The sequence below is a fragment of the Phoca vitulina genome, unplaced genomic scaffold, assembly GCF_004348235.1.
Source record: "Phoca vitulina isolate PV1807 unplaced genomic scaffold, GSC_HSeal_1.0 scaffold21, whole genome shotgun sequence".
Lineage (NCBI taxonomy): Eukaryota > Metazoa > Chordata > Mammalia > Carnivora > Phocidae > Phoca > Phoca vitulina.
Window position 1 is genome coordinate 21,697,281 of NW_022589724.1, and position 121,896 is coordinate 21,819,176.

General features: G+C 41.0%; 5 protein-coding genes and 1 non-coding gene across 18 annotated transcripts; 2 read left to right on the forward strand and 4 right to left on the reverse strand.

Moving 5' to 3' along the window:
* The first annotated feature begins 11,765 nt into the window (after positions 1-11,765).
* Positions 11,766-12,713, forward strand: LOC116641103 (olfactory receptor 5C1). The gene is given in 3 exon segments (XM_032418541.1): positions 11,766-12,315; positions 12,318-12,474; positions 12,476-12,713. Coding segments are annotated over 3 exon segments (945 nt in total).
* A 5,902-nt stretch (positions 12,714-18,615) lies between these two features.
* On the forward strand, positions 18,616-19,563 carry LOC116640949 (olfactory receptor 1K1). Its single transcript, XM_032418177.1, is given in 1 exon segment — positions 18,616-19,563. A coding segment is annotated over 1 exon segment (948 nt).
* A 9,947-nt stretch (positions 19,564-29,510) lies between these two features.
* On the reverse strand, positions 29,511-38,957 carry PDCL (phosducin like). 2 transcript variants are annotated; one of them, XM_032418936.1, is made up of 4 exons: positions 38,762-38,957; positions 37,159-37,311; positions 33,553-33,734; positions 29,511-31,798 (listed from the first exon to the last, which is right to left on the reverse strand). In XM_032418936.1, the coding sequence occupies exons 2-4, from the start codon at positions 37,304-37,306 to the stop codon at positions 31,247-31,249; spliced, it is 882 nt and encodes a 293-aa protein (XP_032274827.1). In that variant the 5' UTR covers positions 37,307-37,311; positions 38,762-38,957; the 3' UTR covers positions 29,511-31,246. The 2 variants fall into 2 exon arrangements, with proteins under 2 accessions (XP_032274827.1, XP_032274826.1); XM_032418935.1 differs by having other exon boundaries at positions 37,135-37,311; positions 38,762-38,956.
* A 10,406-nt stretch (positions 38,958-49,363) lies between these two features.
* Positions 49,364-100,128, reverse strand: RC3H2 (ring finger and CCCH-type domains 2). Of its 5 annotated transcripts, none has more exons than XM_032418290.1 (21): positions 99,770-100,128; positions 93,326-93,623; positions 90,423-90,540; positions 86,836-87,069; positions 79,471-79,646; positions 75,840-76,040; positions 75,222-75,354; positions 74,990-75,108; positions 73,216-73,328; positions 66,225-66,533; positions 61,975-62,189; positions 60,725-61,158; positions 59,954-60,124; positions 57,607-57,723; positions 57,034-57,247; positions 56,489-56,573; positions 56,140-56,221; positions 55,922-56,056; positions 55,563-55,670; positions 55,319-55,467; positions 49,364-54,683 (listed from the first exon to the last, which is right to left on the reverse strand). In XM_032418290.1, the coding sequence occupies exons 2-21, from the start codon at positions 93,554-93,556 to the stop codon at positions 54,488-54,490; spliced, it is 3,540 nt and encodes a 1,179-aa protein (XP_032274181.1). In that variant the 5' UTR covers positions 93,557-93,623; positions 99,770-100,128; the 3' UTR covers positions 49,364-54,487. The 5 variants fall into 5 exon arrangements, with proteins under 5 accessions (XP_032274181.1, XP_032274179.1, XP_032274180.1 ...); XM_032418288.1 differs by having other exon boundaries at positions 57,577-57,723; XM_032418289.1 differs by lacking the exon at positions 99,770-100,128 and adding an exon at positions 99,574-99,731 and having other exon boundaries at positions 57,577-57,723.
* LOC116641473 lies at positions 75,441-75,552 on the reverse strand. The gene has a single exon (XR_004301189.1). It is a non-coding gene; the product is annotated as a small nucleolar RNA SNORD90 (small nucleolar RNA).
* A 2,404-nt stretch (positions 100,129-102,532) lies between the features above and the next one.
* LOC116641110 (zinc finger and BTB domain-containing protein 26) lies at positions 102,533-121,595 on the reverse strand. Of its 8 annotated transcripts, none has more exons than XM_032418564.1 (3): positions 121,498-121,580; positions 107,437-107,826; positions 102,533-106,057 (listed from the first exon to the last, which is right to left on the reverse strand). In XM_032418564.1, the coding sequence occupies exon 3, from the start codon at positions 106,046-106,048 to the stop codon at positions 104,777-104,779; it is 1,272 nt and encodes a 423-aa protein (XP_032274455.1). In that variant the 5' UTR covers positions 106,049-106,057; positions 107,437-107,826; positions 121,498-121,580; the 3' UTR covers positions 102,533-104,776. The 8 variants fall into 8 exon arrangements, with proteins under 8 accessions (XP_032274455.1, XP_032274456.1, XP_032274459.1 ...); XM_032418565.1 differs by having other exon boundaries at positions 121,464-121,524; XM_032418568.1 differs by lacking the exon at positions 107,437-107,826 and having other exon boundaries at positions 121,498-121,561.
* Positions 121,596-121,896: the final 301 nt, after the last annotated feature.

A 121,896-nucleotide genomic window follows, 5' to 3' on the forward strand; every position in this document is an offset into this window, starting at 1 on the left:
TCATAAAATCCACCTATGAAAAACCCACAGCGAATATCATCCTCAATGGGGAAAAGCTGAGAGCCTTTCCCTTAAGATCAGGAACACGTCAAGGGTGCCCACTCTCACCACTATTGTTCAACATAGTACTAGAAGTCCTAGCAACAGCAATCAGACAACAAAAAGAAATAAAAGGTATTCAAATTGGCAAAGAAGAAGTCAAACTCTCTCTTTTCGCAGATGACATGATACTTTATTTGGAAAACCCAAAAGACTCCACCCCCAAATTACTAGAACTCATCCAGCAATTCAGTCATGTGGCAGGATACAAAATCAATGCACAGAAATCAGTTGCTTTCTTATACACTAACAACACAACTGTAGAAAGAGAAATTAGAGAAACGATTCCATTTACAATAGCACCAAAAACCATAAGATACCTTGGAATAAACCTAACCGAAGAGGTAAAGGATCTATACTCTAGGAACTACAAAACACTCATGAAAGAAATTGAAGAAGACACAAAAAGATGGAAAAATATTCCATGCTCATGGATCGGAAGAATAAACATTGTTAAAATGTCTATGCTACCCAGAGCAATCTATACCTTCAATGCCATCCCGAATAAAATTCCAATGACATTTTTCAAAGTGCTGGAACAAACAATCCTAAAATTTGTATGGAATCAGAAAAGGCCCCGAATTGCCAAGGAGATGTTGAAAAAGAAAAACAAAGCTGGGGGCGTCACGTTGTCTGATTTCAAGCTATATTACAAAGCAGTGATCACCAAGACAGCATGGTACTGGCACAAAAACAGACATAGAGACCAATGGAACAGAATAGAGAACCCAGATATGGACCCTCAACTCTATGGTCAAATAATCTTTGACAAAGCAGGAAAAAACATGCAATGGAAAAAAGACAGTCTCTTCAATAAATGGTGCTGGGAGAATTGGACAGCCACATGCAGAAGAATGAAACTCGACCATTCTCTTACACCATTCACAAAGATAAACTCAAAGTGGATGAAAGACCTCAATGTGAGACAGGAATCCATCAAAATCCTAGAGGAGAACATAGGCAGTAACCTCTTTGACATCGGCCACAGCAACTTCTTTCAAGATAACATCTCCAAAAGCTAGTGAAACAAAAGCAAAAATGAACTTTTGGGACTTCATCAAGATAAAAAGCTTCTGCACAGCAAAGGAAACAGTCAACAAAACAAAGAGGCAACCCACAAAATGGGAGAAGATATTTGCAAATGACACTACAGATAAAGGGCTGGTATCCAAGATCTATAAAGAACTTCTCAAACTCAACACCCAAAAAACAAATAATCAAGTCAAAAAGTGGGCAGAAGATATGAAAAGACACTTTTCTGAAGAAGACATACAAATGGCTAACAGACACATGAAAAAATGTTCATCATCATTAGCCATCAGGGAAATCCAAATCAAAACCACATTGAGATACCACCTTACACCAGTTAGAATGGCAAAAATGGACAGGGCAAGAAACAACAAATGTTGGAGAGGTTGTGGAGAAAGGGGAACCTTCTTACACTGTTGGTGGGAATGCAAGTTGGTACAGCCACTTTGGAAAACAGTGTGGAGGTGCCTCAAAAATTTAAAAATAGAGCTACCCTATGACCCAGCAATTGCACTCCTGGGTATTTACCCCAAAGACACAGATGTAGTGAAAAGAAGGGCCATATGCACCCCAATGTTCATAGCAGCAATGTCCACAATAGCCAAACCGTGGAAAGAGCCGAGATGCCCTTCAACAGATGAATGGATAAAGAAGATGTGGTCCATATCTACAATGGAATATTACTCAGCCATCAGAAAGGATGAATACCCGACTTTTACATCAACATGATGGGACTGGAGGAGATTATACCAAGTGAAATAAGTCAAGCAGAGAAAGTCAATTATCATATAGTTTCACTTATTTGTGGAACATAAGGAATAGCATGGAGGACATTAGGAGAAGGAAGGGAAAAATGGGGGGGGGAATTGGAGGGAGAGATGAACCATGAGAGACTATGGACTCTGAGAAACAAACAGGGTTTTAGAGGGGAGGGGGGAGGGGGGATTGGTTAGCCCGGTGATGGGTATTAAGGAGGGCACGTACTGCATGGAGCACTGGGTGTTATATGAAAACAATGGATCATGGATCACCACATCAAAAACCAATGATGTATTGTATGGTGACTAACATAACATAATAAAATAAAATAAAATAAAATAGAAACTGAGAAAATATCCCACCAATTACCAATAACAGGAAAAATATAGTAGCATCTCTTCAGATATTACAATAAAATAAGAGGATGTTATAAATAACATTATGCTAATACATTTAAAATTTTAGATTAAATAGACAAACTCCTATAAAAATATAACTTACTAAAACCTGAGATGAAAAGAAATTTAAAATCTGAATAAATCTGTAACCATTAAAACCTTTCCTCAAAGAAAATTCCCGGCCCAGATGGCAAAAACAAGAGAGTTGGTGTGCAAAAATGTTTCCAAGAAAGAATTAATTTCTGCCTTACAAAACTCTTCCAGATAGTAAAAAATAAGAGACATTCACAAGACCCCTTTACAAGGTGAGCAAACCTTAATAATCAAAAGCTGACTGATGAATGGATAAAGAAGAGGTGGTATATATATACAATGGAATATTATGCAGCCATCAAAAGGAATGAGATCTTGCCATTTGCAACGACGTGGATGGAACTGGAGGGTATTATGCTGAGCGAAATAAGTCAAACAGAGAAAGACATGTATCATATGACCTCACTGATATGAGGAATTCTTAATCTCAGGAAACAAACTGAGGGTTGCTGGAGTGGGGGGTGGGGTGGGAGGGATGGGGTGACTGGGTGATGGACACTGGGGAGGGTATGTGTTCTGGTAAGTGCTGTGAATTGTGCAAGACTGTTGAATCTCAGATCTGGACCTCTGAAACAAATAATGCAATATATGTTAAGAAAGAAAAGAAGAAGAAGAAGAATGTAGCAGGAGGGGAAGAATGAAGGGGGGGAAATCGGAGGGGGAGAAGAACCATGAGAGACAATGGACTCTGAAAAACAAACTGAGGGTTCTAGAGGGGAGGGGGTTGGGAGGATGGGTTAGCCTGGTGATGGGTATTGAGGAGGGCACGTTCTGCATGGAGCACTGGGTGTTATGCACAAACAATGAATCATGGAACACTATACCTAAAACTAATGATGTAATGTATGGGGATTAACATAACAATAAAAAAATTAAAAAAAAAAAAAAAGCTGACAGTCTTCATACAAAAGGACAATTGCAGTCAGGTCTCATTAACACATACAGACTCACATTCCAAACAAAATATTAACCAAACAAATCAAGCAATGCACAAGAAAAGATCATTTTTCATGACCACATTGGATTTTCTCCGTAACTCAAGGTTGGTTTCACTTCAAAAATTAATCAATGACTTTTCCTCTTCCAGAGATTATGTCTAGAGGCATTCAGAATGGTTTCTGCATTTGAGGTACTGTCCTAGCTTATCCTCCAGTAGAGCCTCTAACAAAGCTAGACTGTCCCCAACCCCTTGTAACAAACTTGCCTTTGTATCAAGGTTGAGAAAGCACCAAAATCCACATGTGGCAAGGCCAACTTTAGAGGTTCATTCTATGAGACTGAAAGTTTTTAAAAGGCCGTATAAACACGCATACATCCATACATACACACATCAACAGCACCTATGGTGCTCCATTGTCTGGGGATCTAACATGCTTTCCTTATTGCCTTAGCCAGCTCAGGCTGCCATAACAAAATACCTTCGGGGTATTTTTGCTAAATTTGTTTTCTCACAATTCTGCAGGCTGGACATCTGAAATCAGGGTGCCAGCGAGGTCAGTTTCCAGTGAGAGCCCTTTTCCCCGCCTGCGGACAGCCACCTTCTGCGTCTTCACATGGCAGAGAGAGAACAAGATTTTGTTCCTATAGGATTAGAGCCCCGCTCTTAAAACCTCATATAACCTTAATTACCTCCTAAAGACCCTATCTCCAGATACAGTCACATTGGAGGTTAGGGCTTCAATACATGAATCTGGGTGGGTGGGGGTACACAATTCAGTTCACAGTACTTACCGAGGAGCAAAAATACAATTGCAAAGTGCTGACGGCACAAGTAGAATAGAAAGCAAAAAATTTTTAAATAATGTTTTATTGTCTAATGAAAAGTCTATTTTAATTTTACTTTTGCTTTTAAAAGTCAAAGTAAGGGGCACCTGGGTGGCTCAGTCGGTTAAGCGTCTGCCTTGGGCTCAGGTCATGATCCCCGCATCCTGGGATCGAGCCCCGTATCAGGAGCCTGCTTCTCCCTCTCCCTCTGCCTGCCTTTCCCCCTGATTGTTCTCTCTCTCGCTCTCAAATAAATAAATAAAATCTTAAAAAAAAAAAAAAGTATCGGGAAAGATCAAGAGGAATAGGAAAGTCACCCCCACCCAGACCGTCCACTTACAGGAAGCACGGCTCAGCTGCGGCGGCGAAGGGGGACAGGATCCCCGCCTGCCGGCTTGCACGCTGGCCTGCCTACACGGAGGACACGGAGAGGCCACGCAAGGGGGCAGGCCACGCAAGGGGGCAGGCCACGCAAGGGGGCAGGCCACGCGGACTGGTAGGCGGCAGGCTTCACGAGCAAGAGACCTTGCGCACGGGGCACGTCTTGTCTCGGGCGCCACAAGATGAGCTGACACCCGCACCCGCCGGCCAGAATCGTAGAAGTTCGTAGACACAGAGGCCTCATTGGGGTTCGCTCACTTTGCCGCCCAGAGCGTCTCAACAGCACCCTGCTCTCTCGAGCCTGTGTCCTTGAAAATGGCCCCCAATGTGGGAACAGTGGGCGGAGCTACGTGCCGAGGCCAGGGTCAGCCGGAGGTCACGTCCTCTCCGTGCGCGGTCCTCCAACACTCCACCCCGGGACCCGCTCCGCGCACCTCGCACGCCCTCCGCTCCCGCAGTGTGCCCTGAGCGGTCTGCAAGGGGGTTCGCCCCATGGAAGTGGCTGTTTGGTGGCTATTTGGCTGCATCGGAAGCAGATACCATATCAACAGTATCAGTACATACAAAAGAAAACACGGATTAAGGTAATGATTCCCGAAGTAAGTAACGTGTTTTTCCACCAAGAACCCCATGATCCGAACCACTGATTTATTAAGTCCCCTAGGCTGGGGGTCAGTTTACTCAGGGCGTTCACTTGTGCCCTCCTGTGATTTAATAAAGATGATACATAAGGATATTGCAACAGTGTTGTATGGTGACAGAGGGTGGCCACACTTGTGAGCACTGCATAATAGAGATGTTGTATCACTCTGATGTACTCCTGAAACTAATATAACATGGTGTGTCAACTATACCCAAATTTAAAAAAGGGGGGGAGTGGAGAGAGAAAAAAAAGATACATTAGCAGACTCATCAGGTGTGAACACATAACGTACTGTTTACATAATAGCCCAGGTGCCTCCTTGCAAGGCAGTAATAATATCCAAGTCCATTCTGTTTTGAAGGACAGCTTTTCTCCTTAGAGACGTTTCAGTGTTCGGCAAAGGCAGGCTTTACTGACTGTCATTTAAGGCTGGTTTACCGACCATCATTAAAACTTGTAAATTTAGTGAGGGCTTCTACCTGTGTTCTAATGTCCTCCAGGCAAAAATGATCATACCAGTAGAAAAAAAAAATGCATGTCCATCTGGCCTTGAGGAGAGGGAAATTGGCAATTTTTGTTACCAAGGGGTGGGTTCTCCCCTGTGCCCAGGGAAAACCCGGATGCGTTGACCCAACAACCATCCAGGTGGAAGCCATAGCCAAAATTTTTTACCATACAACCACTGGGTCCCATTTGGGGCTACCCAATAAACACCCGGCCAGGACAGCCAGTCAGTACTATCCTTTAATGTGACAGAATGACTACATAGTTCCAGTGATAGTCATCCCATTTTCCTGGTGCAACTCGGTTGGTTCTGTTCGGAGTGGTTTTTCTGTTCTGTGCCAGGTGCTCAAATACCCATAACTTAGAGGGAGCTACATGAGCCCGTCCCAAATCTGAGTGCCGTCACCCATGGCTCTGCCGGTGGTATTTTTAGGACCTTTCCAGTCAGCAGTTTGATGGGCTGCCTGTATAGTTTGACTGACAGAAAAAGAATATCCATGCCCAGTGTTATTGATAGAATGTGCCACGGGCCAGGTTTCTGGATCAGCATGGATAATATCAGATGAATTAAGAGTGCTAGTCCTAGCCTGCTCTTCCCGAAGGTGCTGCTTTCGTGCTTTCCAATCCCCTCCCTGGAGTGGTGATAGCAGCATGGCAATCCTGACGAGCCAGAGAGGGGCCACTGCCCACGTACCCAACAGTAGGATTCATGCTTTTTGCCGGGCATACAAGTGAGCCCACTGTAGAAAGGTCCTTCTGTCAAGTGTTCATCTCATGATTGGACACCCCAGAAGCAGCAGACTTCTAAAGCCAAAAAGACAGATCTGTAGTAGGAACATGTATGAGAAGGTTTTCCCCTTGTATAAGGATTACACTTGCGGCCTGATCCTTAGATGTTAATGTGGCTGCAGGTTTATGAAATTGGCCTGGTTGTGCAGACCACACATGTTGCCTAAGAAAGGCAGCCCTGCCCTAAGGATGGCAGCCTGGCTTCCCCAGTGACAGGGGACAGGTGGGGTTAGACCAGTGTCCACACAAACCAAGGTATATTTAGAACAGTCACTCAGATGGAGGGGGCCAATGTATCTGTACCAATCCTCACCACTTGGGATTTCTGGTGGATGGCTCCAGAATCAGGGTCCTGGGATCAAGCCCCACATTGGGCTCCCTGCTTGGCGGGGAGCCTACGTCTCCCTCTCCCACTCCCCCTGCTTGTGCTCTCTCTCTCTCTCTCTGTCAAATAAATAAATAAAATCTTAAAAAAAAAAAACACCTATGCCTCGGCCCACCCTAAGAACGTGGATCTCATTTCCTGAGTGCTGACTCCATGGCTGGCCCCAGCCTCTGGTTGCTTCCAGTCTGCTGCTGCATCACACACAATCACATCTCCTTGTCAGTCTCACAATCATGCTCTTGTATATGCATCTCTAAAACACACAGAGGGCAACAGCGTCTCTGCAGCGGAGGCAGGAAGGCTTCCTGCAGGAGGTGATATTGAGCTCGTTCTGCAACAAAAAGAGTTTTTCAGGTATACAAGGAAGAGGCTGGACATTTCAGGCTAGAGGAACAATGTGAAGTGTTAGGGGAACCACAAGAAGAATTTGTGTTGGTGGAGATCATAAAGGATAAAAAAAAAATATTGAGCCCAAAGAATGGATGGGGAGGGCGCCTGGGTGGCTCAGTCGGTTAAGCATCTGCCTTCGGCTCAGGTCATGATCCCGGAGTCCTGGGATCGAGTCCTGTGTCGGGCTCCCGGCTCAGCGGGGAGCCTGCCTCTCCCTCTGACCCTCTCCCCTCTCATACTGTTTCTCTCTCTCTCTCTCTCTCTCTCTCTCTCTCAAATAAATAAATGGAATCTTAAAAAAAGAAAAGAAAGAAAGAAAGAATGGATGGGGAAAGCGAGCCAAGGGAACCCCTCTCCCCAAGCAGCATGATTGTCTGCCCCACACGGAACCTGGGGACCCACTTAACCAAACTTTTCCATCCTCCCTAGGCACTGAAGAGTGAGTCATCCCTGACATTCCCCTGCCACCAACTATCATGGAGTCCCCAAAGGATGTGGAGAGGGAGTCTCCATGGAGTCTAGGACAGCAGAGAGGGAAGGAGCCAGGACGAAAACAGAAAGAGGCCATTCTCCCAGGGCCCAAGAAGAGTATAAGTCCCCCCATTCCTATGTTGGAGTGGGGACTTCCCTGCTACCTCCCCCTGCCATTCTCACCCCAAAGGCTGGATTGGAACTGCTCTGCCAGAAGACCTCCCCACCCACCTCCACCTCCTAAGTATGTCCTAACAACCCAGTAACCACACACCATCATGGGGAGAGCTGCTGGTATCTGGACTAAGATGTGTCGAATGCCTGTGTGCTGAGGAGGAATGGGCTAAGAACTCGGGCTTGCTGGGAAGTAGCCAAGCCACATGTTGAGAAATGCCAGGAGGCCATCCTCACCAAACTTAAATGTGTTCATGAGTATAGTGGGGCCTGGAGAAAGAGGATGACTCAAAACAGAGTTCAGCAGAGAGAAAGGAGCTAGCAGGAAAAGAAGCCTCCAGAAAGCTAAAATCTTAAGACATCAGAGCTGAAAATGCTCTCCAATATGACCTAGGGTCTTACTACTTAGAGCATGGGGCTCAAATTAGCAGCATCAGTAGCATGTGGGAGTTGGTTAGAAATGCAGAATCTCAGCCCCCTCCCAGTCCTTCTGGGGCAGAATCTGCATTTCACAAGATCCCCAGGTGATTCCTATGCATACTCAAGATTAAGAAGCTCTGCTGCTCAGGAATCCCAAATCATGCAGCACACCAGAATCACCTGGAACCTTTTTTTCAAGTACAGATTTCTGAGGCCTGCTCTAGATCAACTGAATCAGAATTTCTGGACACTGTGCACAGCCATATATTTTTACCCAAAGCTTCACCAGTAATTCTAATGACAGAAGTCCATAGAGTAGACTGGAAACCACTGATCTGGCCCAATCTGCTCAATCTAAAGATGAGAGGACAGAGACAAGACAGTGGCAACCACAGGCTTGGGTGATCTATTAAGCAATCTAGTTAGAGTCTCTGCCTGGAGACAAAAAAATTGGATTTGGAACCTGATGTGAGTTTAAGCCCCAACTTTATTCCTTCGTGGTTGTATCTTGGAACAAGTCCCCGTTCTTTGGAACTCAGTTTTCTTACCTTCAAGGAAAGCTACCCTAGAATGTTCTCCCAGGCAGTAAGGCAACAGAGAGACACTAATGGAGAATTAACTCTTTTGTACATGTGTGCGTGCGCGCACGCGTGCACACACACACACACACTCCATAATAGCTACATAACTGAAGTTTGAAGATTCTTACACTCAAAAATTTCAAAGCAACTTAAAGGCTCTGAAGCTTCATTGTCCCCATTTTACAGATGGAGAAATGGAGAGGCACTTGAAGCAGCTCTGCTCCTCACTTTGTGAAGGTGAGTAGTGTTTGTTTTCCAGATAGAGCACAGAAACACACAAGGGGTTGACTACCAACTGGATTCTGAATGCAGAACGTCCGTCATCCAGCTGATTTGTTTATGGAGGACATGTAGTTTCTCTACCCATAGAGGCTTTCTGACCTCCACCAGCGACCCCACTAAGAAGGAGGGGAAGATCCCTAAAATTCTGTATCCCTAAGGCTAGAGGGAAGAATTAGGCATAGTCCCAAATGCTTGATTGGGTGAGAGAGACAAATATTTAGGTAATTGGGTTTTAAAACAGAGTCCAGTGACCGGGGTTCCAGCATGAGAGGTTGGGCAGTTGGGTGTTGAGATAAAGCTTCCTGGCAAAAAGTGACCCTGAATCATAAAAGATAAGAAGTATTAGTTTTAGCTCTGGATGAGGGGATGGGGCAAAAGGGATGCAACTTTCTGAAATTCCCTGCGGTTCTTTAACTGGGATCCCATCTTTGGTTGGAGCCCAGCAGTATGGTTCATATACATATACATAAAAATGTACATACATACCCATAAAAATCATTTGGTGCCTTTTCATCAGTTTGTATATTTTTCTGAAAATCATGTTTTCATGTCAGTGTGTTTTTGAGATTTCTCCACATTGATACATAGAAGTTGAATCCATTCCTGTTTAACTGCCATGAGCCTACTGATAAACATTTAGTCTTGGCTATTGTTTGGCCATAACCAACAGTCCAGGAGTGCACGCTCCCTTGTGCATATCTCCTTGTATACGTGTGTGAGAGATTTCAAAAGTAAACACCAAGAAGCAGAATTACTAAGTATTATGGACTGATTGTGTCCTCCCCAGTTCATATGTTAAGGTCAATGTGATGGTAATTGGAAGTGGAGCCTTTTGGATGGTAATCAGGTTTAGACCTGCAAGGAAGCAACCTTCAAGTCAAAAAGAGAACCCTCACCAGAAGCCAACCATGCTGACACCCTCATCCCAGACTTCCCAGCCTCCAGAACCATGAGAAATAAATGGCTGTTGTTTGAGCCACCCAGTCTACAGTGCTTTGATAGGCAGCCCAGCAGACTAAAACACTAGGGTAGGCACACTTGTAGGTCTTTAACTGCCAGATTCTCTTTCAAATGTCCCAATTTACATTTCCACCAACACAACCTCACCAACATGTGACATCATGAAATTTTTTCATCCAAGCTGTGCCTTGTAGGAAGACCATCATCCTTACCAGGCACAAGTAGGTGCCAAACACCTAAACTTCTCTCTAAAGAAGGGGAAAGAGCATTTACTCAGCTCCAAGCCCTATGCTGCACACCTAAAGCCTCTTAGAAACCCCCAACTGAAATAGTCTGATTCTTAATATACAAGGAGAAAACAGGCTGAGAGAAGTGAAGTAACTTGCCCAAATTTACACACCAGAAAGTGGTGGACTCAAAACCAAGTCTGCATGCTGCTTATGTTCATACTCTTCACTTTTCTACATGCAACTAATACTTACTGAGCGCTGATTATACACCAGATGATTATACACCAAGTGAATTGCAGGGCCATTCTTAGTGTGAAGTAGTATTCAATAAGTGTTGGTTGAATGAATATTGGATCAAGGAGCTTCAAGCCCACAGGAGAGACAGACACAAAATACATGAATAGAAGGCTGATGTGCCGCGACAGACGTAAGCTGCAGTGCAACAGGGCACAAACAAGGGAGTAGTTTCATTTCCTTTTGAGTGCATTAGGTAAGCCTTTACATCAGAGATCAGTTCTGCCAAACATAAAGAGGAAATGGATTCTAGGAAGAAGGAGCAAGTGCAAAGGCACAGGAATGTGAAGCGATGTTAGACTTTCTGGAAATTACATACTTTTGATTGCCTGAAAGTTGCTTCCTTCCAGTAGTGAGGCAAGGCATTAGCTCAGTTCACTTCACTGATCCTTCATGAAAATGCCTGCTGTGCACCAGGCCCTGTGTGAGAGAGATCCTTTACATGCATGATCTCATTTTGTCCTTGCACCCTTGTTTCCCATTACACAGATGAGAAAGTTGAGGCTTGACGCGGTGGAGAGTCTGGCCCTGGAATACATTCAAACCTTCTGTTCTGTCCACTCCTTGTTGTCTCCCCAAGATACTAGACCACTTCTGCACTCTCTTCACCCAGGTCCTACTCCAATGGAAAGATGTCCTCCTAGAACCTCAAGACCCATCACTAGTTACCCTTTGGGTCAGGAGACTCTTTCTGCCCATTTCATTGTCTCTTTTCCTCCTTGGGAAACTGGAGAGCAGAATCCATCTGGAGTCATGGAGTGTTCCATCCTTGGCCAGATGCTAACTATCCCCCCACCGATCATTCATTCATTTAACAAACATTTGTTGAGCACCTACTATGTGCCAAACAATGTTCTCAGTACTGTGGATACAAAACTGAGTAAGACAGACAAGATTTCTGCCCTCAGGAAGGTTAAATTGCAGTGACTCCTTAGAGTTAGGAAGGTTTGGAGAAGTTATGTGGTTTGTCCGAGGACACACAGCAATCTTATTACATGGGTAGAATGGAAGCCTGAGTCTGCCTGCCTCCCAGTGCTTTCTCCTCCCTCCTCCATGATGGACATAACCTATCTCTTATATCCCTCTTGCTTTGCCTCTCCTTAGTCTCTGTCCAGCAGGATGACTACAGAGAACTTCACCTGGACCAGAGTTACCCCTGCTGAATTCATCCTCCTGGGCATCACGGATCGCTGGGACCTACGCGTGACCCTCTTCCTGATTTTCCTGCCAGTCTACCTGGTGAGCCTGCTGGGAAATGTGGGCATGGTGCTGCTGATCCGTGTGGATGCCCGGCTTCAAACGCCTATGTACTTCTTCCTGGCCAACCTCTCCCTGCTGGATGCCTGCTATTCCTCAGCCATCGGCCCCAAGATGCTAGTGGACTTGCTGCTGCCCCGCGCCACCATCCCTTACCCAGCCTGTGCCCTCCAGATGTTTGTGTTTGCAGGGCTGGCTGATGCTGAGTGTTGCCTGTTGGCAGCCATGGCCTATGACCGCTCCGTGGCCATCAGAAACCCTCTTCTCTACACAATAGCCATGTCGCAGCCCGTGTGCCTGGCCTTGCTGGGAGCATCAGGCCTGGGCGGGGCCGTGAGTGCCTTTGTCCACACGACCTTCACCTTCCGCCTGAACTTCTGCCGCTCCTGGGAGGTCAACAGCTTCTTCTGTGACATCCCCCCCTGCTGGCCATCTCCTGCAATGACACCAGTCTCAATGAGCTCCTCCTCTTCGCTGTCTGTGGCTTCATCCAGACAGCAACTGTGTTGGTCATTACCGTGTCATATGGTTTCATTGCTGGGGCTGTGATTCGCATGCGCTCGGCGGAGGGCCTCTACCTGTGGCTCTCACCTCACGGCTGTAGCCATGCTGTATGGGACACTCATTTTCATGTACCTGCGTCCCAGCTCCAGCTATGCCCTGGACACTGACAAGATGGCATCTGTGTTCTATACTCTTGTCATCCCAGCTCTCAACCCGCTCATCTACAGCCTCCGCAACAAGGAGGTCAAGGAGGCAGTCAGAAGGACTTGGAGCCGATTCTGCTGCCCTGGTCCAGGGCACCAATAAGAGGTCCAAGGAGCTTGGTTAGAACTATGACAAGATAAGAGGTCGCTTTCTGGCCCCTGTCACTGTGGGTAAAGATAGATGAACCTCTGGCTTGGGTGTCTTTTGCAATTGTTGAAGGGACTGGAAAGGGGGAGAAGCTTACAGAAGGGAGACAAGAATCTCCCAAGGGGGTTAATCTAGGGCTAGACCTAGAGCCAGAACCAAGATCAGGTTAATGTGGCGGTTGAGCTGCCTTAGGTTCCTCAGTGTTCAAAACTGAGTCCCTAGATGTTACCAGGTGAACTTACTGGATGTATTTGCCACTTGTACCTCTAGAAGGCTGATTCCCAGAAACACCAGGTAAAAATTGGGTTGGCTCCAAGTGTTCCTAGATTCTTGCCCTTTTAAGGTTCTCCATGACCAATGAGGCTGCTCCTATTCTCTCTGACCCCAAGAGAGCATCTTCAGAACCCACTCATGCCAAAGAATGGGACTGAATCTGATAAAGCAAATACCCCTCCCTATTAGCCTATATATTCCATCTCTTGGGGAAATGGCTGAACAGCACGGGAACATACACAGGCTCATTCCTAAAATGCCAATTGTTAGGTTAGAATCTGGCCCCTGCTCCATTAGGTCAGGCATATGATGAGGTTAGGAAAGGGTCAGAATTATGGATGTGGTCAGAATAGGGTTAGGATTAGGGTTCTGGTTATGCCTAAGACTACAGTTAGAGTAAGGATAGAGCCAGGGCTGGGTTTGGAATTTAAAAGCAATCAGATAAATTTAGGATTGAATTGAAATTATATGCATTATAGGATTTGGGTTGATTTTAATTAGTAGTAGGTTTGGGACAAATTTAGGAGTCAGAGTTTGGATAAACTTGAACTCTTATTAGAAATAATTGAGGGTTACTTTTAGAGTACAGGACAAATTAAGGCTAGAGTTCAGGTTTCACTTTTATTGCTAGAGTACATTCGGGTTAGAGTGTAGTCCATATCAGAGATCCGTTAGGTAAGTTAAATTGATGTGTGGATAAGGTTTGTGATTAAGTTTAGGTCACAGTCTAAAGTTATTATTGCAGTTAATCTAGGTTCAGAACTAGATGAGAGACATAAGAAGAGTATTTTAAGTATCAAATTGACATGTCTTGGGTCTTAATTTAAGATTTATTTGGGATTATACATAATGATTCATGTGTCCTAAAGCTTAGGGGTACAAGATGGTTATTGGTACATTTGTATTTCATTCGCAGTTATGAACATACTCAGATTAGCACTTGGTCCAGTACAATAGACTGCTTTGTGTTTAGATTACAACATCCAGAGGCAGAATCAGGGTTAGGAGAGGGAATGCCAGAGCCCTGACCTCTTGGGTAACCACAGTGCTCTCAGCCTGGCGTCGCTCTGGACCCTTCTGACCCAATGCTCTTGGGATTTTCATCTACCCAGAGTTCATAATTTTGACAGATTTTTCTTTGTCTCCCTGACTCAGTTACACATGGGCAAGGCCAAGGCCCTGAATTCTGCCTGGAAAGCCCCTCCACGCAGAGGAGCAGGACAAGAATGGGCCCCAGGAGTTAAAGCAGGAACAATGTCAGCTCCCACCTGATCCCCCCTCCGGTTCCCCTGATTTGGCTGTGATGAGGCCAGGGGTGGAGAGGAATGGGGTTCAAACTCCGATAGGCTCCCCACAGAGTCTCTTCCTTTCTCTTCACCTCACCCCTCCACTTCCCTTTAAAGGGAAATCAGCCACCAGGCACCAGGGCTGCAGGAAGACTGAAGGTTCAGCCTGGCTCCCTGGGAAGGTGATGCTCCTTGTTACCAGGACCAGGACCCTCCCTCTCGGTAACTGTGGTCTTCTGGGGGGTCCCAGTGTCATGGAGGGAGGGATATGCACAAAACTATCTCTTTATATCTTAGAGGAGTTTATAGGTTTCCTGAAAGGGTCACCAACTTGTCCTGGTTTGCCCAGAGCTGTCCTAGTTTTAAAACTCCAAGTCCCATGTCCTAAGAACCTGTGCAGTGCTGGGAAAACCAGAATGGTTGGTCACCTTGTCCCCTGATGAGCCCGCATCTCGACGGTAGAGGGTAGAGTATCCTAGATCAGCACATTATGACAAAGGTTCACCTAAATTAAAACCCCTTCTCCCATCACAGACTTTTATAATCCTTTCCCAGTCCTTGCCTCCTTATCACTGTAACAACTCACATGCCATCACAATGGCTGGAGGCATTTTATCAGAAAAGTTGGCAACCTCCAGACCGAGAATATGAAGTTTGCCCCCAATTCAATAATATTTATACTTAAAGCTCTCCTCTGTGGTCTTTTCTTCTTTGTCCATGTTCTTGGGCTCTCATGACAATGTACAGGTCCCACCACGATCAGGGAAGTTTCTAGAGGCATCTGGCCCCTTCCACTGTCTTGGCCCTACAGGACATCCATGGGTCCTCCCACATGCTTAGCATCAGTGGGGCAGCAATTATTACAATAATAATTACAAAGATAATAATAATAATGCAATAATTACAGAAACCCTACACATCAACATGAGGTTGCAGGCCACTATGCTGGGCCTATTCGAGAGATAGAACAAACAAAAGAGAACGGGAAGGACTGGAAGGCAGTAACACCTCAATCTGGAGGATAAGGGAAGAGAAACAGATCCTCGACCCCAAAGTGAAATGTCCAGTAAATTCAATCTCCCCAATTCCAGTCAAATATTTCCCTTTTAAACCTCCTTCAACACCGTTTACCAAGATAAGCAGTCAGGACAAGAGCAGGCTTGAGATGGGGAAATTGGGGGTCTGATTTAGGGCACTTATTGCACAAAGTGAGGTGGGCCTTACAGCATGGGTGGGAACTGGGAAAGGAACATTCCATGGGGGAAGGACAAACGGACACAAAGACATGGCCATGAAATGAGCCCAGCACATGCAGGAGACTTTAAGGACACCGATTTAATTGGCTTGAGAGGAACGTATTAGAAAAGAAGTAGAGAGAAGTATGAAGATTGAGGGTCTGAGAATATCGTGGGTGAGGTCTCAGGTAGGGGAATGTGGACTTTCTTCAGTAGGCAATGGGGAATCCCTGAAAGTTCTCACGTTCCAAACCACACTTTATGGTTGTTCTGACGCCGAGTCTTGCAAAGCCAGGCCCGCCTGGAATGCTATGCGCAGCACCGTTCCCTTCCGTGACAATACGCACCCAGCAACACCGACCCCTCCCCGACACAGACCCAGCCGCCGTCCAGAAACGTCCTTGCGCGAAGAAACACGCTCACAGGCATGGCCTCCCGCTCAGACACAGATGCAGCTTCACACTCACACACGCACTCAAGCTGTGACACCCTGGGTTGCGCAGAGAGACACAGCGACTGTCTCCACACCCAGGCAAACAATCCTACGCACTCACACACACAGTCACGCAGCCGTACCTATCGTCCATCACCAATCCCTCCCACACCCCTCCACTTCCTACAAGAAGCCGCCGGCAACAGCTGAGGGGACAGGAAGGTTGACCCCCCGGGAGCTACGGCAGTGAACCCTGGGCTCCCCTGCCCCCGACCCCAGCACTCTGCTTGGGGCTCAGGAGTCTTCTTTCTGGCCTTCGCAAGACAGGGACTGAGGGGCAGCACCCTCACGATGCATGAGCTCCTGAATGTCCCTCGAGTGGGGGGTGGCCCCAAGCACCCCTTCTCCCATCAAACTGGGCCCTAGAGAGGAAGAATAACAAGCCCCAGAAGTGAGCTGCCTCCTTCCCCAGGGTTGAGGGCCTGGGGAAGGCGCAGGGTTGCCTCTGGGGGGCTGTAAGTTGTGGCCAATAACTCCCTCCTCAGACGCTCCAGTGACAGAGCACACAGGGTCCCCACGGCTGTTCCCTCCTGCGATGCGGAGAGGCGAGAGGGTACATTGGCGCAAAGTACGCAGATCTGTCTTCCCACGTGCGACTGTGAGCATGAGACACGTGTGAGTGTGAGAGTGATGCTGTTTGTGGGAGGCTCTGATTGTGCGTCACCGTCACTGTGCACCCATGTCACGGGGGTGGGGGGGCTGTGTGCGTACTGATGTGCACTCCGGGGTGGCGCATCTCTGCGGTGACCCATCACGAGCCTGTGTGAGTGTCGCCATGTGCATGCAAGCGTGAGGCTGTGAGCCCCCGCGGCTGTGCGCGATGAGCATGTGATCAGCAAGGGGGTCAGGTGTGACGAGCACGGGCAGGAGCGCTTACACAGAGTAGGTACAGACGTGCACGGCGGGGCCCAGGAGCTGTACGTGGTGCTGTGAGTTTCCAGGCATGATCGTCACTCTCTGGCTTCAGGGCTATTTCGTGATTGTATTTGACCATCTATTTGTGTGTATGATGATCTGAGTCCACGGGTCTTGTGGTTTGACTTGTGGGCTTACATGTGACGCGTGTGCTGGGTCCACATCTCTGTATGTGACGGATGGTGCCCGTGTATTTGCAGAGACCAGCCTGTGTCTGCGCGTGTCTGTAAGCCTGCACGGGTGTGTCTGTGATTATAAATGGATGTTCTACAAACATTTCAGTGCATTTTAATGTTCATTGGGACCAATGTAGACACAGGTCAGAACAGGTCTAGTTTTTAAAAGCCACTTTATAAAGAGCTTGACCCCCACCCCCCATCCTACTGTCCATCCACTCATCCTCCTGGAAGGTGGCACATGATTGGGACTTCGAGAAAATGCTCTACAGGGAGCCAAAGCTAGAACATTCTTCTTACCCAATGGAGGAAAAAAAGGAAGACACTAGGGTAGGGAGGGCCTTTATTTTATTTATTTTTTTATTTATTTTTAATAGAGAAGGACACAGAAAGAAATTAGGAGATCATTCCCCTGCACGGATGGTCTCAGCAAGGCCTCCACTAAACCTGTGTCCTAAAACCCCTCTCCTGTTAAGACTCTCCCTTAAAGAACTGTTCAAGATTTCTGCAATGAGATTCAGATGGGGGAAAAATGGGAGACGTCAAAACAAGTTGCCATCTGGCAGGTGCATCTGTCTGTCTGTGCAAGTTTCTCACAAAGGGTTGGGCATTAGCTTGATTCTCAAAAAGTGCTTGATTTCAGGGGGAAAGTTCTCCAGGTATGTGGGGAATCATCCAGATTCTTTTGTTCTTTTTTTTTGTTTTTTTGGCAAGTCTGAAAATATCTTTATTCTTCTCTCACACTTGATTATTATTTTGGTTTAATATTGAATTCAAAGTTCAAAATATTTTTTTTCCTTCAGAATCTGAAGATAGTGCTCGACTGTGTTCTATCATCTGCTGCCAATGAAACACTTGAAGGCAGTCCGGTTATCGGAATATCATTAGATCCCTGTGCTCTATGCCCTCCTGAGGTATGGGGTTTTTCTCTTTATCCTCGGGGTTCTGGGTCTAGGCGTTGGGAGTTATATTTCTATATGAATATGTGGCATTCAGATTTGGGATTTTTATTTTTCATGTGTTCCTCCCTCCCATCTTGTTTTGTTCTGTTTCCCCCCATTCTTACTTTGCTGAAATAAGTGCCTGGGGTCAGAGCTCTTGCCTGCTGTATTGATCCTCTCTCGGTCTTTTCCTCCTGCTCCACTCTCTATCCTGGACAACATCTTTTGTTCTGTCCTTGTTTAAAGTCACAAAGTATCCAAGCTGGAAGTGGCCTAGAAGATCACCTAGTTCAGCTCCCTCCTCTTACAGATGGGAAACCTAAAGCCAGAAAGGAAGAAGGTTCGGGGCGGTAACATGACTTGCCCACAGTCACACCTGTGTGTAAAACAGGGCTGTCTGACTCCAAACCCATGATTTTCCCCATTGCTAGGAAGCCTTGAGAAATGTAGTCGCCCTTCACCCTTCTCCTTAGACACTGGGGAAACGACCCAGGAGTAGAAAGAACCCCTGCGGTTCTAGGGGAAAACCAGCCCAGCCATGGATGCTGCCAATGAGTCTTCAGAGGGAGGCCCATTCATCCTTTTGGGACTGACAACAAGTCCTGGACAGCGGCGGCCTCTCTTCATGCTATTCTTGGGCCTGTATGTGGCAGGCATCCTGGGTAATGGACTCATTGTGGCCGCCATCCGGGCCAGTCCAGCCCTGCACATACCCATGTACTTCCTGCTGGCCCATCTGTCCTTTGCTGACCTCTGCTTTACCTCCGTCACTGTCCCCAAGATGTTGGCCAACTTGCTGGCCCACAACCGCTCCATCTCCCTAGCTGGCTGCCTGACCCAGATGTACTTCTTTGCCCTGGGTGTAACTGATAGCTGTCTCCTGGCCGCCATGGCCTATGACCGCTACGTGGCCATCCGACACCCTCTCCACTATGCCACAAGGATGTCCCGGGCCGTGTGCACAGCCCTGGTGGGGACCGCATGGCTGGTGTCCCACCTCCACTCCCTCCTGCATATCCTGCTCATGGCCCGCCTGTCCTTCTGACCCTCCCACCAAGTGCCCCACTTCTTCTGTGACCATCAGCCTCTCTTAAAGCTCTCCTGCTCTGACACCCGCCACATCCAGCTGCTCATCTTCACTGAGGGCGCTGCAGTGGTGGTCACTCCCTTCCTGCTCATTCTGGCCTCCTATGGGGCCATCGCAGCTGCGGTGCTCGGGCTGCCCTCAGCATCTGGGAGGCTCCGGGCTGTATCCACCTGTGGCTCCCACCTGGCAGTGGTCGGCCTCTTCTACGGGACAGTCACCGCAGTCTACTTCCAGCCCACATCCCGGTATGAGGCAGCGTGGGGCCGTGTGGCCACTGTCATGTACACCGTAGTCACCCCCATGCTAAACCCTGTCATCTACAGCCTCCGGAACCGCGATGTGCAGGGCGCACTGCGAGCCCTTTTCACTGGACGAAGGATCTCAGTTGCTGACTCCTAAGCCCTAGACCCCAACGAGGACAGTCTGCATCACCCACAGGGACAATTCATGAATGTGATCATCTGTTCTGTGCTTTTTCCAAAATCATAATAATAGCTATCGATCACTTTCCAAGCACCCACTATGAAGCAGAGCCTTGCCTGATCTTACGTTATTCCCACAAAAACCAGGGGAGCAGATATTATGATCCAGTTTCATAGACGAGGAAACTGGGTTCAAAAACGAGAACTGACTTGTCCAAGTTTACATAATTTTTAGGTGGCAAACCCTGGGCCCTTTCTGCCTCATCATTCCTTCTTCCAACACTCACTCCCAGGCATTTAGGGAGCATGCTACCATTTACTTACCACCTAAAGCTGTAAGGGAGGGGGCAAATCCCCAAGCCTTGCTTTGGGGGGACTGGCACCTTATTTTCTAACACATCCCATGTATTCCCAAATAGTTGACTTCTCAACCGTCTGGGACACGGATAAAAGTTCACATACCCATGCGTCAAGGGGTTGACCTTTCCCAGTGCACCCAGTTTGACAGGCAGGAGGCACTCTGGACATCTGAGATGAATAAATGATTGTATTTTTATGCTAATAAGCATTTAGAAGCTGTCCATATTTTAAACTGTTTGTTCTTGTACTTGTTTACTAGGACACCACCTGTTTGGCTACACCAGGAATTCTGTAGAAGGTGCATGCAGTGGGCATGCACCGTAAGTTCATGAAATGAAGCAAAGCAGGAAAGAAGGGATGGGCTACAGGCATTAGGGACAGGTGGAAGAGGTAGTTTTTAAGTCTTTATCATGTGCCAGCACTTCATTTGCTTTTACCCGCACAAAGCTAGGGTATTCTTATGGCCAGTTTACGAATGTGGACTCTGAGTCTCCAAGATGGCAGGCTAGTTGCTCGCAGAACCAGAACAAGCCCTTCTGCTACTGGAGTTGCTCAGGTGCATTTTAACAGGGCCCCACAGAATCTAGACCCCAGGTTTGGGGGTCTCAGTGGAAGAACTTGCAAGAAGAAATCCCAGACCAGGGCAGGTGCACTGGCTCAGGTGAGGACACATTTGGGGTCTGAAAGTCTTCATGATATGCCCAATTTTTAAATAGATTTATTTTTTTTAATGTCCACATCTCTCCAAGAAATCCACACCCACCCCACCCCCCCTCCACTTCTCCCTTCAGGCTCTTTCCCTTCCAGGGAGGGGGAAGGCTGTAGCAATCCTGGCTTATCCACGGGCTTTTCCAGCTCCCACTCACAAGCCTGCCACCACCTGGTCCTGGAACTGCTACACTTTGCTGTTTAGATCTAAATAAATAAAAATAAATAAAATAAAATAAAAGGGAGCTTAAAGATCTTTAGCAGTTTTAGCAAAACAAAACAAAAACAAAATTTTTAAGAACACTTTTTTTCTAATAAACGTACACAGAAACATCTATAAAACTGAAGGGGGTTAAAAGCAGCACAGTCTAGGTGAGGTGAGAGTCAAAGACACCTTCTCTACCTCCTTGATGCTTCTCCTCCACCTCCCCGAGGGGCCCTCGATCTAATCCAATCCCTTCATTTAATAAACTGGGGAAATGAGGCCCAGAGTGGTTAAGGGACCTGCCCAAGTTCACACACTTCAGGCTTCCTTGCTCAGCCCATCAGACCCCATAGCTCGGCCCTATGATGACACTGAGGCCACTCTTTCCTGGTCCCTCTTCCTCCCACCCGCTCCCCAGATCATCTGCTCGTGCTGTGATGCCCGATCTTCGCTACTCTACCGATAGCCTGTCCCTTGCTTCACGACCCACTTCCTCCCTCTGCCTTCTCTAAAGTTTCACAAAGGTATTGGTCATGATGCTCATCAACCATTCCACACCTGCACCATCAGCCCTAACCTAGGGAATAGGGTGTGTCCTGAGGGACCTTGACTCACCCTATGAGCTGACATGAGGGACCTTGTCTGAAGACCTTGTCTTGTTCTCTCGGTGTCTCTAGAACCTGGCACAGAGAATATGTATGTGATATGTTTTGCTTTGTCTGTCTTCTGATCTTCTTCCAGGTGATGTTGCTGCATAAGGGGAGAGGGACGCAGTGGGGTTTGGGAGATTACCAATACTTCCTTCTTCTGGGCCACCAGCCCTGCCCTGGTCATCCCAAAGGGCTGGTCACACCCTAGAAGGGTCTTCCACTTCCAGACCCCCAGTAGGACAGGCAAGAGAAGGGAATGGTGGGCATGTAAATAGCCTCAGTCACCAGGCATGTGGGACCCTGGGCCCCATCCCCAACCCACTCCTACCCTTGCTTTACTTTGGGTAGACCTAGCAGCTAACATTGACCTGAAGACAAGAGGATCAATCTTTCCCCCATCTCCAGAAAGACTGCAGAGGAGTTCTTAAATCACTAAAGAATATTCCCCTGGATCTTTTTCACATGAAATATAAAGAGACCAATTTTGAATACCTGAAGCAAAATAAGCATATGCAAATGCTTATATTTTCTGCTCCCAGGCTGTTCCCCAGGAAGAGCTTATGCTTATCTCAGTGAGGCTGCTGTAGCTCACAGGGGTTTGCAGTCCCCCTTCAGGAAGTCTTTACGCTGCACACGAAAACCTGCTGCTTACCCACCATGTTCTTGAGTTTGTCCTGAAACGACTTCCGGCCGTTTCACAATCAATCTAGCCCACCCTCCCAGCATCAATATTTTCAACTTTTCAGTTTATTCAAAATAACATGGAGCGCTATGACCCACCTTATCCAGAAAAAAACAAACAATTGCATTTCAAGAAAAGAATTTGAGTCTGCCCTACACCCTTGCTTCTAATGTAACCTTCACGCATTAAGCAAGGCAGCCTTCATTTCAAATGTGCAGCAATTGGAGAGATCTCAGTGGTGAAAGAGCCTCCAATCATAAATGGGAAATTGATTACTCCTTCTATGGGTACAAAGGAAATTTCTATAAGCCTATATAATCTTTCGTGAAAGGGCTGCCGCCGGGAAAATGCAACCACTACACACGAAAAATAAGAACACAAGGCTCTTTCTTAATGCGGATATGGCTGCTTTAAAATACTTGGGATAGATCAATATTCCAAGAAACTGAGAGAGCCAGCAGCTTAGTTTGTTGGGGAAAAATAATCCGACCGGCCAGAGACCAAGTGACACTTGGGAGAAGTAGGAGAACTCAGATTTATTTTACGCCGGCGGACCCAGATGAGCCCATGCTTGAAGTTCCGGACCCCAGGCAACGGGGTTATAGGGCTTTTATAGGGGACTGCAGGCAGTCAGGTTCCAAGGGCTGTGCTGACTGCTGGCAGGTGGGTTTAAACTGGGGGGCGGGGCTGCTTTAGGCGAGGACCGTAGTGCGGGGAGCCTGTGGTGGGAAGCCCGTTTACAGAAGCAGAAACGGCTGCTTATCTCTTGCTCCCAGGGTTCTGGTTATCTCTAGCTTATTGTGAGTAACTTTCCGTCTTCTGGGGCCTCCTGGCCTGGGCCTGCTCTGGGTAATTTTCCTTTTCAAGTTCAGAGGATCCCTTAACTCACCCTATTCACATCTCTTCCAGTTTCTTTCTTCCACTCCCTTTACTTTTATGTGCTTCTCCTGTTTTCTCGTTCCTGTCGCTGGTTCCTATTTTCTGCCCTTGTTTGCTGTCTTCTCTCTCTCTTACTATTACTTACCAGGCACCAGGACTATGCACACAGTTCACAGGTCCCACATGCCTGGTGACTGAGGCTATAGCAGTAGCACGGATTATGATCCAAGCCAGAAGACAGGTACAAGTGCCTTAGCAGCATCCAAGAGGAAGCAAGGACTTGAGATCGGAGTAAGGGAGAGTTGAGGAAATTCACGGAGGAATCTGGTCAATGATACCAATGGCCCCAGTTCACCCATCCCTGAACCCATGCCCTTGGCCACATAACTTTGCCCTCCATGACTCCAGGTTCAAGCACGCAACTTGCTTTGTCAATAGAATATTAGGAGGCAAGACACAGGCATGAAAAGAAGCTACGATATTGGGCTTGTTCTCTTGTGTTTCTTTCATTGCCATGAGAAGAACATGTCCAGTTAGCCCAGTGGCCACAAGAGGAGGATGAAGGACACATGGGGCAGAGTCATCTAACTCGAATCCCTATCCAACCTATAGATGCAAGAGCAGCCCAGCCACGATCAGCAGGACCCAGCTGTCCCAAAGACACAGGAGTGAAATTCAATGACGCATGATTTAAGCAACTGAGTTTTTGGACGATGTGTTACATAGTAATAGCAAGCTGATGAAGCTCCCAGAGTTATTTCTGATATTTGCCTTTTTCTCCAACACAGCATGTCCCAGCCCCTAAAATGTCCCAAGGATTGATCTACCAAGGCATACTTGCTTTCTCTGTTTGCTCTTGTCCTGAGCATGAATCTACTGAGGATTCTTTGAGAGTATGAGTTAACGCTTTTCCACTGCACTAGGAGCACCTGGAAGTAGGAGTCAGGGCTCCCCCTTTCAGATCTCACAACCAAATCCACTTTCTCTTTGTACAGAGTCAGGTTCATCTCTTGGTTGCTTTCTTTGGAGACTTTATGCTCATTCCCACACTCAAATTCAAACCACACTGGAACACGGTCAGCTCCTCTCTTATGGGAAGGGAAACTGAAATTGACAAAGGCTGGAAAAATAAGATGAGCAAAACTAATCAAATAACCCCTTGTTGGGCAAGTAGCCAGACACCCCCCCACCCCCTGCCCCCACCCCCCACACACACACACACAGAAACACCATTTCCACCCCTTCCTCTCCAAGGACCACAGAACAACTGACATTTGGTGAAACCATGACCAAGACCATCACCACACACATTACAAAATCTGGTAACCACAGACCTCAGAAACCACAATGATAAGGTAGGAAGCTACTTAATGATAGGCCAGACTGGGTGCTGGTAGCTTTGCATTCATCAGACCATTTAATCCTCATAAAAATACTGTGCAGCACATATTATTATCCCCATTTTACAGATGAGGAAATTGCAGCCCAGGGAGGTAACTTGCCCAAGGCTCCAAGCTACAAAGCAGTAGAATCAGTATTTGAATGGAGATCTGGCTCTGAGCTGACTTGAGGAATAGTAAAAGCCCATCCCTCATCCCATTCTTACTCCAAATCTATTTGCCATGCATCAGAATCACCTGGCCTGTTTATGTAAAATGCATATTCTACCCTCCACCCCCAGACATCCTGCATCAGTGGGTCAGGAGTGAGGGCTGGGACCGCATTTTAAATAAGCCCCTTAGGTGATTTGGTGCAGGTGGTCTCCAAGGCACACTCACAGAATCCTGGCCCTAAATCCTATAAAGCTTGAGACTGCTAAAAGGGAGAGAGCATCCTTGCCTTTAGAAAGGCTGTGCTTAGTGGGAAGTGTTCAGAGGTAACACAAAGGCTGTAGGAAATACACAATTCTGGAAAAGATGGACAGCAAGGTCTACCATGAACCTCAGAGGGCAGAGGATTCTGTGATTCTCTCCAACTCTCCTTCCAGATAAGTTTGAGGTATCCCATTTCTCTCTCCTCTCTTGAATTTATAGAAATTACTGGGAATCAGTGTCTTAGTTAGCTCAGTCCGTAACACCAACCACGGGGCAGGCACCCCTCATCTCTTCCCAGTAGCCTTTTTGGGTGGACATCATCATAGCCTGTGCAGAGGCAAGCCTGCCAAACAGTACTAAGATCCTGACTTCTGAGCTCTGAGTTCCTGGGCATTAAGTCCTGACATTATTCTTCACTGGCTGGTTGACCTCAGGCAAATTACTTAACTATAAATGAGGATAATAATCTCTCTCTGGGGTTGTTATGAGAATTATCCAAGAAAATACATATAAAGTGCTCAGAATAGGGGTGCCTAGCTGGCTCATTTGGTGGAGCACGTGACTCTTGATCTTGGGGTCATGAGTTCGAGCCCCACGTTGGCAGTAGAGTTTACTTTGAAAAAATTAAATTAAATTAAAACTAAAAAATGAATAAGTAAATAATTAAGTGCTTAGAATAATGACCTGGCATCTAGTAAATCTCAATATATGTTGGTCACTTGCACCATCACAGGTAGGGGACAAGAAGTCATTGGGGATAAGCGGCAGGATTGGGATTTGAACACAAAGCTTGTGCTCTGAACTAGGGAGCTTGGGACTCTTCACTAGCGTGGGTGCCCCCTGCCTTCCTCTTTTCATCCTTAACTGACCATAATATGAAAGTTTGTATTCATCAGATAATATTTTGTTTGCTCTGTTACTCATTAATAAAGGGTGTGCATGTAATACTTTCTGGTTCTCTTTCCTAAAAACAAATTCTCTAAAATGACTAGTACATGGTGGTAGACATCACCTCCAGCCCCTAAATCCGAAGTCTGCGGCTGGGTTACCAACAGCAACAAAACTATTCTTTCCCTCTCCTCTGCTGCCACCATGTGGCCAAAACCAAGTTAGACCTGGCATTTCCTCTTGGCTTTGGCCCGGCTGAGGGTTTAATCTGAATTTGTAATCTGGTTCTCAGAGAGCATAGGTAGTACACCTCTGACCAAAAATATGTAACATTTCTGGAAAAGCAATATAACAGAGAACCTTCTACCTTAATGTGAATTCCAGCCTACTTCAGCCTTGGCGATTTTCCCCACTTAAGCAGCCAACATGCGCTTCCATCAACGCAGATCAGAAATCTGAAATGACAAGATACAGACCCTGTCCCCAAATACGTCATAGTATTCTGTGTAAACAAATACTTACAATTCAACTGGGGCAACCACACATGCTGAAGATGGGGCTATCCTACAGGAAAAGGAGACAAGTTCATTCAAGCCACCAGGATTTCCACATCTCACACTTAGGGAAAACCTTACGTTTCTCATTAAACTAAATACAAAATGATAGCATGAAAACAACAGCAGATAACTTACGGAGACGTTCCTATGTATTAAACAAAGTGCTAAGTACTTTACTGGTATTAATTCATGGGCCTGTCACGCAAACTACTGTTATCCCACTAGGTAGGTGGGAAAGCAAAGCCACGGCATTGAGCCCTCAAAACTTTTTTTTTTTTAAGATTTATTTATTTATTTTAGAAAGAGAAAAAGTGTGTGAGCTGGGGGAGGGGTAGAGGGAGAGGGAGAGAATCTCAAGCCGACTCCCTGCTGAGCACGGAGCCCTACATGGGGCTCGATCTCACAACCCTGAGATCATGACCTGAGCCAAAATCACGAGTCGGATGCTTAACCTACTAGGCCACCCAGGCGCCCCCCTCAAAACTTTTCTTAACCAGTGTTGTCATAACCCATAGAAGCACCGGGAATGGTGTGACTGCTTCTTCCTGAAGAGACAGGAAAGACTTATCAAGGTTCCACAAAAAAACAGAGATAGAGCAAGTTAGCAGTAAAATGTTATCGGTAAAACTAAGTGAAGGGTATACAGGTTATTAACTGTAATATTCTTTTAATTTTCCTGTAGTTTTCAAAATAAAAGGTGATTTTTAAAAATGCATGAATTCATCAAAGTTGAGAGCCAGACGGGTCTTAAAAGAGCATATAATTTACCTCTTATTTTACAAATGGGGAAACTAAGGCCTAGGGAGAGGAAGAGGTTTGTCTGAGGGAACACAGCTGGCTGCCGGGAAAGCTAGAGTTCACGTTCACTGTTCTCTGGATCATTGCCACCTGCAGTGGACATGGGTGGGCAGTATGGTTCTGGGGGGACAGACCAGACAGGCTTTGCGGGGAAGGACTTTGTGGAGTCCTGGCAGGGAGGGGAGGACCCCTCAGCGGGTCACAGCCACAGCCCGGATGGGTGGAGGTTCTGATGTGAAACGCAGGCAGGACCAGGGGACCCGGGCTCCACCCAGCTTAACTCCTTTTTCTCTTTAAATTCGCTCCCTAATTTTCTTTCTCCAATCTATTCTCTCCACTTTTTCTTTTTTATCTTTTTTAAGATTTATGTATTTACTTTGAGAGAGAGAGCTCATGTGGGGGCACAGGGGGAGGGGCAGAGGGAGAGAGAGAGAGAGAATCGTCAAGCACACTCCCCACTGAGCAGGGAGCCGAATGCTAGGCTGGACCCCAGGACCCCAAAATCATGACCTGAGCCAAAATCAAGAGTCAGACGCTTAACCGACTGAGCCACCCAGGTGCCCCCACTTTTTGTTTTTTAAATTGATCTGTTTTACTGTCACTTGATCATTTGCTTTCTCCACGCAGAACTAACACGACATTGGAAATGGTATAAATTTTGGAAATATCCAGACCAGATTTTATACCCTGCCCTGTCCATAAGCTGGAGTAGTCACTTAACCCTGCTAAGTCCTGGTTTCTTCATGTCTGAAAAGTTACTATTTATTTCCTACCTTGAAAGGCTCCTGGTATTCAGTGGTTTATTTTATTTTAATTTATTATGTTCAGTTAGCAAACAATGTTCATTATTAAATGTTTATTGATCCTTAGCAAGAGTCAGGCACAGTAGTGGGCACTGGGGTTGATAAAAACTTATTTGAAGGCGGTGTTCTGAATATTTTATATGAAAGGACTCATGTTACTCATCCCCATTTCACAGACGAGGACACTGAGGCACAGAGGGGTTCACAAAGCTAGTAAATGTTAGCCTACTATTCCTGGAGTGAACAATGATCGTGCCAGGCACTGGGAAGAAAACAGAGCCTGTGCGTGGGACTCTCGTGCTGGAGGAAAGTGAAATCTGGAATACTACAGGCACATAGTTTGTGATAGACAAGTATCAGTTTCTTTCCTTTCCTCAATGCCATGGCTAAAAAGGAGAATCACATAAAGAGGAAGAGAAGAGCTCTGAGCGTTTGGTTTCAACTCCTTCCCTCCCTAACTCAAATAAGCTGGTTTGTGATCATGGCTGTCATTATCTTAATCCATACATCAGTGATTCTCACACCTGAACAGGCCTCAGAGTCACCTGGAGGACTTGGAAAGAGTGTGCTGGGCCACTCCCGGAATTTCTGATGCGGTGGGTCCGGGGTGGAGCCTGAGAATCTGCATTTCGAACAAGTTTCCCAGTGAGGCTGATGCCTGTGCTGTGGGACCACATGCTGAGAACCACTATGACCGAAGAGATGAAGCATACTGTTCCCATTGCAGAGGTGAGGAAACTGAGCTTCAAGAAGCCTAGGTACCTCACTAGGAGCTACACCAGTGACAGGATTCGAACGCGGATCTTTCTTGACTCCCAAGCCTGTGCTATTTCTGCTATACCTGAGTAAGAGATTTAATACTCAAGGATTTCCCCATTCCATTTCTGTTCATTTTATTCTAGAATCTCTGTTCTTGAAAGGCAAAGTGAAGGTTCTGCAGGTGGCTATTTTCATTTCCAATAGGAACAGAAGATGTTTTCTAAAAACTATTTTGTGGAGCGCCTAGGTAGCTCAGTCGGTTGGCTCTTGGTTTGGGCTTGGGTTGTGATCTCAGGGTCTTGAGATCAGGCCCTGCGTTCTGTGCGGAGTCAGCTTGGCATTCTCTCTTTCCCTCGACCCCTCCCCCTGCTATGGCAGTCTCTCTCTCAAATAAATAAGTAAACCTTAAAAAAAAAAAATCTATTCTGTAAATGTTCTTGCCCATCCACCCAAGAATTCCTCTTCTAGAAATCTTTACTAAGAGAACAATCCAAAATACAGCCCCAAATGCAAAGATGCTAAGTGTTTTAATGAAAAACTGGAATCTAAATACCCAATATTGGGGCGCCTGGGTAGCTCAGTCAGTTAAGCGTTCAACTCTTGGTTTCAGCTCAGATCATGATCTCAGGGTCATGAGATCGGGCCCACATCAGGCTCTGTGCTGGGCGTGGAGCCTGCTTAAGGTTCTCTTTCTCCCTTTCCCCGTCCCCCACCACTCATGCATGTGTGCTCTCTCAAAAAAAAACACAAAAAACCCAATATTAAGGAACTGGTCAAATAAATCATGGTATATCCATATGATGGAGTATTATGAAGCCATTAAAAATTATTTATTTAGAATTTTTATAACACGTCAAAGTATTTATGATATAATATTAAATAAAATAGAACACAAAACTAAATCCAGTAAGCTCTCAATGTTATTTAAAATACTGAAAAAAAGACTGAGGGAAATAAACAGGAACATTGACAACAGTTGTCTCTGCTGCTTCTACACTTTCTACAGTGAGCTTTTTAAAGCAGATAAACCATGCACTTTCTTCCTGACAAACCACAACAGATATTTTCAAGACCCTTCTACAGTTAGTCCACTCCTGAATAACCAGAAAAAGCAAAAATGATTTTTAAAGTTAATCTTTTAATTCCAGATTACATTTTCCCTGACCTTAGAATTATACTGTTTTAAGTAAAAAAACAAGTAAAATACATTCAAATGACAATCATTATTATAAATAAGAATACAAATAGAAAAGACTAGAAGGATACCTATAAAAATGATAATGCGGATAATTTTTGGTTGGCGGAATTATAGGACTTTTAAAATCTCTTTTTTAGCTTAATAATTTTAATTACATTTTCTACAACGGACACCTATTACTTCTGTAGTAAAAAGTCTTTGCTCTTTTTCCTTTTAAGAGACAACCACCAAGCAAATTACAGCACCAACTACACAGTGAAATATTAATGACCATTTTTTAAAATGTTGTAGATTACTTAATAACATGAAAAAAGTTTGATCTATATTAGCTGACCATACTATAAAACAGTATGTTCAGAATGATCCCATTGTTTTGTTTAAACACAAGTAAATGTCTACATATACAAAGGAAATACAATGGAAGGATATATGCCAAAATATTAATAGTGTTTTACCCTAGACAATAGGATTAGATATTATTCTAACTTTCTTATTTTCACTTCCGTATCTTGGCAAATGTTCCTCTGTTAGATATTACTCTTCCAGTATGCAAAAAAAAAAAAAGAAAGCTTTTTAAAAAGCTACATTAAAACAAAAAGTTACATTGTTAAGTAAGAGAAAGACAAAGAAATGAGCAGGAGTATCTTATTGAAAGACCCTCCTTTAAAAAGGCTTCCTAGCTCCAAACCAGCTCTGACTTCTAAATCAAGCTGGCCTTCCGGCATCAGGAGGGCAGTCAGCATCAGTCTTCCCTCCTACTCAAGACTGAATAAGGCTTGAGCGGGACACGGGCTCCAGCAGCAGAGGTCACCCCTCTTGATGGGCAAACGTACACTGTCTGGAACCTTTACACAAGACCCTGGTAGAGAACAGGGTCTAGGGTAAAAACGTAACTGCCTTCCAAGACTATGGATCTGATTAGAAGTAAGTATAATTTATGATCACTGATGAAGGAGACACACAATTTATGTTGCAAAGAACACATTAACTATAGAATTATACTCCCAGGCCTGGCAGAGACCTCTGAGATCATCTGAAGACAATTTCCAGGACACTGTCTTTAGGATGTTATGTAAATATTGACTAGAAACAATAACAGAGATGTTATGCTGGAGAATCTTAAGTAAACAGTTCAAAAGCCTGGCTTCCTGTTTATACAATTTTAAGTCACTTTACTGCTAGCCACAAGGTGATTCAGCATTCCAACTGAATCTAAGAATTTCTTGACTTTACATATACTAAAAGGGACTACAAAGAACAGCTGAAAAGCCACACAACACAGGAAGGAACAAAAATAAATACACAGACATGTGTCTTCCAGCCCAAACAATGAGAAATCTATGCAATTAGACTAGCAGTTCAATCTATTTCCAAATCGCTATCCTCACTGTGACAGGTGCCAGAGTTACGCACAGACGTCAGCACTAAGACTTCCTTTTCGGGGAGCAATCCAAATTCCTGTAGAAAAGCTTCAAGGTCCACAGCAAAGAAATCTTCCCCCAGCTGGTCAGTGACACGAACAAAATTGCCAATCAATTCACCTCCCTTGTAGATCAGCAGGGCAGGGAGGGCATTCCTGGTGAAGCGACTGCTGGCCCCGATAACCGAGCTCTTCACCCGGCAGAATTTGACAGCTGGGTACTCGGCAGCAAGGCAAATCATGCAGCCATTCATGGCTTCGGTCCCCGGAATGCCGTCCTCATAAATATGGACCATGATGAGGGTGCTTTTCTGCTCTTTATCAATCATGTCTAAAAACCCTTCTCCACTGGGGATCTCAAAAACCTGCTTGAACTGGGGCCCTTTGTGAAGCTGCTGCCGCATCTCTTCCATTCTCTGCTTCCGGTACCGCTGGAGGAACTCTTCGTCATCTTGGTCCTCATGCATCATGGCAAACTCCTTCAGAGTCATCTGCAGGACGACCGCAAAGTGAGCAGACGCAACATGAACCCGACTCTGCGGTTATAGTTAGTATGCACCCCACGCGTCTGGGATGCGAGGAACCCTGCTAAGTGCTCTGTACGCATTAAAGCCCACAGAAATCTTACGATAACCCCACCGGGAGGGAACTTTTATTGCCCTCATCTTACAAACGAGATCCGAGGACTTGGGATTACTGGCGCCAGTTCACGTCGGTACGAGCCCAGGATTCAAACTAGATTTTTTTAAAAAACCCAATCTTTTAACTACTGCATTATGATGCCTCTCCATCCAGAAAGGCGGTTAATATCACTTCATGAGCGTGTTTCTTTTGGTCAGTCTTGACAGTGGATTAATTATTTTATCCACTATGTCAATTTTGGTAAAAAGACAACAGAATATTAAGGAATTTAAAAAGAACACTCGCAATTCTTGCTCTGCACGCTCCCCACACACACAGTCACATACACTCTCTAAAACTGGATGTTGCTTTTTATTACAGTCGCAAGCTGAAATCATTTTTGCTTTTTTAACAGCAGCTGTTGGGTGTACCAATTAAGCCATAACCTGCTTTTGCCACTTGGCATCATTACATCATAAATATTTCCTCGCATTTCTAAATATTTTTTTTTTAGAATTACACATAATGTGCCATATTTTGCTTAACTTCCCAGTTTCTGGCATTGAGCCATTTTCCAGCTCTGTTCCACAGCACACAACCCAGCAGGACACGGACAGCTTCTCTCAACTGCCCCATGTGGTCATGTGATATGTTGCTTCATCTGCTCTAATCTCAGTATAAGGAAGCCTCCTCAGCAGTGCGCACGTTGCCCTGCAGCCAGCTTATGTTACAAAAGTAACATACTTCCTTCTCCTGGCCTGGAACGGAGCCTAGCTCTGCCCAGTACAGCACCGATTAGAGGGTGGGCCAGGGAACAACAGTAGATCAGAATGGACATTTCTGCATCACGGCCAGCACCATCCTTCCCCCCAGCTCCCAACTCTCCTGTCTATCTTGGTCTGCCAGAGTGGCTCTTTCTGAGCCATTATGGTCAGAAAGTCTCCTGCCCCGAAATCCTCCTCCTGCTCCAGGCAAATGACTCCTCACTCAATCCTCTTATGTGCTCCCTGATCCTGGCTGGTATTGCCAGCCAAGAGCTGCTTTGGGCCATGGCCAAATGATCTCAGGCACTCCTAGACATTCATCCATGTGCAGAGGGCAGGTGGGGGGATTAGATGGTCCTTTTGATATGGGGGAAATAAGAGAGTCAGGGACCTAGTCCCAAATATCTTCCAGAAGCAAATATCTGCCCATTTGCTTCTACTCTGTTGCCTTGTTCTGCTAAATTCTCATGAACAGGCTTCAGGTGAAACAGCAGAATCATGGAAAGAGCAAAAAAGTCTGGCTGAGACTCCTACTTCCTATTAGCATTTACTGATTGCATGCCCTGAGCCAAGGCCCCTCTCCTCTCGAAGCATCTGTTTCATTGTCGGTAAAACAGGGATAATGCCACCAACCTCAGAGGGTTATTCCTGGCCCAAGGCCTCAATAAAGGAAAGAAAACTCCCGTTTACTGAGCACTGTCAATGGGCCAGGCACTGCACTGGGCTTTGCACCCAGAGAGCACTGTGAGGTAGAGATGCCGACCTCACCTAACCCGTGACAAACTGGACTCGGAACGGAAGACACATCCCCACGGGAAGCTGGTGGCCGCGCTGAGAAAAGCCCGGGGGCTGCTAATTACCTTCCCACTGAGCTTCTCCTGGAGGTCCTTCTGCTTGTGTTGCTCCTCCTCTTCATCCAGATGGGACCTGCAGGTCATCGACAGCTTCTTGACTAGCCTTTCCATCTCCCGGCACTGCTCTTCTCTCTGCTCTGTCTCCAGCTGTTTGAAGCGGCGCCAGTCATTTATCACCCCTTTTGGACCTGAGTGGGGGGTGAATGTGGAGGTGACCAAGAAGAGCGGGCAGAGGATTACAGGCCAGCTCACATCCGGCTAGAGCCTGCTCCATCGGCTGCACGGGGACATGCACACAGGCTCGCGTGGCCCCCACACAGTGACGTCCGCTGCGGCGTGGTTCGCCGTAATTAAATGGACGAGCTAAGGCCCGACATCAGGAGGGGCACTAAATAAATCGTGATTCATCTACTCAAAGAAAAATAAGGTAACTCGTACAAAGAATGAGGTAGCTATATGTTTCTTGCCATGAAAGATGTTCAAATATATTAGGTCAAAAAAAAAAAAAAGAGCAAAATGCAGAACAATATCATGGGACGGTCATCCAATCTTTAGAAAAGAAATTGTATGTGTATGTATATATATGTATGGATATCTGCTTATGCACATGTACCTTTGTATGTTCATAGAAAAAGGACTAGAAGGAAATGTCAACAGTTAACAGAGGCTGTCTCTAGGTAGGGGGATCCAAGGGGACTAGTGAGACAGAACCGCTTTTTTCTTTCTACATTCATACATTCTGTATTATCTGGATTTTTTTTTTAATATTTTATTTATTTATTTGACAGAGAGAGACACAGTAAGAGAGGGAACACAAGCAGGGGGAGTGGGAGAGGGAGAAGCAGACTCCCCGTGGAGCAGGGAGCCTGATGCGGGGCTCCATCCCAGGACCCTGGGATCATGACCTGAGCCGAAGGCAGACGCTTAATGACTGAGCCACCCAGGTGCCCCTATACCGTATGGATTTTTATAAGATTGTGGCAGGTTGTTCTGTTATTCAAGTTACCCCCAAGCCTCGCTGCTCCCATGCTATATATCCCTGCCATGTGATTTGTAGGACCTTTTATGGGATGAGTATATGCATCCCTGGCTCACTGATGTTGGGCTTGGCCATGTGACTTGCTTTGGCCAATGGATTCTGAGCAAAAGATTTTTTTTATTTTTTTAATTATTTTTTATTGTTATGTTAATCACCATACATTACATCATTAGTTTTTGATGTAGTGTTCCATGATTCATCGTTTGTGCATAACACCCAGTGCTCCATGCAGAACGTGCTCTCTTTAATACCCATCACTAGGCTAACCCATCCTTCCACCCCCCTCCCCTCTAGAACCCTCAGTTTGTTTTTCAGAGTCCATCATCTCTCATGGTTTGTCTCCCCCTCCGATTTCCCCCCTTCATTCTTCCCCTCCTGCTATCTTTTTTTTTTTCTTAACATATATTGCATTATTTGTTTCATAGGTACAGATCTGTGACTCAACAGTCTTGCACAATCCACAGCGCTCACCATAGCACATACCCTCCCCAGTGTCTATCACCCAGCCACCCCATCCCTCCCGCCCCACCCCCCACTCCAGCAACCCTCAGTTTGTTTCCTGAGATTAAGAATTCCTCATATCAGTGAGGTCATATGATACATGTCTTTCTCTGATTGACTTATTTCGCCGAGCAAAAGATTTATGAGCCATTAATGTTTCCAACAGTCCTCTCTTGCTCACTAGACTTGGTCATGAAAAGGCATGTCCCAATCAGGGGTTGCTCCTTCAACCCTGTCGCTAGAATGACAGGATATATGAAGAAGAGGCAGGCTGCTGCTCACCCACACAAGCAGCTTTGAGGAATATACCTTCACTATCATAAGCCACTGAGGTTTGGAGGTCATCTGTTACCACAGGAAAAAAATATAAAAATCTACATGAAGATGGGGCACCTGGGTGGCTCAGTCATTAGGCATCTGCCTTTGGCTCAGGTCATGATCCTGGGGTCCTGGGATCGAGCCCCGCATCGGGCTCCCTGCTCAGCGGGAGGCCTGCTTCTCCCTCTCCCACTCCGCCTGCTGGTGTTCCCTCTCTCGCTGTGTCTCTGTCAAATAAATAAAAATCTTAAAAAAAAAAAAAAAAACTTTAAAATTCTACCAAGAAACACAAAGAAGGATCTGATTAAATGGAAAAGCAATACCATATTCCTGACCAGGAAGGCCCAATATCACAAGGGTGCCAATTAACCCTAAATTAATCTATATATTTAATGCATTCCCCTGCATGCATGCTCCTAAATTTGTTTTGGGAAAACAAGAAAGCAAAAGTTAAGGGGCACCTGGCTGGCTCAGTCAGTAGAGCATGTGACTCTTGATCTTGGGGTTGTGAGTTCAAGCCCCACACTGGGCACAGAGCCTACTTTAAAAAAAAATTGGGAAAATGGTGACACAGAAGAGTACTGAGGGAAAACCAGCCCCACCAGATCTTGAAACCTGTAATACAGTAATTAAAAACAGTGTGATATAGCACAATAAAAGACAAATCAATGCAAGAGACTACAAAGTGCAGCTAAAGACACAAATAGAGACAGGAATTCAGTACATGATAAAACTGACATTTCAAAGCAATAGAAAAAAAGATAGTTTATTCACTAAATGGTGTTGAAACCAGTGGGTAGCAATATGAAGACAAAAAGGGAGCCCTACCACATACCTTGCACCAAAATGAATTCCAGATGAATCAATATTTAAGTGTAAAAAAAAGAAAGGAAGAAAGAACGAAATCATGAACATACCAAGAAAAAGTATGGGAGAAGCTTTTTATAATCCTGAGTGAAGACCCTTTCAGTAAGAAAAAAAAGTAAGAAAGTATTAAATAATGCTTTCAGACACATAAAAATAAAAGTTTTATGCCAGGAAAAGAACATAAAGTCAAAAGACAAACAACAAATTGGTAGAAATAGTTACAGCTCATAACACAGATGAGTTTCCTTACTATATAGCTGCCTAAAAAGAAAAAGACCAACCACCAATTTTTAAAAATGAGTAAAGGCTATGAAAATATCTCTTTAAGTTCAAGAGGCTCAACATCCCTCTCGAAAAAGATAGAAAATAAAACTACAATGAGTTACCATTTGTCATCCACCAGGAGGCAGAGATCCCAGAGATCTCTGATAACACAGAAGGAGGGCAAGTGTATGGGGAAAACCATACTGCTGGTTACGTATAAAACAGCGCCACCTCAAGTGCCACAATTTGGAAATATGAAAATGTAAAAGTATTAATATGCTATTTCTAGGAGTTTATACTACCACATAGGATACTGCCATGTACTATATGCATACCTATGACTTATGTGATATCAAACCACTATTAATTTGAGAAGCCAGATGCAAAAGCAAGGCCGTCTGTGTTAACTGTGTGTGTGTTCACAGTCTACGTACGCTGTGCACACCTGTCGGCTTTGTGCACTGAGATGGCTAGAAGCACGCAGAGGGACATGATGACTCGAGGCTCTCTCTGGAAGTGAGACTGGAATTAGAAGTGACTGATACATGTTTAATGGACATTTGTTAAACCCGATCCCAGAGCTCAGGGGCTCCCAGTACCTGTGTTAACTGAGATGCCTTCACCTGCCAACTCAGCATCTGCAGGTGTCGAACTCCCGGCCGGTGCCGCCCTGCCTCCGTCCTTGTCCTCGTGGTCGCTGTCCTCACCCTCACTGCTGCTGTAATAGTACTGCAGCTTCTCCCCCAGCAACTTGTCATCCAGGGTCGTCATGGTGCCTAAGAGAGGCAACAGATCAGGCTCTTTGTTGGTGTGAACCAGACAGACACGGACTAGGGGCTCACTTATGCTGAGATCCTACAATTTACAAGACCCGAAAAGTGATTTTTTTCATAAGCAGGATCTCAACAAATCCATACCATCATCCCGGGTGACAGGGTCAATCACGCTCTTTTTGTCGAAGGTAAAACCGAAGCTCAGACAAGGGCAGTTTCTCTGCCAAGCTTTACAGCGAATGGTGGAGCTGCGATCAGACCCCAGGGTGCCTGACTCCAAGACGCGGAAGGTGTGCGTCACTGTCTTCCGTACACCACACCCTGTACTGGCCTGTGGGCTTGGAGGAATCTACTGACTGGCTGGAGGTTTTACCTACACATACTTTTAGGTTTTCCTATCAACTATGACTGCTGGGTAATTGAAAATTGGGTAAGAATCCTCAGGAAAAACTCCAAAAAGCAGCATCAAGAGTATTATGCTGAGTCACTCTTTGTTTAAATCAATCACTCATGTGTCCCTTGCCTCCAACTGCCCCTAACGCACACTTACGGTGAGGACCGATGGGCTCTGAAAGCCCTACCAACTTTGGTTAAAAGAAGGGCCCCTGACAAGATCTTTCTAATTCCCAAGAGTTTAAAGGGCAATGGTTAGAGCCAAGACTGCATCAGAAGAAACCAAGGGCACTTGGGGAGAAAGGTACAGCTTAGCTCCTCAGAGGCCAGCTTGCCCTTCCAGGAGGAAGGGTGCCAACTCTAGTCCCTCCCCTAAGCATCGTAATACTATGCTTCCTCCATTGAACATTTATCACCGGGCCTGTGAAACTCCGTTACAAAGTGGCTCCCCCAAGGGGCAAGGGGTTCCTGAAAGCAGGGACCTCCAAGGTCCAGCACAAGGCTTGCGCGGCGTTCACTAAGCACATACGGAGACAGGCAGGGTCGGTGCGGGAATGCGAGACCCTAGTAGTCAGAGAAGGGGCACACAAGGCAGGGCTGATCGAAAGAAACGTGCAGATACGGGGGGCTGGGGGCCGCGGGGGACCAGAACCAAACTTAAGAGGCATGGAGCCGCCGGGCGGTGCAGGGTGGGCAGAGAGACTGGGCAGGGGTGTGCTCGGTGAGGGCGGGGCCTCTGAGGAGGATGCGGCTAGGGCGGGGCCAGTGGAGAGGCCTGAAGGAGGCGGGGCCGGCGGGGAGGGCGGGGCCTCTGAGGGGAGGAGTTGGGGCGGGGAAAAGCGGAAGGGCTGGTGGAGGAGGCGGGGTCGCGGAGGGGCGCTGAGGGCGGGGCCAGCGGAAGGGTGGCGGAGGGGCGCGCGGAACCGTTGGGGGCTCCTGAGAGAGGTGGGACCAGAGGAGGAGGCGGGGCAGGGAAATCGCGGCGGCCGTGGGGGTCGAGGGGGCGCGCAGACATCACCTCCCACCCGTGCTCCGTGCCCGCCGCTTCTTCCCGACTGACCTCAGTGCAGTTACCCCGTCTAGCTCAGTCCGGATCCTTTCCGGCTGGCAGCTCCGGACACTTCGGAAGGAAGGGTGAGCTCGGTAGGAGGAAGAGAAGTGGGTCGGCGCCTTGAGCACTAAGAGAAAAGCCGCCGGAGTCCCGACTGCGCGGACCAATGAGGCGGCCTTCCCGCGGTCGGGCAGACGCACGCTACCCAATTAGGGGAAGCCTCCTGCGGCGGCTGAGGGGAATGCTACGGGTCCTTCTTTGGGACAAAACACCTCGACGGCAGTAGTACTCTTCGGTTGGCTTTGTTTTGATTTAAACGAGAAGTCACCCTGTACGTGCCTAGTTTTTAATAATAAGAAAAGTTTGTTTGGTTATCTTTGAAGTTTCTGAAACCATTCCACCTGTGTTTCTTATTGGTTCTTAATCACATCGCGGCCCTTAAGACAGACTCAGAGACATTAAATATTTTGCCCCAAAACACACAGACTTGCATTAAAAAAAGCAGCAGCAGCCAGGTCCCCGACAACGCTGTGTGAATTTCTGAATTGGGTCCTGGAACAGAAAAAGGACATGAAAGGGACAACTGATGAAATAAGGTCCATTAACAATAATAGTGTATCAGCAGTTTTGATAATTGTACTATGGTTATGTAAGATGTTAACCTTTGACTATTCTGGGTGAAGAATATAGGAGAATTCCATGTTACTTTTGCAACTTTTTTTTAAGCCTAAAATGATTTCAAATTGAGTCCTTATTAAGCTGTCCAATACACACCCATGAAGTAATTAATAGAAAGCTTTGTGCAAATTGAATCATCCAAAATACCCTAAAACAATACACTCTAAAATAAGGCTCCTAATTTGAGGGAGATATCCTCAACTTGTGGTCCTACGACCACCTGAAATTGTCTGCAAATTGGTGTATGTGCCCATTTTCCCAAGAAGCTGTTGGTTCAGGCTATCAAGAGTGAGAACTCCCCTGGGGCGCCTGGGTGGCTCAGTCCTTAAGCGTCTGCCTTTGCTCAGGTCAGGTCCTGGGGTCAGGATCCCGCATCCGGCTCCCTGCTCTGCGGGAAGCCTGCTTCTCCCTCTCCCACTCCCCCTGCTTGTGTTCCCTCTCTCTGTCAAATAAATAAATAAAATAAAATATTTAAATATTTTTAAAAAATGAGAACTCCCCTCCCCAAATTTAAGAACAATTCATCCTATGGAGATCCTACGGTGACTTGTATTTTTGTTTGCAGAGTGAATAATCTTACCTTAATCAGATTTGTGTGTTGAACAGCCAGCCAACTGGAGGATGCTTGTGATCTGCCTTAAGGGACAAGCCAGCACCCAGCAACAAAGCCTTTGCAAGGCAGATTCCCCATAAATATCTGTTAAATGAATGCTAGGTGAATGCATTTGCTTTTAGTTCTGTTTTTCTGACATCTCCCTGAAGCAAGGATCTTCTTCATCCCTGGTGGTGCTTTGTCCTTCAAAATTCACTTTGGGGGCGCCTGGGTGGCTCCTTTGATTAAACATTTACCTTTGGCTCAGGTCATGATCCCGGCGTCCTGGGATCCAGCCCCTGCGTAGCAGGGAGCCTGCTTCTCCCTCTCCCTCTGTTTGCTTCTCCCTCTCCCTCTGCAGCTCCCCCTGCTTGTGCTCTCTCGCTCTCTCAAATAAATAAATAAAATATTTAATAAAAAAAAATTTCACTTTAAATTTAAGGCTGTAATCCTCAGTGCTATCCAAAGATCCTTGTTTCCCTAGGCAGGTTATCCTCCCATTCACTAAGAGGAGCAATTCACATCTCTTTTCTCAAATACTCAACGCTCTCTCCCCTCTCCTGGCTCAGTTTATGACCTTGGTTCTTTTTTTCGCCTGAAAAACAGAAGCAGTCAGGAGCTGAGGACTCCTCAAAACAAACAGAACAAGCAGAAGCAATCAAAAGAGACTTACACTCGTGTCCACCTTCAAAACGTACCAACAACCTCCTGCATCTGTACCTATTAAATGGGTCACTGATGCAGTGGGTCCCACTCCTCTAGCCTGGTAAAGGACTCTTCCTGCAATTACCTCCTGTCTCCCCTGCATATTCAAGCTTGCCTTCTACAGCCTGCTTTTATGCTTTCCTGGTTCTCATCGCCAAAAGAAAAAAATCCTCTCAGATACCATTTTCCACCATTCAGATTGTTAAAAATCAGAAAGTTTGATCACAGCAAGACTGTGGGGAATGCATTGTTGGTGAGGTGTAAACTGATACAACTCTTATAGATGAGAAATACTGGTCAATAATGCAAAAATATATACCTTCACTCTTAATCATAGGAAACAAACTGAGGGTGGCTGGAGGGGAGGTGGGTGTGGGGATGAGGTCACTGGGTGATGGACATTAAGGAGGTTGCGTGATATAATGAGCACTGGGTATTATGTAAGACTGATGAACCACTGAACTCTCTACATCTGAAACTAATAATACACTATACGTTAATTTAAAAAAAAAAAGAACTTAGCAGGCACCTGGGTGGCTCAGTTGGTTAAGCGACTGCCTTCGGCTCAGGTCATGATCCTGGAGTCCCGCATCGGGCTCCCTGCTCAGCAGGGAGTCTGCTTCTCCCTCTGACCCTCCCCCCTCTCATGCTCTCTCTATCTCATTCTCTCTCTCAAATGAATAAATAAAAAAAATATAAATAAATAAATAAATAAATAAAATTAAAAAAAAAGAACTTAGGGAACAGCGAATGACCGGCTAAAGTTCTCAGAAAAATCTGACTCAATATATTCAGTAGTATAAAAAATATATAAACACCTTGTTAATTAGATATTTGCTGTTTGAACGATAGAGAGTATCAATAAATTATAAAAAAATACTTCTAAAAATTTAATATTTTTTTTAGCCCAGAAATTCCACTGCTGAAGTTCATCCTATCAATATACTTGCATGAACATAGTATTGAGTTTAAAAAAAAAAAAAAAAGCAAGGTGGTGGAGAACATTATGTATTAATTTCCTGCCTTTTGCATAAAAAAAAACCAAAAAGTGTTACTTGCTTATATTTGCATAAAGAAAAGCATTAAAAAATGTGTAAGAAATAGAATAGTTATCTTCAAGGGATAGAGGCGAGTCAGGCCTGGAAGAGAGACTTTTTATATATGACTTTATATGTGTATATTCTAGAGTTTAAGAATAATTTTGGGGGGGTACCTGGGTGGCTCAGTCAGTTAAGCATCCGACTCTTGATTATGGCTTGGGTCATAATCTCAGTGTTGCGGGATCAGCCCCATGTCCGGCTCTGGGCTGGGCATAGAGCCTGCTTGGGAGTCTCTCTCCCTCTCCCTCTGCCCCTCCCCACCCTGCTTGTGCTTTCTCTCTCTCTCTCTCAAAAAAAAAAAAAAATAATAATTTTTTTTTGTAGTTAATACTACCTGAAATTGTCCCTTCTGGTACAGTTTTAAGGCTGATTTTCATTGATGTCTCTTTTAATATATTCACTCTCCTGGTTGTATATGATGGAGGGATATATCTAGTGGTGTCCTTGTTGGGAATATAGTTTGCATCTGTTAGGAGTGACTGTCTATATGAGTTAGTTACCTAACAATGTTCAACAGGACTGCTCAGCGTAGCAGAATTTGGGGATGGTGTGGATAATGACATTTCTGTCTAATGGTACTCCCATTAGTAGTTTATGGTTCTTTTTTTTTTTTTTTTTTGATTATTTATTTATTTTATTTGACAGAGAGAGGCACAGTGAGAGAAGGAACACAAGCAGGGGGAGTGGGAGAGGGAGAAGCAGGCTTCCCACTGAGCAGGGAGCCTGATGCGGGGCTCCATCCCAGGACCCTGGGATCATGACCTGAGCCGAAGGCAGACGCTTAACGACTGAGCCACCCAGGCGCCCCCAGTAGTTTATAGTTCTTAAAGTATTTTACTTGTAAGGTTTTTGTTTGTTTATCCATAGAGCATACTGAAAGTATTTCTTAGCGGGAGGACCAAAATCCATAGCTGTTTTGTGACTATTAAAGCATTCGCCTTTTAATAAGGGAAAATCTTGATCCAACCAAAAGATTTACAAACTGTTATTAAACATATTTGAAGTTTTGAAGTAACTGAATGAAATTCATATAAAAATTCTTAAATGCCTTGAGGCATGGGTTTCAAGGCTTCCTCTACCCTTAGACTTTTTCCAGATGATGATAATTAGACATAAAACAGGATTTGGTCTTCCACTGTGTTTCCCACCAATATTTTTGTAAATTTAGAACAAATTTGTCCCTGTCGCTTGGGTTTTTTTGGTTTTTTGATTTTTTTTTTTTTTAAGATTTATTTATTTACTTTAGAGGGAGGGAGGGAAAAAGAGAGCGCGGGAGCGAGCAAGCACAGGGGTGGGGAGGGGCAGAGGGAGAGGGAGAGAGAAACTTAAACAGATTCAGCACTAATTGCAGAATCCAACTCAGGGGCGGGGCTCAGTCTCATGACCTTGAGATCAAGAACAAGACCTCAGCGGAGATCAGGAGTTGGAGGCTTAATCAGCTCTGCCACCGAGGCATTTGACTTGGATTTTATTTATTTATTTATTTATTCATTCATTCATTCATTCATTCATTCATTCATGAGAGCGCGAGCACGCAATGGGGGTGGGTAGAGGAAGAGGGAGGAGGGACAAGCAGACTCCCTGGTGAGTGCAGAGCCCCACAGCGGGGCGCTAGAGGTGGGGCTCCATCCCAGGACCCTGAGATCATGACCTGAGCCAAAGTCAGATGCTTAAACGACTGGGATTTTTCTTATAGAAGTATTAAAGGTCCAGAGACAGTTTGGGGTGACATTAAGCAGTATGAGCACTGTTTGGAATAACTAGTCTTTTTCTTTCCTTTCTCTTTCTTTTCTCTCTCCACTCTCCTCCCCCCCTTCCCTCCCTTCCCTCTTTTTTGGGGGTATGGAGCCAGTCTGTGGCAATTCAATGTCTTTCTTATTTAGAAATTAAACAGCCTTTTCTTCTTGTATTAATAAATATAGAATCAGTAATACTTCCTTATATAATATTTAGATACATTTCTCTTTAAGTTTTAAAAGTGTTATCTTTAGTGAGGGCTTTAATTTTGTTAACTGAAATTTTCTTTAGATGTTGGGTTGTCTTTAAGGAGCAATTACATTTCTTTTTAGAGTTTTGATTAAGGCATTTGAGAAAAATCAGAAAACCTCTTTGCTTTCGTAGCTTTAGTAACATTTTTTTCTTACACTTAAGTGTATGGAGCCAAATTTCCTCTTTTTTAGAAATATTTGAGTTTTTCTTATTTCATATATATTTTTAATCTCTATAAGCCAATCAGAATGGAGCTCCGCTAATTTTTGAGACCTTATAACAGATGTAACCTTTATTCTGTTAATATGGTGGATTACACTGATTGATTTTCATATGCTGAACTAACTTTACATTCCTGAGATAAACCCAATTTGGATATGATGTATTGTACTTTTTATACGTATGTAACCTTGGTTGGTCTAGCAATAATTTTCCCGTGGGCTTGTCAACATGAAAATTGGTGCCCTCAAGACCTGCTGTCTACATTGTCACCCGAAGGTTTCCTGTCTGCACTGGTGCCCATTACCTCCATGGGTTCCTGTGTAGCTCACCTGTGGTCCAGAGACTTGCTTTCTGCTGGCCGGCAACCAGTTCCAGCCTGGGCACATCAGCAGACTTCCCTGCTGTGTGGTGGGCTGAACTTCACCTTCTGCACTGAGGTCTGTACCACAGTCTTGGTAAGGGGGCCTCTTTCCAAGTATGTCCTTCCTTAGGTAGGGTACCATATGGATTCCTCTAAGCCATAGGGTTCCATATGGAATTTCCTTTTATCTTACATTCATTCATTTATTAAATCTTAATAATTCTTTGTATTAAACTTGCCCTGTATGGTTTCTGTCTCCTAGTACACCTAGAGATCAAGAGGTCACTAGGTCTAGTCCACACGTAGGGGAAGGGGATTACACAGAACATGAATAACAGGAGGTGGGGGTCTTGGGGAGCTATATCAGTTCCTGACTGTGGTCTGGACCAAATGACGCTTCTAAGTAATAATGACAAAAGAGATGGGATGGTGCTTCCAGGATCAGGTTACAAAAGACTGTGAGTTCTTTATAGCGCCCTGCCCCCCACCTCTCTACCCATCCCCTCTCCACCCCCCCCACCCCCCCCACCAGTCCCCACCCTCCCCTCCCCCGTCTCAGGCTCCTCCTGTTTGCTGCTTGGATGAACCAAACTACCATATTGATTGTGAGGGGCTCAAGTGGCAAGGAACTGAGGGCAGCCTTCAATGAGAAACTGAGGCCCTCATTCCAACTGCTGGAGAGGAACTGAATCCTGCCAACAATCCAGGAAGTAGGCTTGGGAGCAGACACTTCCCCAGGTGAGGAGGGAGATGACTGAGGCCCCAGCCAACACCTGTGAGACCGGAAGCACAGGACCCATTGAAGTCACACGCAGATTCCTGACCCACAGAAACTGTGAGATAATAGATGCTGTTACGTTAAGCCACTAGGTTTTGGGGTAATTTGTCAGGTGACGATAGATAACTAATACAAGAGTTATTCCAATTTTCCTTTTGATTTTGTATCTGTTTTGGTAAATTGTACTTTGAAGGAATTTGTCCATTTTTAAGACTACGTAAGTCCAATTTATCCATTTCTTTCAGAGGTAGCCCAAGTACACCAATTTATTTGCTCAAAAAAATACGAGAAACAAATAACGTATGTCCACACAAAAATATGTATACAAATGTTCATAGCAGCTTTATTTATAATAGTCAAAAATTTGAAACAACCCAAATGTTCTTCAACGGGTGAATGTTTAAACAAAGTGGTATATTTGCTACTCAGCAATAAGAAGGAACAAACTATTAATACATGTGACAGTTTGGTTGGATCTCAAGGGAATTAGGCTGAGTGAAAAAAGCCAATCTCAAAAGGTTACATCCTGTATAATTTCATTTATACAACATGCTCAAAATGACAAAGTTTTAGAGATAGAGATAGAGATAGATCAGTGGTTGCCAGGGCTTACGGATGAATGAAGATAAGGGAGGGGAATGGATATGAATGTAAAGGGGTAGCATGAGGGATCATTGAGTGAACATCGTTACCTTTTTTTTTTTTTTCAGTTCTGTTATCTTGGGAGTAGTGGTGGTTCCACAAATCTATGTGCTAAGAGCTACACACACACACACACACACACACACACACGCAAATGAGTGCATGTGAAGCTGATAACATCTGAATAAGGTATGTGGATTGTTAGAAATGTCAATTCCCTGGTTTTGCTATTGTACTGTTATGAAAGATGCTATCATTGGGGAAACTGTGTGAAGGGTGCATGGGTCCTCTAGTATTTTTGTAACTTCCTGTGAATCTATAATTACTTCAGAATATAAAGTTTAAAAGAAAAAAAACCCCAGTTGAACTCATCCAGTCTCTTGGGTTAAAATATCTAGTTTAAATAGGTACCCCATCCCCTGCCATGGCTCTCCATCCAGTTTTCACTGAGGTTGACTTTTGAGTAAAGACCTTAAGAAAAGGAATATCTCATCATGAAGATATCCAGTGAGGGTGGGGGAAGGCTTTATCCTTAACAAGCAGAAAAGCCCTATGATGGAAGCACGCCTGGCGTGGTGAGCACCTCGGTGGCCAATGCGGCCATAGCAAAAAACCAGAGAAGCGGCTTTGGCTTTCACTCTGATGATGATGCATTTGAAGGGTTTTGAGCACAGGAGTGAAATGATCAGACTTCACAGTTTAAAGGGATCACTCTAGCTGCTTGAAGGGAGGCAAGGGCAGAAGCAGAGAGAACAGGAGGCCATTCAGGCAAATTCAGGTGACAGGTAATTGTGGCTCAGACCTAGGTGGTGAGAAGGGGTCAAATTCTGAATATATTTTGAAAGTAGAACTGGCAGGATTTGTTGCTGGACTAAGTGGGAGGGACAGTGATCTAGGGGGAAGTAACTGAAACGGGGGAGGGGGGAGAGACTGGAGGTGTAGTTTGGGGAGTGGAGGAATCCCAGACACTCCGTCTTTGACATGTTAAGTTTGAGATGTTTATCAGGGATCCAGACAGGGATGTTGGGCAGCCTGCTCTGCCTAAAACTGTCCACAGTCCTGAGAATTACCACTCCCACCTTACAATATCTCATCAGCTGGTGGTATTATATTCATTCTGGTTGTATTACTCCTCATGATCTAAATTCACCTTTCATTTGTTTTTTGTCTATGCCTCCACTGTAATGTAAGTTTCATGAAGTTAGGGACTAGCTCACTCCTGTATCCTTTAGGCCTGGTACGTAGTAGATTCTCATAAAGATATCTGCTGAATGTCTCCAAGAACCACACGGGCCTGAACATTTGCTAACGGATGTTATTTAATACCTCGGCTAAGACAGGTCCCAAATCCATTTTCATTCATTACAGCAGTGGTTCCCCAATTTTTTGCACATTGGAAGCACTCGGGGAGCTTTACAAGTACAGATGCCTTGGTGCCACCCCCAGAGATTGTGATTTAATCCGTCTGGGGTTATGTTCTGGGCTTTGGGATTTTTAAAAGATGCCTAGGTGATTGCACCATGCAAGTAAGTTTGGAACCACTGCACTGTGGAACTTTCAATTAAGGTTTTTACCGTCCTCTTTGTTACGGTGCATGCTCATTACTCCAATAGGTACAATAGAGGAGATAAAATCTTCCTGGACTTTCATTTCCTTAAGTTTCCTCTCCTTTGCTTGGATCCACTATCCCTGGTTCTTCCTCTTCTTCCTGATCTATGTTGTCACTCCAGGGCTTACACAATATTACACGTCTCACAAATACGGCTCTCTTCTTAGCAATGAGGTCTGGGACTCTAAGCCAAGTCTGATCCACTGTAATGTGTAGATGTCTAGTATCTTCTCTCTACAACAAATCCTGTCAATTGCTCTCTCCTGCTTCTCAGATCCACCTCTCTCTACCCCCATCCCTGCTGGGCCATGCTCTGAACACTTCTTACCTAGACTGCTGACCTGGCTTCCCTGCTGGTCTATCTCCAGCTTCACCTCACTCTACCACCAAAGTGATCTTTCTTAAACCCCAGATTGTTCAGATCATCTAACTTCCAAGACTCCCTAAGTCTTTTTATTATGATACTCAATGTCCTTCATAGAGATCCCTACCTACCTCATCCAGCCATGTGAATTCAGGCAAATTTGCTAAGGTGTCTACCTTGGTTTTCTCATCTGTAAAACGGTGACAGTAAATGGTCCTAGATTTTAATATACCTATAGTGCTTGGAACTGTGTCTGGAATATGGTAAGTGCCCTAAGAGTTAGTTAAGCTATTCCTTAAACACTCCTTCCACTGTAATACAGCTAAAACAGTTCCAACCCCCACCATCAATCACTACCTTCGGGAGGTAGAACAGACTTGAGTCCTGAATTCGGACTCCACTACTTTCTAGCTAGGAGGTCTTGGGTAAGTTACTTAACATCTCAGATACAAAATAGGGATCTACATAAGATCTGCATAAGATCTACAGTGAAGGACTGTTAAGATACAGAGTGGGCTGTTGTGAAGATAGAGTAAGTGTTCCCCTCTCTCTACCTGGTGACATATTATTCAGCCTACAAAGTCTAGCCAGGGATCATTTCTCAAAGAAGCATCTCCCCTGGCTCACCACCACTACCCCATAGTGTCCCTTCTCAAGTTTCCATACAGCCTACATTAGAACATAGCTCCCCTCAGCTGCTGATTCAGATTTGTCTTTCCCAGTTTCCACACTATGAACTTCCAGAGGAAGAGTTCGTGTTTTATTGACCTTTAACCTTAATGACCAGCACACACTGGGGCTTAAAATGTATCAGCTGAGTGAATGAGTACAACTAGTCAGGGCCCAGTGAAAATGGTGTTTCAATCCACTCAGGCCATTATCTGTTCATATTCTGAGGTTCCACAGAAGTGTCTTTGTACTTCTACGACACATTAGTTATTTATGAATTTGTCCTATTTCATTCCTCCCCTAGATTGTGATCTGCTAGTATTATCTATGTCCTCATCTGCCATATAGAAAGTACTTTATCTGTATTTGAATAATTGAATTGACTGATTGGATTACAAAATATTTCAACCTCCCTGATCTATTCATTCTTTCAGATCCTTCCCAGGCATGTATGCATGACGTAGGTGATTATTTCATTTATTTATTTTTAAAGATTTTTAATTTTAGGGGTGCCTGGGTGGCTTAGTCGGTTAAGCACCTGACTCTTGGTTTCGACTCAGGTCATGATCTCATGGGCTGTGAGACTGAGCCCCGCATGGATCTCCACACTCAGTGGGGAGTCTGTTTGAGATTCTCTCCCTCTGCCCCTCCCTCTCAAATAATAAATAAATCTTTAAAAAAAAGATTTTTAAGTACAACCCACCCCCCCATGTGGGACTCGAACTCACAACCCCAAGATCAAGAGTCCCATGCTCTACTGACTAAGCCAGCCAGGCGTCCCAAGGCAGGTGATTATTTAAATCTCAAGGAGTATCCTGGTAGCTTATTTAAGCCAAAAAGTATACCAAGGATATCAATATAACTAAAATGCACCATGAACTTAATATTGACACTAAAACAACTTTTAAGGTGGACAAATAATTTTATTTTGTGCATGCAAATACATGTCAAGTACTGCAAACTTTTTCCATCAATTTTCTCTCAAACACTGAAAATCATGATGCTCTATTCTGTGAACAGCCAAAGCTAATATTTCTTCACTTCAGTGCTACAGCAAAAACACACAGAATTCACTCTTTGCTATTCACTATCATCACAACCCTCATTGTTCCATCTCTGCCCTCCCCCCATATACAGGCCTTATAAATCCTAGCCTTCCCCCATTTAATCCTATTCCTATAGCACAAAGGGAAACATTACAATTTGGAATTCAAATTGAAATAAATGGAATAGAATTTATTCCCATATATATTCCCCATTTCATTGTACAGAATTATTTTAAATTATAGTTTTAAATAGAAGCTGAGTATATGCCTTAAAAATGAGCATTAAATCCATCTTAGAGATGGTGCCTGCTTTTTACATGATGGGTGTACACCATCTTTAATTTCATTTACATTTCAATCGAACAATAGATTTGCAAAGAAAATGTCTAATACAGACGTAAAAATATTCACACTAGAGCTTCACAATCGGTTGTACAATTGACAAACAGGCCTCTTTTCCCAAACTTTCCAGCTAAGCAAATTTATAAAATGTAATCAATGCAACAAGAAAAACATTTCTCTTTCACTTCCAGGGAAAAGAATATGCAATGAACAGTATAAATGCAGACAGCAGTTGCTGCAAGCTAACCACGACACTCCCAGTGGCTGTACAGTGGGTATGTGCAGTACAAATAGAAGCCACGTGTGTTGTATCACAACTACAGTATAATTGTTTGCCCAGCTAAGAGAATGCATGCACTTCCATGCCTTGGGTTATAAAGTGAGGCCTAATTCTCGACAGATTGATGGAGTATATGCAAATGACCTTGGCTTTTGGCAGTACTAAGTGCAGCCAGTGTCTATGTTCCACTGGTTTGAGGATATTTTTAAAATTTTATTTAAAAAAAGAAAAAAGTTGCCAATTTCGGATTTGGGGAGATAACTGCTCTTGGAGTAGAAATAAGACTCCACTCAAATGTGGGGTGTTCTCATCAGTGGCCTTGACTCCTTGTATTCCCTTGCCAGCAAAGGGATACAAAGAAACTGCTAGTATGAAGGAATAACTAGCAAATGTATTCAATTTATCCAGAAAATGGGATACTCCTTGAGCACGTTCATTTGTGTTCTGCTTGCAGAAGGGGTTCTTATGAAGGAGTTACAGTAAGTGATCCCATCAATACTCTTCAATCACTAAAACACAAGGAAAGTTCTCCCAGGAAACTAATACATAGTTGCAACGCAACTTTTCCCTTTAACTGCTCAGTTACCAATACTGGTGACAGTCTGCTCAGAAAACGACACAGAGAGGCTAGGGAAGAAATATTCAGATTCAAAGTTAAAATCACATGCTGAACCTGATCATTACAATTCCACCCGTCAACCAAACAACATGGGCTTTAACATCTAAGATGCAAGAGCAAGCTAGATGGTTTTTAGAACAATGTTTTCAAATGTTTAAATGATCCCATTTTAAATTCCTAGAAATTGCTGTGCATCCTGTGATTTTCTCAAGGCAGCATGTAAAATTGGGATGTGCTTTATATACTTTGAATCAACTCGAAATTTGAGTGAAAGTGACTAGATCCATACAAATGGGGTATTTCAGTTCTCATATAGGAGGTGAGGTTTCTTTTATTCTCTTGTGAGAGTAAATAACTACTAGGAAAAAAATCAGTGCCACTGACCCAGTGAAGTACTACCTTCTCTTGAAAATTCTAACACACAAACTCCACACATGACGCTGGCTTATCAGATGGTACCGAAAGGAAGTCATGGCAGGAAAGGCAAGGGAATCTGCTCTGCTCAGGTACCAACTAGACGAAATACATACATCACTTTCTCAGGTTTTAGAAAATGAACTGGACACTACAAAAGAGAACTACTGAGGCTACATTCACAGAACCTGAATGAGGCACACGGCCTTCAGAGTGGGACTTAGAAATGGAAAAACAAAAACACAAAAAGTAAAACAAACGCCCCACCATTTTCCCACTTTCCAGACCTCAGACTACTTTTTCCTAATTAGACCACAGGCACCATATGCAGTTTAATTACCAGCATTACACCTTTCCTCTCCTATTGCCTTATATACTGATTTCAAACATATGTACATCACAACATGTTGGTAAAAGGGTCAAATGACAAGGAATGCACCCAATTTTAAAAAGTCACATCCTCGGTCTGATTTATATATATATTTTTTCCTCCATGACATCAGGGAGTAACTTTTTGAAGAAGGATCAGAAAAACTGCTCTTTCTTCTAAAGGGGCAGAGAACCAATGTCTTTCCTTACGTGAAACCCACCGTGAGAAACAGAAGATGGTCACTACACAGATAAAGGATGCAATACAGAATAATCCCAACACAGAAACAATTCCTATGTTGTTAGTGAGAACGAGAGTAAGTTTTTAAGAACAGGGAGTTACTGTTTTATGGGATCACCTGCTGCAAGACAAGCATTATTTTAATATAAATGTTCTGAGACATACCAATAAGGTTGGCAGGTATATACATACACTGATGCAAATGTAATTTCACTGGACAAGTAGGCAAACACCTAAGCAGTTTATCCCAAACCCCTCCAGCAGAGCACAACCAAGTTTCAAAATTTCAATTTTAAAATTAAAAAGATAAGGTTAAATACACAAGATCAATTTATGTAGTATATATTCACCCTCAGAACGTGCTGAAGATGTTTTGCGTAGTTCTGTTGCACAGAGGGTTCTTTCCCTGAGGGCACATAAGGAGCTCTCAAACTGTTAATAGGTCTCTATTTTGTAACAAAATAGCAATTTTAAAATCTTAAAAAAAAATACATTACCTTCAACATGGAAGATCTCACTATTTAAATATCCATGAAATAGACATACTGGTTTGCATATCCTTTTTGGAAATACAAACAGCAAATAAAGTACATTGGAAGCATTTTAAATGTAATAAGCGCATATTTATAGAAGGGTTCTGATATAAATTATATAACAATCATGTTCCTGTAATATCCTAGGCTAATTTATAATGTCAGAAATAAGTTAATGTAACATGGTTTAAAACTCTTGTTCCTATTCATTTCAGGTTACAGAGTGAAATAAATAAAATGTTTTGTAGGGAGAGGGAGCACTGGCCATGGCAAAAAGGTACAGTACTAACCGAAGGAAACGAAGTCAAGGCTACTGTGCTGTTAGGCTACAAACAAACATCTTCATACATTTGAATATTAAATAAATGTGTAAGATCTTCCATACTGACACCAGAATATCAAAACTACCCCTTTGTTTCTCAGGTATATTTACAACTTATCAGTCACCTTATGAGCATGTTCATTAAGACAGGTATCAAACACCAGTATTTACTCATTCTGATCAAGAAATTTCAGGGAAATGTCAACCCTCCCGCCCCTGGAAATGTGCACAAAACTTTTTATCAAAATCTTATCTGATACAATGCTGTGGTTTTGTAAAACAACTAAATAGCTCAGACGACCAATAACATGATCCTGTTTAAGCATCTTGCTAGCAGGAAAAGCCCTTACATACAGTACACCTGGTGAAAGATCAGCTTGGCTTAAAATATTCCAGTACAATTTTCAGAGTAAACAACTTCACAGAAGTTAATTAAAAAAATAATAATAAAAGTCAAACTAATCTCAAAGAAACCGGGGGGAAAACAAAGAGACAAACTATAGGTAAGATCACCAGAAAGGAATGCCCAGCTTTTGTTTCCAAATGTTGACTGAAATTTAGGTTTCAGTAAAATACCTCCCACAAATCTGGGGCATGGCTGGTTGAACATACTGCATACTTCCAGATGCCAGGTCCAAACACTTTTCAGTCACATTTAGCAGGGCAGAAATTATTCATGTTTTTAAGTATGAATAAAGGTTAGCCAATGTTCTATTATTACATGGTTCATAGTCTTATCAACCTAACAGTCAGAAAACAAGGAAAATTAAACCCCAACGTGAAGTAACAATAAACAATATTTAACCAAGATATTGCAATGAACATCCAAATTAATTAGTTTAAATTAAAAAAAAAACAAAAACAAAAAACCAGCAATACCATCTTGTTAGTCAGTGCAAACGCTACATACAGGGTTTTCTCAAGAAAGCTGAAAGCACCTGATTCTTTTGCCAAGTCATCAGATTCAATAATGTACAGGCTTAAATCTGCATTTTAAAAAACTGCCATTACATTAGTGCATAATTTATCAAAATTGTAAAAACGATTCTGCATAACTTAGGAGAATTTAATATCTAGTACATCAGCTGAAAGACTTAGGCACTTGGTTATATATTTAATTACTTACTTCAACAAGTAGCCTGTGTATAAATATTAACAAAGCAGAAACTATTCCTGAAAAATGGAAAATTAAAAAAAATTTCAATGCTACAGATAAAAGCACTGCACCACACTCCTACATATAATGCAGTAAAGAAAGCTAGTATATAACCCTGTAAAATTCTATGGTAAGAACATCTAACTCCACTCTTCAAAGTAAAAGAAAGAAAGAAAGGAAGAAATAAGGAAAAGAAAGAAAAAGAAAAAAAATCCATGCAAAGTCCCATGAAAAAGATAAATAAAGCAGCTGGAATGAGATGGAAATTTCTCTCAGCGAAACATAAAATAGAAATAAATAAGTTAATTAAGTCTACTTTCACTAGATGTATCATTGTAGGATCCTGCTAGTTTAATAACTGAGTTGTTAATTTTCTATAGAAGCCATTTAAAATAGGAAATGGCTCAGTTACTGCACCGGATTGCTACAAACTCATAAAAAGCTGCTTGAAGCTTAAGTTAAATGTCCAAATTCCAATCACCTCTGGAAAGTGAACGTGTTACCCTAGTAAAGTAAATTTTCTTTTTTTTTCATAATGCTAATGCAAGAGGGCTTGAAGTATCAAAGAGTCCACAGGAAATGGATGCCCCCAGTAATATCTTTTTTTAAAAAAAATATACATTATATAATATATATTATATATATAAAAAGCTAGTGTAAATGCTTCCATGGTATGGTCACAAATTTGAAAGATGAACCTCCTTTCAGCTGTTAACCATCTTCCCATTTGCAACAGGTTTTAAAAAGTCGTTTTTATCTTCAGACATAACATGAGTTTTCAGAATGAGGTTGCCAACACTGACAGACGTGGTGATGGGGAGGCAACTTGCATTGCTAATGGACACTGGGAGTGGCTGGCTAAAGCAAGAAGTTACCGGCAGAATTGTTTTTTGCTCCTCCCTGGGAGAAAATAAATGACATTGAAAACAAATTAGCTTTAAGTGAAAACTTTAAAGAATAACCATACATGCTTAATACAAGTTGTAACAACCTTAAGAGCCCCTAGCAAAGGCATGTCTTTATCACTAAAAAGTATCAGCACTCACTAAAAAAGTCCCATTTTCCAAAAATCGTATTAAAAAAATTAAAGTACTGGTTAATTTAAGGCCAACAAACTATCAAGTTCAAGACTAACCCATATTTTTGGCAGTAATTATATAAAATGGCAATATTAAATCCAAGAATATCTTAACATGAATTTATTAAAAAGGGAAACCCTACATCTAGGTTTTAATTCCCATTTTGCCATCTAGAAGTCTGCCTACCAGACTGAGAAGTATAACCTGATGCTGGAGCATGAGGACAAACTTTCATCCCAACAAAAAGCAAGTTTCAGGCGACTTAAGTGGGCTACTTTGTTTGTTCAAATTTACCTCTTCTTTCCTAAAAATCCAGACTGACCTAATCATTGTCCTATTACATAGGGTCTTCCCCTTACAAGATAAAGCCAAAAATGCATTTAACACTGCATCTATTTCTCTTTAAATATTCACAGCCTATGTCCACTGGTTAGGAATTATCTGTCTAACACTCACAGAATCACATGGTCTTCACCTAAACTCTGTCTCTTCTGCTCCAGTGGCTCCTTTTGGTGCTGCTGGACCGGATGCCCATTTTCCACTGCTGTTCCATTCAGCAACTGATCATTTTGAGGACTGATACCAAGCTGTATGTCCAGGATCTCCTAAGAAAATAAAATGTTAATCCTTACTATGAAAGCACTTTATACTTTCATTTCCAATGGAATAAAGCCTCCTAAATACTAATTGTAGTACTTACTTCAATTTGTTCCCCTTGTCCATCAGGTTCATCAGTGTCAAGTGCCGACAGCTCTAACTCAATATCCCTATCAGGCTTGGTATCGCTGGCATCTTCTGTATAATCACTCTGTAATTAAGAGAAATGCTGATTTTATACCTGTGGAAGCTGGGGTTTCCCTTTTAGATTAAAATGGGAACCCCAATGATTGAAATAAAGAATTATATAAGAAATCTGGTACTACAATTTTATTTCTATTCAGAGTTTTAAAAGCAATCATCCACCAGAAAAAGGCACACTAACATGCACTAAGTAATGGCAGAAACCAACACAACAGCAAACAGCAAATACATTAAGCATGAAGCTGGGAGAAGCTTTACCTCTCCATTTCTCAGTTCAATTTCCTTGCTTAGAAGATTTAAGCTAAGGTGACGGCCTTCATCCAGGGAATTCCACTTCTGTTGCATGGCCAGAGCATTGGCCTCCCTCTGAAGAAGCAATGAGTTACTCTTGGCCTACAGGAAAGGAAAAAAAAAAGTAAAGTTAGCTTCTAACTGCCATTTTTAAAGAATTCAAAGCTGAGCAACACAGAGCCTACCTGCTGAAGTTCAATGCTCAAAAGGTCTCCAGTACTGGAATGCTTTCGATGACCAGATAAATCGGTAACAATGAATCTGTCCCTTTAAAGAGAAACATGTTTACAATTATAAAAGTGAAATCAGGAAGCACCTAAAGCAGTAATGGCCATATGCCGTACGTGTTTTCAGTAATGTATCAACCTTGAAAGTTTCAGTTGTCATTCCAAATGTAAATTTTTTTCAGAAATTTGTTATATAGCTAAAATCATCAAAGCATACTTCATGAATAATTGGGGGGTAGGATCTATACTCTGAGGATAACGTACAGTCTGAGAATAGAGAATCCAAGAGAATTAAGAGTAACATTACCGTTCAATATAGTGTGCTGATGATGTGGCCTCGTTACCGTATGAACTCCACCTTGAATCAACAGCATTGACATAAGGAACATAATCTACAGAAATGCAGAAAAAAACGATCACAAAAGTGAAAATCAGTATATAAATGTGAACATATATATATATATATATATATATTTTTTTTTAAAGATTTTATTTATTTATTTGAGAGACAGAATGGGAGAGAGAGCATGAGCAGGGGGAGGGGCAGAGAGAGAGGGAGAAGCAGGCTCCCCGCTGAGCAGGGAGCCTGATGCGGGACTCGATCCTGGGACTCCAGGATCATGACCTGAGCTGAAGGCAGTTGCTTAACCAACTGAGCCATCCAGGTGCCCTGTGAACATATATTTTTAAGAAAAGATCTCTATTTTATCCAACCAGCCATGTTCTTCTGGCTAAACCATTTAATTCTGAGCTTTCTGGGATTATTAATGGAGGGAAATGTTCTGTACCTCACAAAATGAGGATTAAAAAGCACAGTGTTAGAACATATCAGTATTAGTTAAGGGGGATTACCTGATACACTGATAGGCTTAGTGGCACTTCCTTGGGAAGCAGTGGCCTGGACAGGATCCGTGGTATGGTAACCTGTACGTGAAGATCTGGAAATTGCACCCCATTTTGAGATGATAGGTCCATCACTAAATGGAATTATTGGGTCTTCTTCTTTTGTCCTTCTCTGGGTTTCAAATAAATGCACTCTTCTCTTAACATCTCCACTGTCCAGGTCCTGCATAAACCAAAGAAAATCAATAAAGGGATTGCTGGCAATTACTTCAGCTAGTAATACAGATTAATGCTTTCAAAAGACATGTAATTAAGTTTTCTGGTAAATTTAACACTAGCTATTGATCTCAATGGTAATCCAACATCTATTTTAAACCACTGAACTATGCTCAAATAATTTAAACATCAAATGCAATTTATTTCAGACTTACCTAAATATAACTCTGCTGCTTACAGAGGAGTTATATAGCAACAATATGAAGACGAAAGCATTCAATCACTCTAAAACTTCAGTCAACATGCATGATATCCCCCCGCCCCCCCAAATCATACCATTAATACAGCATTTGAATTAGCAATTACATCTCTGGGCTCTGAATCGATGGCATTTATACAGGAGCCTATGGTGCCACAAGACCAGGGAGAATAATGAGAAAGATGATCTTCTTCAAATTTTGTACCACTCACGCTCTCAGAGAACTGATTAAAAAAAAAAAAAGGCATAATCAATTAGTACAAATCAAACTTACAAACTTGTAACTAATACAAAGTAACAATTATAGAATATACAGGACTTCATACTGAACAATTAAACCTTCGATAATTAATATAAAAAACTGTCATTAGTAACAAGTAGTATCTATATTCTTTGTGTTTACATTATTCATTAATAGAAAATAGAATGACTTCTGTTTTTACTTTGTTCTTTCAGTACTCATAAGAAACCCCTGACTGATACTATCAAAACCAATCAACACATATTTACAGCATGCCTCGAATATGGACAAGGTACTCCAAAAAATGAAAAAAGCAAAAGAAAACACATACACACACCACAGTCCATAGTGGTAGTTTATCATTCTCTTGAGAAAAGACCAACAGGAGACTGTGGGAATAGGGGCGCCTGGGTGGTTCAGTCGTTAAGCGTCTGCCTTCGGCTCGGGTCGTGATCCCGGGGTCTTGGGATCAAGCCCCGCATCGGGCTCCTTGCTTGGCGGGAAGCCTGCTTCTCCCTTTCCCACTCCCCCTGCTTGTGTTCCCTCTCTTGCTGTCTCTCTGTCAAATAAATAAATTAAAAACTCTTAAAAAAAAAAAAACTATGGGAATATAACGGATAAACCACGCAGGATTAAATAAAAACAACAACAAAAAAACAACACTCAAAGGCAGCTTTCTGGAACTAGAAGAAAAAGTGGACAAATTTTAAAGGGACTGTCAAAATTATTATAGGATCAGAATATTAAAGTTGTAATAATCATTAAATCTAGTTTACTGATTGTACAGATACAGAAAGCCAAGGCCAAAAAGGTTAAATTACTTATATGAAGTCATATTGCTAGCAAACAGCTGAGCTGAGTGTCAGGGAAATAATTTTTTTTTTTTTTTAAAGTAATCTCTACACCCAATGCGGGGCTTGAACTCACGACCCTAAGATCAAGAGTCCTATGCTCTACCGGCTGAGCCAGCCAGGCTCCCCAGGGAAATACTTATTTCTTACAGTATAGTATAAAAAAATGTAAATACATTTTTGTATCAAGTAAGTGGCAACTCATATTACACTGTTGGCAAGATGTTTAGCTGCTTTGAAGAAGTCTAAGTTTTTTTTTTTAAAGATTTTTTAAAAATTTATTTATGTGAGAGAGAGAACGAGTTGGGGAAAGGACAGAGGGAGAGACAGATTCCCCACTGAGCAGGGAGCCCAACAAGGGGCTCGACCCCAGAACCTTGAGCTCATGACCTGAGCTGAATGCTTAACCAACCAAGCCATCCAGGTGCCCTAAAGAAGTCTAAGTTTGATGAGAAATTTGGATCTAGTTTAAAAATTCAATGGTTTATTGAAGTATTTATGGATGAAAAAGTATGTCTAGGATTACTTCAAAATAATACAGAGGGAAGAGGGGTTGTACAAATGAAACAAGACTGGCTAAGTAGATAATTAGGGGTGATGGGTACATGGGGTTTATTATATACTATTCTCTCTACTTTTTATGTGTTTGAAATTTTTCATAACAAGATTTTAAGAGGTTTTTTATATTAGAGCCTGTAGGAATGGGAAATAAACCAAACTAGAGGAAGTAAAAAAAAAAAAAAAAAAAAGGTTTGTTCTACATATAAAAGTACTGAAAACAACAGGGCACACTGAAATGATCCTAGTACAAAAACTTGTTTTGTAACAACAGTTAACAGTGACGGAAACCTGCACAAATAAAACAGTAGGCATTTCTGCACCTTTTGTGAAGCAGGGAAGAAATGCCTCTGCCAGATTTACTACCTGGGCAAATTACTTAATTTCTCTGAGTAAGATTCCTAAAAAAAAATAGAGATTTAATACCTGCCCCCTAAGATTTTTGTGAGAATTAAATAAAATAGCATTATGTAAATGCTTAGTACAGTGCCTGGCACAAGTAGGTGCTCAATAAATGGTAGATATACATCTTATTAATTAAAGCCAGAAAAACAATGAGAACTACACTGCTGGAAAGACTCAATTCTTGGTGGGAAGAGGACTGTGATTTCATGGTCTTCTGAGTCTGACAATGCCTAACTGTAGTGCTCATTACATGCTCAGTGTTCACGGAACTAAGCAGACTCGACTGCACACCAAACCACTGCAAAATGGCCAACACAGCTAAGCCTGGTTTGAAGGAGTGCTCTGAGGTCAGGTGTCTGACCTGTCCTTGCAACATCAAGTGATTAAGACCTTTCTTACATCAGTGCGAAAGTCTACACTGAATAGAGGAGAAGGTGGTGTTGGTGACTGTGTTGCCACAGGAAGAGTTGAAGAGACAAGAGGTGCTTTCTGAGTGTGGTACTGTGCCCACTGCTCTGGCTTTCTTCTTATCTGCTCCTCGCAACTGGTCTTCAAATGACCACAAGGTTCCTAAGGGGGGATAAAAGAAACAATCTTAATCATCTAGGGAGCAGTAAATAAATTTAACTATGCTCTGCGGAAATAATGTTAACAGTTTATTATATCGTTGGGACCAAAAAAAAAGAAAAAATACAGTAGGGAAGTCACTTTAGTCTGTTCTCCACGCATTTAAATGAAAGGGTTAATACTGAGTCCAGTGATGTTACAAGTAATATCCGAGCACTCAGTTTTTCTGGTTTAGGGAAGTCATTTCTACCTACATGGGGATACTGAAAATAGGCTCTGTCCTTCTATTTTGGAGATTTCTTTTTATTTTGCCCTCAGTTTCCTATCCAAGCATAACATTTATTGAGCATTAATATGTATCAGGTCCCATTCTAAGGGCTTTTTCTGATTTAATCCTCACAACAGCCTTATGAGGTAGGTACTACTATCACTGCCACCAGACGTGAAGAACCTGACACAGAGAAGTCATGTAACTTCTGTCCATCACACAATTCATAAGTGGAGGAGCCAGAAACGGTACCAGGGTGGTAGGACACCGAGTGTGACAGCAGGCTCTTACCCACCACATGACAGTAGTGCTCTCCTATTTCCGTCATCACTTACCCTTGGTAAAGGCACACTTGTCCTTGGCTCGCTTGGTGGCTGACAAGCCACGGAGTAATACGCATCTAGTGAGTTATATCTGTCTCGCAAGGACGCCTGGTAAACAGACGAGGGCATCACGTCCATTGGAGGTAAGGAACTGCTCCGAATAATGTCGTCTCGCGGGTACACCGGCGGGCGCCAGATGCGCCTGCTGTCATACACAGGCGCGTACATTCCAGAAGGTACTGGAGGAACTGGTCCGTATGGCTGCGGAGGAGGGGGCTGGTAAGGAGAAGAACTCATTCGATCTCGAGGGGAAAATGTGCTGTACTGATCGGCATATGGCATAGAAGCAGGTGGGAGGGAGGACTCTGGAACATGACTGGACCTCACAAAGCGAGGAACACAGGGAGCCACACCGGCTGGCACCGTTGGAGGGGGTGCGTAGTAGCCTTGAAAATCAGAAAGAGGAATACTTAATGTAATCTTAGTAAAATCCAACATTTTACAAAGGTTTAAGTCTAAAGCAGCCTTTAATGTGGGAAAAGAAAGTAAGCTCTGAACCTTAATTACCCCTGCTTTAGAAAGAAACTACATACTTTCAAGACATAACTACTATATGAAAATCATTAAAGTTCACTATTTTGTTAAACTGCTCCTCAAAAACCCAAGACAGAGCTATTAACAGATGGCTGGTAAGTTTCCTTCTAGGGTATCTATTGCCACAGGTTTTGGATTAAGTAATTAGTTACATTATTGACTCCTAACTTTTGGGGAGCAGAGATTAAAGAGCTTTCAAAATCTATGTAAGTTGTGCATTGTCTTTCCAAAATTATACGTAAGTATATATAAGCCAAACATTCTGCGAACTGTTTCAAGGGATTCACAAAACTCCCTGAAGTTCATCCATGGACCCTAAATTTGATGCATAGGAAGGAGAATCTTAAAACTATTGGCATGTAGAATCATCAATTCTTAGGGCAGAAAGAAAACAGTCCAAAGCATTAATTTTTTTTTTTTTTTTTTTTAGTAGGCTCCATACCCAGCATGGAGCCCAACACAGGGCTTGAACTCATGACCCTGAGATCAAGACCTGACCTGAGATTGAAAGCTGGACGCTTAACCAACTGAGCCACCCAGGCACCCCAATTAATTTCTTAATGTAGATATTCTAGGTAAGTGATTAAGTGATTCACTTACTTACCTAAGGACAACAAATGTTATATTACAGTTTCTTTTTTTTCTTAGAACTATCTAAAATTACTTACCTGTCTGTGGGTACTGTGGGACTTCAAAGGGTATCTGAGTCCTTGGATCTTGAAAATACTGAATGTTTTCAGAGTGCTGAGGATATACTGGTACTCTAGTTATGAATGGGCTGGCTTTTGGAGGCACAGAATTCAGCTCTGTTCCAGCATTGGAAGGCCCAGCTGAGGTAGCTGCTGCATTACTTACAGGAGTCTTGGGTGGAGAGCCAATTTTACTGGAGAGATAATTTATCAAGAACAAAGAATAAATCACTGTCTGTAACTGTTGTCTTCCTCAGAAGGAATTTTTCATAAAATTATATAGTGAAACCACTAATAAGGAAAAACTTTAGGTACTTCCATAGTGAAAAATTAGGCAATGAATTTCATTGCCACCTTCCACTGCTCATTCATAGAATCATAGTAACAGATCTCATATTCTGGTGAAGGCAAAAAGAAATGCAAACAAATCCCAGGCACTAATGTGACCCATCAATCCCTTTTTACTCATTCTTAAACAACATATTTTTCCTAGAGAAAATAAAAAAAATTACTGTTCAAGAAGTTCTCAACAGAAGCAATATACAGTTAACCCTTGAACAACACAGGTTTGAAATGCACAGGTCCACTTACATGCCGATTTTTTTCAATGAATACAGTACTATAAATGTATTTTCTTTTTTTTAAATACTTTTTGTTTTTTTTTTAAGTAAACTCTACCCTCAATGTGAGGCTCAAATTCATGACCCCGAGATCAAGAGTTGCATGTTTTACTGACTGAGCCAGGCACCCCTCATGTTTTCTTAATGACATTTTCTTTTCTCTAGCTAACTTTACGGCAAGAATACAGTACATAGTATATATAACCTATAAAATCTGTGTTAATCAACAATATGTTATCGGTAAGGCCTCTGGTCAACAGTAGGCTATTAGTAGTTACGTTTTTGGGAAATCAAAACTTGCACTCGAACTTCGGACTGCACAGGGGTTGTGTTATTCAAGGGCCCACTGCAGTCCACAGAATTCTTTGGGACAAAGAAGACAGACAGGTAAAAGAAAGGTTGTTCTATTAAGAGCTAGATAGACATTTTGAAATGTAAACTCCTTGAGAAAAGGCCATTTTTGTCCTTTTGGGGAGGAAGGGGCAGAGGGAGAGAGAGAGAATCTTAAGCAGGCTCCAAACCCAGCACAGAGCCTGATGTGAGGCTAAATCTCACAACCCTGAGATCGAGACCTGAGTCAAAATCAAGAGTTGGATGCCTAACCCACTGAGCCACCCAGGGGCCTCATTTTTATCCAGTTTGTTAATTGCAGTCTCTCCAGATTTTTGTTAAGTGTTATATCTACAAGAATTCCCGGCACACAGTAGTTCCTCAGTAAATATCTGTTGAACAAATGAAACAGTTCCTGCCACATAGTAGGTAGTCAGTAAATAACTAGTGGATGATCAAAATGCCAATATATGGTTACTCATTAAACTGAATACATAAACTTATTATTTTTTTTAAACAAAGGATTTTCTTTGTTGAGTCACCAAGAAATCAGCTCCAGAGGATCTCATCATGGCTTTCTTATGTCCTATTAAGAAGTCCAACTTTTGGGCACCTGGGTGGCTCAGTCAGTTAGGCATCTGCCTTTGGCTCAGGTCATGATCCCAGGGTCCTGGGATCGAGCCCACATTGGGCTCCCTGCTCAGTGGGGAGTCTGCTTCTACCCTCTCCCTCTGCCCCTCCCCCCTGCTTGTGCTCTCCCTCTCTCAAATAAAATCTTTAAAAAAAAAAAAAAAGTCCAACTTTAAGAGCTTAGATATGTGGTGGCTCCAGAAAATGCACTTGTTAATGATGCAGGAATTCAGTATGCTGCATCCCAAGTAGAGTAGAGGGTTTTTCTCAAACTAGAGAAGCCCTTTTAAAGCTAGAATATAAACAAGGAGTATGGGCTGCTTTTAAGTCTAACACAGCAGATTAGTCTAGCAGATGTTTACTTCTATGTGTAAAATGAAAATAACTAAGGAACTGTGGGTAATAATAGTAGATACAAATTTACTGACTTACAGTTTAAAGATATTTTAGGGCTATGTTTATTCTTTGCAGTTAAAGGCAACAAGGAAAATAATTAAGATTTCCTTATAACAGTAATATACTTTTATTAAGCAATTACTGAGCACATTCCAGGCACTATGCAACGTGCTTTACACAGGTTTTCTGGTCCTTCCATATCAAAATGTTATATACTATAAAATTTGGGTAAGTACTTTGAAATGGCAAATTTTTAGACTTGTCAGCAAAAAGGTATCAAAATCCATGACAAGATTCATAGATTCATAGCCTCATGAGATCGTGCAAACTATCTGTAAAAATCAGACTTAAGGAAAACGCTAGCCTTCAGTCACATCCCAGTCAGGCAGCTAGATTCCTACAGCTGTAGCCTACAGGACTTTCAGGATTCTAGGCTCTTCCGCAGCATGCCTCTCCTGCATACATGATTTTGCCTGTGATGCTTCCTGTACTGAGGAGTCCTTCCTTCCCAACTATCCATGTTTCTGGAACTAGCCAGGTATTCTCTAAGGAGCCTTCCACAGTGACTTCCTGCAGAATGGTATTCTTTTTTTGTGTTCTAATAATACTTGGAACACAACTCCATTATAGTACCTCTCAGAATATATTATATGGTCTGTTTACATCTGCATCCCAAACCACACTGTAAGACCCATCTTAGAAGCAGGGAGTAGTATTATCTAGTTCATTTTCATTACATTTCCACCAAGTGGCTGATGTTGGGTACGTGGAAGATCCATAATTTTTGAATGAATGATTTAGACTTTTTAAAAGTTTTTTCCCTAGCCTTATCATTCAAAAACTTGAGATATAATTTACCTTTTGAAGGTATACAATTCAGTGATGTTCTATATGTTCACAAGGATGTACAAGGACCATCACCGCTAATCCTGAGACACTTCCATCAGCCCTGAGAGAAATCTCTCCTTGTTAGCATTCACTCCCCAGCCCCTGACAACCACTCATTTACTTTCCGTCTCTATGGATTTGCCTATTCTAGACAATGACATAAATGGAATTCTGTAATATATGGCCTTTTATATCTAGCTTCTTTCACTTAACATAGTTTTCAAGGTTCACCATACTGTAGTATGTACTAGTACTTCACTCCTTTTTTATGGCTGAATACATTCCACTGTATGGTTATGAAACAGTTCTACATTACCTTGCCAAAACCCTTCAAAAGCTCGTTTTCTAAACATATATGTAACACAAGGTCTCCATAATCTGGTGCCAACCTATCTATCTAATCTTATTTTACCAGTCCCTAACAAAACTTTCAGTTCTAAAGGGCTGGTCTCTTCAATATTCCATATAATTACCTAGTATTACATTATCATATTACATATAATTTCCTAGAAGGCATATAATAAACACTGACAGGGGCAACAAAATCTGAACATGTTAAAACTCAGATTTTAAGACCCTACAATAATACCAAAGCATGAGATTTTAGAGGTGGAAGTAACTTTTCAGATTGTTAGAAAGTTGTAAAACTTTTTTCTTAAAGCACCAAAACCCTTTCTTATGCTGAAACCCAACAATATTGGTAATAATAACAACAACAACAACAGATATTTACTGAGTGCTATTTGGCAGGCACTGCTCAAAGCATCACACTTAACAATTCACAAATCCGCACAACCAACATATGTAGTAGTTGCTATTTTTGTACAAATTTTATGGATGAGTAAACGGAGGAAGACAGATTAATTGGCCTAAGATCAAACAGCTAGAAAACAGTGAGCCAGAATCTGAACCCAGGGAGTTCGGCTCCCAGGAGGCCCCTCGTAACTACCACACATCACTGTGGAGCACAGAGAGGAACTGTTCCGACTGCAGCAGAGGCTGGAGGCTCCGCAGCTCACCTTGCTCAGGTTTCTACTTAGTTCCTTTCTGGCCCTTCTATGGACTCAATCCTATAGTTCAAAGAAGTAAGTGTGGGGAAAAAAAAACAAAAACCAATTCTGGCCCAGCCTCTTTAGTTTATAGTTGAGGAAAACAAAACCCAGAGCTGAAGTGACTTTCTAAGGTCACAGAGCTATTCAACTGCAGAACCAGGACTAAAACTCAAATTTTTTGGCATTTAGTGCTTTTTCTACTACGTGAAACATTCTGCATAAAAATTCTAATTAACTTCTTTTCCTTAGGATAAATAAAAATACTCAAGCATTTCTAAAAAACTCACAGTAACCATTTTTACCTAATACTTACTTTTCAGTGACGGATTCTGCAGAAGGCCCAGTAGCATTCTGACCATTAGCGCCAACCTTCCCCACCTTCTTCACAGTCTCCAGAGCTCTTAACGTACTGTCAGTACTACGTGGGATTAGCTGGGAAACACTGTTTTCTGCATTTGAAATTCCATTTGTACTTGGAACAATTTTCCCCGTTGTTTCAGTACTTCCTATGACAGAAATGACATTTCCGGCTGTGGTTGTGACAGTGTTGTTTACACCAACTTTATTTAGAAGAGGAAATGTTCTTACAGTTGCATTGATCTTTTTGTTCCTTAATCGATACCTGTTTCAAAAACAATCAACATATCAGTGAATATTTCACTAAATCTTACCCCGAAAGGAGAAAAAAAAAAGACAATGGGAAAATATTTAAATAGGAGGAACAGCTTTAAAGAAAAGTTTCTTCAGCTAAATGTCAAATACAGTCTACATCAAACTCTGCTGTGATAGATGCCACATGAAAATACATATGCCCCCCCACAAACATGTATGTAGGCACGTAATTAATACAGCAAGCAAAATACACATGTATTCAAAGAAGCCTTTTGAGGGAATAAGAAGAGATTCTTTTGAAAATTTTATATAATTGGAATATAAAGTACATTATATAAAAATGAAAGGAACCATACCAAATTTACTTAGCAATGCAAAATGAAGAGAAAAGGTATGAAAAAGTTGGCAAAGTTCTGTTATTACCAAATGATTAGAGCATTATATAAATTAAAAAAATTATGAAACCAAAACTCATTCTTAAACACTATACCAAAATATGGAAATTTAGTATTATATTTTTCAGATTAAGTTTATGCCTGAAGTAAAAAGGATTTGGATTAAAGACTTTTCCGATATTAATTTCAGGGTTTTATTTATAGTGGTCAGATACAACACTCTTAATATATAAAGCAATTTGATCTTGGAGTCGATTTAAGAAAATTTGTTTCCACTTGTACAATTCAAAAACTTCATTATAATGTAGTCCTAGTCAATGTTTCCTCTAATACTTTAAAGTGATGAACAACTGTTACATGAAAAGAAAAACGACTACACACATTTGAAGTCATAATTACATAAGCCTAAATTAATCTGATATTAATGTTATACATAATCAAACATATGGTAATTAAATATAAATAGCGTTAGTGATGAGCAATGCCTTCACAATCCCTCCCTTTCAGTCCCTCAGTATCTACAAACAGCCTCATTATTCAATTCTGCTCTTCTCCCTCCCTCCCTCTCCCTCTCCCTCTCTCTCTCTCACACACACACACACATACACACACACACACACACACACACACTGACAGAGGCATGTGGAGCTCAATAAAAGACAAGTGTCCCCAGACGAGACTGGCTGGGGGTGCAGTGACAGAACACAAAGTTAAAAAAAAAAAAAAAAGAAGACAACAGTTATAGCCAATCTACATATGTCATCTCAGAGATATTCTGGGGAACCACTGATTATGAGTAGGGTACAAGCAGACCTATATTTTAGAAAGGCAGTTTGGTGATGTGGAGGGGCCTGCACTTTCCTCAACATGCTCTCTGAAACCTGCTCTTCATTCTTCATCTCAAAGGTTCTTGCACAAAATACCCAGCTGCTCCTTGCTTTCCATCCTCAAAGGACAAATCTCAGCTATCCTTAAGATTACTCTGGCAGGCAAAAAACAAAAGGTTTAATTGTGAGTACCTTAAAAGAGAAGAGTTGTAAGAAGTAAAACCTTAACTAAGGGAGGTAAAGTAAGTGACAAGTCAGGATACATACTGGACTTCTAGCAACTAGGAAGCTAAAGACTTGGACTTAGGATCTGGCCCTCACGCTTGAAACAGCCACTTATTTCCTATTCTTTTAAAATCATCTTTGAGCTCCCTGAAGTACTCACTCCCTGCCTCACCCAGCTTTGAATCCACTATCTACCATTAATTCCTCCCTTGTAAGTACCTTCAACTCCCCCTGTTGGAACTCACCTGGTAAAACCCTAATCTGATTCTTCACTTACTCTCTTATTCTGGGCCTGCTCCCTGGCAGCTGAATGTTGGTGGAGAAAAACTATGCCATCATGCTCTCTAGACTCCCTTCAAAATTATGATCAATTATTTAAAATGGCCAAGCAATACATTAATACACTTCTCTACTAAATTCACTTTCCCATCTCTAACATCCTTTCCACCTCCACTCTCCACAGCTCCTCCACCACTGATGATACCACCTCCCACTTCACAGAGAAAATAGTTGAAACCAGAGGAGAATTACTTCTTTCACCACCAACTCCAGTAACCTTCCTGCATCTGTAACTACATGCTCCTCCGAAAAAGGGATGAAGAGCTCCTGGCTCCTGACTCAGGCCAATCCTGCCGCTTGGGTTCTACCAAGGGCCCATCTCCACTTGAGCCCCAGGTCCCAAGCCCATCTGCCTTTGCAAAGACTCCACTCCTGTAACGATCTGTTGTTCTAGGGCATCATCACTTCATTCAGGTGTCTCCGTACATGTCGTATCTTCTGAGATACCTTCCCAGACCATCTTATCTAAAATATCTCCCCTTTCCCAATCGTTCTCTTTCTCCATACCTTGTGTTATTTTTCTTCATAGCACAGATCAGTACCAAATATCATGCTTTCTAATTATTTGCTTTATGTCAATCTTCTCTACTACAATGTAAGCCCCATGACAGCAAGGATTTTTCCCTTTCTTACCCACCACTCTACCTTCAGCACATCATACAGTGCCTGTGCATACTAGGTGTTCAATAAATATTTGCTGCATGAATGTGGAGTAAGCCTCTAACTTCATATGGCCAAGAGAACAAACTACTGATTTTCTACCCCAAAAGCATTTCCCATCTCAGTAAAATACACTACTTGGTTATGCAGGTCCCAAACCTTGGAGTCATTCTTGATTTTTCTCTTCTCTTTAAAGTCCACATTCAATCTATCAGTTCTATCAACCCTACTTCCGAAATACATCCCCAATCTGATCATTTTTCATCATTTTCATTACTATGGTCCTAGGACCAAGATACCAATCCTGTGCCTCAACCACTGTAGTAATTTAATTGGTCTCCAGCCATGCACTTAGTGACATTTCTAAGACAAAATTAAAATCTCATTGTTGCGGGTTGGCTGGCTGGCTCAGTTGGTAGAGCATGTGACTCTTGATTTGATCAGGCTCCTGAGTTCAAGCCCCATGTTGGGCATAGAGCTTACTTAAAAAATAAATAAGATCTGGGGTACCCGGGTGGCTCAGTTGTTAAGCGTCTGCCTTCAGCTCAGGTCATGATCCCAGGGTCCTGGGATCAAGCCCCGCATTGGGCTCCCTGCTCAGCCAGGAGCCTGCTTCTCCCTCTCCCACTCCCCATGCTTGTGTTCCCTCTCTAGCTGTGTCTCTGTCAAATAAATAAAACCTCTAAAAATAAATAAATAAATAAGATTAAAAAAAAAAACAAAAATCCTCATCATTGCATTTGAATAAAACCCTATAATGGCTTCCAAATTCCTCACCATGGTCCATAAAGCCAGTATGATCTGGCCCTTGCCTACCTCTCCAATCCTATATTTTGTTGTTCTTCTCATTCTCCATCTTCCAGACACACTGGTCTTGTTTCTAGTTCCCACGCATGGCAAGTTTGTTTCCACCTCAGACGTTCTTAAAGTATTTTATCAGTAACTGAAATTGTATTTACATGTTTACTGTTCCTCTTCCTCCACTATAAGCATCTCAAATAGTACCTGGCACTTAACAATCATTTTTATAAATATCTGTTGAACTGGTTGATCCCAGGCTTTTGACACTCTCCAGAATGCAGCAACTCTTGGAAACACGATTCTAATACTCAGGAGACTGTTGGGAATTTACATTTAGTTTGGTTAGAGAGATGCATAGTAGTTAAAGCAGGCTGGAGTAAAATTTATTTAAGTAAAACAAATGTTTGCTCCTGGTGTATTATGTGAAATAAGACAAAGGTTCTACCCTCAAAAACTCAGAGATAGGTAGCAACGTGTATTTTTTTAGCCAATAGGGTAGTGACATCTTCCACTTCCTTAATCCTTGGTATCATCCTGTTTTTTCTTCTTTTTTCACATAGCAACAGAGACTGTGAGGCTGGCTGGAAATAGGAATTGTAGATTATTTGCTCTTTCAACATAAATATACTGAATTTACGTATCAGATACTTGCTAAGTGAAGAAAATATCAAGATTAATTACCCATAGGATAAATGAAGTCCAGTGAAAATACACACATGCAAATAAATAATTGCAGTATGACAAGAGAACTGGATGTTACAAAGTATAAAGCACTACACCGGCACAGTGAAGGAAGCAACTAACACTGCCTGGGAAGTCAGGGAAGTCCTCAGAAGGAAGCTGACATCGGAGTATGACTAGGAACAGGAGCTCTCCAAATAGAGAAGAGAAAAGCATATGATATAGAGGAACAACATGTGCAAGGGAAAGAATGAAAGAATTTGTGTAGTAGTAAACAGTGATTAATAAGATGTACCTTAAAAAAATAAAAACTGCAAAAGGTAGAGTAAGGCTGGAAAGCTAGATTAGGACCAGATCCTGTGATATACTGAGGAACCAATTTAGAATGTAAAACAGAAGATGGACATGATTAGACACTTATTTGCAAAAGAAAATCTTGGTAGCAATGAAACAGCCAGGTTGAACATAAGGAGATGCCAGGTTAAAGGCCATTAGAGTACTAAATTGATAAATTGGGTAAACACATGTGAAACACTAAAAATGGTACCTGACACCAAATGAGACCAATTAATTTGGCTATGATTATTATTTTTATACTACTACTATTATAATTTCAGAGAAGAGATAATAAAATTCTGAAGTAGGTAATGGAGATGGAGAGTAGAAAGCCAGCTTGAAGACATAAGAGATAAAATGGATCTTCAGCTGGGGTACCAGTTATGGGTGGAATGGCAATGAAATCACAGTTTCTCCTCTGACTTTGTTAAGTCTAAGTACACCCAAGCAAGGTCCCCTAAAAAGTTCTACTTTCGCTAAGAAGCTCTATTTCAGGTATGGGCAAGCTCAATAGATCTCCTAGAATCTCAAAAACCAGCCCAATATAAAACTCTATATACAGAGATGCTTAGACTGGGTGCAAACAGCATCTTTTTGTCTTAGGACTCCTACAACCTCTCTAGGCTCTTCCAGTAGGGGGAAAAACAGAGAAGAGAAGCATGTTTCTACTCTTCTTTTTAATGCACACACACATATCACCTATCATATTGCTGCTGCTGCGGAGCTCATTACGTACAGGGCCCAGTGCCAGCAACTGAGGAGAGGAGACCGTAATCAACAAGATAGATACAGTCCATTGAGCTTACACAGCAACAAGGCAGACAGTCAATAGATGAGGGGTCAGCAAGCTACCTCTTGTGGGCCAAAATTGCCTGTCTGTTGTAAATGAAGTATATAGCTATGCCCGTTTTATGCACTATGGTCGCTTTTTTGCTACAATGGCAGAATTGAGCGGTTGTGACAGTTCACTGCATGATCCGCCAAAATGAAAATATTTACTATCTGGACCTTGACATAAAAGTTTGCCAACCTCTAAAATTTACCATAAGTTAACCATAATTTTGATAAGCGTGATAAAGAGGAACCTGGTTTAGTATGTAATATTGGGAAGACCCCCCAAAAAAGTGAAGGATAAGCTAGGCAAAAGAAAAGCTCCCAAGGCAAGGCCCCAAGGAACAGCATGACGTAGAAGACCTAAGGTGGGAAGGAACATGATGCATTCCAGGAACTGTCAGAAGGTAAGCGTGGCCTGAGTATAGAATATAATTCAGGAGCACTGTGAGATGAGATCAGAAAGGTAGGCATATAGATGATGCAGGGTCCACAATCTAGATTTTATAACTTTATCCACAGGGTATGAGAAACCACCTGCTTCTCATTATCTGCAATGAGCTTAATGTATAAAGTTCTCCCTGTTTTGTGGGGAATGATGGGTTTGGGGGTAGGCAACGATAGCTGTAAGAAGACTAGTTAGAAGGCAATCGCAGATCGAGAAAAGGGGATGATGATTTGGACTATAAGGATGGAAAGAAGAATTGAGAAATAAACATACAGGCAGGAGGCTGAACTGACTTGTTGACTAAGTAAGACAAGCAGGTGAAAGGTGACAAAGATGGTGTCTTTAACATGGCATGTATAACTGGCTGGACAGGGTACACTGGGGGAGAGCAGAATGAAAGGTGGGAGAGGATGTACGGGAGGAGAAAATTAGCTCAACTTGGGCTTCAAGTGTCTAAAAACAAAAGGGAGACGTCCACTAAGAGTTGATACACAGGTTGCTTCAACAGAAAGGCTGGAATCAATTTCTTGGCAACAGAGGCACCTGAGTGGCTCAGCTGGTTAAGTGTCTGCCTTCGGCTTAGACCATGATCTCAGGGCTCTGGGCTCCCTGCTCGGAGGGAGGGGAACGGGACAACTACTGCTTCTTCCTCTCCTTCTCCTTTGCCCCTCTCCCCCGCTCAAGCTCTCTCTCGCGCTCTCACTCAAATAAAGAAATAAACCCCAAAAAACAAAAAACAGAAACTTGGACAATACATATGCTAAAAAGACCAAAAGCCGTAAAAAGAAAATGTATCTGCTGTACTGTTTTACCTGGGACTTTGCCGTTATCTTCAACTGAACCTGCGCAAATAAGATTGCACGGAGGGGTGTTTTGTTCTGCACAGGTGCTTAGCAAAAACATGGATTCCAGCTATACAATGCTTTAAAGTACGACCCCTGAATAAGGTTCTAAATCACTTATGTTAATCTTGCTCCCAGAAGTGAGAAGGTATAGTTTCAAAAGAAAAGATTATCTTGCAATCTAAGGAACTCTACAATGTGAACTTAATCACATCTGCAAAACCCACCATAAACTTTGAGACTACACAGGACACTTTCATAATGACCCCAAATTAAACCCATATGAAAAAGAATTTTCATAACTTACTTTTCAAGCTCTTCCTGAGAATGGGCAAAAGTACAATTTGTTCCTCGGGGACACCCTCCTTGCTGACGCAGATCTCGGCACATGCTAGTCTTGTATTTGCTGTTTGGCTGAGGCTACAAAAAAGAAAATCGGTGTGTGGAAAAGTGAGGACTCTTGGGATTTCAGAATTTTATGATTTACCGCTTTAATTCTTTTTCATGTTAGAGAAGTAATTCTTGTGCTGAAGCAACTGCCATTCCACCATTTCCCATTAGGCATTACACAGGGTAACTCTGAACTGCCATTTTAAATATTCCTTCTGAGGATTATCTGAAACTGGTTCCAATGTTATGTCTATTTATTTGTCAGGCAACATAATGCCCACAAAAATACAAGATTTTCTCCTCAATTCATTGCTGTCTTAAAATGATACCAAAACAAATGATTTAAAAAGCACTTAAAAAGCCACAAGCTTTGTCCACTTAAACTTTCCCAGGAGAGGTAGAATATAATTTCCCCTGAAAGTGAAAATTTATGAAACTAACTTATTTGTCAGCTTGAGGGTACAACTCTCTTCTTAGGCTTGGAGCTGTTTAAGTTCATAAAAACAATGAGGCAAAATATAAAAGCCTCATCATAACAGCTATAACTGCATTGGGCACCTGGGTGGCTCAGATGGTTAAGCGTCTGCCTTCGGCTCAGGTCATGATCCCAGGGTCCTGGGATCGAGTCCCACATCGGGCTCCCTGCTCCTTGGGAGCCTGCTTCTCCCTCTGCCTCTCTCTCTCTGTCTCTCATGAATAAATAAATAAAATCTTTAAAAAAAAAAAAAAAAAATAACAGCTATAACTGCATCAAAATTTAAGATGGCACTGTAATTTCTGTGACCTCAATAAAGATGAAACATTTATCTGTCAGTTAATGTTTGAATATTAACATGTTTTCTAATAGAATAAGGGTAAAAGAGTGCAAAGATCACTTTGGAGTAGATTTGATCCCAGCTCTGTCACTTACTGTCACCAGGACCTTAGATTTGTTACTTAACCTCTTTAAACTTCAGCTTGGGAACAGCAATTATCTTGCAGGTGGCTGTGAGGATTAGAAATCATATAAATAAAATACTGAACATAGGAACTTGGCTCACAGTGACGTAATAAATGGGCATAATTATTAGAATAAAAGATTATGCCTTAAGCAACTCCTTCTAAAGTACATTGCAAATATTTTAAAAATTCTAACTCCACACATTTACAAACAGATATTCATTTGTACGAGAGCAATGGAGAAAAAAGTGACGATTTCCCTACATTAGAAAAGAATTAGACAAAATATCTGGAAGGAATCATTGAGCTATACTTGGTCAAAACACTGACAGTGAACTCATATTCAAAATATTCTCCCAATGGGGGCGCCTGGGTGGCTCAGGTGTTAAGCGTCTGCCTTCGGCTCAGGTCATGATCCCAGGGTCCTGGGATTGAGCCCTGCATCAGGCTCCCTGCTCAGCAGAAGCCTGCTTCTCCCTCTCCCACTCCCCCTGCTTGTGTTCCCTCTCTCGCTGTGTCTGTCAAATAAATAAAATCTTAAAAAAAAAATACTCTCCCCATGGTTGTGCCGTGCTATGGATTATTTATCAGGTATACTAAAACTTGAGTTTCTCTCAAAAGAACAGAGATAATAGAAACCTAAAAGAGCAGAGTCACGTAAGAAGTCCATTAACCGAAAAGCTTGTTCAAGATGTTCAGGATGAAGCTCTGTTAGAGGTAACAGCAGTCAGAAGTGCAATGAATGTGCTTACCTGAGGTGTCTCATGGCCTTTCCTACTATAATTTTGTATGAAGTCCACAAGGCCATGAACCACTGTTTTAACAGCTACCATTGCATTTTCTAGCTGCTCCCAAGTTGGTGAAACAGCATCTAAAATAAGCCGTCAAGGGGATGGGGGGGAAGAATTTGTTAGCAGTAATTCTCTTGTGTTATTTACCTCAAGGGCAGAAAAAGTATAAGCAACTAAATATTTTTTCACATACCTGGATTAGGGTCTATGTTTGCAAGAAGCTCTAAATGAGGCCTCAGTCTATTTAAGTTAGCTGGGTCACCCGTTCGTTGCAAAACAATTGTCAATTCCTGGACACTCTTTGCAAATGATTCTGGAGACTGCAGCTAAAAAACAGACAACAGAATGGCTTTTACTCTGCTTCTTATGACACATCTATATTCAAATGCTTCATTTAGTCAACATACTAAACAGGTTTTCAAGTGCCTTCAGATTCCATAGTAGGAGTTATCAATGATGAATGAAATTTTCACCTCAGAATCTGCCCTATGAAATTCATCATTAGACACTTAGAAAACTTACTTATTATAAGCTATATTAGCTCTCTGGGGTCAAAACACAGATAAACAACAGACTCTGAAAGCCAGGCTGCTTTTATGCTACTATCCTATATGTGCTTCCCTATTGCCTCCCGTCATTTATTTTGAAAGTTAGAAAAATAATAAAAAGAAATAAAGATAAAATAATATACAGTCTGATACTTAAAACACAGGAATCTCCAACTAGTTGTCTCTTTAGTTCCTTTAGAAGATTGCAATGCTCTTCTACGTAACAGCAATGATATAAAACAAACATCACTAATTTCACAAACCTTATCAATGATAGACTGCATGTGTGATTTATGTGCCAAGTCACCATACAGAAGTGAAGACCACTGCTCAGGTGAAATGCGGAGTCCTGCTTCCATAGCAATATGAACAATTTGGGCATCATGTTCTCTGCGTAATGCTTCATAACTCCGAAATTCCTCCTTTAGCTGCATCAGAGAAGAGTCTTCATCCCTTTTGGTAACCTAAGAAATAGAAAGGAGAAAAAAAAAACCCATCAGAATTGGTCTGCTCTCCCTCCTTCTCCAATCAATTCTTTTGGGGGGGAGAGTACAGATATCAGACACCAGACAAAAGAAGGTGCAAAGAGGAGAATGTCCTTATCACAAATTCTTTTTGGAACAAAGCAGAACTTACATAACCCAGTACATAGTTTTTCCTCCTTTCAATGAACTCAGTGGCTGATAGAGAAGACACTTGTAAACAGAAAATTATAGTATACGTGCTTTTATAATGCTCCATGGCAACATAAAGGAAAGGCAATTAAATCTGACTTGGGGGAGAAGGAAGGGATAACAGAGAAGGCTTCCCCATCTTGAAGGCTGCATGAACTGAGTCTTAAAGAATGAATAGGCGTTTCCAGGTAAGAAACAGAATCCTAACAAGAGTAGCAAGTGGTGAAATAGAAAAATGAAAGAGCAGAGCACACAGAATTAAAGACTAAGAAGCTAGAGAAGAATCATAGAGGGCCTTATAAACTATGGTGAGAAATTTATATATTATGCTGAAGGGAATGGGAAGCCACTGAGGACTTTTAAGCGAGGAATGACAGATCAGTCCAATGGGTAGACATATATTAGCACTGCCATGTGATGATTAAGAAATTTTCTATCACCACAAAAATGATCATTAGGGTATTTATACAGCTTTAATTTATACCTGACTTAAGTCATTTAAAAAAAACAAATTCAAAAGCTTGCAGTTTCACATACCCTACTGAAACTGTCTAATTCTCCAAACATGCAAGTGTATGACTAGATAATTTCCACAATAGGTGATATCATTTATCTAAAACTTGCACAATGAAATTTGAAACTTGGCTAGGATTCAGAATACCTAGGACTAGTACAGATTCTATAATTCAGAATGAACAAATCATTCAAACTGTTCAAAATCATGATTTTCTCATTGGCAAAATGAAAATATCTCCAAACCACCTCACTGGTTCTTTCTATTGTTGGCACATGAGACAACAATAATATGACCCCAAGAATATGAAGATGGGAAAATCAAGTTACCGTCTGAGAATTAATAGTATCAGTTCAAAATCTCTTTGGGAATATGTAATTACATTAGAGAAAAGTGTGGGACATCCAAAATTCTAAACATAATCTTAGGTATAATTTGGGAGCAGAGTAACTTAGAAGTCCCAAAAATCTATATTCTACCTTAACCTATTTAAAGAAACATTGAGGAAACAAAAGAAAGAATTATCAACCTAAAAAACAGAAGAAAGAAACCCAAGAACCAGACAACGGTAGCGTCACCCAACTACCACGTAGGCTACAAGGGTGCCTCGTAGGCAGCATAAGCATCTATTCACCTGAGTAGTAAAGACATACACAGGTGGCTAACAGAGCATGGTCATATTAAAGTTCTCACTACCATGCATCAAAATCACCCGTGAAGCATTAAAAACTACAATTTCAGGTAATCATAATTCCTGGCTTTGAAGACCACACGATTTAAAAAGTATGTATGAATGCTCAAGTCCCACATCAGATACACCAAATCAGAATACATCCGGGGATGGGACCCAGGATTGTATACTTTTAAAATCCCCATAAGTAATTCTGATGCAGATCATTAGTTGGGAATCACTGCAATAAAACGTTGGAATTATTAACTCCCTTGCGCTGATGCCAGGCCACACAAGCAAAGGTCTGATCCTCTTCGGCAGGAAAGTATCTACAATATGATGATTTAAGTCATGTAAAAATTGCACTTCTCATTACAAATTAATAAAATAGATCATCCATTGTGGGTGACCTTGGTAAGGGTGTTCTATTCCTGAGGAAAGAATCTACTGTATGCACCCACAAAAATTCCCATCTCTAAGCCTATAAAATCAAGGAAAGACCTTTGACAATTGTGATTTTACTAGAGTAAATGACACCCAAGAGAGGCCTTTTGGCAGTTAAGTCAGTACGTTATCCTTTTATTAATCTAAACACTGCTTTAACATTTTATTTATTAATTTTTTTTAAAAGATTTTATTTATTTATTTATTTGACAGAGAGAGACACAGCGAGAGAGGGAACACAAGCAGGGGGAGTGGGAGAGGGAGAAGCAGGCTCCCTGCAGAGCAGGGAGCTCGATGCGGGACTCAATCCCAGGACCCTGGGATCATGACCTGAGCCAAAGGCAGTCGCTTAACCGACTGAGCCACCCAGGCGCCCTGCTTTAACATTTTAAACTAGAGGGCAGTGAGGATGAAATGAGAGCATAAAATTGAAATCACTTTCTATACTAGTGTTATTCAAATGTCAGATGTTAGAAGCAACTGTAGATGACTATCATAAACCACAAATCAGTACAATTCCTATGAGAGAAAAAACACATTAAATCAGGAATACACAGTGTGAGAACCTAGTCAGTCACCTGAGGATGATAAATGATCTCTGTAATTTGGTTGCTTAGCCAAAAACATAATGTTTGAGGAACCAGGGATTCATTTCTATTTTTGCCCTTAAGGGCACAAAATCAAGCACTATAACTATCAAGGAGATAGTGTCCAAGCCTCATTAGTGGAGATAAGTGAGTTCATTTGAACATATTTCCATCAGCAATTACCTGTTATTTCAAACTAAGCAGTCTGCCGAAAAAATTTTTTTCTGTCTGTACTGTTTTCACTATTGGGCTATAAAACCAGCAAAATAGCTTTGGCTTTCAAATTTTGATGTTTTACTTTTATAGAAGCCAATGGACTTTTCTAGTTCCAAGTATCTGGGCTTTTCTCAAGATCCAGCCAGCAGTCCCTACTCTTGTAACATGCAGAAACTTTTAAGGATTCAGCCTACTTTCCACCTCTCTCAGTACCTGTAACCACGCACAAGTCTATAAGGACAATGCAACCACATTTCTAAGTATCTTGGGGTTTTTCTGTCTTCTCCACCAAAACAAAACACACAAAAAAAATCACACCTCCTAAATGCAGAGTGGGGCAAGTACCTCAACTCTTCACTCTCTTGTCCTGAAGGCAACATTATAGGCCATCTTCAGATTAAAGGTCATAATCTAATCACAACAGGGAATAAAATAAAAATAACAATGGGAAATTGAAAAACCAACTTTTTACGTTCTTCTATATAATTTTCCCTTTTAAGATGGGAAATTCATTTGAATTAGACTTCTTTAGTCTACATTCATTATCCCAAGAGTCAAGTTTACCAAACTATTTCCTTATGCTCTGTTTTCTGTTACTGACACCTTCACATGTTTATTCTCAACAGGTAATATCACAGATGCAAACAATGCAGAAGGAAAATAAAGTTTCCTTTCAACTCTTAGAAGCATTCTGCATTCCTGGAGCCTCTAGACCAGGTAACATCCATTCTAGAAAGCCTCTATCTCATACAAAGGCATGTAACGTCTAGATGGCTGCTTGCTACTTACCTTAAAACATGAAGCTCGATACAGTAGTTGCACAACATGACCAATACTTGTTTTTGATGCCTGAGGAAATCTTGGTTCTAGTCTTTGCACAACAAAAAGTACCAGTACTTTCCTTGAGAGAGCAGAGCCATCTTCTAATGCTAGCAACACCAGCTTCAAGGCCTCTTCTTGCATAGCTAGAAGTGAGAAACATGAATTCACAATAAATGAGAAACCCTGCAGATCATGTCTGTCAGACTTCTTTGGGTATTAGGTTCATGGCGGTCCATTATCCACAGTCTGTATTTCATTAGCACAAAAAGAGGACACCACACATACAAAAATACAGTTTACTTAAAAAGCAATCAAACAAAATATAATTTCTACTAAACAACCATTTAGAACATAAATCAACAGAACTTAAAACATAACTCCTGCAGGTATTTAATAATCAACTAGATAACAATAATGTTACAGTGCAAAGAAAAAAATCCTCATTTACAAAATACATGGAGATACTCTGATATATTAAATACATATAAAGAACATATAGTAGCCTTATGGTAAATGGTAATTTTTCTTTAATGCTTGGGACTGTTAACTTTGCCTGACAACAATTTTGTACGATTTTAAAGTGATATTAGCCTGTGGATGCAATACCTAAAGAAGGTTATTAATTTATATTGTTTTCCAGCCAGGGATGTATATAGTATAATCTGAATCTAATCATGAGGGAATATAAGACAAACTCAAATTAAGGAATTTTTTATAAAATAACTGCCTGTAGGGGCACCTGGGTGGCTCAGCTGGTTAAGTATCTGCCTTTGGCTCAGGTCATGATCCCAGGTCCTCGGATGGAGCCCCACGTCGGGCTCCCGGCTGAGTGGGGAGCCTGCTTCTCCCTCTCCCCCATGCTTATGCACGCGTGCTTTCTCTAATAAATAAATAAAATCTTTAAAAAAAAAAAAACTGCCTGTATTCTTGAAGAATAACAACATCAGACAAAGAAGGGCTGAAGAAGGGTTCCAGATAAAAGAAGACTAAAAAGAGATGACAAATAAATAGAATAACTGATCTTGGACTGGACTGTATTCTGAAAGAAAAATTCCATTAAAGACATTTTTGGAATAATTGACAAAATCGGAATATGAACTAGATTTTAGTATGGTATGTAGGTTAAATTTTCTCAGTTTGATGAACGTACTGTTGTTACATAAGACGGTATCCTTGTTTTTTGGAAATACATCGAAGTATAAAGGGATAACAGGGCACTGAAATATGCACCCTGTTCTCAAATGGTTCAGAAAAGAGGAAAAGGGCAAATAACATAACAAATATAACAAAATATTAAAAACTAGTGATTGCGGATGAAGAGTATACAGGAATTCTCTGCATTGTTCTTGCAACTTTTGGGTAAATCAGAAATTATTTTAAAATTAAAAGTTAAAAGTGCATTGGTTCTCAATTAAAACAGTGGAACTTCAAAACTGAGAGCGCATCTAGAATCTGGATTAAAAATCAAACCCTAAAAAAAATAAATAAATAAAAAATCAAAATCAAAATCAAACCCTTTTACAAGTGAGGCACTGAGGTCAAGGTTCACAACTAGATAGCAGCAAAACTGTATTTGCACCAAGGACTTTTTTAAAAAATTGAGGTAAACTTTATATAAAATTAACCCCTTTAGAGAATACAATTCACATGAACAACCATCAGGTCTATCTAGGAAACCTACAGCCATTATGCAGTCACCTACCATAGCCTCTACCTCCAGCCTCTGGCAACCACTAGCTTGCAGCCTGACTCTATGGATTTACCTTTGTGGATACTTCAAATACATGAAATCATAGAATATGTGACCTTTTTCCTGGCTTCTTTCACTTAACATAATATTATTGAAGTTCACCTACACTATAGCACATATCAATTTCAATCCTTTTTTAATTTTTATGCTGACTTTATATAGAAATAAAAATATTTTATATATTTCAATTCTTTCTGTGGCTGAATAATATTCTATTTATGGACAAAGCACATCTGGTTATCCATTCATCAGCTGATGCACGTGTGGATTGCTTCCACCTTTGGACCACTGTGATGAATGCTGCTGTAAACACTGGCGTACAAGCATTAGTTTGAATCCCTGTCAGTTCTTTGGGATATATACACAAGGAGTGGCACTGCTGGGTCATACGGTAACTCTGACTTTATGAGGAACCGACAAGTCGTTTTACAGAGGCTGCACCGTTCTGCTTCCCACGTTTCACCCACATCCTCACCAATTTTCCATTTTTTAGATTACGGCAAACCTAGCCGGTGTGAAGTGATATCTCATTGTGATTTTGATTTGCAGTTCCTTAATGACTAATGACACTGAGAATCTTTCCAAGCTCTTTTTGGCCATCTGTGTACCTTCTTTGGAGAAATGTCTATTCACGCCCTTGGTCCATTTTTTTACATTGTGTTGTCTTTTTGTTGTTGAGTGGTAGAACAAAGGATATTTGATACCTAATCTAGTGCTTCTTGGGTCAGGTAAATAAATATGAGGAAATATCCAAAAACAGCATTTTTAAATTACATATAAATGTGGATTTTTCAAATTATTTTTTAACTTAACTTTGTATTATGGTAAATTTTCAACATACATAAAAGTAGAGATCATATGAACCCGTAAGATAGCTGTTGCCAGTTCTTACCCACTTTTCTAGTTTGCTTTGGCTGGAGTGTTTTGATGTAAATCCCACACAACATAGCATTTCACCCTTAAATAATTCATTATATATTTCTAACATGTAAGGACTTCAAAAAAAACTGTATACCATTATCACATTTTAAAAAAGTAATATATATCCTTACTATCATCTAATATCCAGTTCACGTTGAATTTTTTCCCACGGTCTCAAAAATTTCTTCTTATACTTGGCTTCTTTAGTAAGTACCCAAATAAAGTCCATATTGCTTTTGGTTAATATGCCTTTCAGCTTAAAAAAAAAAAAAAAACTATACTAGCTTCCCACTACCCTTCACTTTCCCATTTACGAGAAAATTCAGGTTTTCTCTGAATTTTTTGAAGAAACAATCATTTTTCTAAACAATTCCCGACATTCTTGATTTGGCTAATTTTGTGCTTATAGTATTTCTAAATATGTTCATTTAGCCTCCTTATTTCATGTAAACTATAGGCTTGATTATATTCAGAATGAGTTTTTATTTTTTGAGGTTTTGTTTCTTTTTCTGCCAAGCATACTTGTTATTACGTATATTACATAAGGAGATACTTAAGGCCTAGATGTCTCACTTTTAGTAATGTTAGTGGGTTTAGTAATGATCAATGTGTTCAGGCCTCATGCATCTATAGTAAATTTTCCCAGCAACCTTACATCTAATGGTTTTAATAGCTACTAATAATTCTTGTGTAGACCCACTAATTCATTTGTGGTTGTAAATGTGTGATTTTTCTACTTTTGACACTTTTTTTCTAAATTTATTAGCTGGAATTTTGCTAAAAGAGGAAGCTACACTCAACACCCTGAGAAACTGTCCTTGAAAAGTTTGTAAAGGAAAGGCAGAAAAAACATGCTTGATTTTTATTCTACTCTTTTGCAATTTCTAGAATAATGTGTTGGCATTATTTAGCAACTGCCAAAGATAACAGATTAATTTTTCCTATACCATCATTACAAAATCACGGATTTTCATATATTTTATGTTTCAATCCATTACAGTCATTATTCATTTTGGTGTTCGAACTGTGCCACTCATGGCCAGTGGAAGCCCTTTCAAATCTACTTCTAATTCTGACAAGATGCCAATGATCTCTGATAGCTTTTTTGCTTTCTAGCCCAAGAATTCCCAGGCTCAACTCGTACTTGCTATCCTAGAACTGGAATATGGCATTATCTAAAGACTAAACAGCCCTGCTTCTTTTTAATGGGCAATGGTATTTATTAAGAATCATAATCTGGGTGCTATGGCTATTCACTGTTTCTAAGCCCTTTCAGTGGACAGATCTAGGGAATACGCGTTTTTAGAGACAGAAAAGTAAATGAGCCTGTACTTACATTGACAATTCAAATTTAAAACTAAAGCGTTCTTACATAAATTCTTTGATTTCATACTTTTTAAAAAAGATTTTATTTATTTGAGAGAGAACAGAGCGAGAGTGAGAGAGAGAGCACATGAGAGGGGGTGGAGGACCAGAGGGAGGAGAAGCAGGCTCCCCAAGGAGCAGGGAGCCTGACATGGGGCTCGATCACAGGACACTGGGATCATGACCTGAGCCGAAGGCAGACGCCCAACTGACTGAGCCACCCAGGCGCCCTGATTTCATACTTGTATCTTTTCCTTTAAATGCTGAAAATCTTGGTTCCTGATGGCATTAACATAATTACTTACTTGCTTTATCCTACCGTGTGCCTGATTATACCCTAGGATTATATATCCCACTAGGGATATAAAAATCAAAACACTGTGTTCCAAAGTCACCTGTAGTAATTCATTCCTGATGAATATGCTACCAACTTAATGTAGTTTTAAATTTTTTGTTTTTAGGTATTGTGTCTTATTCTTTTTAATTAAACTTTTAAAATTTATTTTTACTAAAAATTGTTTTATAATTACATAGAACATTTACATGGGTCCGAAGTACAAAACAAGGTACATTCAACAAGGTCTAGTTCTGTCCTGTCTGCTTTCTCTTGGTGCCTCCTTCCTCTATATAAGTTTATTACTTTTAAATATCTCCTACCATTGTTTCTTTTGGAAAATATAAACAAAAGTAGACAATGGTTGTATCTCTCTCCCTTTCTTAAATAAAAAATATTATAAGCAGCACACTATTCTGCACTTTCTTGTTCTTGTTTTTATTTTTTTTAAAGATTTTTTATTTATTTGACAGAGAAAGACACAGCGAGAGAGGGAGCACAAGCAGGGGGAGTGGGAGAGGGAGAAGCAGGCTTCCCACTGAGCAGGGAGCCGGATGCGGGGCTCGATCCCAGGACCCTGGGACCATGACCTGAGCCGAAGGCAGACGCTTAACGACTGAGCCACCCAGGCGCCCCTGTTGTTCTTGTTTTTAAAGATTTTATGTATTTGACAGAGAGAGTGAGAGAGCACAAGCAGGGGGAGCAGCAGAGGGAGAGAGAGAAACAGGCTCCCCACTGAGCAGGGAGTCTGATGCGGGGCTCGATCCCAGGACCGTGGGATCATGACCTGAGCCAAAGGCAGACGCTTAACTGACTGAGCCACCCAGGTGCACCTGTTTTTTTTCTTTTCTTTCTTTCTTTTCCTTCTTTTTTTTTTTTTTTTAAGTAAGCTCTACACACAACATGGGGCTTGAACTCATGACCCTGAGACCAAGAGTCCCATGCTCTACTAACGGAGCCAGTCAGGTGCCCCTTTTGCTTTTTTTTTTTTTAAGGTATAGAGATCACACCCTAGCAGAACATATACATCTTCCTCATTCCTTTTGACAGTTGCAGAGTACTCCACTCAAAGGATATACCTGTTTATTAAACAAGTGTCTTCTTCATAGACATTCAGGTTGCTTCCAGATGTTTGCTGTTACAAATAGTGCTTTTATAACTATGCATTCTGGGGGCACCTGGCTGGCTTAGTCAGAAGAGCATGGCTTAGATGCTCAGATTCACAGCCCTGACTAAGCCAGGACCAGAGCTGTGAATCTGAGCCAGGGCTGTGAATCTGAGCACCACGCTGGGTACAGAGATTACTTAAATAAAAACTTAAAAAAAAATAACTACGCATTCTGTATTTTTTGCTGTATCTTTGGGATAGATTTGTAGAAATGGAACTGTTAGGCCAAAGAATAAGTGCATAGGTGATTTTGGTAGACATTGTGGAATATCTCTCTTTAAAATGTGTGCCACTTACAAACAATGAATCATGGAACACTACATCTAAAACTAATGATGTAATGTATGGTGATTAACATAACAATAAAAAATTAAAAAAAAATAAAATAAAATGTGTGCCACTTAGTACTCCCACTGTTATTGGATGAAAGTACCTGTTTTCCCACAGCTCTGACAACAAAATATACTGTCAAACTTTTTAATTCTGCCAATCTGATACATGAGAAACGGTCAATATAATTTTCGTGAATATTTCTCTTGATATGAGAAACACTGAGTATATTTTATATGTTTGAGGGCCATTTACATTACTTTTTCTCGTGCATTTTCTGCTTATATCTTTTGCCAATTTTTAAATTGGGTGGTTGGTATCTTTCTCTGAGTTTTTAGACGTACCTCACATATTAGTTATATTAGTCCTTTGTGATAGAATACAAACATTTTTCTAAGTTTGTAATTTTTTTTTTTTTTTTAAAGATTTTATTTATTTATCTGAGAGAGAGAATGGGAGACAGAGAGCATGAGAGGGGAAGGGTCAGAGGGAGAAGCAGACCCCCCGCTGAGCAGGGAGCCCAATGTGGGACTCAATCCCGGGACTCCAGAATCATGACCTGAGCCGAAGGCAGTTGCTTAACCAACTGAGCCACCCAGGCGCCCCAGTTTGTAATTCTTTTACTTTGCTGATATTTTCTGTGATGCAATTAAAAAAATATTTAATCATGTATCAGTCTTTTCTATTACTGCTTCTGCATTTGGAGTAAAAAAAAGTGTTTCCTATACTAAGTTATAGAGGAATTCACTCTTGTATTCTTCATTAGTTGTATGATGTATTTTTTAATAACAAATATTTATGACCTACTTGGAATTTAAGTAGCTATGGTGTATAAGAAATATATCCAATTTTATCTTTTTCCACATCTATTCAGTTGTCCCAATGTCACTTATTTAAAAAGTTTCCTTCACACACACTCACACACAAAATTCTACCTGACTATAGTTCTAAATCAGAAAGGTAAAATAATAAAGCTCTAAAAGGTAACAGAAAAGTGTACTTCATTCATAACCTTGTTATAGGTAAAGATTTTTTAAATAGAATTTGGATGGTAGTAACTATGAAGGCCTCAACCCCAGTGATTATTTTTTTTGTGTGTAATTTCTGCTTTCCAAGTTTTAAAGACAATTTTTAAATTTTTTTTATTAAAAAAAAAAACTTTACTTTTCCTTTACTTACTACCTGTATAATCTTAGGCCTCTAACTTGGTTCTTTAAATTGTGAAAGCGGATCTGTGTCACTTCTTTTGAAGGCTGCTAAAGATTAAATGAGAAATTTATTCTAAAATGTTACAGTACTATCACATAGATCATGATTACAAAAACTGGTTTATCTTTAATTACGTCAAGATTTGTGTGTATAACTAAAGATGGGTTGAGTCTGGGGATTCTCAGCTAACTCTAGAAATTGGGATCCTCTCACCCTGATAGTCAGTAAGAGAGACAAGATAGTGATCTATCCTACCTGGCCCTAGAAACTGGCATCCTCGAGCCCTGACAGCAGCCCACAGGTTGGCAGACAATTGCTGGGGATTCTGGTGCTGTAATATTAGTTCTGTTACAGTTCTTTCTCCAAGTGAACGGGCTGCTCGCATGGCTCTGACACGACCTTCTTCCTCCACCAATTGACAGTTTACAAGTGTCACCAGTTTCCTTTGCATTGGACGGCTCAGTGCACTCTGGTTCAAACTAGCTACACCTTTAAGAGAAAGGAAACAAAGTAAAGTTTTTTCTATTAAATAAAACAAGTTACTTTTCATTACCCATACTTAACTATGAAGCCATAATTTGTAATGAGTCCTTCCACTGTTTTAACAACAGGAGTATTCTGATTCTGTTTATTACTATTCTGTGGTAACAGGAGTCTAATTTGCAGTTACTTCAAATTTTATTTAGGTATCCTGTTCTCTGGGTTGCATGTGTCTCTCAAGAGAGTACTCGGGTTTATTTAGTCTGTTCTTCATCCAGTTAATTAATGAAAAGTTTAGTCAAAAGTAATGATTAATAACAGCTCTAATTTTATTGTATACATGACGTTTAGAAATACAACTTAATGGCAAGCTCTTAGATCATAATCCCTTTCCCTGACTCACGGATATGCTCCAGCAATTCTTTCCTCTCTCCCACATCATTACTTCTTCCCTTTCTATTTGACTGCTTCCATCAGCATACAATAAAAACAAGCATGCTGTTATTTCATCCATCTTAAAAATAAATAAATCTTTTTTTTTTTTTTTTTAAAGATTTTATTTATTTATTTGAGAGAGAGAGCACATGAGAGGGGGGAGGGTCAGAGGGAGAAGGAGACTCCCTGCTGAGCAGGAAGCCCGATGCGGACTCGATCCTGGGTCTCCAGGATCATGACCTGAGCCGAAGGCAGTCGCTTAACCAACTGAGCCACCCAGGCGCCCAAAAATAAATAAATCTTTTTATTCATCCCTCTTTGCCTACCGGCTCTGCCCCATTTCTTTCTTCTCTTTTGTGGCAAATTCTCTAATATTGTCTATATTCAATATCTCCAAATTCCTTGCTTCACAATCTTTAAAACCTACTCCAATCAAGTTGTTGCTAACTATTACTTCATCAAAACTGCCCATCATGACAATTGCCTCTACTCTGCTAAGTCAATGGTCAATTCTCGGTCCTTACCTTACTTCACCTTTCAACAGCCCTCAACACAGATGACCACTCCTAATTCCTTTAAACACTTTCTTTACACTCCACCCTCCTGCTTTTTCTTCTTTGCTTTTATTCCAGGTCTTTTCTGATTTCATCTTTTCTTCCTAACTTCTTAATGTTAAAGGGCCTCAGGACCCAGTTTTTCTTCTCTATCTACATTTATCATGTACATGATCTCAGCCAACTTTATTAATTGCTGTAAATACTACCCATATGTTAATGACTCCCAAAGGTACAGTTTCTATACCTCATTCCTTAACATATATCCATTGGTTACACAATAGCATCCAAATGAAGATTTGACACCTCAAACATAATATGACTAAAACTGAACTCCTGATCTTCCCATCTAAACTTGATCTACCTTCAGTATTCCTTGTCTAGGTTGATGGCAATCTCTTTTTCCAGGTGCTCAGACCCCAAAACCCAGGAGTCATCTTTGATTCTGCTCTTTCTCTCATACCCTACGTGCAATAATTTAGGAAATCCTCTTGACTCTACCTTCAAAATATATGCATGCCATTCACTTCTTACTACCTCCACTGCTACTGTTGGCCCATTAGCCTATAAGCCAATACCCTGCTCCTACCCTTGCCCTTCTACACCGCATTCTCAACAGAGCAACTAGAGAGATCCTTTAAACATTAGTCATATTGTGTCACTCCTCTGCTTAAAACCCTAGAGTGACTCCCCAATTTCACTTGCAGTAAAAGCTCAAGTTTTTAAAATGGCTTGCAAGTCTGCACATTATCTGGTCTTACCACTTCCTTCATCTATGTCCTTCTGCTCTCCCCCTAACTCACACTGCTCCAGACACACTCCTATTATTGTTCTTTGAAGATACTAGGCATGCCTTGGGGATTTTGCTATTGCCTCTCTGGAACTTTTTTTTTTTTTTTAAGATTTATTTATTTATTTGAGAGAGAAAGACTACGAGGGAGAGAGAATCCCAAGCGGACTCTTTGCTGAGCACAGAGCCTGACACGGGCCTCGATCTCAGGACTCTGAGATCATGAACTGAACTGAAACCAAGAGTCGGACACTTAACTGACTGTGCTACCCACGTGCTCGATCCTTATTGCCTCTCCGGCACACTCTTTTCCCAGGAACCTACATGGCTAACTATCTCACCTCTTTCATCTCAAGTTTAGAAACTACCTTCTTAATGAGTCCTACACTAACCACCTTCTGTAAAATTGCAACCTGCCCTTGTCCCCTCACCCTGACATCTCTGATCCCTCTAAATGTATTATTATCAATTGTAACATACTATATAATTTTCTATTATGCTTATCGTTTACTATACTTTCTCCCTTTTCTAAAACTTAAGTGCTATAAGGGCAAGCATTTTACTCATGTATGCCAAATACCAAAATAGTGCCCAGCACTTAGTACATGCTTGTTAGATATCTGTTCAGTAAATGAACCATTGAATGAATGAGGTAGATAAACTAAGTTTCTCAAGGAAATCACTATGTCCTCAATATTCAACAGTGCAAAGCACAGAGCAGATATAAAATAAATACTTGACTGATTCATCTATGATGCGTGGGTCACTGGGTATGCAGTGATGAACAAAATAGAAATCCGTTTCTGTCACAACACTTAAAATAATTTATTGCACTTATATGCCTATCTCCCCCAATAGACTGTGGGCTCTGTGAAGGCAGGGACCCTAACCACGACTAAGTGCTCAATAAAATTGAATGATTGAATGAATACATGAAATTGTCTTAGTAGGACTTATTAAAATTAATATTCTGCTATTATTTTAATGAATACAAACTGTAGAAATCTCAATATGTAGTGTCTGATGAATTCTTTTTTTTTTTTTTTTTTTTAAAGATTTTATTTATTTATTTGAGAGAGAGAATGAGAGAGAGAGCATGAGAGGGGTGAGGGTCAGAGGGAGAAGCAGACTCCCTGCCGAGCAGGGAGCCCGATGCGGGACTCGATCCCGGGACTCCAGGATCATGACCTGAGCCGAAGGCAGTCGCTTAACCAACTGAGCCACCCAGGCGCCCCTGATGAATTCTTAAAATAGTAACAATATTGGTTATTTTCAGTTTCCAAGAATTGTCCAAACTTTTAAAACTTAAAATTAGGGGCGCCTGGGTGGCTCAGTCGGTTAAGCGTCTGCCTTCGGCTCAGGTCATGATCCCACGGTCCTGGGATTGAGACCCACATTGAGCTCTCTGCTCAGCAGGGAGCCTGCTTCTCCCTCTCCCTCTGCCTGCTGCTCTGCTTATTTGTGCTCTCTCTCTCCGTCAAATAAATAAATATCTTTAAAAAATTAAAAAAATAAATCTCAAAATTTAATAGGGTATATTACCAAATCCTGCTCACCAGTAAAAAGACTTTTTATGAACTTACCTTTACCTCCACTTAGTGGTTTCAAGTAGAGTGCCAAATCCTCAACACATTTCTTTGCAACCTCATAGTGTTTGTTCTCACCTAAATTACTTAACTTTATTGACTGATGATCTGGTACCTAAAAACAAAGAAAAATCGAGGAAATACATTCATCCAGCTCATGGAACTGTTATTTATATATTTGATAATAATCTTGGTGAGTATAAAAATTATAATACAGAGATAATACATCAAAGTAGTTTAAGTAAAATTAAAGCCGAACACCTAGCCAAACTGCTTTCCAAGAACCAAGGTTACTATACTTAATAGCAGGGGCTCGGTGTATTAATAAATGGAAAAAGCAGCAAGTAGTTAATAATATTGTATCAATGTTAATTTCTTAAGCTTAATAACTATGCTATAATTTTGACAGATATTAACATTAGGGGAAGTTGCAGAAAGTTATACAGGTTCTCTGTACATTATTTTTTGCAACTTTAAAAAAAGGTATTTTAAGATAACTAGGAAAAAAAGTACTCAGCACACCTTCTCACTATGTAATTTACTTATTATATTTATTGATAATGGTCTGTCCCCTTTTTGTAGAATAGAAACACCACAAGACACAATATTTTTTTTTTTTTTTAAGTAGGCTCCATGCCCAGCATGGAGCTCAATGTGGAGCCTGAACTCACGACCCTGAGATCAAGACCTGAGCTGAGGTCAAAAGTCAGACACTCAACTGACTGAGCCACCCAGGAGCCCCAAGACCTTAATGAAAGGTCAAAACCTGGGCATGAACTGCAGCTCTGCCACTTCCATGAGTGATCTTGAGTAAATCACTCAACTGCTCCAACTCATGGTTTTCCTATTTGAAAAATGGAGATGAAAATCCTTATTTCATACTGCCACTATGAAAATTCCATTTAATCCAACAAATATTTGTATTTATTAAGTATATTAGGGCGCTCAGTTAAGTGTCTGCCTTTGGCTCAGGTCGTGATCCCAGGGTCCTGGGATTGAGCCCCGTGTCTGGCTCCCTGCCCAAGTGGGGAGCCTGCCTCTCCCTCTCTCTCTCTGCCCTTCCCCCCCTACTCGTGTGCTCACTCTCTCGCTCTGCTCTCTCTCAAATAAATAAATAAAATCTTTAAAAAATACTTGTAGTTATGGAGTACTTAACATGTTCCAAACATAGTTTTGGGCATTAGGCAACTATCAGTGAGCAAAACAGACAAAATTTCTTGCCCCTGGAGAGCTTACATTCTCGTGAAGAGAGAGGATGGAGCCAGTAAATCAAAAAACATAATAAATAAATAGGTAGTATGATAGAAAGTGATCAGTAAAAATTACACAGCAAGGATAAGGGGGATTGGGAGTGCTGGAGAGGGGCTGCAATTTTAACAGGTGTGGTCAGGATAGGCTTCCTTGGGAATCATGACATTTGAATAAAGACTTGAAAGAGGAGAGGTAATAAACATTCTAGGCAAAGATAACAGTCGCTACCAAGTCCCTCAGGTGGGAACATGTTTGGCATATTTAACAACTGGCTAGGAAGCAATATAGCTTAAGCAGAAAGAATGACGTCAGTAGTAGCAGGTGGGGCTTTAAAGGTAACAGAAATCACACTGTATAAGCCTGTAGGCTATTAAACCCAATTGAGAGGACATTTATAAATGACAAAACATAATACCTGACCTATATAGCAGACGCTAAATAAATGGCAGGTAGCTAGTATAGTATTTATGGATCTAAGATGCCACTGTTTGCAAAAGGCACTGTTATTTTACATGCCATTAAGAAAAACTGCTGCCGGGCGCCTGGGTGGCTCAGTTGGTTAGGCGACTGCCTTCGGCTCAGGTCATGATCCCGGAGTCCTGGGATTGAGTCCCACGTTGGGCTCCCGGCTCCACGGGGAGCCTGCTTCTCCCGCTGACCCTATCCCCTCTCATGCTGTTTTTCTCTCTTTCACTCTCTCAAATAAATAAATAAATAAAATCTTGAAGAAAAAAAAAGAAAAACTGCTGCCAATTATGACATACTATTGATTATAGGTGCACCTTGATTTCACAGTGTCTAACTGGATTATGAACATTGAAAATAAATATGTTTTAAAAGAAAAACTTCAAATATCAAGACACTAAAAGAATGGAATATTTTTAATTCACTGAATTTTCTAAGAAGTGATTAAACAGAAAAGTCCTTTCTTGCTTTAATATATAGTGCATGATGTACAGAATTTCATCTTTTTCCTCACCTGTAAAATGCAAATAACTATCTGAAGAGCTATGGAAAGAATTAGTAATAACAGTTGTTGAATACTTACTATCATACCTAACAAAGTAAGACTTTATTAAATGGAAATTATTATAAGTCTAGGGTCTTGGTCTGATTTCAGTAAAGTGATTATAAACAAGAAATATTAATTTTGTAACACATGAGCATAAGAAACTGTGAAGAATTTGGTACTGATACTCTGGAAATTGGTTCATCCCTAAATAGACCTTCTTTTCTCATTTGTAATATTATCCTGAAAGTCAAGTGAAGTTAAAAAAAAGACTCCAAAACCTCCATTTGAGGGTCCCAGTTGATTAGTATCTAGCCAAAGCTTTGAATATATTTCTTTTCATATCACCTAATGAATATGCTTATTTAAAAATGTTCCTTATCCACCAAAATAAATTATAAACATAAATTTTGACCACTGCACTGAACACAAGGAAACACATAACTATAATGGAATTTATGGTTTTGCATAAGGATTTATGACATTATCTAAAGAAAATTTTTGCAGAATACAATCATGACATCAGATATACTGAATATTTTTGAGGTCTCAAGTATCACTAGACACACTTTGTACCCCTTAATGAACAAAGGTCTATAATTATTACATACACCAAATTAGTAAAACCTTGAAAGCTTACCTGGGCTCCAACTAACTGGAGAAGTGCAAAGTTGACAGGAAGCACATCAATGTCTGTGTTGATGGCAGTCTGGTCAAAAGGACAAGCTTTTCGGTGAAGTTTATTCAAGCAGGTCTTGCAAACAGTGTGTGAACAACCTAAACTGATGGGTTTGTGCACATTCTCATCAAATTCATTATAGCAGATTGGACAGGACAGAAATTCTGTCCATTGAGCTGCCTGCACAGGCATTGTGGAAGCTGGATGCTCGGGTTAGCAGTCTAGCAGATCATTATTTTGCTGTGTAGTGTTTTGTAAGCTGGAAATGGACAAAAGTAAGAATTAACCCACATAATATTCATCATTCACCTTTTAAGAGTTAACTGCTTAAGTCAACCATCACAGCTTCAAAACCTAAAATACTCTGAATAATTTTATATGCTTTGGATGTCTTTTTCTTTAATCTATTTGCTGAATTTGTTAAATTTCTGAAATTTTGTCCAGAAACAATATCTGTATAGTGCCCTTTTCAACTAAACATATTTATATTGGTTGCTCAAAGAATAGTCGACTATCAAAGCTTTTATGTATTTTTCTTAATGACCACATCAAATAAGTAGATTAACTTTCCACGTTTCATTTTTAGGAACACAAATTACTTTGGATTGCTTGGGTTTTTTGGATAGCTACTACCCCCAAATATATTAAGAAATGGTCTAAGAGTTATTGGACTTTGAAAACTATTGATCCAAAGAATATTATAGTGAGTCAAGTGTGAAGAAACAGCCACCTGAAATGACCAAGTCAGATAAGGGTATGTCCAACTTGGCAGCTTCACAAAAGAGGAAATCTCTGGTCAAGATTTGACTAAGAGGCCAACAAAGGTACTGAAAATCAAAGTATATGAGATGATGATGACAGAGCAGTTTGTCCAAAAATTTTTTAAAAAAAGATGCTAACCTTAAAATACAGAAATACAGTGCCAAAGTTAAAAAAAAATTGTCTTACAAATCTAGAATGTGGTTCCCTACAATACTTTTGACAAAACGTATCTTTTAGTGAGAGAGGTATACAGATACACAACCCCAAACTGTCAGGTCCAATGAGCAAGATATGGAAGAATAAAGCAATATTCTCACCTAATAATTCTAAACAGAAAAAAAAAGCAAAATATAAATTTTTATCTTTACATATGATTAAAAGGCACATGGAAAAAAATGATAGAATTCTTTTTCCTAAGATTAAAATATTTATTCCATGATTTGTAATAAAATATTTGGTATCAAAACTATACTGCACTCTAAAATCTTTAGATACCTAACTTGAACACTCTACATTTCACAAATTTTTCATATTTTCCAATTCAAAACTTACATAAGTCTGACAAAGGTTCTCTGGTGAACAGATATCTAGGTATTTAGGGCAATTAAATAGCCACTACTTTATTTCATAAGAATGTTTACCAATCCAAATATCTTAGTTCCACAGAAATTAGATGTTTAAAACTATAGTCAGATTCAAGACAGAAAAGTATATAACTGATTCTCCAATATCCCCACATCCAAATGAAGAATTCTGTTAGCTTTTATTTTGCTTTTATGTTCACAAAAACTAAGGTTTCAAAAAATATCTTGGTAAATGAATCACAGGGCTTGTTATATAAAAAGCACCCTGTACAAATTTCTCCTCAAACAGTTCTAATGTAAAGTATCTAATATCTTTATTTTTAAACTAGCCCAATCTTGCAAGTTATACTTATTTTATACTTTTTACCCTTGCATTGCCACATCTATTAATGCCATCAATCTTAAACCCTGTTAGTCTGCTTCCAACTTTAGAGATGAGCACTGAACAGGTGAACACATCACTTCTTGAAGCTATTTAACATTTGAAATGTTCAGTTTTCTAGGCTGTAGGATTATACAAGGAAAAGGCTTCTGAGGGAGAAGTCATTTTATCTTAAATCTACTGAGAGCCCTAATTTAGTTAATAACCTGAACCAATAAAATATTTATCAAAACAAGACACTGCATCTATTTTTTCATAATGGCCACCTGTTTGGAAATGCTAATTTTGTGGGTTAGGGTATCACACTGTGTAATAGGAAACTAGTAGGAAACACTTTTTCCTTATTTCGTTTTCCAAGATCACCCTGAAATGCTTTACATTAGTAAATGAGTCGGGGGTGGGAGAAGCCGTTTAAGTTTGAACTAAACATAAAAATGCTATCTTTCATATTTTCTTTCACGTGTTAGTTTTCAAGTATTTCAAACTACTCCAGAATATACTTGATAGTTTTATGTTATAATATCTCCCATGTGTTTCTAGGTCTATAAACACCAGATGCTGTAATATAATTAATAATGAGAACTTTGATTTCTAATAGAAACTGAATACCTTAAAAAAAAAGAAAAAGAAAAATTCTGCCAAAATTGGTGAGTAATTCTGCCAAATTCTCCTGCTATGTGTCAGAGTCTAACTTTCTGACAGAAGAAGTATGTACTAAATTCTCCTTATATAATAAGTCATAGGAAAAGTTTTTTTTTTAAATGTTTTTTTCAGTACCGTTATCAATAAATTCTAGATTCCTCAATTAAGATAAAGACAAAATAAAATTTTATCTAAAACACAGAAGCAGCTTATATAGTCCACCGAAATTTTTAATTCGGGATGGCAAAAGTGACTTTCATTTCTTCCTTTTTTTTGACTTTCATTTCTTTAAAAAAGGCACTTCGTAAACATTTACCTAGGAAGTATTTTTATAACCAAAAATGATAAATAGCCTATTGTCTTTATTAATTCCATAGTAACTTACTTGACTCTCTGGAATTCTAAATTGCTAATAACACTTAAGAGTTAACAGTCAAGTATCAAACCTGAAGATAGTCCCAAAACATCTCAAACTGAGATAAAATGGATTAAAAAGCCAAAACTCAAAACAAACAAAAAGCCCACAACTCTAAATACATAAAGAGACTATTTAAGAAAAACATTCTAATTAAATTACTTGTAATAACGAAGTAACTTTCAGTTACTAGAGTAAAATTGAAGAAGAATAACAAGATAAAGCAGAGAAGAAACACTACATTATAGGTGCGACCTTAAAGATTTTCCTCAAGTAATTTTCCAGGCTGTAAGTTCCTTGTTATGAATACTAACTTGTAAAATAGAAAGAGTAATTAATAGACATCTCTGATATGATGCAAATTATGCATTGCTTTATTAAGAGCAAACTGCATACCAGCTAAGTACTCTCATTTTTTGTTATTAGTCCACCATGACATTATGCAGCCAGTTCTGGACTATGCCACCTGATTTTAAAGTGCCAGAATAAAGTTTATGCTTCTTTCACTATTGTATAATAAAAAATATCTAGTATTTTACAATTCTCTTCATAAAAATCTAGACATTAGGGCTCAAGTCTGTTAATTAAGACATTCATTGTTTTCATTTTAGTTCACCCATGTGAGGAATTTAAGCTCCTGAAATGAAAAGTACTGAAAAGTACTTCTTAGTTCAGAAACCTTACAAATAATCAGTTTTGGACTTCAAAAGTTATTATTTAAAGCATCAGGTACAATTGAGACCTTAGCCTATAAAACAGCAAACAAAACCAATGGAAATAATCTCCAAACTCTAAAACTCGGCACTCAAACATACTGAAGGGACTGGAGGAAAAGGAATTGAAGTACAGTTTTAAAGACTGCTATTATAAGTGACTTTAGTATAAGTTAGGAAAGATACAGGACTCAAGTTTTTTCTTAAATCCACCCTGAGCCTGAACTCAGTTTTTTAACCAGTATAAGATTTAATTTCCCATGTCTTCTAGTGTAACACTAATGGGATAATTTTCTATTTTAATTAGCATATCCAATAAAGTTTTCCTTTGGTGATGACAAGATATGAACAATATTTATTTTTGAGACAGAACTTACTCACTTCTGCCTATCAAACAATGGCCACTGGATAACTTTATCCTTCATATTATCAAAGTCCTTAGCTTTTTGGTTATTCTGATTGCAAGATGATACTGTCAGGAAATTTTTGGTTTTCATGTGCCTACTTTTATTCAGGTAATTTATTTCTCAGAAGAGCAGTGCTGTTTTAAACAGTGCTGTCTAATAAAAACACGATGTGAGCCACACGTAATTTAAAGTTTTCTAGTATTCATATTAAAAAAGGGAAAACAGATGATATTAATTTTAATAATAGAATTTAACCCAATTTATCCAAAATATCATTTCAACATGTAATCAATATAAAAAATTATTAAAGTAGCTTATTTTTTTTTGCACTAAGTCTCTGAAATCTGGTGTGTGTTTTATTTTACAGTGATACCACATCTCAATTCACACTAGCCACATTTCAAGTGCTCAATTGCCACATGTGGCTATTGGCTTGTATTGGACAGTGCAACTCCAGAGTACTTAAAATTATAAAGTAATAATCAAAACTAACTTTTATTAAGAATTTGAGGTGAAAGTCACAACCACACTTAAGTTTTCATAAAACCAGAAAACCTGAGAAATATAAAGATGTAAATTACAACAGTTAGGAGACTGGATGCAAAACATTACTTTTGATTTTCAGCTCGCTTTATTTTACCACATGCTTCCTTTTTCAATAACTAGAAAGTGAAACTTCAATGCAGTCCAACCAAAACAATAAGTGCTTATTATAATAAGGCCTTGTTATAAGTTTATTTAGCATTCTTAGATACTGCATATAGCTTCGAAGTTTCATTTCTGAACACAAAATTTTGTGTTAAAAGAATGCTTCCCCCCCAAAAGAATTTTTGTTAGCTTTTTCAGACTGGAAGATATAGCAAATTACAAAAGCAGAAAGTGAATTAATGAAAACATACGAACAATTAATGAAAACATATGAACAAAGGACATAGGTCTTATATGTCAGGTCAACACAACAGTAATAACAGATCAGGAGTAACTCAAAGGATCCACTAATGAACAGAACTGCAATTAAATCTTCAAAGAATAGGAGGCAATTTGAATTTTAACATCTGCTTTTTCTAAACATGTTTGGAATATACGCTTAACATTTTGTCCTTCCAGCAATTTTCCAAACTCTAAAATTTGGAAAACATGAATCTCCAAATTAACAATAATAACAACATTAAAAAATTTGACAGGATTTAATGGCCTCTATTCCTTCAAAAACTAATGTGGAATGAACACAGGAAAAGGATGTTATAACAGTGGTGTTGCTTTTTAGGTAGTAAAAGAAGGTAATAATGGCAAAATACATGAACTTTTCTTAATGTTTGAAAAGCCTTAACTAAATTTGTGTATTTAACTAGAAAAAGGCTGCACAGGGTAACTAAAACATTTGTTTCTTTGCTTTTGGGTGAAATTATATCAGTGTAGTGTAGCAACGTTTGCATTCTCGGGTTAGTCAAAAGTTCCTATTGGAACTTAATAGTTAGAATAATACAAAAATGGAAAAAAGATTACTTAAGCACTTTGTAATAAAAAGTTATTCTAGTCACAGCGGTTTGGGGGGAGAGTAGGAATTAAAAAGGGGCCCAGGTAAGGAGAGAGCAGGAATTAAAAGAAGGGAACCTAGGTGGTTATTTAAAAATAAAACAGGCTGGGAATCACGAGATTAGATCTACTTCATGTCAGTGATTACTTGAGACTATTTTGGTGTCAAGGTTCTACCTTGCCGGTATCTTAAACTCCTCTGTGATTAGAAGGATGGAAATGACAGCTACTCTCATGTTCTCCCTTCTTGAAAGCTAAGGGCAGAGAAAAGTAGAGCTGCTTCTGAGAAACAAAGATGCTTTCTACCATTCTTCTAAGATGGTGGAAGAGTCTCCTTAAGAGGCTTCCCCAAGAAGGAAAAATGAAAGAGGGAAAGAAGAAAGCCACAGCAGAATTCCCTGGCCGTGTTTCATGCCATTGCTCCGTCACATCCACTGTGCAACCACTCTGGTCCGGCCATTTCGTTCCCAGGAGGTTAAGCCCTCCCAGGGCATTGTTTGGCCGCGGTCCCTATTTACCACTCAGATCGCCTCCACCATCCCTGCTCTGGGATCTCGGGAAGCCCCAGGACAGAAAGCCGAAAAGCTAGGAGAGGGCTTGGTTTCGAGGACCCCCTCCAAAACCCCTCTTGCCAACTGGTGTAGAAAAGGGAGAGAGAACCCTGGCCTCTGCTTGGGTAGGTTCCTCAGGGGTCAGAGGCTTCCCCTCCGCCGGTGTCGAAGGGAGGTGGCCATTTGCGCCGGGCGCTCGGTATTGAAAAAGCCCTACCAGAGAGAGGGGCCTCCGCAGGCCCCGGACTCCGGGCCCGGTCCGAGCGTCAGGTGCGGCCCTCAGTTCCCAACCCTCAGGGCACCGGCGACGACAGCACACAGGCCCCGGGCTGAGACCGGTCTCCCGCCCGACCGCCGAGGACTTAGGGACCCGAGCTAGGGCCCGAGCCGCATCGTGCCCGCCCCCGCCCTACCTGTGGGGGCCCGGGCGGGGTCGCTAAGGGCCGCTCCCGGGAGCCCCGCGACGGCGCGGCTCGGCGACGGAGGCGCCTCGTCTCGCCGGGGCAGAGCTCGGCGGCGGTTTCACGACCTCAAACTCCATCGGGAGCTATAGGGACAGCCCCGTTGGCGGCGGCGGAGGCCGCGACGGGGCCTCCTCCTCCTCCCTCCGCCTCCGCCTCCTCCTCCTCCTCTCCACGGAGGCGGTCCTGGAGGGATCCCGACCTAGCTCTCGCGAGAAGATACTCCCCCTTTCACGCGAGATCACGCAGGATTGGGAGTAAAGGAGGTGGAAGGAAAGAGTAGCAGCCCCCGCCACCTGGACTGCGCATCAGCTTCCCTCTGGTCGAGTCTAACCACCCCTGTCACGTGACTGGGGAGCCCCGGAGCACTGTGGGAGGTGCTGTTAGGAGGCTAGGCAAGCCGAAAGGGTTGATGGGAAACTCCCCGCACCTTCATCAGCGTCTTGAGCCAGCCTCCTAGACACTGATGTGAGGCAGTGTCTGCCTCTCCTTGTGAAAAAAGTGGTCTCCATTGAGCATAATCTGATACATCTGTATTATATTCTTTTTTTTTTAAAGATTTTATTTATTTATTTGAGAGAGAGAGAATGAGAGAGAGCACATGAGAGGGGGGAGGGTCAGAGGGAGAAGCAGACTCCCTGCCGAGCAGGGAGCCCGATGCGGGACTCGATCCAGGGACTCCAGGATCATGACCTGAGCCGAAGGCAGTCGCTTAATCAACTGAGCCACCCAGGTGCCCACATCTGTATTATATTCTATTAACTGTCCTGTAATTAATACTGACCCGTTCCCTCAATCCCTCCACATATTTGCCAAGCAAACTCCCTATTTAAAAAAAAAATAAAAAGAAAAGCATTTGCTTGGCAGGCACTAACACAAATCTCTTTATTAAAAAGAAAACTCCTCAGAAGCTGGCAGGGATCAAAATTCAATTAATATCTCAATAAATATTTGTTGAATGAGGGGCACCTGGGTGGCTCAGTCGTTAAGCGTCTGTCTTCGGCTCAGGTCATGATCCCAGGGTCCTGGGATCGAGCCCCACATCAGGCTCCCTGCTCAGCGGGAAGCCTTCTTCTCTCTCTCCCACACCCCCTGCTTGTGTTCGCTCTCTCACTGTGTCTCTTTCTGTCAAATAAATAAAGTCTTTAAAAAAAATTTTGTTGAATGATTTTTCACAGCAAACTGTAAAGCAGAAATTATCATGTTTTTATATATGAAGAAACAGCCTGGTAAGAAATAAGGGAATAAGCATTTACGAAGTGCTTACCATGTGCCAAGTCCTGTGTAAGGTAATAAAAATTTCATTTCTACTATTGATTTTAGTTTTATTTCATTCATCAAAATAATCCTAAAAGGCAGATACTACGTACTCTGTTACTTAGAAACTGAAAAACACAGATTAAGAAAATGGCCATGAGTTGTAATTAAACTCAAGGCACTTTCCAATGTGAAACCAGATGTCCAACAAAGGCATGTATGAAAATAAATCCACTATGAATTAAAAAACATATGAACAAGTAGTTTATAAACTGTAAAGACCTATATATATATACACAAATATATATGTATCTGTTTTATTCTGGACACTGGACAGTGTATATGACAGTCTGCTAAGATTTTTCAAAGGTGGCCTGACCATCACAGTTAAAATTACAATCCCAATTTCCATTCCCTGGCACTCCCTATCCCCGTTTTATTTTCTCCAACTTTGTTTTCAAAATTTCATATACACTGATTTTACTTGTTTACTGTTTTTCTCCTTCCACTAGAATACAAGTTTCATGAGAGCAGGGATTTTGGTCTGCATATCTAACTTCTAATACTACGTAAAGACTCAGTAAATATTTCTTGAATGAATGGTCAGAAGAAATAGTTTCCTTCTTTAAAATTCAGAGATGTAGACAAAACACAAAGTTCTCCATTCCCATCTCCAGTTTATTTATTTATTTTTTTTTATGTAAAGATATAGAATAGTTACATCCAAGGAAAAACAGCACGGGTTTTCTCTTATACCAAAGTAACAACTACCTTTCCAAGATCCTTTATACATAAATGCAGTAAATGAAGAGGCTGAACTCAAACATGTTGCATTTTTCCCCATCATATCAGAAACACAAACAACTAAAAGTGAATGTTTTAAATGAATAAATTCAACACTTTACTTTGCCATACCTGCATTTTTAAAAAGATTCCATTTTCCCGGAACTGTTTATATACATCATGCAAACAGAAACTGTCCTAGGAATGTTCTGAGATCACTCTGTGCTACTGGACAGGAATAAATAAAAATAAATAACAACCATCACTTGCACAAAACAACCGTTCCCCCCCCCCAAGCAAATATCTCAAAGTGCTTACAAAAAATGTCACAAGAATCTTACAAGGCACACATAAAACTTAAACATAGTTCAACCATAATTTTTTTCAAACATCAAGGATAGTAGATACCAATTCCTAAAAAAACAGTTTATTACTATTCTTTTACCCTTCCCTCCCATCTCCATCCCTTCCCCACAAAATTTCATCCTAGGAAACAAAAATAAGAAAAGTACTTCAGGGGCGCCTGGGTGGCTCAGTCTGTAAGCGACTGCCTTCAGCTCAGGTCATGATCCCAGGGTCCTGGGATCGAGCCCCGCATTGGGCTCCCCGCTCGGCGGGAAGCCTGCTTCTCCCTCTCCCACTCCACCTGCTTGTGTTCCTGCTCTCGCTATCTCTCTCTCTGTCAAATAAATAAACAAAATCTTTAAAAAAAAAAAAAAAGAAAAGAAAAGAAAAGTACTTCAAGCACAAACTATTTCTGAAAGGGAAATGTTTTCATACCTAGCAGTGGCCAATCATAGGTCAAATGGGAAAGAAAATTAAATGCTGAACTATCATGTTCTCCAGTGGAAGAAAAACACTATTTACTTTAGAAAAATTCTGTCTCCAAAGTAGTACTCAAATAGCAACATTCATAAAGACACAAAACTCTCCTCTCTTGCTTTCCCCTCTTCTCTGTTCTTAGAAACTCAGGGAGATTTAAGTATAAAATCATAGAATTTTGGACCTGGAAATGATCTTACAAATTACCAAGTTCAAAGTTACTGTTCCACACATAAATTTAAGAAAAATTGATAGAGAGGTGACCTGTCCAATGTCACTAACAAGTGACATGCGGAGGGAGGGGGTTATGAAGTTGGTTTTCTTATCAAAGATGAGAGGTGGATTCCTTAAAGTGTCCCCCAGAGTTAAAATTCTATGGAGAATATGTTTTTCACAAAAGTATCACAAAAAGGATATTTAACATTTATAACTATCAACGTGTGATCAATCACAAAATTCTTATAAATGGTACAAAGTATATTACATTTTAAAATGTGGAAGGGCTTCAGAACCTAAGTATAACAGAAATTCTACATAAAGCTGAGGTGAGTAGAGGAGGAATAGAACTTGAAAGTAAGATGCATCCAGTCAGCCTTCTTTAACTAAGAGTAGTTCCTGCATTTTAGAGAGTATGATTTGCCCTGCAATAGATTTTAATCTTTGTTTTGACAACAAAAGTTTTGTGTTATTTGTACACAGGGATAGCAGAGAGCAATGGCTCATAACACAATCAGAAATATTACTCTCACTAAAATAACCATATAGTCATGGTTTTGCTTTTGGCACATTTCTGGAAATACAGAATAAAACTCTAGGGATGGTTAGGGTTTTTGTCAACATGTAGTAAATGAAAATTGCATTAATGTAAATGAAAAAAGTTATTAATTAAGAGAACACTAATAGCCAACCATATTTAAATTGTTCATCTAGTGGCAGCAAGATGGTATATATTGCCAATTCAAAGTAAAAAAGGGAATGAACTATTGATACACACAACATGGATGAATCCAATGGCATTCTGTGTGGTAAAAAAAAATCATCTCACAAGGGAACATACTACAAGATTCCACTCATGTCATTCCAAAAAAGGCAAAATTATAGCAATAGCAACTGTCGCCAGGATTTAAAGATAGGTGGAGGAGCTGATTATAAAGGAGCATCATAAGGGTGTTTTTAGGGATGATGGAATGTTCTGTATCCTGACTGCTGTGGTGGTTGAACAAATCTACATGTGTTAAAATTCATGGAAATGTAGACCAAAAACAAAGGTCAGTTTTAGTATATGTTAACTAAAAAATAAAAATGAAATAAATTTTAAAAAGGAAACAGTAGAGTATCTTTGGTAAAGTTGATATTTCTAAAAGAAAATTTTCAGAGCTTCATGCCAGTGGTATAATTTCACTGGTCAAAAAGTTATTAAATACAACTTCATGAAATAAAATCAAGAAACTTGGGCTTGATTAATCATTTCTAAAATACGTATACTAAAAAATCATGGAACCATTATTTTAAGGAATATTAGCCCATGTACAAGGAAATTCTACTACTCCCAAGTGAATTTGAAATGTGTTCCCTTACAGTTTAAAACAAGTACCTTGGTGCTTAGCTTTAGAATCCAACCGCAGTTTGTTTAAAAAAAAACAAATTCACTAGTCCTACAAAGAATTAATAATGGATTACAGCATGTTTTTAAGTCTATTTTCTCTTCCTGTTATCCTAATTCATTAAAATTATTATGTGGATGGGATTTTACATGTACATTATTTATCTAGAGAGTCAAAATCAGAATCTAGAAATACTGCTGGATCCTCTGTCACTAGAGTCAAGAATATTTAAGAGAGGAACATTATTTCTCTAGATATACCACTGGGACTTACATATACTATATGAGATAAGACAGCATCCCATTAGCTTTATCATGTCTCCCACACTTTAGAACTGTTAGTAGAAGTTCAGAAAGAATAACATGTGTAGGCAGACCAAAATTAAGACCCAAAGATGGGGGGGGGGGGATGCAATATAACAGATGCTGCATTTCTGTAGAAAAACTTGCCTAACAGAATTATATAAGGCTTACGTAGCAAGGTGTGGCTCTAATTATAGTAGATTTTGCCTTTTGAGATCATGCCTGGGTAGTTTTTCACTACTGCTTCTGCCATGGACAGAGGTTAAGTGCTTTTTGAGGGCAGATTTGTGCTTGAAATCCATGTCACAACAGTGGCATTTGTATGGGCGATCTCCACTGTGTATGTTCAAGTGGTCCTGAAGTGTGCTTTTAGCAGTAAATGTCTTCAAGCACACAGTACACTGAAAGGGCCGTATGCCCATGTGCCCTCGAATATGCCGGTTGAGATTTTTCTTTTGCGTAAATGTTTTCCCGCACTGTAAGCACAAGAACAGCTTATGCATCTTAAGGTGGCGCAGGTAGTTTTCAACATGAAGAAATCCTCGAGGACACCTGGGGCACTGGTGCCTCAGTGAATAAGCATCCTCCAGATTCTGAATCTCATTCACTGTACCCTGGTTTCCTTCAGTATTCTCACAAAATAAGCTCTGATCTTGGTTCCCAGGAACTTCTGCCACTCTGCTCTCAACCGTAGAATTGATCAGTGAATGCTGTGTTTCAGAGAAATACATGCTTGCTTTTGAAGAGGTACAAGGCTGTGAAAACTGCCCATTTTCTACACCAGCAGTACTAATAGATTCCACATGGAGGATACAAATTTCATTATCTTTAAAACCAATATCTACTGAAGACAGCTCTGGTGACTTCATTTCCTTTCTCTCTGATGTCAACTCTACTGTAGACTGTAAAACATTGCTTTCCTCTTCTTTTACGTGAAAATCTATATTTATAGGACTATCTTCTGAAATTTCAATTATCTCACAGTCTTTATCTGAATTTTCTTCTTCATTCTTAACATCTGGATCAGAGGATTGACACAGGTCAGTATGTTGATTGTTATTTTTCATTGAAAGATCAATTTCCAGATACTTTGACAAAGCTTCTGTGCACTTTTCCACAATGTGAACCATCTGCAGGTAACTAGCAGCAGTCAAGTATTTCAAAAGCTCTTTCCTTTTAACTTCAAGTGCTCCAGTATAGCAAGAGAGCAACAGTTTTCTGCCAACTTCTGCGCTCTGCAAGATGGTGATTCTGACATGTTTTGACTGTGTGAGTAAAAACTGATCTCTCATGAAAGTAGAGCAAGCAGCTAAAATCACCTTGTGCCCCTGGAACTCGGTGTCATTAATATAAATTGACACATCACAAAATAAATTCTGCTGTCTCAAGAGATTCATTTTCTGCAAGACTACATCTCCTTGCTGTTCAAACTGGAAGTGCAGAACATCGGATTCAGCAGCCATGGTCACAATCTACGCAAAATAAAACACAAACGTTGATGTAATAGGGAATGCTTTCCTACATTGTGATGGTAAAAACAAACAAAAAATCCCAAACCTGAATTGGGTAAAAGAAAATTCAAATTCTAATCTAGGTGCAAAGAGTGAACTCCTATGCCACCATCTCAAAACCGAGAAAATGAAAATGCATTTCTTTTTGACTTCATGTCCTGTTCTTCATATTTTTCTTACAGTACTTATTACACTGAGTTGTACTTAATGGTTTCTGTTTTTCTCCTTGGCTAAATTTTATCTGTTCTGTGGTCCAAGACACTGTTAATACCCACTACTAAGGGGACTTAACATAGTTTCTCACATTAGAAACCTTAATGTAAGCTCCAAGTTTCCTATTCTCCATCACTACTACAGGTCCTCATTCTGTTCCCTTGGACTATTGCAAGGTCTTCCAACAGGTTTCCTTGATACCACACTCTCTCATATTCCAACCTACCCTCCTAAGTGCCACCAGAACTAACATCTTTTAAAACTTTTTAAAAAAATTTCTCTCTTCTACTTTATTTTTAAAAATCTTTTTATTTATTTGAGAGGGAGACAGCGAGCAAGAGCACTAGCGAGAGTGAACAGGAGTGGGAAGAGGGGGCGGAGGAAGAGGGAGAAGCCGACCTCCTGCTGAGCAGGAAGCCCAATGTGGGACTTGATCCCAGGACTCTGGGATCATGACCTGAGCTGAAGGCAGACGCTTAAGCAACTGAGCCACCCAGGTGCCCCCCTCTTCTACTTTAAATCCTCCATTGCTCTCCTCTACCTCCAGGACAGCTTACCCTTCTTAGCAAATGCAAGATCCCTCATTATTTGGTCCTAACCATCTTTAAGGCTTTATCTTTGTATCCTCTATTCTTTTTTTTCATCAAAGCTCCTTCGACATTGAGATTTTCACCATTGCCCAGGCAAGAAGACCGGAATACACTTTTGTACATGTTACATTAAAACTTCAGTTCCTCTTTCCAGCTAGTGATTTGGCTCCTTTCAGACCCAAATCAATTAAGACTGCTGTGACTCCTCCTCCTGTCTCCCCAACAGAGAGTCAGTTGCTCCCAGAGCACCACGAAAAGGTGCCTGGTTCCTCTGAGTTTCTGCAGCGAGCACAGGGGCAGGCACAAGAGCAGGCACAGCGGAGGGAACATCTGTTGAACTGATCGGGACCCAAGGTGGCCTGGAAGATCCTGCAACTCAACCACACACGGGTCCTCCCGAGTAAGCCTCCCCTAGGCCCTGTCGGCCAGGTGGTTGCAGCACCAGTGTAGCCTCCCAGTCCGCGCCTAGCTGCCCTCTACCTCCTCCTCCTCCGCTTCCGGCTTCCCCACCTGCCCGTCTCCAACGCGCTCACTCACCGACTCAGAGAGCCAGAGCCCAGCTTTCCGCGGCAGCGGCGGCCCAGGCCGGAAGGTGGACTTAGCCTGGGAGGAAACACATCCGGTGTCAACTAGCTTTACTCCTCACTGGGGTGCGCTTGGCGTCCCGGAAGGACATCCTGAGACATTCTCCCTTCCTCACAACCCCCGCTCCTGGAATGGCAGAGAGGCACCCGTATTCCGGCAAATCCCATCTCTCCTGCCCGTTTCGGCACGCAAGCCGTCCCCTTCGTGAGTTCTCCCCAGCGTCCGTATCGCAGACGGGTTGTGAGGCTGAGGTACAGCGCGTCCATCGGAATACCCTGCAACGGGACCGCTGGGAGGCCCTCATGGGTTGTTACGGGCCGGGTTCTCTCCTCACTGGGCCATCTACAATTTAAAAGGTGGCAGAGGAAAGGAGACCGCCATAAGGATCGGCATTCGAGATTTCCTAGCTAATGACCATCAGGATCTGGCCCCTACCTCTGGATCTCATTTCACCCATCTGTCGCGTGTCACCGTCCCCCGACCCCCTCCCCCCCACCCGCCAGTTCTAGGCAAACCCAGGCCTATCTAAACTCTTGGGGCTGCCTCTTCCCACGTGCCCTAACTCTCCTCCCACTTATCCTTCAAAATCTCGTTCATAAATCACGTCATCCCGAAGCCATCCTGAATTGCCCTTGAATTAGTGGGCCCCCAGTTGGGAGCCTGTAAGCCCTCTGGCTGCCTTTATTATTGCAATTATCATACCTGTATTGAAATCTGTGACCCATCTGGGCGGAGGTATTTAGGACAGTGATTTACGATCTTTGCATTACGGAAGTCTAGCACTGAGTAGGCATCAAGTATTTGCTAAATGAAGGAATGTCTGAACCAGTTCTTAAAAGCAGTAGCTCTACCCCCTCAGTAATTGACCCTACTAACAATTTCTAGTTAACCTGATTTGCTTCAGAAGCCATGCTCAGAATGCCTGATTAATATGTATTTAAACAAGAGGAGTGAAGAAAGCTTTCCTTATTCAAATTTAGGCAATTGAAAAGGAAAGCAGGAGGGAGAGAGAAAAGAAACCACTGACACCAGAGATTTAATTGTCACACTTTTATTAAGGAAACTTCCCCATAATAAGTGAAGAGGTAGTTCATAGTATGTCTAACATACAACAGACTTAGAACAGCTATTCACCAGCTGAAATAAAATATTCTGGTTTGTTTGTTTAGGACAATATTTTAGAAGTGGTGACATTGGTCACCCTCCATTTATAGATCTTCTAATAAACTAAAACAAAACCACATCTGATTTACCTCAGAGCCACTTCAGTTTGGAGTTTGTCTTTAAAATTAAATAATAAATAAATAACGGTGACGTGGTAATTTTTTAAAAACCAAACTATGGTAAAGAGAGTCCTTTTTAGTTATCCTGGGGATCCATAAAATACAAATGCAGAATGACTTAAGGTTTTAAAAAAATTTACTCCTCTATAAGAATATGACTAGTTTTGAAAGTCATCTTCCCTTATAAAATGTAGTTGATATCAGTTAACTTGAGCACTTTGCAATACAATCTAAGAAACGTGTATAAACAAAGAAGAAAAGTCAAGTCCCACCAAATTAAGAAAATGTCTCACAGAAACAGAACACCTCTCCAGCCAAGAAATGGAGGAGACTGTAAATCACTTCAGTGGTTTGCAGTTGCAAAAGGTGGGAACTGGAAGTTTTACTGATAAAAAACCATCAAGATGCTGATTTTAAATGATTAAGTGATCAAAGGAAGCAAGGCATTTTCTTTATTATTCCTAGTTTAAATCACCTTATCTAAGACTACAATAGACCGTATAAGCTCTGTGAGGGCAGGGACTTCAGCAATCTTACCTTCCTATCCTCAGTATCTAGCATAGTGCCTGGCAACAAAGGTGTCCAATAATTGAGTAGCTTCTCAACTACTGAATGAACCCAGAAAGTCTCCAACCAAAGAGACCAATCTTATTTGAACCCACGCCTTTTAGTCTTCAAACCAGTAACAAAAACAGGACATGAATGTAAGCAAAGGAAGCACTCCAACTTGAAATTTCCCTATGATGAAATGATGTTCAGAGAAGTATTGGTTAACGTATTAATGTCTCACTGTTGCATAGAATTGGTACTCTTTGGCTGGATAATATAAAAATCAGAATGCTAGGTAGCATCATTAGACCATAAAAATGAGTGACTTTAGGCATAAGATACCTATTAGTCTTATCACTCAATTTTATTCTCATTGTAAGTGTTTTAACAAAAGGTAGAAATTATAGCTCAAATCAGATTCACATGTCAATGCATCAAATTATAACAACTTTAAGAATTCCCTGTGACTACTCAAGTTAAACTTCAGTTTTGGTTTATCTGTACATGCATTCTCATAGCTCAAAAAAAACCCAGAAAATCCTGATGGAAACTAAATAAACACTGCTTTCAGACAAAAATCAGTTTCACATTTGGATCCTTCTCACACTATTCTTACTCATCCTTTCCCTCCCTGACCACCACCTAGCAAGTCAGTCACTTGCTTGAGAAGAATGTAATATTCATTCTAACCAAAAAATAATTAATTGACAAAAACACATCCCTCCTGTGATGTTTTGTTTGCAAAATCCGGGCTGTCTCAAAAAGCCAACAGGGATTCCCAAAAGTGAAGCACAAACTGGGAGCTTTTTGTTAATATACTTTTGATCATGTACTAAATCTTTTTAAGCCAAGAGATAGTGAGAAATTAGAAGACATTAGCTCATTCTTAGTCACTTCTCTACTTTGGCCAAGGCCACCTCTTCGAGCTTTGGATACCCCAACTTAAAAAAAAAAGAGGTGGAGTAGATGATCTCTTAAGATTCTCTAAGGACTCTGAGACTCCTATTACCTAAATCTAACTCATGAGTCAAAAGCTACTGAGACTCAAAATTTTATTTCTTAACTCTAACATGTGCTTTAGAAAAAACAATTGTGTTTTTCCATCTTGGAAGATCAATTTTGTATTAGTGATCTATAAAACATGGCAAGATGGGACTGTGTACCTTTATAGGAATATCTGAATGCAAAAGCCTGATTGCTCCTCTGTGATCCACTTTTTTTCATCCATTTTAGAAACTGGAGTACAGGAAGAAATGAGAATTCAGAGATTACATTACACCAGACAAAACTCTGAAGGCCAAACTCACCTTTCTGATGGCTAGCCTCTAACACAAAGTCCAGAAACGGACTCCCAGATAGCCCCTTTTTAGAGAGACCATTATACTTTAGCACATTTTAAGTGTGCCTGGAGCAATCCTGACTTAAAAACATCCACAAGAAGTTACACATTAATTATAAGCATTTGGCTTCTTTTTGGGAAGAACTCCTATGTAAGTGCTATTGTACAATTGTACTTCTATCCTTTGTTAATTATGTTCCTCATGCTGATCCATGTTGCTGAAAAGATTGTACTCTGGTCTATGTGAACTACTCAGTGACATGAAGTTGGGCCATAATACTGTTGAAGAGTACAGAACAACCCAAAATACTTCATACCAGCTCCACGACAAGTACAAATGGTAGGAGGCAGATTCATTATCAGTAGGCAATTAACAATAGGCAACCAGAAGTTCTAGCACATATTCAGGCCAAGAGCAGTATCACCTTATATCTCAGCCTATTTTTTGCCAAAGAAAAATACTATTCACTTCTCTTAGCATAGCATCTATTAGTGGACTGTAGGTGATGTTATTAACTTATTAGTACCTTCAGAATGTGCCCAGTGAAAAGCCTAAAATAGTTTCAGTCTAAGACAAAAGTCAATGTTAGGTAGACAAATGGAATACTCCTTGGAAAAGGAAAACAGACATCACGGGATAAATAATTCAAAACACAAAATGGGAGAGGGCAAAAGGAAGGCAAGACCACTCCAAGTGGTAAGTTGCCTGGTCTGTTAGTGCTTTGACTCACCCCTACAACCCGCACAGAGGCTTTGGAGAAGTCAAACTAGCAAAATCACTCCTAAAAAGACTCAAGACTATTGCCATGTTTTCAGTCCATTCTAAGTTGAAAGCATAAAGCCCCTACTCAATTCACACAAGTACTATCATTTCTTAAGTTCAAGACAGCTTGGGCCAGTTTACCTGCATCCAGGACCTGTGTTGCATCAGGCTGTGGCTGACACCCTTTAGAGTCTGTGACTGTTGTACATGCAAAAGAATCAAAATCCACTGTGAGGTCTTGCACATTTCTTTCATTGGCATTATCAAAGCTGTTTTTGCCATGCAGCTGTTTAAGATGTTTCCTCAAAACTGGCTTATGTGCAAAAACCATGTCACAATAGTTACACTTATGGGGCTTATCTCCACTGTGAAGGTTAAGATGATCCTGTAAGGAACACTTCTGAGAAAAGGTTTTCCCACAGATCTTACACTGGAAAGGTTTAATGCCGGCATGCACACGCATGTGTCGATGAAGGTTGCCTTTCTGAGTAAAAGTCTTGCCGCAGAGTAGACACATAAAGAGTTTGTGCATTTTTAAATGGTTGGCGTAGTTCTCCAGGTGACGAAACACCCTGGTACACTTTGGGCACTGGTGATGCCACTGTAAGCCTTTGTCTACACCTCGAATATTAGGCCCAAAGACATCTTTTGAGGCCATGATGATATTATCACTGCCTGCGTAAGAGAGGGCATAATTGTGGAGATGGTTTTGTTCTATTTCACTTACTCTGTTTTCCACAGTTGAATTTATCAGGGAATGCTGGGGCTCTGATGAATGTAAAGCAGTGGGTTCAGAAGAAATAAACTGGTTCTGATCTTTTTTACTTCTAACCTCGGACACATCCCCAATAGATTCTACCTTAACAATCTGAATATCACTGTCCTCCATATCCATACTGTCTTCAGATGGATGAATACAAGGTGAATCCTGCTTTGGGGAGCCTCTGGCATCTCCCTGCTGTTCTTTTGACTGGGGAGAAGCACTCTGCGGTTCACATCCCTCTTTACTATCCATTGGTTGTTTTGGCTTTATAAACTTCCACAAGGCCTGTGTGCACCGTTCTACAATGTGGCTCATCTGAAGAAAACTTGCAGCAGTCAAGTAATTGACCAGTTCCATCTCAGGGAATTCCAGCACACCACTATAACAGGATAAGAGCAATTGTCTCCCCACTTCGGAACTCTGCAATATGGAGATTTTCACCTCTCTGGAATCATTCAGTAAAAACTGGTCTCTTAGGAAGGGGGAACCTGCAGCAAACACAATTTTATGCCCCTGTACCTCAATATCATCTATGAGAACTGTAACATCACAAAATTTATTCTCTTCTCTTAATTTGTTCATTTTTTGTAACATTGAATCTCCATAATTTTCAAACTTGAAGTGAAGGAGATCTGATCTTTCAGACATTTTGGCAGACCTAAAGAACAGAAATGTAAAAAGGATGAATTTAAGAAAATTCAAACAATTAAGATACCTGGATTTTTCCTTCCAAAAACAATTTGTGTTGTCATATCTCTTCGTATGTATCCAAATGAGATTTTCCTTGAAAGAGGAAGCTAGTGTAACAGCTTTCAAAGGCTGTGAAAAATTATTCCACATCAAGTGTCAATTGCACCTAAGGAGTAGACTTGTATCAGTGTAAATAGTTTGGCATCCATTCAACTTTTCAAGATACTTAATACAAGAATAGCGCTTGAGCTACTTTAAGAGCATTTTTTTGCTTCTCAAATGAGAATTCTATCAGGTTTCAAAAACAAACGAAAAACATCCCAACAAGTAATAAAGTAACTATTTTCTTTAACATGATACTGTGAACCTGCTTCTTCAAAGACAAAATGTTTTCCTTTGCTTTCTATTTTAAAGAACTGCAGTGACCTTGCTTGACCCCATTTCCTGGGTAAATCCTCTTCTATTTAAACTGATGTGCATTTATTCATACAAGCATTTCTGCAATAAACTGAAAGTAATTGACTTAAAGGGACAATGTTCAGACAGTGTCAAAGGCACAGGTCTTTATCCTGTGCATTTTGGACAAATCTAAACTCTCAAGCAACATTTCTTGATATAGAAAGTAAATAAAATATTTTATATAGAAAAAACATGAGGCACTTGGTGGGAATCTGAGTAGGAATAAAGTCAATCAAATTAATAGCTTATAGATTCTGTTCTTTCTTTTTATTCCTGTTTATCCATCATTACTCATCAACTGGACTACTAGAACAGGATCATAAATGTTTCTTGGGTTCCAGCTTCTGTTCCTTCTAATCCAACTTCTACACCAAATGTCAACTTTCAAAAAAACTCGATCTGATTATATCCAACCCCTGCCTAAAATCCTTCTGTGACTTCCCATTGTCTCCTAGATGAAGACTAACCTTTGAGGATAAACTAATGAAATAAACCAAATAATAATTAAGGTAAACATTGGCATAACCCATTCAACCATGGAGAAGGTGTATGCCAAACTCTTTCCCTATCTGTCCCTTTATATAGCAATTCCTTTGGAGAAAGTTCCTATGTTCTGATTCTATACTCTCTAAATGATTTTCTGATAATTTGTCTTCCCATGTTTCTCTCCAAAAGGAAGGATGAATTACCTATGTGAACATGATAATTCCAGTCCACCAGTCATTGTAAAATAAACTGGCACAATGTTTATATACCAGCCTTCTGGAAGATCAGTAGGTGTAGCAACTCTACCCTTGAAAAACAGCTCTACAATCTCAGTGCATCAATAAATTCACCTTGAACTTTGTGCATTTATCAACTCCATAGCTGAGAATCACAAGAGACAATCAGCTGTAATTGGCCACATATAGATCCTGAAGCCCAATCTTTATAATCTTCTATCTTTTATAACAGTGACTGACCAAGGCTCATAGAACACCAGCTCCTTAAGCAGAGTCCAGGTCTTACTCATACTGCTCAGTGCCTGGTGCATGATAGCACTCTATTGACTCCAGGCCTTAGTACAGTTAATTAATTCTCTTTCTTTTTTTTTTTTCTTCCTTCCTTCCTTTCTTCTAAGTAATCTCTACACCGAATGTGGGGCTGAAACTCATGACCCCAAGACCAAGAGTGCGATGCTCTATCAACTGAGCTAGCCAGGTGCTCCATCGCTCCTTTATTTCTTGAGATGCCCCTATCTAACCTCTTAGACTAGAACAGTTGTCTCTGCTGGACCCATAGCATAGCACTTCTACCATAACACTCAAAATATTTTAAGTACTTGTTCCTTCCCCTCCAAACTGCAAGCTTCATGGCATTTGAGGGAAACATCTCCATCTCACTCAATGAGGCTAATGCTGGGAACCTGCACCTTCTAGGGTAAAACACTTTTTCCTTTTGCTTCAAATTCTACTTCCTACAGCCACATTACTGGCCAGACCCTCTTCTGTTCAAACTGGTCTGTCTTCCCATCACCTAATATTGTACTAAACATACGGCAGGTGCTCAGTTTGTGTTTGTTGAACCTACAGAATTTGTTTGACAGTGGAAGGAAGGAAGACCTGCTGTTAGGAAGATCAGCTCAGAGTCTGTAAAAGCATTATGGGTCTGAAGCCATGAGAGCCTAGAAAGGAATGAAAATGGGAATAAGGAGCAAGAAAAAATAATAAAAGATATTTTAAGAACTTGGTGATTGACTAGATACAGAGAATGGAAAAAAAAAAAAAAGGAACGTGTAAAGGTTCCAAACTTAAGAGTTCAGCTGAATGAAAAGGTCACTGGAAGAAAGGTGAAATGTAGGAGGGAGAAATGGCATGGTTTATTAACAAAAATAGACATACAGAAATTATAAGCTTTTCCTTTGTATGGCATTCTGAATGTATAGGTAATGAATAATCACAATAAAGATGAGAAAGGAAGAATATAGAGAAGCAAATGCAGCATCAGAGAAAAGATGGTGACTATCAAATAAAAAGGAAAAATCTAGGAGACACAAGAAACATATTAATAAAGAAAGCAGCAAAATTGTATTATCACTGGTTAGTTTCGGCAATTACAGTGGCCTCATACATTCATTCTGGAAATAGTGAATGCCCCAATTTATAACCAGAAGTTATAAAAATGACTGTTGTTTCAAGTGGCCAAACAAAAGGGGCATTCTTTTTTAGAGTTTAGCTTGTCCTCAGTCTACCCTCAGGTTAGTATTTTCCTACACACACACAAAAATGATCATTGATTCCTTTCATCTATAGGATGATAATACTCAGAGTGCTTTAGACAAACTATCCTTAGGGATAATTGTTCCCTGAAGCTCTAAAGATGAGGAGCTGGAGTACTTCCTATCAATCAGTCTCAAGAAACTTAGCAGTGGGAGCAGCCCAACAGGTAGGTACCCCAGGAAAGTGCTTGCTTTGACTTCTCTGCTATAGTCCAAGAATGTGAGGAAATTTGTTCTGTTTAAGAGGTTTTGCCTAATATATGTCAGTGTACTCTATTGGCTGTCTTTGATAAACTCTTATTTCTGGACCACATAGTTTATCCCTTTAATTGATTCCTGCCACCGGTTTCTCTTTTCAATACAATATTAGTTATTTGAGGGCAAGGACCAAGTGTTACTTTATACACAGCTCATTCAACAAAAACCAGCAGAATAATTAACTCTTTAATGTCCCCTATGAAATTATTATTGTTCTATGATAGAGAGGTCCTCGTTTGAGTGTCCTGGGGAAAATTCCTTTCTAGCGTTTGTTACCAAAATAGTTTTGACAACGTAAAACCAAATTTTAAACAATTTTTTTTTTTACTTTTAAAAATGTCAAAATGAAAAAGAATAATTGTGTTTCTTATAAACTGGCTTAATGATAAGAAAAAGGATAGCTAATCTTTATTGAATCCTTGCTATGTCCCAGGTATAGTGCTAAGTGCTTTACCTAAATTGACCCACCTAATCCTCAAAATCCTTAGGAGGTAGGCATTATTAGCATCCCCATTTTGCATATGAGGAAACTCAATCTTGGCGGATATAAGTAACTTGCTCAACTTATGAGAGGTGGAAAGTATTAAGTATTAGAGGTGCAACTTGGGCCCAAGCTACATGATGCCAAAGTCCATGTATGAAACAATAAGACTAGGTGAAGTTTTACCTGATGAATAATGTTAACTGTGTAACTGTTCAGACTTCCCTCCTCATATCCATTCAGCTGTACATTTAATGTTTTTCATACTTTTGTGTATTCAGTTATGCTTCTATAAAAGGTTGTTTAAAAACAAAGAGTACGATGTAAAGCCAAATTTGTGTCCAGTCTAGAGGACTTTAACAGTAAGCCTTTTATGTACTAGTCATATTTTTTCTTTTTTTTTTAAAGATTTTATTTATTTATTTGACAGAGAAAGACACAGTGAGAGAGGGAACACAAGCAGGGGGAGTGGGAGAGGGAGAAGCAGGCTTCCCGCGGAGCAGGGAGCCCAATGCGGGGCTCGATCCCAAGACCCTGGGATCATGACCTGAGCTGAAGGCAGACACTTAACGACTGAGCCACCCAGGCGCCCCTGTACTAGACATATTCTTGATTGCATTTTATTCCCTTATCCTTGTTTTACCTTTGTTTCTCACCTATTTTAACTTTATGTTTTTACCATCTTTTGTGTATTTATATTTTTATACTAAATCTGAATGCCATTGCAAATAACTGTTAATTAACTTCTAAGTATAGTAGCAGTTATTCATAAGTTTCATAAAAATAACTCACATAATTCTAGATTATAGGAGAGCTTTGAGTAACTGAAAGAAAGTAAAGAACTTATCAGGTAGAATAGAGACTTGGTCACCACATTCTGTTGATTCTTTCCTCAGAATGACTTCCAAAGTCTCTCTCTTTATTCTATCATTGCCATGGTTCAGGCCCTTATCTATTACCTAGGTGACTGCAATTAAATCTGCATACTGCCAAGTTTCTATTAGCAAGTTTTTTTAAAAGATTTTATTTATTTATTTGAGGGAGAGTGAGCTAGAAAGAGCGAGAGAGCGAGCATGCAGGGGGAGGGAGAGGGAGAAGCAGGCTGCCTGCTGAGCAGGGAGCCAGATGCGGGACTCTATCCCAAGAACCTGGGATCATGACCTGAGCCACCCACACACCCCTATTAGCAAGCTTTGAATGACCTATTTCTCAAACATCAATGTAATAGGAATATTCTCACTTAAGATCACTTTCTCTTTGTTATATTTATACAGTTCTTTCATAATTATCTCCGTAACAAATGTGCCAACTGATCTGAAAACTTCCCCTTGTTCAAACAGGAGTAACCAAAAAGGATCAGTGGATATTCTAAGTTGGACAATGTTTACTGCTATGCTACAGGCAGTGAGAAAATACCCAAGTTTCTTATTTCAAATACCTCTAATTACTTATAAGGAAAATTTTTCTATTCTACATAATAAACTCCCAAGCTATATGTCAGTCTATTTTGTCATCTACCTCATAAAAATACCCTTATCTTTCAACTTAGCACTCATAACTACCTGGAAATCTTTCTTTGTTTCTCATTAACACCATATTCCATTTTTCAAAAAGGTTGCATTACACCACAACCTTTCTCTTTATAAACTTCAATCTTTTTCTTCATTTGGGTTAACTTTCATGACACAACATTCTCCAAGTTATCAATCTTTTGTTTTGTTTTTACTTTTAACTATAAGTAATATACACAGAAATATATCCTTCCTGGAAAGTTTTTCAACATCATAGATACTGTAAAAGTCTCCTTTCCCAACCATCTTCCACTTACTACTGAGTTTAACTTTGGTCCTTTTTGACTCTCCTTCCTTCCATTTGAAAAACAATACTTCTATATGCCTAGCCCCAGAAGATATAAGACTATGTTTCTTACACATAAACTATACATATTGTTTGGCAACTTTCTTTTTTCACATATTGTTTTTGACAGCTATATATGTTGAATAGAGATCTAGTTCATTCTTTTTAAACTGTTGTACAGAAATGGCCAAGTTGCTTAACTACTGGCCTCAGCTTTCCACCATTCTTTTGCTTGTTTGCTCTTCAAGGTCCAATAAACTGTGTAAAGGTAAGTATATCCTTCTCAAAGCTTAGTCCTTGATTTTTTGCTGTTTTTTCAAGGCTTACTTCCTCTCAGAAAGCCCATCTGGTTTCTCCATGTTTTACTTACATGCTCTATTTAAAAAAAAAAAAAAATCCCTAAATCTCCATCCTCATGGCCAACCTTAGCCAAACTTAACTTTACCTCAAGTTACTCAACAATACCTGCCCTAGGCCACTATTCTATTGCTTGAAATCTGTGATGTCTAAACTCCTGCACTGTCTAAAACTCAGTAAGTCAAAAATAAAAATTAATGGCGAATGGCTCTAAGAACAGTGAACATGAAGGCAAGGATACCTGTAGTATGCTATTACTCTAGCAGATCAAGATCGAAATAATGAGGGCCTGAATACTGACAACAATCATATGGACAGAGAGAGGAAACCAGATTTGAGAGATATTTCAAAGAACTGATGGACTTGGTGACCAAGGGGGGTTCAAGAAAGGATAGTTTGAGATGACTCCAAGACCTTTGATTTGAATGACTGGATTAATTTGACACAGTGTCACTCAATAAGCTAGGGAATATTGGAGGGGATGATCATGGGTCTGGTTTTAAAATGTTTAGTCAGAGAATCTTACATGACATGAAGCGGAAGATTTATTAGCTAGTTGGATATGAGTCTGAAGCTGAAGAGGAGACCTGATTATAGATAGTAAGTGATAGATGAAAGCATGGCATAAATTGACCTAATTGTGAAAGAAATTGACCTAAAGTGGCATTGATTGGAAGAGGATATAAGACAGAGAGAAATAAAAAACAAATATGTAATATAAACATACATCCATTACTTACCTTCTCAATTAGGTTCTCCTTCCAAGCCTCTCCATTTTTTATCAATGAACCTATCTTTGCTTAAATTTTTCCCATTCCTTTCACTCCTATATTCAGTCACTGCTTAGTGCAGTGGATAAAACTATGGATTCTGGAGCCATATCTCCTAGGATGAAAACCCTGCTCAACCACTTACTAGCTGTGTGACCCTGGGCAAGTTACTTAACCCCTTCTGTGCTTCATTTTTCCCATCTGTCAAATAGTAATATTACTTCATAGCATTGTTATGGGAAATTAAAAATTAAATTAACGTTTAAAAGAGCTTAGAACAGTGTCTGGAATGTGCTTGATAAGCATGTTAGGTGAATAAACAAATAAAGCCTGTCAATTTTCTTCGTGAAACACTTCACATGTGGCCTTTTCTCATTCTCATTTAACATCAAACCAGTTAAGGTCTCCATTATTTCATAAATTGTGACCTCATCACTCTACTAAAATTGCTTTTGAAAAGGTCTCTAATGATCTCTTTTTTTAAAAGTAATCTCTATGCCCAACATGGGGCTTGAACTCATGACCCCAAGATCAAGAGTTGCATGCTCTACTGACTAAGCCAGCCAGGTGCCCCACTAATTATCTCTTACTACGGAAATGCAATCTTTTTTCCCCCCCTCTCATTCCCCAAATGCTCTGCATGAATTGTCCCAATGGACCCTCCTCAAAATTCCCTTCTCTTGATTCTGGGTCTTCTTGGTTGCTGGAACCCTGTACTTTTATACATATCCCCTACCTCTGTCTTTGCTATCCCACAAATTCATTCCCCTTTCTGCTTCATAAATGCAACCATTCCCCCAAAATATTCCCATCTTTCTCAATACTTCCTTCCTGATGCCAAATATTACTACAGCTTCTACTTCTATGCCAGTGACTTGAACTTTTACCTCTAGCCACAGCACTGAGGTTAAGCTGCAGATTTGCATTTCCAACTCTATACTGGACAGTCTTATGTGGCTATTCCATTATACCTTTAATTAAACATGTCCAAAAATATAAATTTGTAATATACAAGGTTATGGTTTTATTGCTGATAATAGCATCAACGTTCTCCAAATGCCAAAGGCGTAAAACCTAGGAATCAGCTTTGCTATCTCTTTCTCCCTCAACATCGAATTTATTACAGAGTTTTCACACCATTCACTCCAGCATACCTCCCTTCTTTCCAGTAACACTGTCATAACTCCATTTTAAGCCTTCATTAACTTTCACTAGGCTGATTCCATTACTCCTTCAAAAGAATTTCCAATAAGAGTACCCAGACATTAGTTGAAGTGTCCATAATCAGCTTACAGACATTTCTTTTCTATAGGCTGACTTCTAGAACAACATGGCTTTCTACAGTGCAAATCTGACTGTATAAGTCTCCCGCTTAGAACTCTTTTAAAACTACCCATCTCCTTTAGGATTAAACCTTCCACTATCTGGACCTCAGCCTACTTTCCCAGCCTCGTATCTCATCCTACGCACAAGAGCCCCCAATTTCCTCCTCTTCACACACAAGTTACGCTCAGTCATTCCTTCAGAGCCTTGCAAACTCCTCCTTCTGCCTGAAAAGCTCCTCTCCACTTTATCCTCTCCAAGAAGTATAATTCAGACCTCACTTTCTTTCTTCAGCCTTCCTAGCAACTGCCCGTTGGGCAGTTCACACATATATGACTGATACATAAATCGCAGGAGCAATTATTTGTTTATATCTGGCTCCCAAACTTGACCCTGGAAAACTGGAAGGGTATCTTAAGAAGTCCCAGTACCTGGCATAGCGCCAGTAATAGAAAAGGTGCTGCGGCCAGTGGCCGATTTGGGGGAAACCCTGGCAAAAGGGTAACCTCGGTCAGCACGCATAGTGAGCCTAGCGGGCCGGCACTGAGGCCTTGCCAGGGCCTCAGCTCTGGCACTTCCTACAAGATGCCAGAGTCAGGCGTCCAAGCCAACTGCTGGGCCCTCGGCTGGGGTCCCAGGAGGAGGTCCCTGGGGCATAGTTAGGCTCCCGACTCCAGACGCAGGGAAGAGAGAGGGGCGGGGCACAGCGTGGGCCGGACCAAGGGTTCCTTAAGTCCCAGCGGGCCTAGGCCAGCTCCTCGCCCCCATCCCAGAGCAGGTCCCGGCCAATCCAGGGCCCCAAGGGGGCTCCCTCTTGAGAGACCCCGTACCCCTGCCCGGCGCTCCGGCCGCCTCCGCACTTACAGACCCGGGGGAAGGCCACCGTCAGGATCCGGCACCGCCAGGAGCTCCGGCCCCTCGGGGCTCCGGGAAGGGGGAGGGGCAGGGAACCCGAGCCAAAGGGGGACCCAACGGAACCGGAAGGGCAGCCCTCGCCGGACAAAACAACTTCCAGGTCCCTTGGTCCTCTCCACCAATCGGAAGAGTCGGAGGGTGACGGGGCCCGGAGAGGGACTTTGCGCGCGGAGGAAAGGGTGCAGAGTATCCGAGAGACCTGCTGCGAGCTCCTCGCCGGCGACTCGAAGGTGTGGCGGTTCCTTCGCGTCCCGGGCTCTGCTCTACGCGCTTCGCCCGTTTGCAGAGGCTCCTCTGGAGCTCGGCCTCCGCCGCCTGCTGCCCGCGTGGGCTTGAAGGGTGCCTCCG

Excerpts from the sequence above, each read along its gene's own strand:
- PDCL (XM_032418935.1), bottom strand. The coding sequence starts at position 37,306 with ATGACGACCCTGGATGACAAGTTGCTGGGGGAGAAGCTGCAGTACTAT. Across the intron at positions 33,735-37,134 it reads AGGCATCTCAGTTAACACAG|GTCCAAAAGGGGTGATAAAT; the intron begins GTACTGGGAGCC and ends CCCCCCACTCAG. Across the intron at positions 31,799-33,552 it reads AGGAGAAGCTCAGTGGGAAG|ATGACTCTGAAGGAGTTTGC; the intron begins GTAATTAGCAGC and ends GTCGTCCTGCAG.
- RC3H2 (XM_032418288.1), bottom strand. The coding sequence starts at position 93,556 with ATGCCTGTGCAGGCAGCTCAATGGACAGAATTTCTGTCCTGTCCAATC. Across the intron at positions 76,041-79,470 it reads ATCGAGCTTCATGTTTTAAG|GTTACCAAAAGGGATGAAGA; the intron begins GTAAGTAGCAAG and ends TCTATTTCTTAG. Across the intron at positions 56,222-56,488 it reads TCAGCACACTATATTGAACG|GGACAGATTCATTGTTACCG; the intron begins GTAATGTTACTC and ends TTCTCTTTAAAG.
- LOC116641110 (XM_032418560.1), bottom strand. The coding sequence starts at position 113,021 with ATGTGGAATAATTTTTCACAGCCTTTGAAAGCTGTTACACTAGCTTCC. Across the intron at positions 107,827-111,559 it reads AACACAGGTCCTGGATGCAG|ATGGCCCAGTGAGGAGAGAA; the intron begins GTAAACTGGCCC and ends TTTAAATTGTAG.